Raw genomic sequence first — 144,179 nt, 5'->3', positions numbered from 1 at the left:
GTACTCTTTGACAACCGACACCGCCTCGTAACACAAAAGACATACCGGTCTTTCTCCTTGAAGCACAAACAAGTATTCGCCTTCCCATCTTTCTTGAAACAGTCTTCCGTCTGCGTCAACTTTTCTCTTTCTGGACATTTTGGGATCATTATTTATGTCTCAATTCCACTCGTTGGCATGGATGTGGAAACACTGCCGTGTAGTGGCGGTAGGCAGTAGACCGTCACTTCGCGGCTATCGTAGTCGAAAGGCATTGTGGGAAATGTAGTTTTTGGTCGAAGCACGTTCTTAATTTATTTTTTGATATTTATTTTTAGACACTCAAAACTTTTAAGCTCTCGCGGGCTACATAAAATGACATGGCGGGCCACATTTGGCCCGCGGGCCTTGAGTTTGACACATGTGCTCTACAGTGTTAATAGTAGAGTCACAGAGGGTGATGGGGGCAGGTGAGGCTGAGTTCTTCCTGTTGTCCACAACCATCTCCACTGTCTTTAGAGCATTGAGCTCCAGGTACTGGTTGCACCAGGTCACCAGATGGTCAACCTCCCACCTGTAGGCGGACTCGTCGCCATCAGAGATGAGTCCGATGAGGGTGGTGTCGTCCGCAAACTTCAGGAGCTTGACAGACTGGTTTCACCGGCACCTGTTTCACCTGGTTTCACCTGTTTCACCTGGCAAGACAGTTTTAAAACATACAGGGAAGCTCTCTGCAGTGCTAGAGCAGCCTATCACTGATTACTTACCTATCACTCATATCTCAGGTTTCTCTTCAGCACTGTAGCCAGGCTGACAGTCAGAATTCAGTTGAAACATATATTCCCCAGCCCTCAGTAATAATGACTTCATGTGTTTCTTTAATGATAAAATTCCTACTATTAGAGACATAATTCACACCTCCTGCCCTCAGTAGGTACTGATTTATTTTCAAACACAGAAACCATAGAAATGGTTATTACACTTTTGCTGATTTCCTTGCTTTTCTCAGCCAAAAGTTTTAGAGGATCCTGGATGCTTATACATGACAGAGACTTAGATTAATGAAAGAAACTGAAGGCTGCCACCATAGTTGTAATTGCTTTTTTTTTTATTTCTCAGTACTGTGCAAGTCTTTTTGCTGTGTCTGTGACTGGAAACCTGGGATCAGGACAGAGAGAATATGGTAAATCTGTAAGCTGCACAGACTCTGAGCGACTGATTCGATTGACAGAGAGAATTGCACAGCTTGAAAAGACGGAAACGCTGCATCAAAGAGCAGCCTCTTTTCTGTCACTGGAAATGGACAGACCTTTATACATGGGATTACTTCAGCTGTGGAGCATCCAGAAACAGATTTCACTGACACGCTGCCATGGACATGTCCTAATGCCACTGGATCAGCTGTTGAGGGTCACGAATTAGCCTCCCCTAATGACGCTTCTTATTGGCACAACACAGGCACCAGACTGAGAGCATCCACTCCCGCCAGGGCTTGGTCTGACGTTGTCCACCACACATCCAGCAAGAAATTAAGGGCACCAATGCTCACTCCACCATTGAACTCTCTCCACAAAACAGGTACAAACCACTGACTCTGAATGACAAATGGTGTGATAATAATAACTATGTTGCTCACACCACAAGCAGTAAGGCTGGCTGAAACCCAAGAAACAGCCCCAAGACCACTGCGAGACCCACAGCCAGGAGAAATGTTACCAACTCTGCATCTGACAAGCCAATGGCCAGAGAGAAATACAAGTAAACCCACATCTCATAAGCCAGACACTATTCTGATTGGGGACTGTATAACCAGGCATGTACACATGACATATTTGTCAGAGAGATAACAGAGCTGGTGCCAGGCATCCTCCTTGCACATCCAAGTAATCAGAACATTATTGTTCATGTTGGATCTTTTGACATTCTGCGAAGGAAAATTGACTTTGAGGGTCCTGAAAAAAGACTTATGGCTGCTATTGGAGAAACTGATCAATTGTCAAGTAAATCATGTATTCATATGGGCTCCCATTCCAACCGTGGGGAAAAGCATCAAATCTTTCAGCAGACTCCTTTCCCTGAATACATGGCTGACGTCGGAATGCCTCAATCATGGAATAAGGTTTATTGACAACTTCAACATATTTTGGGACTGTAAAGAATGCTTTAGGCTTGATGGAGTATACCCAAACATCACTGGTTGCAGACTGTTTGGCACCAACCTGTGTCATGCACTTGGCATGCTGTACCAAAACAAGAATGCACAGATAAGCGCACAGGCAGAAAGCCTCACCAGACCCTCTGCTTCACATCACCTAAGGCATCCAGAGGATGTCTCTGTCCCAGTTAGGGATCCACACCTCTTCTCTTTCTCAAGGGACCCAGCCTGATCAACAATCACCTATCAAGGAGTTAGTTAAAGTTGCCACACTGAAGCTCAGTAAAGATGGTGAACTATTAAAACAACAGTAACCACAGGTGCCCACCAGAAGAGACAGACACAGTGCTTCCTTTTTTTTTTTCCAAACATATTTTTATTTAACTTTTTTGCAAAGCATGTGCACAAAGGGACAATACAAAGTATAGCAATAGTAGTGATGTAAAAATACAGGCATTTAAACCTGACAGAGATAAGCCAAACAAGATAGATAAGTGAATTAAAATAATAATAATAATAATAATAAGAAGAAGAAGAAGAAGAAGAAGAAGAAATAAGAATAATTAAATAAAAACGAAGGACAAGGTCTATAAGCCCTGACCTCATCCTACGAGGTGCAATGGTACCCAGGTAGTCGTGAAAGAGATCCCAGGTCCAGTAAAATAAAAAGGGTCTGCTGAACATGAGGACAGGTCCACAAACAATGAATAAATGATCCAACAACAGATTGACATTCAGTACAAAGTTCTGACAGAGTTGGATTCATTCTGCGTCTGGCTTCAGGAGTGATATAGCCTATGCAAAATCTTGAACTGCCTCTCCCAGGCAACGTTAGACACCAGGACCTTAGAGGGCTGGCCACACAGGGCATCCCAGTCCCCAGGCTCTATTGTACCCAAGTCAGATTCCCATCTGCCTTTTACTTTAGCAGAATTATCCACATGTCAGGCAGGGCTCTGTCTTCCTCTTTTCCTTGTGTTTTCCATGCGTTTTTCTTGCCCCCTTGTGGTCTTTGCCCTGTGGATAAGCCCTTAGCCCAGCCCAGCCTCGGTTGTGAGAGGAGTTGGAGCTCAGTTGGATCAGAGCTCTCGCCTTTTGTTTTCCCATTTTTGTGAACACCCTTTGTTAGACAAGTCAGAGTGTTTTTGTGCTCTCACCTTTTGTTTGCCCGTGCTTGTGGACACCTTTGGTTAATAAACCTTCTGTTGTTTCTACCAGCCTACCCTGTGTTCTCTCTGTAGCCATCACTGTGAGTTCGCCTTCCTCCGGTCTCAGTGTGTTCGTACACACAACAGTACGATCTGACCATGCAGAACTCAGATGGCCCAGAGATGGACCAACCCGCCATGCAGCGTGCTCTGGCTTACCACAGGAATCTCCTGGGACAACACGGTCAAGCACTAACTGCTCTCCTTGAGCAGAATAGGACACTCAGCGAGCAGGTGAGATCACTAAACAACAGCCTGGCTCGTCTGCTCCCTTTAAATGACTCTGTTAATCCCTCAGCCTCTCTTCCTGCTGGTCCGGTTACGCCACCGGCCGCGGTCGCAGCCACCTCGCAGGACCCTCCTCGCAGCCCCGACTCATGTGTGACGGACCCAGAGCCGTTCACGGGGAACTCGGTCAGACACAAAGTTTCATCCTCCAGTGTGAAATGATGTTTGCACAGAGATTTCACACCTTCAGTTCAGACATTAGTCGCATCAGATATATTTTCACTAGGCTACGGGGGTGGGCACTAGACTGGGCTGAGGCTTTCCACTCAAGCAATCCCATTGATCAACTCACATGTGAGGAATTTTTAATCCATTTTCGCTCTGTTTTTGATCCTCCCGAGTACGAAGAGGAGGGCGCGGAGAGACTCCTCTCCCTCCACCAAGGCACCAGAAGTGTGGTGGACTTCTCGGTGGACTTCTGGATAGCTGCCAAACACGCCCGTTGGGAAGAGAGGGCGCTGCGGGGGGTCTTTCTTAAGGCGTTGAGCAGCTCACTGAGTACTGAAGTTGCCAGATGTGTGTTACCAACTGGCCTGCTGTCACCACGGACGCATCAGCCCCGCCTCCTCCTGAACCCATGCAGCTGGGAAGAACGCGCCTGACTGTGGAGGAGAGGTGGCGCCGGATCCGAGCTGGAGAGTGCCTCTACTGTGGCCAGCCGGTACACACCCACGGTCTGGCCAAAAGACCGGACTAACCAGTAAGACCGGAGCTACTGGTGAGTCATATTTCCTCCTCCAGGCTCCAGGGTAGATTAGCCCTCACTGTAACGATTCGCCACAATGATGAATCGAAGAGTCTGAACGCTCTGGTGGATCCCGGGGCAGAAGACAACTTCATCGGTTCAGAGCTGGTGGCTAGTCTCCACATACCGGTTGAACCGCTCTCCCCCGTACTCACCGCTAGAGCCTTAAACGGCACTTTCTTGGCAGAGATCACTCAGCAAAACACCCCCGTGACTTTGGTTGCCTCCGGCAACCACTCCGAGCTCATCAGGTTCTGTATCCTGCCTTCCTCTGACCCCCTGCTGGTACTTGGACACCCCTGGTTGAGTAAACATAATCCTCAAATAAACTGGTCCAGCGGGAAGATCCTGGGGTGGAGGACCTCTCCCACGTCCCTGCGGTCTACCACGACCTGGCAATGGTGTTCGACAAAGATCGAGCGGTCTCACTACCCCCCCACCACCCTTACGACTGCGCTATTGACCTGCTGCCAGGCGCACCCCTGCCATCTGGTCGTCTGTATAATCTCTCACGCCCAGAATGAGATGCGATGCAGGTGTATATTTCAGACTCCCTAGCAGCTGGGATCATCCGTCCCTCCTCCTCTCCGGTGGGTGCTGGTTTTTTCTTTGTCACTAAGAAGGACAAATCGCTTCGCCGATCGGGGATTGAACAACATAACCATTAAAAATAAATACCCTTTGCCATTAATCTCCTCTGCTTTCGAGCCTCTGCAGGGAGCTAACATCTTCTCCAAGCTGGATCTACGCAACGCATATCATCTGGTGTGCATCCACGAGGGTGATGAATGGAAAACCGCATTTAACACACCCCTCGGCCACTACGAATACCTGGTGATGCCATTCGGCCTCACAAACACGCCGGCAGTTTTCCAGGCTCTGGTCAACGATGTGCTCCGTGACTTCATCAGCCGCTTCGTCTTCGTATATCTGGATGACATCCTCATCTTCTCCCAGAACCAGGAGGAACATGAAGTACACGGCAGGTCAGTGCTCCAACGTCTCCTAGAGAACAGGCTGTTCGTTCAGGCAGAAAAATGTGAGTTCCACATTACTTCACTGTCTTTTCTGGGGTTCGTCGTGGAGAGAGGACAACTCCGGACCGACCCCGACAAGACCAAGGCGGTGGTTGAGTGGCCCCCTCCCACCGATCGTAAACAGCTACAGCGGTTCCTGGGGTTTGCCAACTTTTACCGGCATTTCATTAAGGATTACAGTAAGGTGGTGGCTCCCCTAACCAAACTGACTTCTCCTTCTCTGCAGTTCTCCTGGTCTCCCGAGGCCCAGTCCGCCTTCCAGCGTCTTAAGGACCTCTTCGCCTCCACCCCTGTCCTCGTTCATCCGGACCCGTCCAAGCCATTCGTGGTGGAGGTGGACACCTCCGACACGGGGGTGGGGGCCGTCCTCTCACAAAGATCCACTCCCAACCAGAAACTCCATCCATGCGCCTTCTTTTCAAAAAAACTCTCCCCTGCGGAGAAGAATTATGATGTCGGGGACAGGGAGCTCCTAGCCGGCAAGCTGGCGCTCGAGGAGTGGGGACACTGGCTGGAGGGATCTGAGGTGCCATTCACCGTTTGGACCAACCACAAAAACCTGGCTTATATTCAAGCGGCCAAAAGGCTGAATTCCCGCCAGGCCCGGTGGTCGTTATTTTTTAGTCATTTTAACTTCACCCTGTCTTACAGACCTGGCTCCCGGAATGTGAAGCCCAACGTGCTCTCTCACCAGTTCGCCGGTCCCGAGTCCAGCTCTCCGCCTGCTACCATCCTCCCAGCCTCGCGTGTGGTGGGCTCCCTGACCTGGGAGATTGAATCCGTGGTGCGGGAAGCCTTAAAGGACCACCCCGATCCTGACCAGACCGGATGTTCGTCCCTCCGACAGTTCGCTCCCGGGTCCTGGACTGGGGTCACGCGTCCCGCTTCGCCTGCCATCCAGGTACTGTTCGCACAACAACACTACTCAAACAAAGTTTCTGGTGGCCTGGGCTGGAGAAGGATGTCCAGGAGTATGTGTCAGCCTGCTCTGTCTGTGCACAAAATAAAAGCTCCCACCAGGCCCTGGCGGGTCTCCTCAGACCGCACCCCTGGTCGCACATCGCCCTGGACTTCGTCAACGGTCTACCTCCCTCTGCCGGTAACACCGTCATTCTCACCTGTGTTGACCGTTTCTCTATGTCCGTTCACTTTATTGCTCTGCCCAAGCTCCCCTCAGCCAAAGAAACGGCGGAGCTATTAACTCTCCATGTCGCCCTCTCTGACAGGGGGCCCCAGTTCATCTCTGGGGAGTGGAAGGTGGAAGGAGTTCTGCAGGGCGTTGGGAGCCTCCATCAGCCTCTCCTCCGGTTTTCACCCACAGACTAACGGGCAGTCAGAGCGCAGACCAGAGCGGCTCTCGCCTGTACGGTGGAGACCAACAAGCGCATCGCTGATCGCCACAGGAGGATTTCTCCGTCATACACCGCAGGTCAGAGAGTTTGGCTTTACTCCAAAAATATTCCCCTTAAGTCCATGTGTAAGAAAATGTCACCCAAATTCCTCGGCCCATTCGAGATTGGCAGCATTGTCAACCCGTCCGCCATTAGGTTGCTCCTCCCTCCCTCCCTGCGAGTACATCCAGTGTTTCACATCTCACAAATCAAGCCAGTCTCCTCCAGTCACCTGTGCTCACCCGCAAGCTCCCGGCCCCCCACCCGAATCGTGGATGGTCAGCCCATCTACACTGTCCGCCGCATCCTGGATGTGCGCCGCCGAGGGCGCGGCCACCAATATCTGGTGGACTGGGAGGGATACGGCCCGGAAGAGCGGTCTTGGATTCCTTGGTCCTTCATTCTGGACGCTCAGATGGTCTGGGATTTTCACCGGACACGTTCTGTCGTCGTGCAAGGAGGCGCTCATTGAGGGGGGGGTACAGTCAGGCAGGGCTCTGTCTTCCCCTTTTTCCCTGTGTTTTCCCTGCGTTTTCCTTGCCCCCTTGTGGTCTTGTCTCTCTTCCCTTGTCTGTCTAGGTCTGTGCGGTGAGGCTACACCTGCCAGCCAAGCTCCTCCTGCCCGCCTCCTCTCACACCTGCAAATCATCATCTCATCACCACCTAATCGGCAGCTGTATTTAACCCCGGCTCTTTCCTCCAGTATTCGTCAGATCGTCTCAGTAGTACTCTGCCGTTCCTCTGCCAGTCATCTGATCCCCTGTGCCTGTTTGGTCCACGCTGACCTGTATTCTGTCTTCTTTTCTTCCAGGAGCCTTTGCCATGTGGATAAGTTCTCAGCCCAGCCCAGCCTCGGTTGTGAGAGGAGTTGGAGCTCAGTCTGATGAGAGCTAGTTTTTGCTCTCGCCTTTTGTTTTTTCCCGTTTTGGTGGACACCCTTTGTTGGACAGTGCAGAGTGTTTTTGTGCTTTCGCCTTTTGTTTGCCCGTTTTTGTGGACACCTTTTGTTAATAAACCTTTGTTGTTTCTACCAGCCTGTGCCCTGTGTTCTCTGTGTCGCCATCGCTGTGAGTTCGCCTTCCTCTGGTCTCAGTGTGTTCGTACACACAACACCAGCATGAGCGCAAAAGTGCCGTTAATAAAATCAAAGCGCTTATTCCGCAAATAAAAGCGCACATGAGATCAAAAGAAAATGCAACTGAAATCCCCTCACAACTGAACAACTTGAATGCACTGTGTAAAAAGGCCACCAACCTGCACAATGAATTACTGCCACTACTCCCTGATGATGAATACAAAAAACAAACTGAGTGGTTTCCTAGCATTATGGATTACATTGATGCATTCAAAGAACAAATGGAAAAATGCATACAGGAAAATCTACATGAAAACTCAAATAAATCACCATTTCAGACAAATACTTCTGAACAACCACCAAAGGAAATAAACCATGTAGTACAAGTTCCTGTCGAAAAAAGCAAGGATTTGTCTGCTGCTGACCCTCCAGTATCTGTTTCCACTGTACAAGATCCTCAGGATGAACTTCAGCCCTGTGACAGCATCTCAAATACAACCAAGAGATCACGCTCACATCATTCCTCGTCCTCAGCCTCACGCTCATCTGCTTGCTTAAAAACGGAAACAAATCTTGCAATTTTGACAGCAAAACAAAAGGCATTAATGGAAAAACATGCATTGGATGAAGAGGAGTTAAAGCTACGCAAAAGAAGAGAACAGCTTTTACTGGAGAATGAAATCCCTGAGGAAATGGCAAAATTAAGTGTTATAAAATCACAAAGCAGTGTTGGCAGTAAATCAAACTCAAAGGTTTCAGATGGGATGAACTCATACTATGAAGGGACACGCTCAAAACAACAACTTAATGTCAATGCCACTGAATTTGTCCCATCACTACCAGTTAAACTAAAAAATGGGTAACTAAAATGGTAACCCACTCAAATACCATTCGTTTATTAAAGCTTTTGAAAGTGGAGTTGAGCGAAACACCAATAACAACTGTGACAGAATCCATTTCCTTGAACAGTACACCAAAGGGCATGCAAAAGAGCTGGTGAGGAGCTGTCAGCACATTGAGTCGGACAGAGGATATGTGAAGGCAAAGGCTCTATTGAAAGAGCACTATGGCAATGAGCAAAAGGTGGCAGCAGCATACATGGAGAGAGCTTTGTCATGGCCCACTATTAAAACAGATGATGTGAGGACCCTTCAGGAGTACAGCCTCTTTCTGCATGGATGCTGCAATGCTATGGAGGATGTGCAGTATTTAAATGATCTGGACACACCCACAAACATGTTGGACATCATCAAAAAACTGCCCTACAAACTCCGAGACCACTGGAGGTGCCACGTACGTGACCTGCAGGAAAGGTACAACAGAAGAGCAAAGTTTATGGACACTGCCAACTTTGTTGAAAAACAGGTGAAAATCTTGACAGACCCTGTGTTTGGAAACATTCAGGACACTGCTATATCAACCAAACAAATGAAACACAAACCTCACCCTCGCTCCAGCATCAGAGGAACCAGCTTCACTACCACAATGAATCACGTGGAGAGAACAGCCCAACCCGTGAACAAAGCCAAGGACATAAAACCACCAGCCAAGAAGATCTGTCCCTGCTGCACTGGAGGACACACATTGGACGTGTGTGCGTGGTTGGAAAAAATGGCACACAAAGAGAAAATCGACTTCATGAAGGAAAATGGTGCTTGTTTTCGCTGCCTGTGTATAGGACACATTAGCAAAAATTGCCAAAGGAAGATTTCCTGCTCCAAGTGTGGCCAAAACCACCCGACTGTGCTCCATAAGGACAGTGTGGCAACTGCAGAACTGGCTGAGACAAGCGTCCAGGTTACAGTGGACGGCACTTTGGTTTCCAGTGGGCTTACAGGGGCTGGTGAGATGGATTGCAAGCCCAAGTAAAGGCGAAGAAGGGCAATAAAATCATTCTCACATATGCCTTTTTGCACCAGGGAAGTACTGCAGTGTTCTGTACTGAGAGTCTGAAGCAGAAGCTCAATTTGTCCGGGAAGAGAGCCAACATTCTTCTCAGGACCATGGGGCAGGAGAAGATGGTCAGTAGCTACATCGTGCCAGAGTTGGAGGTGGTGGCACTTGAAAATGACAGCTTCATTGAGTTGCCAAAAGCGTACACTCAGTTGTCAATGCCAGTCCACAAAGCAAACATACCCACAAATAAGGATCTGACAAGGTGGCCATATTTAAAACACATCTCCTTACCACAGATTGAGGCTGGAATTGAGTTGCTGATTGGAACACGGCCATCCACGAGCCATGGATCCGCTGGAATTCATCCACAGTGAGCATAATGGACCCTACGCTATAAGGACAGTGCTGTGAGCAGCCAGTAACTGTGAACCGTGTGTCCATTGTAAATTTGGATGAACTGTGGCAACAGCAATTTAAGATGGACTTTCCAGAATCTGCTGTGGAGGAACAAGTGGGTGTGTCCAGAGAAGACCTGAGGTTCATGCACATGGTCACAAAGTCAGCCAAACACATCGATGGTCACCACCAGGTCGCCCTGCCTTTGAAAAATTCAAACATCAGCATGCCAAATAACAGGAAAGTAGTGGAACAGCGTCTATACCATCTGAAGAGGAGGCTCCAGAGGGATCCAGTGTTTTACAGGGAGTATAACACCTTTATTAATGATCTACTTGGTAAAGGTTATGCTGAAAGAGTTCCTGATGCAGAGCTGGAAAGAAGTGATGGCAGGGTTTGGTGCATACCACACCATGGTGTCCATCGCCCGACAAAAGGAAAATTCCGAGTTGTGTTTGATTGTGGTGCCAGTTACAAAAGACAGTCTCTGAATGAAGAGCTGTTGCAAGGCCCCAATATAACCAGCTCACTAATTGGAGTTGTGACCAGGTTCAGGAGGGAACCTGTGGTCATCATGGCTGACATAGAAGCTATGTTTCACCAAGTGCAAGTGCCCCCAGATGACACCGACTTGCTGCGATTCCTCTGGTGGCCACAAGGAGACCTGAGCCAACCACCATGTGAATACAGGATGAAGGTGCACCTTTTCAGGGCTACATCCTCCCCTAGCTGCGCCAACTTCGCCCTCAGGAAATGTGCAGAGGATTTTGGACATGAGCACAAGGAGGAGACGGTGGACAAGCTGCAGCACTGCTTCTATGTGGATGACTGTTTGGTGTCAGTTGCAACAGAGGAGAAAGCACTGACTCTCTGTCATGAGCTCACGTCTCTGTGCGCTAAAGGGGGATTCTGTTTGACCAAGTGGCACAGTAACAGATCTGAAGTGTTCGAGACCATCCCAGAGCCCCACAGAGCTAAAGGCATGAGGCAGTGGGACCTGGAGCGCAGCTGTCCTGGGAGGTCTTACAGTGGAGGACATTGACAAGGCTGAGCTGGCCATAATTCAGTTTTGCCAGAGGAGAAAGTTTTTAGAGGAGCTCTCGTGTCTGGAAAAGGGACAAAATGTCAAGAAAAGTAGTCACCTGTACAAGTTGTGTCCAAGGCTGGAGGATGGAGTCTTGCATGTGGGAGGACGACTCAGTAAAGCAGCACTGCCCTTGGAGTCTAAGCACCCTATCATTCTGTCAAAGGACCTTCATATTTCTACCCTGCTGCTGAGAAATATACATCAAGAGGTAGGACACAGCAGCTGTAACCACATGTTGGCCAAGCTCAGGGAGAAATACTGGATGACAGGAGTAAGCATTGCCATTAGGAGAGCTCTGTCCAAGTGCACCATCTGCAGAAGACTTAACACCACTCCAGTTTACCAGCAGATGGCAGACTTGCCCCTAGACTCAAGCCTGATGAACCTCCATTCACTTGTGTGGGAGTTGACTATTTTGGACACATCGTAGTGAGGAGCAGGAGGAGTATAGTGAAAAGGTATATTTAGGTATATCATATTTACCTGTCTTGCATTGAGAGCTATTCACATCGAGGTGGCACCTTCTCTGGATACCGACTCCTTCATAAATGCACTGAGGCGTTTTATATCCAGAAGAGGACAGGTCTGCGAGCTGCGCTCTGACAATGGGACAAATTTTGTGGGAGCAGAACGTGAGCTAAAAACAGCAATTGCGCCGTGGAACCAGGCACAGGTGCATGATTTGTTACTCCAAAAGGGCATCAAGTGGATGTTCAACCCCCCTGCTGGATCACATCATGGAGGAGCATGGGAAAGGCTGATCAGATCAGTGAGGAAAGTCCTGAACTCCACCCTCAAGGTACAACGCTTGGATGAGGAGGGACTACACACAGTTCTCAGTGAAGTGGAAGCCATTATTAACAGCAGGCCCATCACCAAGGCCTCCATGGATCCTGACGACCTGGAAGCACTGATACCGAACCATCTGTTACTGCTTAAAAACCAGCCTTCATTACCACCTGGAGAGTTCCAAGCAGCAGACCTGTACGCACAGAGAAGATGGAGACAAGTTCAGTACATATCTGATCTTTTCTGGAAACGCTGGACAAAGGAGTACCTGCCTCTGTTACAGGAACGACAGAGATGGACTGGGGTCCAGAGAAACCTTGTAGCAGGAGATCTAGTTTTGCTTATGGACAGTACCACACCTCGTAATTCCTGGATTATGGGACGTGTCTTGCAAACCTTTCCGGATCGCAAGGGATTTGTTTGTCAAATTTGGATTAAGACTAGAACCAGTTGCTTGAACAGACCCATATCCAAGGTGTGTTTGTTGCTGGAGAAAGAGGATGCAGCATGAGGACGTTGCTGACCTCTATAGGGACTTTGTGTTTTCCGGACTTGAGCTGGACTTTGCACTAGTCAGTCATAGAGATGACCAGAAGAAGGAATATTCGGTGTAATGGCTTATTCATGGACTTGAGCAATTTATCAGACATTTTTTCATTTTGAAATTGATATGATAATTTATTATGTCTCCTATTGTGTTTTTGAAGTGTGAATTATTATGTGAGACCTAATAATTAGGGGCTGGTGTGTAGGAGACATACAGGTTGAAGATGAGGAGCACGGTGTGCTTGAGTGTGTGTGTGTGTGTGTGTGTGTGTGTGTGTGTGTGTGTGTGTGTTGCAGAGGCGGTGGTTCACGTGGGAGTAGGCGTGTGCACGTGCGGAAATGTGTGTGTGTAAAGGTGTGCACTCACCTGTGACACAGATGAGAGAGTCAGGGTTGGGTTGTAGCTGTAATTTTAGTTAACTGGTACCCACTCATTCATTCATCACTTTTTATCTGTTTAATCCGGTGGTTTTCATTTTTTCCATTCATCCATCTTTGCTGCGCTGTGATAGCTCTGTGCTGTTTGCTCATAATAAATGCACCAAAAGCATCTTTGGATCTCAGTGTTGTAGCAGAACTGGTCTGTAGCTGACCCTCCTCTCACCTCTTTGCATTGCTCAGGAGAAGTGTAGTGATAAAACAATCAGACTTTTAAGAGTTATTGACCATCTGGAAGGTTCACAGAAAGGTGCGAACCCAGGCAGGATGTCTGGTTTAGAGACCTCTTCTCACACCCTCTCAGGGCAACAAGAGTCACTGATAACACTTTTACTTCTAATTTACATCTGGTCAAAACGTTCTCATGGAGGTGCTAACTCTTTCTTGATAGCCCATGGGAGTTAAGGACAATAAAACTGCCTGGATGGACGAATGCCATGTCTCAAAGGAATCTTCAAACCAGATAATGCTGATGGGTTGTAAATTAAACATTCCTGAAGCAAACTGTTCTGTATGTCTGTGTGCCTTTTTGCTTAACCTACCAAATTAACCAAATCTCAATGTTTGATTTAATTGTAGATGTTATTACATTGCTAAGCTCGTGATCTGCACAATAACAATGCTTTCCTGGTGTTTCTAACTTACAGAATGACGAAACTGTGAATTTAACTATTTCAAAGGTTTTCTCTGTGTTTCTACCATGTAACCATACCGCCATCTAGAGGTTCATAGAGGTTAGGTTGAATGTGCTTAGCGGAAGACATTTACTAATAAGTGACCATTATAGCGATAATCATTTCGGCAAATATAGTCTGTCCTTCTTTATTCCTTCATCATATTAAAGTTGTTATACCCTTAGTCACCATGTTTATTAGGATTAGTGTTAGAAAATGTTACCATGTTCATCGTTTAATGTTGTCGTTATTCATAAGAATTGTCTAACGCATGTAGTGAACGTGCATGTTGTTGTTGAAGTGCCATTGAAAATTGATCATTTAAAATATATTCGATTGACCATAGTGAGAAGCAGATGAGTCCCTCGTATGAATCATTAATTAATTCTCACTCTGTAGGATGAAATCACGTTGCGCGTCTGCGAACCATCCTACATGCGTGACGTCCTATTGATTAGACACGCCCTGGAGCGATGATAAAGTAGTCGCACGTAGCGGACTTCAGTTCAGTTCTTTCCTTTTTCATCTAGTTCTAGTTCTTGTTTTTCCTTTCTCTCAGTTAATCTAATTTTTGTGTTAAGTTCTTTGTCTTTAGTTTTCAAGTATTTTTCCGCTCCGTCATTTTCTCAGTCTTTTTGTTGCTGCTCACAACTACACAGAGTGGCCTGATTTAATTCTGCAGAAAACGCACTTTTCTAATCTTCGTGAAATTTTCATTTTTGCTCGCCACGCCAAGCCGCATAATTTCTATTTTTGTTGTTAAAGTCTAGTCACGTAATAATAATTTTGAAGACATTTCCGACCGGCCATCGAAGAGTTTCTCAATCTTATTATTAGTAATCAAAAGCCTTGCCAAACGGCCAACAACTAACTGACCGCACCAAAGACCTGTAGCCTGCTGCTGACCCGCTGGTCCGGGTTAAAGAACCATCAGAAGCCGTTCCTCGTCTGTAACCGACACCGAAGACCCTCAGCTCCCGAGACATCCCTGTCCAGCACCAGCTCTCATCAGTGGTTCGCTTGATTCGTCCAGCAGACTGCTGCACGGGCCAGAGTGACGGACTACGAATCGGAGCCTCTTCGTGTTAGTTCGGGGCAGACCTCTACAGGAACATCGCTGACAAAGTAGGCATATTCAAGCGGTTTTGAATAAGAGTTGGTCCGTGAGGTTGAGATATTGTTAATTTGTCTAAATTCTCTAAATCGTTCATTCAACGAATTAACTTCATATTCGCGTCCCCATTTCCCTTTAAAACCTACTTCTCACTATCGCCAAACTCATTTTACCATTCTCTTGCCATAAGTACCTCTGTGCAGTGTTGGTGTTAATTTACCTCATCCATATAATCTTTCGTATTATTCATGATTCATATTCATTTCATTAGTGTGTTTAATAAATAATCTTTTGCATACAAGTCGTTGTCAGACGGTGTCCTTTTGAGCTGGATATAAGCAAGCCCTGTACTGAGAGTTCACGCCTTAGATTATCAGACTGATCTACTGTTGGTTCATTCGTTCACTACATCAGCATTACCAGATATGATATACAAAATCCTTCTTAGCTGAGGAAGGTTGGTGCCCCGTAAATATTAACGAATGTAACATTAATTTAGAGGTAATGCCCCTACAGTGTATATGTCATCATAGCCACCTAGCGCATCACAAATCTGCGAACCTGAGGACCCAACCTCATACACTCAGCGGTTAAAAGGTTTGTTTTGGAAGCCGCAACATCAGGTATCTCAAGGAGATGAAGTACAAAGAATTTAAATTGCAATCATAACCAGTTAAACTAGGACATTGTTAAACTATCAATACAATAAGAGACAGACATTGGATATTGTTAAACTATCAATAGAATCAAGAGACAAATTGGATATGGTTTAACTATCCACAGAATCAAGAGAGAGGAATTGGATATTGTTAAACCATCAATAGAATCAAGCAAGAGACATTGGATATTGTTGAATTATCAATTAAATCAAGGGGGGACTTTGGATACTGTTGAACTATTAATACAATCAAGAGGGAGACCAGACAGTAGTGTCCACTACTTGTAGAGAAATTTAGCCCTCCTGTCTTTCAGGCTCACAAATTTGTCAATCACCCTCTGATTGCCATCTGACTGCCATCTCAGTCACCATCTTCTTCATCATGGACAGGATGGCTAAGGCATTCAGCCTGTCCTGAGTCATGGTGTTCCTGAGGAAGGTTTTGACCCTCTTCGATGTTGAAAAACACATCTCAGCCTCTGCAGTGGACATGGGTGTGGTGATAATAATCTTCAGCAGTGTGACTGTCTCTGAAAATACATGTGACAAGTTGTTGTCCACAAATTACTGAAAAAGGTCCACAGCACCACAACAGGACTTGAATTCATCCTTGTCGTAGATGAGACTCAGCTCCGTCCTCAGCTTACTTCCATTCAGCATTGGATAAGCCTTCAAGGTGGAGTTGAGTGCAACTTCAGGGAACAAGTTAATAATAATAATAATAATAAACTTTATTTATATGGCACTTTTCATCCATATAAAATGCATCCCAAAGTGCTTCACAGAATAAAAGAATACAAGAACAGAAAGAATAAAAGCATATTATGACAGACGATATTCCACTTCCCAGATATATATATACATATGTGTTCACACGCACACACACACACATACCCACGCCTGGTGCTGAGACATGGCAGGGCACTGAGGAACCATGTGAGGAAACACCTATGGGGGCCATCCACACCGAGAAGCGCCACAGCCCACTGCCATAGGGAGAGCCGCCACAGAGACCACCCCGACGCCGATGAACAGGGACAGACTCCACACTTAATGCAGAGCCGCCCCAGTCCCCCGGGCCCAGGAGGCCTCCAGGGCAACGCCCCCCATGGGCAGACCGGGCATACATCCCAGTGTGGAGGCCCCCCATGAGGAAACACTGAAGCTAAAAACTAAAAGACTAAAAATATAAGCAATGAATAAAAGCAGGTATAATGCATAAAAATGTTAAAATAGACAAATAAATAAATAATAAATAATAGTAATAAGATTTTAAGATCAAGTGGTAATAAAGTGGATAACTAAGAAGGCATGGGAAATATTAGAAATAAAAATAACATAATAGAAGAATTAAAAGTTTAAAAGAAATCAATTAAAAGCCAAATTAAAAAGGTGAGTCTTGAGCCTCCTTTTAAAAACATCAACAGTCTCTGCAGTCCTGATGCTCTCCGGCAGGCTATTCCATAGTCGAGGGCCATGATGGCTGAATGCAGCCTCCCCGTGGGTTTTTGTATTAACTCTAGGAATAATTAAAAGTCCAGTGCCGGAGGACCTCAGGACCCGCGAGGGTTGATATGATAAAAGCAGGTCAGATAAATAAGAGGGCCCAAGACCATTAAGACATTTAAAAACTAATAAAAGAATCTTAAAATCGATCCTGAAACACACGGGGAGCCAATGCAGCGATTTTAAAATTGGTGTAATGTGCTCCCGCCCTCTGGTCTTCGTCAGCACACGTGCGGCTGAGTTCTGTAATAACTGCAGATTAGAGATGGTCTTTTTGGGGAGACCAGAGAGCAGGGCATTACAGTAGTCTAAACGAAAGGAGATAAAAGCATGCATCAGCACCTCCGTGTTAGCTTGAGAGAGAAAAGGGTGGACTCTGGCTATATTCTTAAGATGATAAAAACCTATTTTTGTTACATTTTTAATATGTGGGATAAAATTCAGCTCAGAGTCAAAAATGACGCCCAGGTTCTTTACACATTGTGTTGGCTTAAAATCTTGTAGTTTTGGTAAAAGTTTCTCTCTCTTGCCTTCAGGACCAATAACTAAGACCTCTGTTTCGTCCTGGTTGAGCTGTTGGAAATTACCTGCCATCCATGATTTTATATCTAAAATACAGTTAAAAAGAGCATCAATTGGCCCTGTGTCATCAGGAGACACGGCAATGTAAAGCTGTGTATCATCTGCGTAGCTGTGGAAGCTGATGCCGTGTCTCCTGATGACGTCCCCAAGGGGAAGCATATATAGATTAAAAAGAATTGGACCTAAAATCGACCCTTGGGGCACCCCACAATTAATTTTATGTGTTCTGGAGGAACATGTATCCAAACTTACGCGAAAATATCGATCTGTGAGATAGGAGCTGAACCAGTTAAAAACAGTAACAGAGAGGCCGACCAGGTTTCTCAGTCTGTTTAATAAAATGTGGTGATTTACTGTATCAAAGGCAGCACTTAGATCCAGTAGTACCAAGACTGTGAGTTTTTGTGAATCTGCGTTATATCTAATGTCATTTAAAATCTTTAAAAGGGCTGTCTCTGTACTGTGGTTCATCCTAAAACCAGATTGGTATTTCTCTAAAATATTGATACTATTTAAAAAATCATTTACTTGATTAAAAAACAGCTTTTCTAATATTTTACTTAAAAATGGTAAGTTGGACACAGGTCTGTAGTTACTACAAATGTTGGGGTCTAAGTTACTCTTCTTCAGAAGGGGCTTCACCACTGATGTTTTAAAGGCGGCGGGGAAGACACCCGTCTGAAGAGAGTAATTTACAATATTTAAAATCTGTTCCTCAAAGAAGCCATAAAATGTTTTTAAAAGTGATGTGAGAATTGGGTCTAAAAGGCAGGTTGTTGGGTTTACTTGGGAGAAAACTCGACCAAGTGTCCTTGCATCAACCAGGGCAAAACTCTCCAGTGTTTCCTCAGGCAAAAGTAATGGTACAGGTGCGTTAAAAACTAAATTCTGTTGGGGTAAAAGACTGGATCTGATAATATCAATTTTACAGTTTTTTTAAAGTTGTGGTACTCTTCAAACCTGTCGGCCTGCAGCAAGGTGGCACTGATGAGGTGGTCTGTGAAGGTGAAACATTCCATTGTGTGTCCCATTATGGTATCACACACCTACACAAACAGCCCCCCGCAACCCCGAAAGGGATAGTCGGGTATAGACGATGGATGAATGAATGAATGAATAATAATAATACCCTATTTTTTGTATGTCCTTCTGAAACTGCTGAATGCATCCATTGATGTGAACAGAATCAATGTTTCTCATCTGAAGCTTGGCATAGAGGAAGTCCACATGTGGCATGATGTGAACAGTTTAAGGAAAAAATTTAAGTCAGAATCCTCTAGTAGACAAATGTGACCTCCTGCTTCTTTGATTGTTTTGTCATCAAAGTCACTTGAAGAGCGAATTCTCCTGAAGCATTCAATGAGGTCTTCTCTGTGCTCAAACACAGTATTGTGTATTGGCTGTGAAGGTTCCATCTCACGTTGCTGGATGTTGGCAATCTGTGAGCCACTACTTCATCAAGGACACTGGTCCGCTTGGGAGATCTAGAAAAAAAAAAAAACTTGAAAAACCACCAAGATCAGACAAAAAAATTCTCACCATAGAAATGTGAGAGGTAGCCTGTTGCATTATGAGGTTTAGTTGATGTGCATTGCAGTGGATGTAGTGGCCGTTTGGGTACTCATCCTGTATTCTTCGCTGAACACCTGAAGTGGCACTCCTCATAACACTGGCTCCATCATATGCCTGGCAGATGAGTTTACCTTTCTGTTCAGGAAGGATGCCACTAAGACGTTCACTCAATGCAGCAGCAATGGACTTAGCATTTGCTGACTGCAGCAGAATGAATTAAAAAAATCTCTCCTGCACAGTGTTTCTGTCATCAATGTAGCGAAGCACAAGCACAAGTTGGTGCTGGGTGCTAATGTCCATCATCTCATCTGCCTGGATTGACGGAAAATCACTTTTCTGGACTTCTTTGATGATCTGTTCCCTCACAACAGACAGCATACAGTCAAGGAGTTCATTCTGGACCGTCTTTGATGTCCCCTTAAGCACAGTCGCGTTCTCCAGGTGCTCTTTCAAGGCATTGTCAAGTGAGGCAAGTCCACCAAGCCACGGAATATCCCGGGGTTATCAGAACTCTCACTCTTGTCATGACCACGCAAAGTCAACTCAAACGTGCCACAGAATTTCACACAATCTAGAATTCTGGAGAGGATGTGTCTGTTTTTTGTCACCTCTTCGTTGTGCTTCCTGATGCCAATTCTGTAGCCTTCGTTGAGCTGCTCTGCAATGCTAAGCCTTCCCAAAAAATTTTAGCTTCAAGCTATTATCAAGGTGGCTTCGGCTGTACTCGTGTTTCTTGGCTTTTTCGGTAAATTTTTTTAAGTTCATCCCCATTGTAGTCCATAACGTCTCAGTCCCAGGACTTTGAAATAACAAGCAGGGGAAACAAAAAAACGCATTACTTACTGGACATCCAGCTAGCCAATTCCGCCTAGCATACATATTTGAGGAAAGCTTCATGTGTATGTCCTCCCACGATCAGTAGTCTGCTGCGAAATGTTTAAATCCAGACAGTCGGGTCCCAAATCCTTCACCTTTTTCTTGTCCACATCCGACCGACGCAAAAATGGAGTTTCACATAGAGAAACAATCGAGTTTCCTTCACCACAGTTGCGATCCTTTCTTCACAGTCTCCGCGGTAGCCATCTTTTCTCTTCTCTGGAAGTAGTTGAAACTGCGGTGCAATACTTGCTGATGGACGTCACGTGACTGATTCGATGAATTGTCCAATCACGCTAAGATTGTAAAAAAATGCCATTGGTCTGGGCGCACAGAGGTGTGAACTAGAAGCAAATTTTCATGCGCCAATGAAAAGCTGTCTCTGCCCGTAAACAATAAAAAAGTTTGATAGCTCTCATACACTCCAGTATTACCGGCGCCCTTGACCTGGAGTAGGGCTTTATATCGAATGGCAAATCGCAAGTCTAGCCTAAAGTCGGACGCATTTAATGGTTGCTGGCACAGTGTGGCGGGCACTACACCATTGCACAATTAAAAACACGATGTATTTTTGTTTATTTATTTCGTATTTGTTAGGTTTGATTGATTCATGGTTGATCTTGGTAGACATATAAAAGAGTCAATGTTTCACGGGAGAGACGCACCCTAGTGCCCGCTATTGACCAGCCGCCACTGGTTCCACACCTTAAATAGTGCACGGTAGAACTCAAGTAGTCCACTGATGTTAAAGTGCTTCAAGTCCATCAGGAACAAAGATCTGTCCAGTCCTAGTCTTCCAAGCTGACTTAAGATGGTGCAAGCCAGCAGCCTCCACACTAAATCAGTAGGACCACACAGAAACCGTTGAAGGAACTGGAGACAGAAGGTGGCCCCTCTGCTGCCCAGGGGGAACAAGCCCTGCTTCCTTCATCCTTTGGCAGATACAGCACACTCTGAGGCACCCAGTGCAGAAGAAGTCCACAAGCAGAGCCTGGATCTTTGACAGCAGGTCTTGTGGGGGGTCAACACATGACAGGCAATGACATAAAGTAGACAATACAATATTATTGGTGATAAGGACTCTGCCTCTGTAGGACATTTTGCTAAAAATCCACTTCCACCTTGCCAAGCACATTTTATCCCCCCAGTTTTCCAAGTCAACTCCCCAGGCAAACTGAGCTTTTTTTTCTTGACGCTTTTTATTTGTAAAGAAAAAAAAAATCATGTTTAATTTTCTTTGTACTTCACAATTGTATGCCACTTTGTGTTGGTCTTTCACATAAAATTGCAATAAAATGTATTTATATTTGTGGCCGAAACAAGGGGGGGGGGGGGAAAGGAAAACAAGCAGAAAAAAAAGTTTCTTGTCACCATGACGACGGATCACGTGCGCTCCAGAAACTTATCATGTTAGCTCGAGATACGTAACGGAGGTGGTGGCCTGGGACGCTGTGTCTTGGGTAATGGACTATTGGACTTGACTGCCAAGCTCCCCTGGAAGGGGTCCACTATGGCTTCAGGAGGGAGTCAGAGGGGAGGGGGGAGCCAACAAAGTACAAAGAAACGAGACAGGTCAGAGAATGGGAGTGACAGTGAGCGGGCTCAGGAGATGAGGAAAATGACGAAGTTTGAAGAGGAGAGTGGGTTTAAGATTATTATCAAGTTTAAGGATAAGAGTGACAAGGCCTTAAACCCTCTCAGCCTGTCAGAGAAGCTAAAAAATAAAATGGGGAGTGTACTGAATGTGAAAAGGTTGTCGAATGGAAATATACTTGTGTTCTGTAAAACAGAGGTCCAGCGATTGAGTGCCATGAAAGTTCGCCATAACAGGCCTGTTAAGTGCTTCATTCCTGGCAAAGCTCAAAATGCGAAAAACCTGGAAGGAGCTGAAACAGAGACTGCACGTAGGTTCAAAGAGACAGGCACAGCTGTGTTGCTAACATTTAAACAGGAAACAATCCCATGCGAGTCTATTTGGGGTATATGAGCTTCCAAGTGAAACAATATATTCGCTCCCCTCTACGTTGTTACAAGTGCCAGCGCTTTGGGCATGTAGCTGCAGTGTGTAGGGGAAATAACAGGTGCAGGAAATGTGGAGGAAACCATGACTTTGCGTAGTGTCAGGCTGAGGAAATCAAGTGTTGTAACTGTGGGGGGAACCATACAGCTTCCTTCAGAGGATATGAGCATCATGTAAGAGCTTTGGAGGTAGAAAGAATGAAAGTAGAGGGAAAAATGTCATATGCGGACGCCCTGAAGAAAGTAGGGGAGTAGGGGAGACTGCCAGGGCAGTAAAAGCAAGTGCTGCTTCCTCACTGCCTGTGGCTCCAAGGCAAATGATAGGGACACAGTTGCTTCTTGCATTCATGGCAGATGTGCTATGGGCAGCAAGAAACCAAACCAAAAGGTCTGATATCATGAGAGTGGTAGTTGATGCTGCAGACAGATTCCTTGAGGAGGTGTTCCTGGGTCCAGAGGAGCTGCACATATACATGAAGCAGAAGCTTGAAGTGTATAAAAAAAGGAGAAGAGAAAGGAGGTGTACAGACACCTGAGTGTGAGGACTACGGGGGAGGAGGGAAGCATGGAAATAACTGAAGATGATTGTTGAATTGCTGATGTTTTACATCTTGCAATGGAATGCAAGATAGAATGCATTGGTGGCCAATGGGCAGGAATTTAAGAGATTTGTTGATGAATTTAAGGCTTTACCAGAGATATTGTGCATTCAAGAAACTTGGCTCAAGCCATGCTTAGACTTTGTTGTCCCAGGATATGAAAGTGTCAGACAAGATAGAGGGGTAAAAACGGGAGGAGGTTGTGCAACATTTATAAGATCAGATGTGCAGTATCAGAGGGTGGAAATCAAGAGTACACTAGAGTGTTTTGTTGTAAGGGTATGGACAAAGAACAGTTGGGTAAATGTGGCAAATCTTTACAATCCCTGTTTGCAAATCAATATCAGTGAATTAGAAGGGGTTATGGAGCAAATAGGGGCCCCAGTTATTTGGGTGGGGGATTTCAATGCACACAACCCCTTATGGGGCAGCAGAGCAAAGGATAATAGTGGGAGCACTGTGGAGGAATTTATGGATAGGTGTGGGTTAATATGCTTGAATGATGGCAAGCCAACAAGGTTTGATATCAGAACAGGCGCTGTCTCAAATATAGATCTGGCAATAACTTCCTGTGATCTGGCAAGGGTGGGAGAATGGGACTCTATGGACAGGTACACAATGGGTAGTGGTCACTTTCCAATTCTCCTGAGATTTAGAAAAACCTTATTCACAAAAGGGCAGAAAAGGCCAAAATACTTTAACTATAGTAAGGCAAATCGGGAACAATTTGTGGTTAGATGTAATAAAGCTACTGAGGGTGTCAGGGGGGAAGGGACTATAGATGGGTGGCGTAACAGCTTATGTGAAGTTATTATGTGCAGTGCTTGTAAATGCATCCCTGTGAAGAAAAACCCTAAGAGGAGGATAAGTGTACCATGCTGGAACAAAGTATGTGATGAAGCAATACGAACTAGGAATCAAGCCTATAGGGCTTTGAGGAAAAGTCCAATGGAGAGTATAGCAATGGAGTATAAGAGATTGAGAGCAAAGGCTAGGAGAGTGGTTAAAGGAGCAAAGAGGGAGTGCTGGAGAAGATATTGTGGTAAAGATGGGTGATGTGGGTGAGATGTAGCGGGCAGTACACCGTATGTCAGGAATTTTAAGGAAAAACAACATGCCAGTGTTAGAGGAAGAGGGCAAGGTTTGCACAAGTGATTAGAAAAAGCAAAATTGTGTGAAGCTAAATTTAAGTCTGTTCATAGCGGTGTTAACCTTGGTGAAGAAGGTGTAAGGAAAAGAAATGAGACACTTAGACGACACATGTACAAAATTGAGGTAAATGAAGATAACAGTGACAGTTGCAATCTATATTTTTCATTGGAAGAATTGTGTAGAGCTATTAAAAAACGGGAGGAGAACAGCCCCTGGTAAGGATGGCATAAGTTTATGAGATCCTTAAGAGAGCAAGTGATATAGTGTTAGAGGAAATATTGTCTCTGGTAAATAATATATGGAAGGAAGGAACGCTTCCTAGTTCCTGGAAGCAGGCAGTGGTGGGCCCAATCTTAAAGCCAGGGAAAGATGCTTCAAAGACGGGGTCATATAGACCCATTGCTCCGACAGCAGTATTGTGCAAAGTTATGGAAAGGATGGTCACTGATAGATTAGTATACAAGTTGGAGAGGAAGGGTTGGTTTACCCCAAGGCAAAGTGGGTTTCGCAGAGGGAGGAGCACCATGGACTCAGTGATTTCTCTAGAATCAGACATTAAGAAAGCCATGGCTAATAAAGAGGGACTTGTGGCTGTATTTATTGATATTGAGAAGGCTTATGACATGCTATGGAAGGAAGGGCTTAATATAAAGTTGTACGAGGCTGGAATATGGGGGCGTATGCTGAACTGGATCCAGGAGTTCTTGCAGAACAGGATGATTCAAGTTAGGGTAGGAGATGCTTTTTCGAATGGCACAACAATTGATAACGGAACACCCCAAGGGAGCGTTATCAGCCCAATGTTATTTAATGTGATGGTAAGCGACATCTTTGAAAACCTTGGGTCTGGTTTTGGAGTATCCCTGTTCGCAGATGACGGGGCAGTCTGGAAAAGAGGGAGAAATATTAAACACATAACAGAGTGAATGCAGGACGCCCTAAACAGGATTGTTAAATGGGGTGAAAAATGGGGATTTAAAGTCTCAGTGGAAAAAACTAAGTATGTGTTTTTTGGTAACAAAAAGACTGAATCTCAGGGTTTATATATGTATGGAAAGAATTTAAATTTTTGGGTGTTTATTTTGATGAAAAGTTAACATGGAAAAAGCATATTGATAACATTGTGAATAAATGTGAGAAAGTGGTGAACGTAATGTGTTCTCTGTCGGGAAGCTCATGGGGTGCTGGCAGGGATACTCAGTTAATGATTTACAGGGCCATGATAAGGTCAAGACTAGACTACGGTTGTGTGTGCTTTGGAACAGGAGCAGAGTCAAATTTAAAACGGTTGGATGTAATTCAGGCAAAGGCATATGTTGTGGGGCACTCCGAACAACACCAATCCCAGCTTTGCTTGTTGAAATGGGTGAAACACCTCTGGGAATTCGGCGGGCTAAACTGGCGATGCAGTATGTTGTTAAGCTGTAGGCGCATCAAGGAGAGCACCCAGCAAAATCTGTACTTGATGTTAACTGGGAGTGGGGGGTGGGAAAAAAGTTTATAAAGTGTCATTTTTAATATGTGTAAACGAGTGGAGAAGCTGGAATTGGAAAAGGTAGGGGTGACCCCTCAAGTTCTCTGGCCAGCTGTACCCCCCACGCAGGGAAGTGCTGTAGGCTCATATTTGGTAAGGGGCAGACTTAAAAGCAACTGGGAGCATTATCTCCAGATTTATACAGATGGCCCCAAGACCCCAAAACAAGAAAATCAGGTTTTGCCTTTTTCATCCCAGACTTCAAAATTGTTAAGCTCAAGCGACTGGCTGAGGGGGTGTCAGTGTATACAACGGAGTTACTATGTGGTGAGATTCCACTTGCCACATATAAACTCATCTCACAACACAGGAACTTATTTGTCCTATGACAATTAAATGCAGCACCCCTGTGGATTAGGGTCGTGCATCCCGGGGGGCAGCAGCAGTCGGAGCTTGCTGTCTTCCCGGTAGGTGCATGAGTTATGAGATCTGGCATGTGCCATATCAATTACTTAATTTTAAGGGGTGATTTACGTTGTCTTATATAAAAATATAACTCCCGTAAGGTTGAGCACGTGTCTTTTTTTTTTTTTATAAAAAGTTGACTGTTTTTCTCTTTTTTCGTGTTCACAAAATTGGCTAGTGCTACACGTGTAGCTAACCTGCACTTTCTTTTCATTTTTCATTTTCTAGACTTATATGTGTGTGAGAGAGGGGACCAAGGCTGACTGTCGTTGTTGATTATTTTATGTTAATTGTAATATTGGATGAGCAGTCAGAGCTTGCTGTCTTCCCGATTTATATGTGTGTGAGAGAGAGGACCAAGGCTGACTGTCTGTTAATTTTTCTGCCAGATGTAAAAAAAAAGGGCGAGTTGCCAACAGTGAGGGTCTTCATTAGATAAATTACACAACGCAACGAGAGAAAGGGAGTACCACACCGCTACAATGGTGCCGTGACCCGCTGACAACTACACCAGTGCGCGATCTGTTCGTCTCCGTGGTGACGCCGCAAGCTCGACGTGGGACCGATGACTCTTCACGCCACTGCCTCTCTGCATTAATTGCCTTGGTGTCATGAGTCCGGTTGTAGCTTAGGACCCGGGTTTGGACTGTGTTTTCTGTGTGTTATATGGTGGCCTGTTTGTGAAAAAAAAAAAAAAACGTTTAATTGTGGATTGTGATTTGATATATTGATGTGTGAATCTGCAGAGGTATTTTTTTCTCTCCATTTGGTATAAAAAAAAAAGGAAGTTTGTATATTAAATGTGTATAGGATAACAGACTCTTAGCTGTAGATGTTGACATTTTCTGTTTTTTTTCTTTCCTATGACAATGGATGAACATAATGTGTCAAGTGTTGGTAGGGGTTCTAAACTGTGGTTCAATCAGTTTCCTACTCTGGGTGGGCTTAGTGAAGATGGACACGTTACATCTACTCCTCACAGTCATCCTGGGAGGGATAGTGCATGTGCCATTGCAGATACTGGGGTGGATGGTGAGTCTGCTCTTTCTGGTCGAGATGTTCATGTTCTCAGTGACCTGGTGAAACAGATCGGGACAAGTATAGGTGAAAACATTGTTTCATGTCTTAAGTCCATTTCAGCTAGTGATGCTAACATGACCACAGCTGATCTTTCTTAAGTTAACTTGACAATCACACGTGACAGTTATGAACCACACCCTTTCAGGGGGGATAACACTGATCGGATTTCAGTCTCTGAGTGGGAGGAAGCTATGAGGCTTTACCTGAGTAGGAGGGGCATTGAGCTTTGTTACCAGGTGGATGAAGTTTTGGGCAAGCTAAGGGGGAGGGCGCATGATGTGGTAACCATTGGGCTTCGTAGTCAACCCTCCTTAGACTTAGTCAGGCCCTCAGCCTGTGTTTGACATACTCAAGCAGCACTTCAGTGACTCTGTGACATCTTTTATGCCTCTTGCTGACTTTTATGACACAAAGCCTCGACCCACTGAGACTGCTGTTGACTATTGGATTCGGCTTAACAAAGCCATTGACACCGCTGTAGATGGACTAAAGAGACAGGGAAAGACCCTCGACAATCCTTCCCGTGAAGTGACAGTCATGTTTATCACCCACTGTCCGGATAATGAGCTGTCTCTAGTCTTCAGCTGCAAGCCACTGGAGGAGTGGACTGCCACTGATGTTCAGGTGAGATTGGATGAACACCATCGGAAGAGGTGCCTCCAGCAGTGTCAATCTTCCCACCCAGCTGGAAGCCTGCAAACCAGTGAGGCTGTGAACGTTTTGCAGTGCCATGCCCAGTCTGCAGGGGGGGCCCCTGCCCCTCAACCAGTTACAGCCAGCAGAAGGTCACAGGCTGAAGGGCAGTCGCTGGACCATGTTATCACTCTCCTTGAACGGTTACTGCAGCGAGAGGCCTCTCGGTATTCCAGGTCACCGAGGTCGGGAACTGGCAGCCGTGGCAGGTCTTGGGGTCCGTGTTCCGTTTGTGGGGGTGACGACCGTGACACCGTGTCACACTGCAGGAGAGAGCGGCTTTGTTTTTTCGCTGCTACACTACTGGACATCAGGCTGTGACCTGTCGTAGTGCTCTTCCTTCTGACTTACCTGCTGCTCAGCCTGGTGGTTCCAACCAGCAGGGAAACTAGTTGGCCCACATGAGCAGGGGGGTAGTGTAGGGCCGGATGACATGTCCCCAAGAGATCCTGTTGATGTTGATCTTCAGTCTGTATACTCACAGTTCTGCTCCTTAGCAGGTGACTACTCCACTGTGATTATCCAAAATACACAAAGACTGTCTGCATCTGATGACCTTTTTCACACTGATGTGCTTATCAAAGACACTGTAAACATTCGAGCTATGCTTGACAGCGGCTCCATGGCCTGTTCCTTGAGCGCTCATGTGCTCCCTCTCCTGGAGCAGAAGAATGTTGTTTCTCCTGACTCTATTTCCCCCACTTCAGTTGTCCTTGTCGGATGTGGCGGTTCAAGAACAAATCCTCTTGGTGTGTGTGAGTTGCAGATGAGGGTGTTTGGCTGTTGCTTCTCGGTTCCAACGCTCATTGTGGAGGGCCAAAGTGATGATCTCATTCTTGGCAGCAATGTCATGAAACATCTCATTCGGGTGCTGAAGCACTCTGGAGACGTCTGGGAGAAAGTATCCCTTTCTGATCAGGTTCCTGTGGAGGAGGGGAGTCTGCTGCAGCTGTTGACCACTGTGGAGACATGGAGAGGTGGTGAGTGTCCTGATAAGGTGGGTACTGTTAAACTCAAGCATGCAGTAACTCTGGAGCCCTTGACAGAACACTTGGTGTGGGGTCGCCTACCTGCTCATCTATGTCTCTCAGCCGGCAGCACGGTGGTTGTGGAGCCGAGTGAGTCAAGGACAGTGCCACGTTCAGTGATGGTGGGCCATGTTGTGACACCACTGTGGGGTGACGGATGGGTTCCGGTGAGAGTCATTAACCCCTCCCCGAGACCAGTGACTTTGAGACGCAATTGCAAGATTGCTGACGTGTCGCCGTGTGTGGCACTGGAAGACTTTGACACCGACTACTTTTATGTCACTGGCTCACCTGCTGAAGTGAACTGTAATGTGACAAAGACAGCTGACAAAGACAGCCAGTGAGAAGAGCCTGACGGTTGACTCGGACTGTGCTGCTCGACCGACCCTTAGTCCCACTCTCTCTGACCTGGGACTACAGGACATTGACGTTGATGCGACTCACCTGTCCCCCTTCTGGAAGGCGAAGCTGGTCGACCTGCTGGCTAAGTATGAGTCTATCTTCTCTCGCCACAGGCTGGACTGTGGTAAAGTCAAAGACTTTGTCCACCGCATTCAACTGAGTGATAGCAAGCCCTTCAGACTTCCCTATCGCCGACTGTCACCATCGCACTATGAGAAGCTGAGGGTGGCTTTAAATGAGATGGAGGAGCGTGACATCATACGGAAGTCTACAAGTGAGTACGCATCACTTCTTGTTCTTGTCTGGAAAAAGAATGGCGAGTTGCGGCTCTGCACTGATTTTCGGTGGCTGAACGCACGCACTGTCCGTGACGCACACCCCTTGCCTCACCAGGCTGATGCCTTGGCCGCCCTGGGGGGGAATGCGTTCTTCTCGACCATGGATCTGACCTTGGGGTATTATAATGTTGAGGTCCATGAGGAGGACAAGAAGTTCACTGCATTCACCTCCCCATTCGGGCTCTATGAGCACAATAGGCTTCCGCAGGGACTTTGCAACAGCCCAGCCACGTTCATGAGGATGATGATGGCTATCTTTGGTGATCAGAACTTTTTGAGCCTTTTGTGTTATCTGGATGACATCCTTGTGTTTGCTCCCAATGAACAGCTGGCGTTACAGAGGTTGGAGTTGGTGTTCGAGAGGCTACAGGCACACAACCTGAAGCTAGCCCCCAAAAAGTGTCACTTCATGAGACCTTCGGTGAAGTTTCTGGGACATGTTGTGACAAAGGAGGGCATTTCAACTGATCCGGAGAAGATCAAAGCTATTGTCAACCTGCAGGAGAAGGATTTAATGGTGGAGGACACTAACATCCCATCCCCCACCAAGATCAGATCCTTCCTTGGAATGGTGGGGTTCTATCAGCAATTCTTTGAGGGGTACTCTGGTATTAGCAAACCTTTATTCGCACTGACGTCTGGTGTGAAAATGCCACGACGTACCAAGGGCAAGAAGAACCAGCTCCTGTCTCGAGACCTCTCTTCTGCTGATTGGACTCCTGCATGCAGCGAGGCTTTCTGTAAGTTAAAACAGGCTTTGCTAAGCAATGTCACGCTTGCTCACCCCAACTTCAGTAAGCCTTTTCTCCTGTCAGTTGATGCCTCCTCCAACGGCCTCGGAGCTGTGCTTTCTCAGCTGGCTGATGGTGATGATGTTGCAAGGCCTATTGCATTTGCCAGCAAGTCGCTGAATTATGCCCAGTCTCGCTACCCTGCACACCGGCTGGAATTTCTCGCACTTAAGTGGGCGGTGTGCGACAAGTTCAGCCATTGGCTGAGAGGTCATAAATTCACAGTATGGACTGATAAAAATCCACTCACTTACGTTCTCAGTAAACCGAAACTGGATGCCTGTGAGCAGAGGTGGGTGTCGAAACTGGCCCCATACGACTTTGACATCAGGTACATTCCTGGTCCCAAAAATGTGGTGGCGGATGCCGTCAGCCGTGAGCCTTTTGTGCACCCCAGTGTTCTCCATCGACTCACGGCGGTCCCTTATGGTGCACTTCTGGAGGAAGCCAATGCTTTAAAACCTGATTGTGTGCAGGACGCTTTTTGGCTGTCCTGTAATCCTCTCAGCCACCTGCAACATCGCCCCTTGACTGTGGCCTTCAACAGTGCAGCGGCAGTATCCCAGCATCCACCTATCTCCTCACAGGCAGTGTCTGCTGTTCTGGAGTGTTCCCTTGACATAGACCACTTGCCCCCTCATGCATTGTGCTTGCCGGAGCTAACTCAGTCACTTCTGCCATCCGAGCTGTCTGATTTCTGCCCTTTGCCCAAAGACAAACTCACATCGATGCAGCGTGCTGATCCATGCTTGGGCCGGGTGCTTTATTTTGTGGAACGCCAGAGACAGCCGTCGCGGCGAGAACGGCTGCGTGAGCCAGCTGAAGTCTTGCGGTTTCTCCGGCATTGGGAACAACTTACCATCAAAACAGGTGTTCTTTATCGCACGTCAAAAGATGTTGTGACTAAGAGAAAGACTTACCGGTATGTTGTGCCCGCTGGCCTGAAAGACAAGGTTTTGAAGGGTATCCATGATGAGGCAGGTCACCAAGGGCAGAAGAGGACGCTCTACTTGGCTAGACAGCGGTTCTACTGGATTGGGATGGAGAAGGATGTCAAGAATTATGTGCAGTGCTGTCGTCGTTGCCTGGTCAGTAAGTCTCCTGAACCTGAGGCCAGGGCGCCACTCGAGAGTGTTAAGACCTCTAGACCTCTTGAGTTGGTCTGCATTGATTTTTGGTCAGCTGAAGACTCATCCAACAAGTCTCTAGATGTACTTGTTGTGACTGACCATTTTACTAAGTTAGCTCAGGCCTACCTCTGTCCAAACCAGTCGGCTAAAGCTGTTGCTCATCAACTCTGGAACAACTTCTTCTGTATTTACGGCTTCCCAGAGCGAGTGCACTCAGACCAGGGTGCAAACTTCCAAAGCAGCCTGATTGCCGAGATGCTTCAAGTCGCTGGTGTTGAGAAATCTCATACAACACCTTATCATCCCATGGGCAATGGAGCAGTCGAAAGGTTCAATCGCACCCTTGGGAACACGATCAGAGCTCTTCCGCCCAGAGCCAAGCAGAAGTGGCCCCAGCTCCTGCCGTCACTCACCTTCTCCTACAACGCGACAGTCCATGAAACCACTGGTTTTGCACCCTTTCTACTCATGTTCGGCAGGATTCCCAGGTTGCCGGTGGACCTGATGTTTCAGTCGGTGCTCATGGATGAGCAAGTGGTGGATTTTGATGTTTATGTGCAGTGTCTCCAGCGTGACTTGGCAGAGGCTATCAGGATTGCTCAGATTTCAACCACAAAACAACAGGAGAAGCAGACTGAGCTTTACAACCGCAAGGTGAGGGGTGCACCTGTGGAGGTTGGAGACAGAGTCCTGTTAGCTAACAAAGGAGAACGGGGTCGGAGGAAACTGGCTGATCGCTGGGAGGGTCATCTGTACACTGTTTTGGAGAAACAGGATAACACACACACCTTCAGACTCAGGAACTGTGCGACAAACCAGGAGAAAGTGGTTCACAGAAACCTCATCATGCCTGTGAACTTCTTACCTGTTCCTGCTGATCTGGATGATGGTGGCTCCTTTGTCAGTGACCTGACTGATGAGGCTGCGGATGAGTCTGTGGTGGGTGCTGAACATTACAGTTCGAGTGTTCTTCCTGGATGTGGACCCGAGGACAGGACTGTCTATTAGATCTCTCAGCTTCTAGCCTCTACTGGAGGACAGAAGAAGAAGAAGAAGACGAATCGGGGGGAGACATTCCCCTTTATTTGTCACACACACATGCAGCACGGCACACGGAGGTGAAATTTGACTTCCGCCTTTAACCCATCCTGGTCGTCCCTCCTCCGCGGCAGACCAGGAGCGGTGGGCAGCCAGACCGGCGCCCGGGGACCCATTCTTCTGCGTCACCATTGGTCAGGTGGTGATCTTCTTGCATGTTTTTAGTGGGGGTATATTTTTACGGAGGATACCCCAGGTGAACTCCACACAGAAAGGCCCTCCTCGAGCAGCAGGCACCGAAGCATGTCGACCTCTATGGCCGATGTGGATGGACATGACCGGACTGGATTTGAAACACATGACAAGATTGACCCTGATGGTCACAATGACAGTAGACTTGACAATCCAGACGAGACCAAATCTGCTGAACTGAACCAGTCTGGCTCTTGTGGTCCTTCTGTCAATGCTGGCTGTTCTGTTGCCTTACCTGACTCTCACCCTGCTGTTTCTGCTGACTTGCTGCCTTCTGATGCTGGTTCATCAGAGGCAGGACGAGACCTTTCCTGTGACAGTCAGCAGGGAATACGGACAAGGTATGGGAGAGCTGTTAGACCAGTCGTCAGACTTATTCAGAACATGCGCCAGAAAGTTCTTGCTGGTCACAAGTGTTATTTCATGTATTGACCTTACATACAGTATGTGTATGTGGTTGTTGGCTCATGTATAGCCATGAGTTCCTTCACTTTTGAGGAGGGTCTGGTTCTTATTTGTTTTTATTTTATTTTATTTTTTTCTCTATGATGGTTTGACACCTGTGTGTGACTACTGGTATGGGTGTGTCCAAGTGGTAAATTTGTGTGCTGCTTCTATGCCATGATTTCTGAGTGATTCAACATGTATATGGGCATGTTTTTCCTATGGGTGTTGGAAGGCTTTGCAACCCTTTCTCATTCTAATTCTTCGGGGATAGTCTTTTGACTGAAATATTTGGTATCTGTGATATTAGCGGCACTGTACACTTTGAATTTCTTTATTTTTTTTACCCAATTCCTCCTCTTGATGTGATGTTATTGGTGCCTGCTATGTTTGTGGTTCATGTAATGTACAGTACAGTCTCATTTGTTCTGGTTCTTTCTTTTGGTCTGGGTTGTATGGGCAAGTGGAGATCAGTAGGGGGGAGTGTAACGGAGTTACTATGTGGTGAGATTCCACTTGCCACATATAAACTCATCTCACAACACAGGAACTTATTTGTCCTATGACAATTAAATGCAGCACCCCTGTGGATTAGGGTCGTGCATCCCGGGGGGCAGCAGCAGTCGGAGCTTGCTGTCTTCCCGGTAGGTGCATGAGTTATGAGATCTGGCATGTGCCATATCAATTACTTAATTTTAAGGGGTGATTTACGTTGTCTTATATAAAAATATAACTCCCGTAAGGTTGAGCACGTGTCTTTTGTTTTTTTTTTTATAAAAAGTTGACTGTTTTTCTCTTTTTCGTGTTCACAAAATTGGCTAGTGCTACACGTGTAGCTAACCTGCACTTTCTTTTCATTTTTCATTTTCTAGACTTATATGTGTGTGAGAGAGGGGACCAAGGCTGACTGTCTGTTAATTTTTCTGCCAGGTACATTATACGTTGTTGATTATTTTATGTTAATTGTAATATTGGATGAGCAGTCAGAGCTTGCTGTCTTCCCGACTTATATGTGTGTGAGAGAGAGGACCAAGGCTGACTGTTAATTTTTCTGCCAGATATAAAATAAAGGGCGAGTTGCCAACAGTGAGAGTCTTCATTAGATAAATTACACAACGCAACGAGAGAAAGGGAGTACCACACCGCTACAGAGGCATGATAGGTTTTCTGTGGGTGCCTGCCCCTGTTGGGGTGGAGGGTAATGAGATGGCAGGATTGGTGGCTAAAAGGGCATTAAGGAGGGATGTAGAGTTGACTGTGGGCATCGGGTTATCTGAATGTCACTTTGTCATCAGGGACGGCATTACTTTTCAATACAAAATACTGTAAAGACAGACCGGTGCTATCTGGGCCGTGAACGAAAACACACTGTGATTATGACGAGACTAAGACTTGGACACTGTGGACTGGCATGGTATTTAACTAAGACCAGCAAGCATGAGGATGGTTTGTATAGTGCGATATAGTGCGCTGCCATGTTGTTCTTTTGTCGTTAGCTACGTCACGAGGTTGGTTGGTTGGATCAGGTTGGATACGTAGCTAGCTTGGCAGTACGAAGAAAGAATGGAAGAGGACGAAATTGAGCAGAATTTCGAAGCGATGCCATCACGCCCGATGGCATACGCCTTCGAGCCACTGAGGAGACACCTCAAACACAGCCACAGGTTGTTTTGGAGGAAGAGCAGCTGATGGTTTCTGCAGGTGCTGAGAGAGTGGGCAACACAGCGTGGTGTGTGTGGCAACTGCAGGGAAATGCCCACCCCGACAGAGTGTATTTGTTGTCGGGAGGTGAACGTGGGCTATCTTCTTGGGGATCTTCCCTCCATGACTTTATCCCGCACCTACCAGATGCTCTGTTGCGAGAGGGAAGTGTTGGAAGTGGCCATGCTTTCATTGAAAGACGTCCATGCCGAGACCATGGTGCGCCCCATTAACAGCAGGAAATTTAACGGTAACATTAGTTGCTGAGCTGGAAAGGCTCGACTGATTGAAAGATCATTGTGTCCAGAATACAGTCTGCCCTAGCCAGCATTATAGTTCACTGGCTAATTTCCTCATAAAAACTGTAGGTTAATCATGCTAAGTTACTTGTGTGCCACAATTGTAAACCTACTAGCGCGTCATTAGCCAACCAGCTCACTGGCTAGTTAGCTTACTCCTGTAGCCGTAATACCACAGCGAACTCGTGTAGCATAATGCCACACACTAACTAGCTAGTGAACCGGCTGTCTAATGTCACACCAGTAAGTTTACCAGTGTGGTAACGTTAGGTTTATTGTGGCGTTACCTTGCTAGCAAACTAACCGACTAGCTAAAAAGAGCGTAAGCGAGCTAACCTTAGCTTACTTGTCTCATCTCTCCAGGATGCAGAGGAAGCGCACTTGTGGTTTTTTCACATGATTCTACAGGTACTTTGCGTACTTTGTAGCGTCCTGTCACCCCAACATTGAGGAATGGTGTGGAATCAACTACGTGGATGGCAGATTGGAAATGTGGATCCTGTGGCTGCAGATGATGTGATGGTTGAAGCGAGGCAGTGTACACTGATTGCAGACAGAGTGGGTCTCTAACTATGAATTAGAATCTGTATAAGTTACTCATATTGAATTTAGAATGTTGATGATCCCTTTTCCAGAAAAAGATTCTTTGCCTCCCCTTGGCTCCTCCTGCACTCCACAAGCTGCAACTCCAGCGAATTTTACAAGAGATTTAACATGGATTGAAAATAGTTTTTAACTGTTTTTTATGTGTAAAAAATAAAGTAATCTAGAATCTTGAATGAGTGTTTTATTAATTATATGAATTGAGTGTTTGATGTTTATTAATGTAGAAAATGAAGTGAAATTATCATTGTACTTATTATGTATTAACTATGCCACAGTATTTTTTTAAGCCTGCCATCACTGGAAAAATGTGTTGCTTGTATCCGTGGTCCATTTAAATTACACAGTGTTAGCAGGAATAAAGGCAAATTATATTGTAGATAGCAAGCTTTTTTTTAAGCCGTATCGCATAAACGCTCCGCCTCTACAGCTGACGATGTAATGGTTCTGACTAATAGATACTGTCATCCGTGCACAAACCGTACGCACACAGGACAGTGCATGCTCTAGCCACTGCAGTCAGTTTCCATTTTAATGACCTAAATGTATGACTACAGTTTGATCAGTTGTGCATAGCACTAGCGATCTCCACCAGCTAACCTATCTCTCTCTGCTCTCTCGGTGTTGTGCTCTCGCCTTAGGGTGCACAGCCGCCGGACTGTGTCAGGCGGTCTGTGGACCCTACACTGTAAGATGAAAAATCAAACACAGATGGAGCAGCTTCTGGCTTTAACCTTTTTGTTTTACAAGTCACCAGGACACCTGATTCAAAAGCCTTCTCTTCAATGTAGTCCTCATTTACAAAGTGCTTACTGCAAACCCGTGCTGCGGGACTGAGAGGGGGATATATTGTCTGTGTTTATCATAAAATCGCTTCCACACGTCACACAACTCACAAGCCTCAATGAGATGAAGCAGACGACTGCAAGAGGTGGCATGAGGCTCTGCATGGTTCCTGTCCAACCAACTGTCCACAGTACAGTTAAAATCTCCATTGAGAAATAAATACTCTTCAGTTACAATTCTCAAGTGATTGAGAAATGTAACTGAAGAATATTTATTTCTCTTTATTTAAAAAAATCCAGGAAGACCACTCTCTCTGCTCCTACAACTGGAGCATAAATATTAACAAACACCATTTTCACATTTTCATATGCTGCTCTCACTTTTAGTATACAGCCTTTAAAGATCTCCACAGTTTCTACTGACTGAGGAATAAAACTCCTGGAGAACAGAATTCTAACCCCACAGCTGTTGCTGGTTTGTGACTTAAAAAGGTTTCACCCATCCATTCTGTTCTCCAGTTGTGAGGCCACATCTGAGAGGACGCCAGAGGCTCCATATCACTGTCCTCATCACCTCCACTGTCATCTGACCACAGACACCCACTCTGAAGAGAAACGATCTTTACTCGAGGACTGACGTGTCATGAGTTTTCCTCTTCCACTCAGTTTCACTGATTTCTCCAGCTTTGAATACTGTGGACCCCCTTGCTTGGGGTTCGGTGCTGCAGTGTCATTGGCCTCAGCAGATAATTTGTCAGGACAGGAACAGATGAGGTGTCCGTCCATCCCACAGCCAAAACATCTAATCTTCTCTGAGGCGGCATAAATGGTCTAATCAAAGTCCTCCCCTCTGAACATTAGCATCAGGTTTAACTCCTCAGTGCTGTACTTCAGGACCATAAAGATGTGCCGCCTGAAGGAAACCACATGTTTCACGAGTGGAGACTTACAGCCCAGCGGAATCAGAGACACTGTCTGTGTCTTGACAGTACTTTCTGTAGCACGTCGTTACTGATGAAGAGAGAGACTTTGAACAAAATTCTCTTTTTGGCCAAATTAACGAGCGGCATCACCTAACCGAAGGTGTCCTGAATCACCACACCTTGCTCTACAACCACGCTGACTTTATCAGTGCTGTCCAGAAAAATAATGATTTCGTTATTCATTCTGGACACGAACTTCATACTGTCATAACTGACAATTTCACCGACTGCTAAATTGCAGTCCTCCACGGAGCAAATGACAGTCAGGCAGAGTTTAACTTCATGTTGGCATGTGAGCTTCTCCAGCCCCGCGCCTCCAACTCCGGGAGTCAGCATGACTCCCAGCTGTACTACCGATCATCACGGCACAGGAGCCAAAGACCAAAACCAAACAACAAAGCACCACAACAGTGCAAAATTACATCAATACAAACCAAAGATAATCAATAACAAGATAGAAAAGATAGAAAACACTGTCACTACTTCTTTCACTAACTTCGACGCTCACGAATGTGCTCAGAGAGAGAGAGACAGACAGACAGACAGAAATGCAATCACAGTAACACTGACAGTTCTAATAATAGACATTTAAATATATGTAGTATTTATAGCATAGTATATACATATATGATATAGTTATGTGTGTGATATATGTATGTATTAGTAACAGATATAGTACACAGTACTACACAGTATATGTATATAATCCAGCACTATGGATGTAATAATAATGGAAGTATGACCAACAGTAGGAGCAGTTGCAGTGGATGTCAGGCAGGGCCATGGTAGGAGACATAGCTATAATCCACAATCTATGTTCAGCCACTATCCATTGGAACCTGTGAGACAACAAAGCACAAAGACTCCGGAGAAGAAGCTAAGTTAGTAACATGGCTTAGTAGGACATGAAAGTGTGCAGATGGAGAGGGAGAGAAGAACAGAGGAGCTCTGTGTATCTTTGAAAGTCCCCTGACAGTCTAATCCTATAGCAGCATAACTAACTAAATAACTATAAGATTTATCAAAAAGGAAAACTTTAAGGCTACTCTTAAATGTAGAGACAGCGTCTGCTTCCTGTACAAAGACTCGAAGATGGTTCCACAGGAGACTCAAGGACTCAAAGATGCAGACCAGAGATGAAGTTAAAATGAATAAAGTGGAAAATAAACAGGAAACAAAAAGTGTACTCAGAGTGGGGACGGATGATCAAACAAAAGGAGCTCCGTAACATGGGTTGAGGCAAGGCACAAACGCTGACAAGGCAGGTAGGCACTGAAACAAAAAGCACACTGTAAGTGCAGGGCCGGTTCTAGAAAATGATGACTAGGGGTGCATCTCAGATCAGAAGGGGTGCACATCACCCGGGCACCTGCTCTGGGTCTTGGGGGGGGGGGGGGGGGGGGGGGCTGCAGCGGCCGAGGCTACTGCTTACTCCCCAGCAGCAGCTAAGCTAACTTCACGAAGTTCAAGTTCAGATCGAGTCTCTGTCTCACGACCACCGTTGTCTGACTTGCTGCCGTGGTTGTGCTTGAACCACTTTCGAATATCCATTGTTCACTTTGTGTTAACGGTGCAGCAGAGAGCAGCGTCTTACTGATGCAGGTAACTGCGCGTTGGACGCAGATGAGTGATGTGCCCTAACGCACGCACACTTGTCTAAGTTTTTTTTTTCCTCTTTTCAACTGAGCATGCAGACACATAAACTGAGGGTGCAATGCATGCTTATGCACCCTCGTAGAACCGGGCCTGTGTAAGTGGCAGTCCAAACAAAAGAATTCCAACAGAGACATAAACTGTACGGAGAGAAAATAGCAACTAGTACTCACACTGGGTATCAAAAAAGGAAGCTGTGAATGAATCAGGACAATCTGGCAACAAGTGACAAAGGGAGCCTCACTTTTATCCTGTGCCTTAATCATGCTGATATGCACCAGGTGCACCTGCTGACAGGGCGGAGCCAGGTAGTGCAAGACACACCCCGTAGACAGACAAGGGAACAGACAGACAGCCGAATAACACAGGGAAAAGGTGAAATGAAACACTTGGAAACAGACAGGTTAGCAGAGAGGAGCTTGATAGCTAAAGGCTCTGGCTCCCATTCAGATTTTAGGAATCATCAATGCAGGCTCACTGCATTCTGGGAGCACAGAGTTCTAGTGGGGTAATAAGTTACTCTTTAAGATAAGATGGTGCTTGACCATTTCTGGCTTTGTAAGTATGGAGAAAGATTTTAAATTATATTCTGAATTTTGCAGGGAGCCAGTGCAGAGTTGCTAAGATCAGAGAAATATGATCTCTCTTCCTCGTTGTTGTCAGAACACACTGGAGAATATTTAGCAACAAATATAGGCAGCCTGATAGTAAGGAATTGCAGAAATCCAACCTGGATGTTCCGAATGCAGTTTTTCTGCATCATTTTGACACACAATGTGCCTAATTTTTGCAGTTATGTCAGAGGCCTGAATTTCTTTCTGAATGGGCCAAGCCCATCCAGTTTGAGGTTTAACTATGGTTGCAGTAACACCTAGACAACCAACCTTAAAGATCTCCGTGGGTAAGTCATCATCTGCCTGTATCAGTAATAAGATATGTATTAATGCTAAGGGTGAAGAATGGCAGAAGTAGTACCCACATTAACAACCGGGACATAGGCTGTAGCTCTAACTACCTTGAGGAGGGCAGTAGAAATAAACAATCCTTGTGGAACGGAATTTGAGCCAAGAAGTAGCTCAAGCAAACTGTGCCAGGGCACTCGCAAATGCTGATAAATTTACTGCCTCTGACTCTGGCTATCCTACTTCCAACCTAGAGAGGATTCACCCACACCCCCATCTTGTGCAGCATTGTCAACAGAGACCACTCCGATGTGGCTGGACGGGTGGGGGGCTTGGGCTTCCCCAGGCTGAACGCAGGCAACAGTAGCATGAACCTGTGGGAGGTGACTGGGTGAAGAACAGACGAGGCAAGAGACCCTCTCTTTATCACAGTCCCTAACATAATGACCTAACCTTCAGCAGTACCAACAGATCACTCAACTAGAGTTGTTGGATTAGGTGTGACTGGGAGGTGCCTGTAATACTAAAAGGTTCTGTGTCAACAAGTTAATCTGTTTCTGCTGCTTTCGCAGCATGGTCTTCAAATCTATCATGTCAGAGGAAGCAAAGCAATTTTGTTGTGGACTTGCTCTGAATGGACCCTTGGAGGATTGCATAGCACAGGTTTTCCCTCCAATTCCCACAGATTCCCAACAGATTGCTGCTGCATTTAGCAACATCTACTGAGGAGGATTTGATTACAATTACAATTAGTCATTTGGCAGACAGCATCGGGGGCTGACTGCCGAGGCCAGGGGATCAAACCACCAACATCCTGATAACCGCTCTACCTCCTGAGCTACAGCCTCCCCTTTTGATAGACCAATTGCCTCAGTTCCCTGCATAAAGAAAGTTCACTTACATTTTCAACAAACTGGTCTTGCAGCAAAACATCAGCATTAGGCATATACTCAGGGGCATTGTGCTTTACATTTTCCACACACGAAAACAGGGCATGGAAAAACTCCTGCAACAATTCTCCCTCTAGCTGCTTTCCAAAAAAAGATCCTGTAATGCAACATAGGATATAGAACAGCCATACATTTCTTTGAGAATGTCTGAGACCTTCTCTGGTTTGTCCCTATCTGCCCTTACCCAAAACTAGATCTCATCCTTCAGATCAGCATCTAAATGAAATAAATCTAAATAAATTATGCTTGATCAAGCAGCAACCTCCTGGCGCTAATGCTAGTGTAGTGACTTGACCACCAGGCAGCAAGTCAGCACCAGACATGGTATGGTTATCTGTTTTAAAGCGGTAACTCTTGCTTTACCTAACATGAACAAGACATGGATACCGTTCCTGTTGTTTTGCGTTCTAATGTAGGAGACTGTGCCAAATTCATTTACAATAGCATCAGAAAAGTGATACAGTTGTGCATGTGTGGGCTGTCCAAAGTCCTTGGGTTTAATACATCTCTTGATCTTGAATGACGCCATCCTTTCCAAGTCCTCCAGCCATCTTGCCCATAAGTGCCCAGTGTCATTGGGCATGCTTCTACAGAGCTCTTGCAACATGACTTTGGCAGGCAGTGTGATTGGTGCAAGAAAACCCAAGGGATCATAAACTGAACAGATTAAGGACAACATTCCTCACCTGGTATGAGGTTGCTCTTTCAACACCATATTGAATTTAAATGAGTCCACCTCCACACACCACTGTAACCCAAGGGCTCTCCCAAATGGAAGCTCATCTCTATCCAGAGTTAACTCCTTTTATTATTTTTTTGGCCTTTATGATAGCGACAGGAGGTACGACAGGAAAGGGGGCAGAGAGAGGGGACGACATGCAGCAAATGAGCTGCAGGTGGGAGTCAAACCTGCGGCCACTGCAAAGGACTGACAGCCTCAATACATGGGGCGCACACCGTACCAACTGAGACATAGGGGCGCCCCTCCTCGGCAATGGAGGCAAATACCAGTAAGTACCAGTAGTACCAGTAGTTGACCATCAAAACTGCTTCCTCTTCTGTGGGCAGGCTCTTCAAATCTACATTAAAGTTTCGCTTGACTGTTTCAACGACATCTGCTGAGAAGTGTAAACAATGGTCTTCCACAGTTTTCCTGAGTGTATAACTAGCACAACTTCCTCTAACTACTGCACGCCAAGCCAGTGCCTTCTCTATATAAAATGCAGCAATCCTGTACTCATTTCTGAAATGTTCTTGTAGGAGCTCTTTTACCAAGGTGTAACCTCTGTCAGGAATTGTGTGCTGACAGCTTCTCACCAATTCTCTTGGCTGTCCTCTTGTAAACTGCTCCAAGAAATATAAGCAGTCTGCCTTGTTGGCCTTTGATTCTACACCATGCTCAAATGCTTTAATGAAGTTTCTATACTGAAGAGGATCCCCGTCAAATACTGGGATGTCTCTGTTTGGTAAAGACATCAAGCATTGTTGTTGAACAAGACTGTGCCCCCTGTGTTATTTTGTTCTGTCGGTGCATTATGGTGCATTTGTCTCCTTGCATTAGTAGAAGGTGCATGTGCGGTTATTCATCCTCTAGTGGCTGCACATTGTTGGCTGGTGTAGAGGGAGCTTGCTGTTGTGTGGCTTCATACATTTCAGTTTTGTGCCAATAGTCCTTTGTGTTGACCTGTGTGTCATGCCTTGGTCCAATGGTGAATTATTGCCTTGCTCCTTTAGACTGTGCCCCCTGTGTCAATGGGTCCTTATTCAATACTAGAAAGCTACTGCTTTGTGCCATCTCACTCCTCCTTGTCATTCACATTTGTCAACCATTGTTTCACATCAATAAAGCCCTCCTCTTCAACCATTTTTGCCTCAAACCATGCATTATGTTTATCCCTTTCCTCAATGGGCATGGGCATTAAAGACAGTACAGAATTTTGCACATTTTTTGCTTCCCCACACAGATTGACAAACCTCTAAAATGCACCTTGTACCTCTGCTACATTCCTATTTTGCCTAAGCCCTTGTATCATTTTCCTCAGATGGTTTAATTTATCTTTCCTTGTGTTTTGTTGCTTTTCTAGCTTCTCCACCATTGCTTTGTGAGTCATTTTAACAACCCTTTTACGGGCCTCAAGATGGCGGTGTAGAGAGCGGTTGACTTTTCTGAGCTCCGCACCACCACACTGATATTTCTTACATAACTTTGCCCAATTCAATACTTACGTCAATTTCTCAGTCATGTATTTTAATATGAATATTGATGAGTATTTTTTGAGACGCCAGGACAAGATGCCACTGAAAGAAATTAGAAAATCGACCAAGACGAGCAGACCAGAAGCTACTGCTAGCTTGCCTGACTTTTCCCCAGTGGAAGAAGAGCAACAACCGCTAATAGCTAACACCGAGGATGCACTTGACCCTGCTTTTCGTCAAATTATTCAGGAAATAACGGCAAACATAACCAGGGTGATTGATGAAAAGCTGGGGCCATTATCCCAAATGCTACAGGCCCACGCTCAGCAGCTGAAAAAAATTGAGGAGAGAACCACCGAGGCAGAGAACAGGATCTCTGCGGTTGAACACACCTCCGAGACGGCGGAGATGTGGATCCAGGCACTTGAAAACCAAGTACAAAGCATGGCTGAGCATATCGACGATCTCGAGAACAGAGGCAGGAGAAAAAATGTACGGGTTATTGGCTTACCAGGAGACGCGGAGGGTAGTAACCCAACAAAGTTTATTGAGAGCTGGATACCCAGCCTGCTCGGGCTGGAGATGAAAGCCGGCCGCGTGAAAATTGAAAGGGCTCACTGCATGCTAGCCCCAAAGCTGGGACCGAACCAGCGGTCGCGACCTGTCCTTATTAGGTTTCACAACTTCGCTGACAAACAGTGGGTGCTGGACGCCGCGGGACGCAGCAGAACTGTGAGGTACCAGGAGTCGAGCATCATGTTTTTCCAGGATTTGTCAGCCACGGTTCTGCGCAAACGAAAAGGTTTTGATGATGTGAAGAAGCACCTCCGGTACATTAGAGCTAAATACATGATGCTTTACCCGGCCACGCTGAAAATAATCCATGGTGGGGAAACCAGGAGCTTCAACTTCCCCGCCAAAGCCAAGGCTTTTGGTGACACTCTCAGATGAACCACACGTGAGTCACCAGCTGATCTGCTTACGTTTGAGGGCAGGTTATCTATCTGGATGGAAACGTTGTTTTGAACCAAGTTTGTTTATGGGCGGCTCATATATCTATATGAATATGTCTTTGCTGCTCATGGATGGTTGATAACCTGTTGTGTAAACCAGTAATACAGAGAGTACTGTATTCTGCTATTTTTATTGGTCTGCTCATCCTTGTTTAAGGGTGGATATCAATATCATACTGGTGGTGTTAACTGAGTTTGGAGCTGTAAGAGAAGTCAGTCAAGTTAGTGTCCAGTCATGGAGAAGGTTATGGTAATCCCCTAGTTATCGCGTGGGGAAGGTTCCTCCAACTGTGTTGTTGGCACATTTGTTATTTGTAATGGGTGTTGTTCGTTTTTTGTTTTTCAGCTGGGTTACAATCAGGTGCACAATCAACATGGATATTTCAATATTTTTAGGAGCTTAAATCTTTTCGATAAAAAATATTATGACCTGTGATACATTGAGACTGTGCACATGGAATATTAGGGGTAGCCATTCACCCATCAAGAGGAAAAAAAATACTGTTATCTTTAAAAAAGGAAAAGATTGACATCACTATGTTGCAAGAAACACATCTGAATGATGAGGAGCATTTAAAGTTGCAACAGTGTGGCTTTGATCAAGTCTATTTCTCATCTTTCACTTCCAAAAGCAGAGGGGTTGCAATACTTATTAGGAAGAATTTACCAGTTAAAGTGTCTAAATGTATCAAAGATAAGTATGGATGGTTTGTACTTATTACAGCCTCCTTACATGGGGAGGATTTTGCTCTCTTAAATGTTTACTGTCCTCCATGCCATCCCCTTAATTTCCTGCTGGAGGCATTTACCAAGTTATCTTATCTTGTGGTGGAAAGTACTATTGTAGGAGGTGACTTTAATTGTCTTATGAATCCTTTGATGGACAGGTTTCCCTTAAGTGCCTTACCCCTATCAAAACAGTCAAAGCAGATCACTGGTCTCTGTGAGGACTTTGGATATGTGGATGTTTGGAGGGCACTTCACCCAGCAGATAAAGAATTCACCTTTTTTTCTAATCCTCACAATTGTTACACAAGAATTGATTACTTTTTTGCCCCAAAACAGCTAGGAGAATCTGTTGCCTCCTGTTCAATCGGAAACATTGTAATATCAGACTAAGCTACAGTGTATATGAACATTACATTTAAAAAACTCTCTAAAAAACCCACGAACTGGAGAATGGACACCTCAATCTTAAATGATCACAAATTCATATCATACTTCACTACAGAATTCAGGGATTTCCTCTCCAACTCCCCTTCTGTTAATCTCTGCTTTGGGAGACCTCCAAGGCCTATGCCAGGGGGTTAATCATATCCTTCACTGCTACTAAAAGATGTAAAAATATGGAACAACAACCTTTATTAGAAAAAAGGTTAAGTATATCTGAGAGGGAATATGTCAAGAAACCTACAACGGCCAAATTGAAGGAAATTACTGCTATTCGCTCCACATTAGACTCTTTGTTAACAAAGAAGGCGGGGGAAAAATTAGGATATGCAAAACAAAGATTATTTGAACATGGGGACAAACCAGGAAAATACTTTGCCAATTTAACAAAAAAACGGAGGGCCTCTCAAATTATCGAGTCATTTCTGGATGGTCAGGGACTTGCTCTTCTGATTATAAAATTACTAACAACACTTTTACAAATTTTTATACAAAATTGTATCAGTCGGAACAAGATAGAAATGCCAAAACATTAATGGAAGCTTTCTTCTATGAACTTGATCTCCCTGAACTTGATCTCCCAATTATATCACAAGATCAGAAATCTAAATTAAATGTCCCGATCTTAGCAGCTGAATTGCGTGAGGCCATTCAACTTCTTCAAACAGGCAAAGCGCCAAGCAGTGATGGTCTCGGTAGCGAGTTCTATAAAGAATTTCAAAATCTTAGAGCCTATGATGAATATGTTTAACCACTCCTTCGAATATGGCACCCTCCCACCATCATTAAGAGAAGCCAATATTTCTCTGATTCTTAAAAAAGGAAAATGCCCTAAGGATTGTGCCTCATATAGGCCGATCTTGCTGCTGAATGTGGACTTAAAAATTCTTTCCAAAGTCTTAGTGAGATGCTTAGAAGGCCTTCTACCGATTATAGTGTAGGAGGATCAAACTGGCTTTATTAAGGGCCGTAATTCTCATAATAACATTAGAAGATTGCTAAATATTATTAAACTATCCGAACAGCAGGCAATAGACGGTCTTGTGATGTCCCTAGATGCGGATAAAGCTTTTGACCGCGTCGAATGGTCTTATTTATTTTTTACACTTGAACAGTTTGGCTTAGGTGGATTTGCTGGATGGGTGAGGGTCCTGTACACCCAGCCAATGGCTTCAGTCATAACCAGTGGACTTAGGTCCACAAATTTTATGGTCCAGAGGGGTTGCAGACAGGGCTGTCTTTTTTCGCCACTTTTGTTTGCAGTGGCGATTGAACCTCTAGCAGAAGCTATCAGGGGAGACCCTTTAATGGCTGGATTGGGAGTGGGCAAAAAATCACATAAAATTACATTATATACAGATGATGTGTTGTTGTGCATGTTAAACCCCTCCGTATCAGTCCCTCATCTTATTCGGATTATTGCCCGGTTTGCTGCCTTTTCTGGGTACAAAGTTAATTTTTCCAAATCGGAGGCAATGCCTCTGGGTAATTTGCGACAAAAGCCAGATAACCCTAATCCCTTCCCATTCAAGTGGTCCCCTGCAGGTTTCATATATTTAGGTATATACATTACAACTAAATGTAACCAGATGCTTCAAGCCAACTTTAACCCACTATTCAATAAAATTAAAGAAGAGATGGAACTGTCTTCCCATATCATGGCTGGGCCGAATCTCACTTCTGAAACTGAATATTTTTCCACGTTTGCTCTATCGAATACAAATGATCCCCATCTTATTCAGTCACAAAATAGTGAAAAGACTGAATGGGTGGTTCAGTTCTTTTATCTGGTGTAAACACAGACCACGGATTAGGATGTCAGTATTGCAATTACCAAGTGCTATGGGTGGGCTGGATCTCCCAGATATCAAGAGATATCAACTGAGTGCCCATCTAAGATACATAGCTGATTGGATCAAAGATGACGGTTCCTCAATCTGGCTTGATATCGAGAAGTCTCCGTGTAATTTTCCTCTTAAAAATCTACTCTTTGTTGATAAACTAAAATGTATTAGAGAGCTTTGTTGTAACCTGGTTACAGTTAATACTGTTAGAGCATGGAGGATCACATGGCATATGAAAGGCAGATCAGGGCTTACGTCAGTTTTCACTCCGATCACTGATAACCCTGACTTTCTCCCAGGTACCTTGGACATGGCTTTCAAATACTGGACAGCTAAGGGAATTTCTTCCTTGGGTGATCTTTTTGATGGTCCCACCCTCATGACTTTCAATCAAATTATGGAAAATATGGCATATCAAGAAATGATCTTTTCCATTATTTTCGGGTCAGAGATATTATTATAAAAGACACATCGCTGCTTGATGATATGAATGTCACACAAATAGAAAAACAAGTGCTTCTTTCTCAGGGGGATGCTTCCATTAGAACCTTCTATGCTGGTCTGAGGGATTGCTCAAATTTCAGCGCTCGAGCGCTGGAAGTGATCTGGGAGAGGGAGCTGGGTGATGTGATAACTGAGGAGATGTGGGAGGACATCTGGGATAATGCAAGAAAAATAACAGTTTGTAATCGGACAAGAGCGATGCAACTTAAGATACTGCATAGAGCACATGTCGCTCCAAACCATCTCTCTAAATACAGACAGGATGTCTCTCCATCTTGTCCTAAATGTAAGGCAGGAACTGGTGATCTTAACCACTGTTTCTGGTCTTGTGTTAAAATACAAAAATACTGGAATGATGTCTTATCTGAAATACAAAAGATTCTGAAGAAGGAACTTGAACTTGACCCAGTTTCCCTCCTTCTGGGTCTTCCCAGTGCCCGTGTAACTGATACATATCAGAAAAAACTGTATAATGTTATGAACTTTTGTGCCAGGAAAAATATTCTTCAGCACTGGACAACCTCAGTTGTGGGATGGCATAGGACAATAATGGAATACCTCTGGACTTTTTGACCTGTCTCCTGCACTACAAAACTAATGCCTTTGAAAGAATATGGAAACCATGTCTTGATTATATCAATGTAAATATTTCTGCTATAATGACAAGGGCATTTGTATAAAAGCTGTATTTCTCTCTATTTAGCTCCCATTGCACTGTATCTCACTTATTGTTGTATGATGTACCTGTCACACTTAGCTGGAACTGGTCTTTCTGTTTGTGATTTTGGTTTTTAAGTTGTTACTCCCAGCTTGTTTTTGCTTTTGTTTGGTCCTGTCTTGTGTTTGTTTGCTTATTGATAAAAATTAATAAATGCATTTAAAAAAAAAACCAAAAAAACCAAAAAAACAAACATTTTACTTTTTACAGATTCTGTTTCATCAACATTGGTCCCCATATTAGACTCAGTCCTGGCCGTATCAGTGGCAGCAGGCTCGCCTGCTACAGCTTCACCATGGTCCATATTGTCCTCTTTTCTCCTTTAATGCTTCACAACAAATGTGCCCATCTAATACCAAAGTCACGATTGATTGAAAAGCCCAGTCTTATTCAGCGACCAATGCATTGGGATTATGCTTGCAACGTTGTGTGTAGTTGGACCTGTCCTCAAATGCCAACGTTGCTGAATCAGATGCCATAGTTGGACCGGTTGGTCACTGGGGAGTCATACGCACAGAAATCCCACATGGAATCTGCAATCGGTGCATAGGTGGCCTCGGTTCCTGATTCCTTAATTGATTATGTTAAGGACTTTGATTTTATAGATGATAAAGTGAATGACTAATTATTGTAGACAATGCAGTTTCTTCTCAATGCTTATATTCAGCACCCATGGTAATTCATGTGCTTCATTTTGTTTAGATTGCCATTTGTCAAAACAGGAGAAGCATTTTTGTTGTATTTATGTTGTTTTTTCATTTCTTTGTTGGTTTTGCTCTGTGTTAATGTAGCAATTATACGTTGAGTCTTAATACATGGCTCAACATATAATATAGTTTTCACATGTCACGCACAGATTTGTGCATGTGATGCACAGATCTGTGTATTATTGTGCATGTGATGCACAGATCTGTGCATGTGATGCAGCCAGTGTGTGTGAGGGTCATAGTATTGAAAGGGAGTGTGTGTTACTAGCTGCAGCCACAGTAAATCACAAGATGCAGAGAGTAATACAGGCCACAAGGCCACCCTCTTAAAGGGGTATGGCTTGGCTTATAACATATGATAGGTGACATTAGCTAATATTAGCTACGATGGCTGACATTAGCTAATGTCAGCTCTGAAAGCTGAGCTGACATTAGCTAAGGTTAGCGCTTGATCCAGCAGGCTGCTGCCAAAGCAGCATAGCAACTGTTAAAAGTTTAACCCAGCCTGGTTCAGTGTCGAAAAACAACGGCACAGTGAAACAGACTTAATATAGTTGTGGTTTGGGAGTTCCATGTGAACTCATGGAAGCCAATTCTGTATGCTAGGTATATGATCAAATAACAGGCTTCATAGTGGACATCAGGTACAAAGGAGTGATGTTTTCTCATTAGTATACAGATGTGTATATCATACTCTCAGTGTCCCTCCCCTCAAAACCCTCCTCTCCACAGCAAAATGGTGACAGAAAATTGAAACTGAAAACCAGTGACACTGACAAAAACCTTGCAGCTTCAAAAAACAAACAAACAAAAAACTGTCATTGAAAAAAGGCAGACATGAAGTACAAATTACAACATAGTCATTGAAAACCCAATCAAAATACAAAAAGAATCAAAATATTTTTTTTTTTTTACTTTTTTTACATCTGCATTTTATTTTCAGAGGGACATTTTTCAGTACAATAACTGTTTCAGTGCCAGTACAACTTTTTCGAAACAGTTGTTTCAATGACCATAGTAAATAATTAAAGCAAGCACGGAATAAACCAATTGCCCCGATTTATCGCAACTTTGCATTGTTGGTAATCCAGATCAGGCATGTGTGAATACGTCTATGCGATGTTATTATCCCCTAAAATTGTCAAATGTCCTTGTAAAAATGACTAGAAACGTAACATGTTTTCTACGACTAATAATCTACTATGTAAAATAGATGAAGCACTGACTGATGACAGACACTGGCAAATGTAATACATTATTTCACATAACTATAATTTCTGCTGTCACAAAGTCGGCTTCTGCTCCTGGTATTTCTGTCTTCCATTTTCGTGTGTGTGTGTGTGTGTGTTTGTCACATATTAGTTGGAATACATACCCTGTATACTACCGGACACGCGCGTTCACACATAGTCGTCTCCAGAGGTGCAGCAGCAGCCCGCACACCCCTACGCTGTTTCTATGTATGTGCAGGCGCAGTGCAGACAGAGGTTGTAAACATGGCGGCGGACGGGATGGCGCTCACCAATCACGACCATCAGACCCGAGTGGGGATTCTGACTGGTAAGACTGTTTGATCCAATGCGACATAAATGCATATCGGTAAATGCACCTCTGTGGCGTTTTGCCATCGATTGCCTGTATACATCGGTGTCATAGTGCGAGCTGTCTTCACTGCTGAGCCAGCTATGGTTAGCCAGGATGCTAAGCTAACCGGTTCCATTGACTGTCATTGCTTTAACGTTAGCTTCCTGCCGTTTGACAGGTTAGGCAGATGTAGATTTTGCTTTAAAATGACAGTATCTGAAATAGTGTTTTGAAGTTTGTAACGTATATATTTGCATGTGTAAACTGGCTGTCATGTAACGTATTGCACTACATAGCTAGACGACAATATAACGAGATATTCTTATCAGCGTCAAGTCAGACAGCAGGAAAGAGAACGCCCAGCAAAGACTTGGGGGGCTGTTCTGTCGCGAGCATGTGCTGCAATACCTTTTTAACTAAAATTGGCGCTTTTATTTTGAAAGCAAAACGACCATTCTTCCGATCTTGCTGTGCTGTGTGTTGCAACCTTCACACAAGTGAACGTTTTATTTTCCAGCAATGTAACGTTACAGAGCCTACAACAGCTGTATTATTCATAACCCTTTGCAGATTCGACATGTTTGCCTATAGTGAAAATGCTTTTAATTAACATTTCTTTTATGGTTCTTTTTAATTTGGGCTTATTCTATGTGCCTTTTTAACACAGAACATACATTTATTAATAATACATTTATTTATTTATTATTTATTATCATCTAGTTTGAAGGCAAGGTGCAGCGTTAATGCGAAATGAATTCTGTTTTGCGAGTTGTTGTCATAGCTTCTATAATGAGCTGAGCTGATGTTGGCCTCTGAGTCGTGCAGAGGAGCATTTGGGACCAGTAACGTTATACAGTCGTGTGTCAGCCACCAGTCACTAGTAGCCCTGCTGCCTCCTTACCAAGGCAGAGGGAGACATGAGAATAATGCTAAGAGGATGCGAGCCAGCAGCCGCTTGGAAGTCTGTCGCGGTTTTGATGAGCTAGCATCTCGGCTAACAGCCGCTAACCCTCTCTGTCCATCCACCTCTTGTCACTTTAAGACACGTTCAGAAAACCCATGCATGTGGTGTGTGTGTGTGTGTGTGTGTGTGTGTGTGTGTGTGTGTGTGAGAGAGAGAGAGAGAGAGAGAGAGTGAATGTGAATGTATGTTTCGCCTTGTTTACACATTTACTGCGGATGAGTTTGGTCAAGTTTAGGTTCTAAATATGGGGGCTAAGAAATTTGGCATAAGGTCACAAAAAAAAGGTAGAGGGGTAGAAAGAGCTGTGTTAAAGCTGCACACTGCAAAAATATGCTGTTACTGTCAATACTTAGTAGCACTCACACTCACACACACACACACACACACACACACACACACACAGAGTAGCCAGTCTGGTACAAATTAAAGCTGGTGTTATGTTGCCACTTTCTTATTGTCAACAATGTCCATGAAAACACCGAAACCATGTAGCATGAATCAACACAGATGCTGGCGAACATTTGATATCTGTTTTTGATAAAGGAACTAACCCTCCATGAAGTTCTTGTCAACATGACCTCTGGATCAAGGAACAGACCTGCAAGAGTCATGGAGAATGAACACAGGAGTGCTGAGTGCTAGTTTTGAGAGAACCTAAGCCAGTTTATTAGTTAATTACTGTCAGTCCTGGCACCAACCAACTGCTGACCCTTTTAAGAGACAATATTCGATATATACATATATATGATCTGGACTTCATAAAGGACTCACACAGGGTACAAAGAACAACGAAACTACTATATTTTCTATATATAAGGAAAGTATCAAGTTTTGTTTCAACATGCAGGGACAACAAACCCCAAACTAACAGCAACTGTTTCCTTATGTGAAGAAATATGAAGTGCAAAGTGTGTAGTGCATTATGATCACTATACATGAGCCACGAAGTCCTTAGCACCTTCAGATTGAGACTAAATGAATTGACTGGCTGTCAGTTTTTTCTTTCAAAGGGTGATACCCCAAGGTAAATTTAATTTAAGTTAAATTCTGTTATTTAATAAAAATACTATTTCTGATAGCTGGCAGCAAGCATGAATCTGCTGGTTCCTTCGAGCAAAGTTAAGTTCTGTTGTATGTGGTATTGGGACTGTCACGTAACTATGACATGAACTGGCCTGAGCTACAATTGGTCTCTATCCTGTGCTTTCTGCTCTCTTTGCTGAGCTCTAAAATTGCCAGGCTCACCATTTTGCACAGTGGATGTAAACCCCCAGGATGGATGCTGACCAAGGAGGTCACACAACCCAGACCTCCTCCTGTCACTACTGAATAGCATTGTGGGAAGAGGGAAAAGATCATTAAATTCAGTTTTATTTATATGACACAATATCACAACAGAGCTTTTCTGAGGACTCTTTCCATAAGATAAGATGAGATAAGATATAACTTTATTGATCATACGCCAGGGAAATCGTACTTTCCCACAATCACACAATGTCCAATCCTTGGATGTTCACTGATGTAGTCTATGGCAACCTCTTGGAAAGTCTAGCACCATCTCCTTTGTCTTGCTGGCATGTATGTGCAGGTGGTTCAGTTCACACCATTTTACAAAGTTGGTGATGACCTCCCTGTATTCCAGTTTGTTACCCTGTGATACATGTCCAACAATGGCTGTGTCATGGCTCCTGTTGAGTGAGGTGGGGGGTAGGGGTATATGGTCTCTGATGCGGAGTGGAGGGGGGTTGAGTGGTGTGAAGAGGGTGCTGCTGATGTCAGGGATGCTCCAGGGGAGAAAGAGGGGGTGTAGAGAAGTCACATCACCAGGTCTGACCTCTGGTGGGTGGGGGAGGGAACAGGGGGTGGAATTAAATCTGTTGAAAACACTTTCAGTTCATTTGCCCATTGCCCAATTCTCCAAATTCTGGGCCCCTCCCACTGTCATTGGTGTGGCCAGAGATGGTTTTCCTCTCCAAACCTCTCTGGCATCGTTCCGCTGAAGGTTCTCATCCACCTTCGTTCTGTAGCTGTCCTTGTCTCTCCTTATTTCCCTCTTCAGCTCCCTCTGCACCCTCCTCAGCTCATTTTTGTCCCCTCACCAGCTGTGGCTCAGGAGGTAGAGCGGCCGTCCACTCAGAAGGTTGTTGGTTTGTTCCCTCGACGTGTATCCTTGGGCAAGATACAGAACCTCAAATTGCTCCCAATGCTGTGTGAATTAGCACTGGTAATGAGCAGGTGGCCTAGCTGCCATTGTATGAATGTGTGTGTGAATGCAGTGGGTGAATTTAGACCTGTGTTGTAAAAGCGCTTTGAGTGGTTGTCGGACTAGAAAAGCGTTATATAAATACAGTCCACGTAGCTTCCCTCCTGGTAGGCACAGTGTTGTCATGAATTCATGATGCATGATGCAGGTCGCTAAACTGTCAGTGTCCTCCCGTGTGGACTGCACAACACTTCCCAGCCATTGGTGTCAAAGCAGTCACTCAGTGACATACTGGTCTCCTCCGACCATCTCCTCACGTACCGTATGGTTGCCAGTTGTTTGTTCACCAAAGGTATGTAGGCAGGGAGCAGATGATAAGAGCGGCCCAGTGGAAGGAGCGTCTTTTGTGTTTGCATAAAGTAAGTCAAAGTTTCTATTGTCTCTGGTGTGACATTTAACTTACTGGGTGAAGGTGGGGAGAGTGGAATATGAGGAAGCATGATTGAAGTCACTGGAGATGAGGAGGAGGGCTTGGGTGTGTAACGTCTGCAGCTATGAAATCAGTGTGTAGGAGCTGCTGCAGCATCGGCCCATACGGGGAATGTACACCATTATCGGAATGACATGCGAGAACTCCCTCCGGAGGTAATATGATGCCGAATGCTAACTAGTAGCAGCTCTATGTCTCTTGTGCAGTGTTGCTTCTTTACACTGATGTGCCCTGGGTTACAGCATCTATCGTTCATAAGCATCACTATGCCCCCACCCTTCCTCTTACTGCTCTCTGTTGCTTTCCTGTCTACTCTCAGCAGTTGAAAGCCGTCCAAAGTAATATGCGCATCCGGAGTGAGTTCATTCAGCTATGTCTCTGTGAAGCACATCATTTTCCACTCCCAGTACTCCCTCTGCAGAGTGGTTAGCACTGTTAGCTCTTCCATCTTCTGAGGGAGAGATCTCACGTTCCAAGAGATGGTATGGTTGGTTTGTACCGTCTTTTCTGCTCATGGCACTTCAATCCAGCTCTGCATCCCCTCTTCCTTCTCCTTATTCCCACAGGGATCTCCGGTCCACTGGGAGCAATAATAATAAAAATAATAATAATACATTGTTCTTATATTGCGCTTTTCAGGGTACTCAAAGACGCTGCACAAAAATAAATAAAAATAATGAAAAAATACCTACATGTTGCACAGTGCTGACAGCTGTTCTTGTGTGTAAACAATGGAGCTGTGGCTGAATGGAACTCCTGATTTAGTTTTAAATAGTCCAGAAAAAAATAAGAAGCATATCACTAGTCTAACCAGTTGAACACCCATAGGTGAACAGGTTCAACCAACACTAGTGACAGTCACTAGTATCAACTTTTTCCACTATTTTGCTGCCAGACAACAGTTTTGTTTTAAATATTTAATCAGGAAAACTGCAACATATTCATCCTGTCAGTATTCTGTTGTGTAACCCGAACTCTCATCTTCAGTCAGTGACAGCTGTTTCAGGAACTTGGCTGAGGACAGGAGTGGAGTGAACCTGAAGGACCTGGTCCATGATCCTTCACTGTGAGTCTACACACAGTCTATGGTCTGCGCATACAGGTTGCCATACAGCACACTCATGCACTTACACTGACATTACACTTACACTGCATCTTTGTTACCTCCTGCAGGCTAGCAGGAGTCATAGCAGCCTATAAGATTGTTCCAGATGAGATCAGTGAAATCAAGGTATGCGTTTTCGCTTTGAGTTCACTAGCAATCACAGTACTCACATCCACAATATGGTGTGAAAACAGTCTGGTCTTGATATACTTTCTCACTGGCACCAAAAATGTTTTAATCTGTCACAGAAGAAGACACACTTGATAACTGAGATACAAACGGTGGTGCCACAATGCTGAATGAAGACAATGGCACATTCCTCCTTATATACTTCCTGAGTCTTATTAGCAGTTGGCAATGACCATCTGGCTTTCATTCAACACTTAGTCTGTTTTTAACTCTGTAGGGAAATTGTCTCTTAAGGTACTGAGCAGCAGTTTACAGCTGATAGAGATTTTCTTCCTCAAGGACACTTGAACAGGCCATTTTGTCAGCACTAGAATTTGAACCCAGGTGTTTCTTGGAAGTAAAGTGTCTTATCCATTTCAGTAGCCATCTGGGCCCCTGATATTTCAGGTAAAGAAGATGTATGAAGTAGTGTTAAGTTTGTGTGTGTGTTTGCATGTATACAGGAAACTCTTTTGGAGTGGTGTGATGAACTAGAGCTGAACCTTATTCTCACGACTGGAGGAACTGGCTTTGCACCACGAGATGTTACACCTGAGGTATGTACAAACCCAATTGCTGCAAAACAAAAGTCAAAGAGAATAAACGAGTAAATAACTAACAATTGTATCAATAATAGAAACGAGACATTTAGAGATTAAACCAGCAAACCCTGTCTGAATATTAACAGAAAAAAAGTGCTTTGAAAATGTATTCTAAATCGAAATGAAAATTCTTTGGGACAAACAAGTACCTTAAATGTTGTCAGTCCTGAGTCCTGGTGTTTGCCTTGTAGGCCACCAGAGAGGTGATAGAGCGTGAGGCTCCAGGTATGGCTCTGGCCATGCTGATGGGATCACTGAACGTTACACCCCTAGGCATGCTGTCCAGGTGAGGATATTTTGTGCTCCGTTCACTGTCTGCCAGTTGGCTTTGTTCAGACTGCAGACAAATCAGATTTGTTTCTCAAGTCAGATCTTTAGGACAGACTGTCTGCACTGTTATTTGCAAGTGATCAGACTGGATTTGTGTCTCCAGATAACACCAAGCTAACTGCATGGGTAGCTGTGGTAACGACATTGACACAGTAACTAAATGTGCTGTTGACGTGACTTTCCAACGCTTAAGCATGACAAATGGAGATCCATCATCTTACCCTCCAAACAATCATGCTGTCAGGTCACGTTGCAGAACTTCTCTGTTGCACCTGACAAACTAGATGGAGGAGGCTGGTATACATTTAATGTCATTGTTGTGCATGGCATTGTGAATGATGCAAAAGACATCTTGAAATCCATTTAGAGCAACCAGCATCTGAATGAGACACATCTGTAGACAATTGAAATCCAATTCGAAAAGCATTTCAAATCACATCATAATGTGGCTTGGATCTGATTTGAAAAAGTGGTTTTTGCTGTCCAGACTTTCTAAAATCAATCGGATACAATCTGGATATACCAAAAAACAAATATGGGCTGGCAGTCTGAACAAGGCCTTTACACATGCTGTTTCACTGTATCCAGATTAGTTTGTGTGGTGTCCTCTCCTGCTCTAAATTTCTTTCCACTGCGTTGTCTGCAGGCCAGTGTGTGGTATTCGTGGTAAAACTCTGATCATTAACCTGCCAGGGAGCAAGAAGGGCTCTCAGGTAGGATTCTTTGAATTAACTCAACTATGCTTAACTAGGGATGGGAATTGATAAGATTTTTACGATTCCGATTCCATTATCGATACTGCTTAACGATTCGATTCTTTTGATTCTCTTATCGATTATAATTTGGGGAAAAAGGAGAACAAACAGTTTGATTAGCATCAATTTTTTTTACTTAGAAGTCACGACCTTACTCTCTCATCACGGTCATCTTCTGCAGAAGGCATTCGTTTAATAGCATAGCGTTAATGTTATAGCATGTTTTACAAAGAAGCACATAGGCAGTGGGATAGCTACTTACCAGCGTTGCCTTCCGTAGTAACCGCAGAGGTGATCATAGCTTGGCTACTGCCGCTGCTGCTGGGTTGAGATCCATCAGTCCGAAGCGCGTCAAAAACACGACACTCGTTTAACATTATTGCATGTTGTGTGCGCAAATGATTCTGTATGTTAGTCGTGTTCCCTCCCGACGCTGTTATCTCCACTTTGCAATGACTGCAAGTCGCCTTGTTGCCATCTTTCTTCGTGAAGTGAAGCCAAACTTTGGAGCGTTTGAACCTGGTGGGCGCCATTGTTGTTTACAACTGCAATGCACGTGCTAAACCGGCGTAACTTAATCACGTAAGTGCTTTCTGGAATTGAGTGTGCGTAACTTGCGTAAATTACGTGAGATTCGTGCTGGTTGGAATCGATAAGAGAATCGCTAGATAAACTGCCAAACGATTCCATGGAATTGAAACACACGGAACCGGTTCTCTACAGGAACCGGTTCTCGATCCCCAACCCTATGCTTAACCTGATACATCTTGACTTGGAATCTTGGAAAAAAGGAGAAAAAAGTGTTTATTGATCTATTATTTATTTCTTCAACATCAACTATAAAATCCTGACAAAATATAGTGGCTGGTTCCATTTTAAATGGGTGTTGCAACATTAAATGTTTGTAAATTTTTTAATTAAAGCTGTATTATTTATTTATTTATGCCACTTGGAGGCAGTTTTTTTACATTGTAAAAAAAAGTACAAAAGTTTACGTTTGTCCATCTCACCTCAGCTCAACAGAATGTTTGTGTCTTTTTGCTTATTGTTTTAGTTTTATGGCGTGAAATTTACATTTAAGCTTTCACTCTAACTTCTCTCATCAACCTTGTTTCCAGCAGAAGGAAGCAGTTTTCAGTGAAAAAGCTCAAAGGTTAAAAAGGAGCTAAAATGAAGGACTTAAATTCATCAAATGGATACAAATACAAGTCCAAATGAATTATTTTTTTTTGTATGTATGTATACATTAATAAATAGCTGTATTATAAGTAAGAAAGTATGGAGCTATTACAATTCTGCTCCTGCCACAAATCAGGACATGATTACATGTTACAAAAGTTAAAATTAAATGTATATAAATTAAAATATTACCTCCTATGTTAGTGTAAAAAATGTTTATTTGCAGTTTTTCTCATTTTTCATTCTTTCTTTTCATATATCACACTAAGTATCTCAGTGTTAGGCTGCCCAAGCAGTCAAGGAAGCAAATGAGGAGATGGGTGATGCCTCTGTATGATACTTTTATTTTTCCATCACACTAGGTATACCAGTTCTGCCCAACCCCTTCACCACACACAGACTGCTCATTATATAAGGGTGTCCACTCACATAATTGGCTAGCACATGCCATTTATAGAGTCACACACAACACAGATATCCACACATAAATGTACAATAAATACTTACATAAACCCATGTACACAATCTTAATAACTATTTACACATCCACACATAAAACTGAAAAATACAGACAAATATCTTACATAAATAAATACATTTAAACAATACAGTCAAACTCTCCTCTACCCCCTTTGCACTTGGGAGACACCCTGGGAGAAGAAGAACAGATGCAGACAGATTTCAATTCACTGTAACAATTGGCTTAGCGTGAATCTCATATTATGCTCCTCAATTAGTAAACATTTCACCACTATTGAGTCATACATCACAATGCGATATTTCCTTGTTCCATAGGTGAATGACAAGGTGTTTGATCAGTGTCCCTGCTGTGCATATGTGACTCAAGCCAACTGCAACATCCAAATCAATGAATAAATATGTTTGTTAAAGTATCATGTGTGTTTATTGAAACTGTGTACTAATACATATATGCCAATCTCTACATCACTTAAACATCTGCACTGGTAATATATACTATTGACTCAGATCTTTAACGATGACTCATCCTTACACTCAGATAATACCAGTATTATTGAATATTGACTCAATGCAATGATTGAATGACTTGATGAAACAATGCACTTACCACAGTGTTTCAGAACTTTCAGGGCTATATCACACTGATGTAAGTATTCATACCCTTAACTCAGAACTTAGTTGAAGAACCTTTGGCAGTAATTACAATCTCAGGTCCTCTTGGGTGTGACGTGACAAGCTTTGCATATCTAGATTGAAGTAATTTCTGCCATAGTTCTCTGTAAATTCTCTCAAGCCCTGTCAGGTTGGATGGGGACCGTCAGTGGATAGCCATTTTCAGGTGTCTCCCGAGATGTTCCATTTGGTTCAGTCCTCTGGCTGGGCCACTCAAGGACATTCCATTCACAAAGTTGCCCCTAAGCCACCCTTCCATTGTCTTGACTGTGTGTTGAGGGTCACTGTGCTTTGGAAAGTGAACCCTCGGAGGTCCTGAGCGCTCTGGACCAGGTTGTTCATTCAGGATATATACCTCAAGTTATGAATGGGCTACAATACGTCATGAAATGTAATGTGTTATAATACATATTTTCTATCCATCAATAAGTTGTTGGACATGTTGACTTTGTGTTTAATGTGCCTTATTTCCCTATCATTGACATTGTTGTCATGGCGAGTGTAACTGCTTGTGTTGTGTGTTGTTGCTGCTGGGTTCACACATTAATGTTACAACCACCATAATTCACCGTTGGTTAGTATTGTGCAGGTGATGTGTGGTGCCTGGTTTCCTTTAGGAAGAGTCCTTGTAGTTCCACACTTCTTCCATTTTAGCATTTTGGAGGCCACTGTGCTCTTAGTAACCTAAAATACAGCAGGCAGTGTTATGTCTCTCTCTCTGAGCTCCACAGACAGTTCCTTCCACCTCATGGCTTGATTTTTGCTTTGATATGTATTGTTGGCTTTGAATCCTTATGTAGACAGTTGTGTGCCTTTCCAAATCATGGCCAGTCAGTTAAATTTACCACAGGGGTAGAAAGATCTCAGAAAAAGATGATCAAGAGAAATGGGAGGGACCCGGGCTTAATTTTAAGTGACATAGCAAAGGGTCTGAATACGTATGTAAATGTGATATTTCAGGGTTTTTTTTTTAAATACATTTGTAAAGCTTCCTAAAATCTTGTTTCTGCCTTGTCATTATTGGGTATTGCGTGTAGATTAATGAGGAGAAATTGAATTTGAACGATTACAGCATAAGAATGCAACATAACAAAGAATGAAAAAAGGGAAGTGGTCTGAATACTTTGTATGTTGTTCCTGATGTGTCAGACAGCAGCTTTTATAATTGCCCAGTTCCAAGCTACTGTTGATTTAATGTCTTTGGTTGCAGTTTGAAAGTGCTCTAAAGTTTAACTTGTGTATTGTTTTCTCCAGGAGTGTTTTCAGTTCATCCTGCCCGCTCTGCCCCACGCCATTGATCTGCTGCGTGAAGCCACGGTCGGGGTTAAAGCCACACATGCTGCGCTAGAACAGCTGCCCTCCCCTTCCCCTCTGCTGGCTAACACACACATCAACACACACAATAACACGCACACCATGGAGCGTGGAACCCAGTGTGAGGAAGAGGAGGATGAGGAGGAGGACAGGAGGAGAGGTCGACATGCACATAACCACCACCATCACCAGCATGGCTCCTCCCACATCACTGCAGCAGCTATTGCTGCCAAGGTAACCAGTCGGCAGGACACACCATGAGCAGCGTGGCTGCTGCTGCTGGAAACTTGATAGATGAAACTTTAATGATTCCTGTGGGGAAATTAGGTCATTGCAGCAGCAGACTACTATACTATTGGCAACTGCGGCTCAAATACTATATGCTGCTGAAGGACTGCAAACAAAAGCCACATATTAGTAGTTAAAAAAAAAATAGACAACAGAGCATTTCATAAAAATGTCAGAAACATTCCTGTCCTTTTTCACTTTTCAAATAATAATATTTCTACTCTGCATCAAGCTGAGGAAAGGTGCTGTTTGATGAAGTAGTGCCTAAGTAATTTCCTGGGAAAATGGGTGGGAAAGTGATCCCAATTAAATCATGGCCTGTCTCTTTTAAACCCAAACATGAGACATTGAGACCCCATTTACAGATGTTGTTGACTTATGCGTCTGGATATCATTTCTGAATAAGGAAAAAAGTTAATGCACGCAGAATGCATTGTGTAATACATTCACTACATTTATTGGACCTCAAAGATACACACAGAGTTTTGGTCAGTGACACTGAGTGTAAACACAACTTTTGTTTGTTTACACAGCACCCATTAAGATATAACTTCAAATTTATTCTTCCCCTGACTATGTCTAATTTATTCTTCACTAATGGTTGTCATGGCCAACAGTTAGAAAGATGATAGAGGGAGATACAGAGGAATATTTCTTCAATATTACTCTACTAACTAGTCACAATGTAGCAGCTAGTGTTGATCATGAGATCAAGCCTTCTTTTAGTTGGTGTAGTAGGCTGCAGGTGCAAATGCAAAGGCCCATGTTCATCAGTCACGTAACGTGTCACCATACAGATGGCATGTTAATACAGGTTTGAATGTGGTCTTATTCACAAGCCAATAGTCAAGTCAAATACTTCCATATTTTGGTTATTATTTACAAGTGGTCCATGGAGCAGCTATTACATTAACATTTCATTACTTTACCGGATTGAAGCACTCCATTTCATCTCACCACCTATCTGTCTGTGGGGACATGTGTATGTGTGTTTGTGTGCACCTGCATGTATGTATGACGTCAGACGAGCCATGCTGTGGTCATGGCTAAGGGAGGTCCCTACCTGCCCGGGAACACACCCGCCCCTCCCACTCATTTCACTTGCTCCTGTACCCATGACCAGCAGGTGAGACACACACACACACCCCTCCTCTCCTGTTCATTGTGTCTGTCAGTCACATTCTCCTGGGCCTTTCTCTTCATACATGAATAAGAATCTCTGAATCTGCTTATCTCTGAATTGGTTAAAATTTATTCACAGTTGGCTGAAGTAGACTTTTTAAGATTAACCACATACTGTAAATGTGCTCCTTCTCATTGAGCTGCTCATGTCACCTTTTTTTCAAAGAAATAATCTTGCCTGATCCAAGAAAAACAAACCCAGTTAGCTAGCTAATAATTATTAAAATCATTTTAGCTTGCTAACATCATCGTTAAACCATGTGTAAAGAACAGGGACCATAAACATAGTAACTCCAGTGTAACGTTGGTGGTTGAAAGCATACCATATAGTTTTGGAATGATTTTCGACCTTCCAGATAGACATGGTTTCAGTTCATTCCAGTGTGAGTTGAAGAACTTGCTGCTGATAGATAGTCCATCACAGTGAACATTTAAGTCATGTTCACTTGGGATTTTTTATTACCTCATGTAATTTTAATGACTGCAGAGGTTCTGTTTGTTCTTGATCCCACACAAATGTTCCAGTGTATGTAAGCAATGTATCTGTTATTCCGATTTAATGACTGCTATTTTTTTCCCAGACACAAATGTTTAATCTATGTTTTCTTTCTTGTCTTAGTAATGTATAGTTAAATCTCTTAATGAGAGCTATGATAGTATTTTGGGTGCCATTAAAAGAGAGAGTAAGATCAAATCCGGAGATAATTCTTTTGGTCAGGGATTTTGTTAGTAAATTTGAGTGAAACACAGACTTTGTTTACTCCATGACAATTTGCCACACATGATGTCAGGGAGAATTCCTCAATCACATGAAGTCCCCTGTCCCTAGTCTGCTGACCTTATGCTAAGGAAAGCCAACAGTGGAAAAACATTACACACACTACTATCCCTCCACAGCTACCGTAATATACATTAATAGTTAATTGATAGTAACTTGAACTGAAATAGCTTGCACTGCAGTTAAATCAAATCAGCTAATCATTTCATTATAGTTTTATATTCTGTTAAAGACAAGTGGATCTGTAATGTTACTCTGTGTAATGTTACTTCTAAGTAAAATACTCAAGTGTCAGTTGACGCATCAGACTAGTGTTCCTTTAAGGAAACATGGATGATTTTGGTGTCTGTGGTCTTACAGAGAAAGTTCACCATGAAAGTTGAATGGCACAAAAGGAACAAATATAATGTTTGAAAAGGGAATATTTCACTCCCCTTTTTGTTTTAGTTATATGTTGGAAGTATAACAGTTTGTTGCTCCACCAGATTAGAGGTTGAATTTGAGTAGTCATGCAGACACAGCTTTGGTCAACAGTAAAAAGACTAAGAAAATTATATGACTATCTGTGTGTGTGTGTGTGTGTGTGTGTGTGTGTGTGTGTGTGTGTTCATTCGTGTGTGTGTGTATGCGCTTGTCTGTAGATCCCGGACTCTATCATCTCTCGAGGCGTTCAGGTGCTTCCTCGAGATTCAGCCTCTTTAAGCTCCACCCCTTCTGAGTCACCACGGGCAACACAGGCGACCTCCCGCCTTTCCACCGCCTCATGTCCGACACCCAAGGTACACACAAACTTTCATACACACACACACAGACACACGCAGACGTGAGCAATAAGAAATAAGAATAGATGAAAATTAAAATCTCTTTCAGCCATCAATATAAAACCAACATGTTGCACTTTGCATGAAATTTAAAGTTCCTTATATATGCTTTGTAAAATTCATGGAACATGCAAAAAGCAAATGAAAAGTTACTCCTGGTAGTAGCGGAAAGCTGTCTCAGCAGTTCCAAATTAAAAGAAATCAGTAAAGGGTAGTTGCTGTATCATTGGAGTTTTTGCTTATTTCCTCAACCCTTTTTGTAGCTGTAGATTATTTTTGGATGTTTTATCACTTATTATGACAAAAGGTTGCAAAGTGATTCATTCTGAAAAACTTCATCAGAGATTTTGAGATTTTTTTGGTCTCAGTGTAGCCTCTGAAATCACTTACTGAAAGATAAAAGTGTTACGGATGAGTATATTAAATGACACTCCCAATCCTGTCTCAGACGGTTATATTGATATGAGACCAAATATGAAAGTTAGTAGACAGGTGTTAGCATCTTGATTCAACTTTGTAAAATGAGACTATTCATGAAATATCTTCAGTTGTGGTTCATTCTCAGAAAAATTGTCACAATTAATGTCAAAGATTTGCAAAGGAGAGAAAACAATTGCAAATAATCAAATTATGCTGGAATTGTTTTAAAGGTTTAATTCATGTTTAAGTAAAATTCTCAAATAGTGGCCTTTACTTGCCTCAACTGGAAAGGGACCTTATTTATATAACCAGCAAGCTGTCATGAACTGACTTATGGTTCAGACAAAGGAGGAGATCACAAATGGCTACAGTCACTTGAAAAAAAAGTACTTTATTAAAGTAACTGGTTTATATTACAATCAAAAGAAGGTATCTACATAAAGCGTAGGCTCATCCCACTCTCCCATCTAGTATCTCCATCCAAGTTTAAGAACTACCTTTGCGAATGTGTGTCATTTTTCTCTTGCAAACATTGGAGCTGCCAGCATTGTTGACTGCACAAACCACCACAAATTGCTACATTGACCCTCAGGCTCAAAGGACAGAAGAGCTAAGTGGATTAACAAAATTTGGACGTAACTGTCCCCCAGCAATAGAAAAACTCTTATGTGTGTGCAAACCATTTCACTTCGGAGCCCTTTCTCAACAAGGGCCAGTACAAAGGATTAATGAAGCTCAAGAATGGCTCGATAATGACTTCAAAGTTTGAAGCTGTACGTTTTGCCATTTTTATGTTGCTTTACTGCTTATTTTGTATGTTAGTCTGTTGAATTTGGCATTAGCATGTTGTGCTGCTAATCTGCCTACCGTCTATTGGAGGCCCACATGCTGGAGCAGTGTGGGAATTTTAATATTGAGGTACAGTTGAGATAAACTGTGTGGACATTAAGCCTCATTTGGAGCCAACAAGAGTATTAGGTTGGATGTGAGTAACTGTTTTTTCACTTTGCTTTTTGTAGATCTATAAAATGAAGTACTGTAACATTAGCTCAGCTGACTGTGTTGTTAACTTACACAAAAACCTGTGCTGGTCCTTGCCAGTTTGTGTGACTGTTGCTGCCATATGTAAATGTACTTAATAGACATGCCCCGTGATACATGAGGAAAAACAAATCGTCAGATGGCAAGTGATTACTTTGCTTGGCAATATTGTGCCACTTTGATTAGCACTATGCCACTAACTTGCTCATAATTGAAAGCTGTAGTGGCCCACTGGATGTGTGTAAAGTTACGCCAATAACACCATTGTTAGACTTTAGACTTTAGACAAACTTTATTGTTATTCAGTAGACAGCAAGTGTACACCGAACGAAACGAAATTTCGATTGCAACAAGCTCAGCACAGGGTTGAAGAATATTTAAAGAAGTATATATTTATCTATCTATCTATCTATCTATCTATCTATACACACATATATATATATATATAAGTGAGTAGTCACATGTACAGGTATCTTAAGCAGCAGTATACATGTATACTAATAATACTATAATTGTGATTCACAGATAATAATAGTATTGCATAACTGCAATACTAGTTTTGTAGTGACAGTGAAAATACATATAGGAATACTGCCAACAGCCCTAGGTCACTCCTCTTGTATTACATTGCAGGTGTTGCATTACAAACAACACAGTTTTATTTTGAAAATGTCACTTTTTTCACCGGGAACTTGTACTGAATACTAAGTTATTGGTCAGAGCAGTTACAGTTTAGTTTTTAGAAAATATTTGTCTTCACTTTTGCAGTGTTCGTAGCTGATGCCATAAGTACGCATTTAAGGTGATGTTGAAGTAAACTATAACGGTTTCCTTCATACAGGCAACACATTACGCCCAGACTGACCCACCACAAAAATACAAAGACCAGGTGACTCTACACTAGAAATACAGGTTTGCAGCCTGATATATTAGGGCCACTTTTGATAACGTTTTGATAGTTAGTGTTGTAGCCTTAAGTAGTTTTACCATAATGTAAAATAACTGCGCATTTGTGTTATGTCACATTGCTTGGTGTTCATGAAGAAATAAAATTCTGTTACAGCTGTCCAGGCTACTTTGTCCTGCAAAGACTGGTGTTGGCACAACACCTGTTTCCTATGCAGCTCCTCAGGCCTTTCCAATACACACACCAATAAATAGACCTTGTCTGGACCTTTAGGGAGAGGAGTACTTATGACCCTGCATGGTCTGTACAGCTTTGACAGAGTTCACAGACATTTTGTGAGATACTCAAAATACCCCTGTAAGTGTGTGTGTGTGTGTGTGTGTGTGTGTGTGTGTGTGTGTGTGTACATATATATATATATTAGTTGTCAGGTTATGTGCTAAAACTAATGGAGTCTAATTCAGTGTTTCAACCTTTTCTGTAATGTTAGGATCAGTGGCAGCCCTTTCTGTGACAGTCTTCAGTAATGTGAACAAGCTGAACATCACCACTGAGGCCTTCCACAGTTTAATCCTATCATTTTACATATTGCAGTTACAAAAATATATATATATATAATGTCAGCAACTACACTCAGGTCACCTTGAAATGGAATACATAGTATGCTCTGCCAAACTAGATACAATGGGCGAGTCACTTACAATACATTTTGGTCTGCCATTTTAGTTTCCTGTGGTCATACTGTACTTACCACACACCTACATGTTTCTCTTTCTTTCAGACATTACAAACATTATTACAAGATAAACCTTATCTAGTGAAAAGATCCAAGTTACTTTGTCAAACATGGATACAGGACAATCCTTATTTTCATTTAATTTTATTATAATACTGGAAAAGATTAAAAGTAACATCACAGATATTAAAATGTACTACATTTAAAGTTGCCTTATTCAGTTGAAATTAGTTTACAGCAGGTTCCTCTTTGGCAGCAAATAAAAGACAGAATTACACTACCATACGGGATAAAAACAGATGCAAGACAACATTGCATTTGCACAATATGTACACTTTATAAAAAATACTGTTGCCAATATGGATAATACATATAGTGTTGTTGCACAGTTGAGAAAAAAAATACAACAAATTAGAAATTGCACAAGATGTGAAGAGGTAGAGCATATATTAGCATTGATAACAGTAGTGCAAAAAAAGCTGCAGTAGGTTTATGATGTAGAAATGGGAAAAAAAACAGCATCTACACAGTACTACATTACATGATGCTGGAATTAAACAGTCTGACAGCTGTTGGAATGAAGGAACTGTGGTAGCGTTTCCTCTTACACATTAGATACAGCAGTTTGTTGCTGAAGAAGCTGCTTAAGCCTCCTACTGTTTCATGCAGGGGGTGGGATGGGTTGTCCGTGATCGATGTCAGCCTGGCCAACATCCTCCTCCCACTCACCTCCTCAGTGGTGTCCAGAGTGCAGTCCAGGACAGAGCCAGCTCCCCTCACCAGTTCGTTTAGTCTTTTTCTGTCGCTCTCAGAGCTTCCACAACCCCAGCCACCACAGAGTCCTAATTTTTTTTTTTAACAGTGTCTGACAAACTCCAAAGGACCTCATTCTTCTTAGCAGGTGGAGATGACTTTGGCCCCTCCGGTACAGGACATCTGTGTTGTTAGTCCAATCCAGTTTGTGTTTAAGATGAACACCCACGTAACGCTGTCAGGTCGGGGCTCTGGTGGGTGGAACGGGGAGTCAAATCTGTTGAAAAACAGATTCAGTTCATTTGCACATTCCCAGTCTCCATATTCTGGGCACCTCCCACTGTCACTACTGTGGCCTGAGATGGTTTTCAGGCCTCTCCAAACCTCTCAAGTGTTGTTCCCCTGAAGTTGTTTGTCCAGCTTCCTCCTGCAGCTGTCTTTGCCTCTCCTTATCTCCCATTTCAGCTCCCTCTGCACCCCTTCTCAGCTCATCTTTGTCCCCTGATCTAAAGACCCTCTTCTTCTCGTTCAATTAGGCTTTCAGTTCTGGGGAGACCCAAAGATTGTTGTTTGGGAAACACTGTACCTTCCTGGTAGGCGCAGTGTTTTCCACACAGAAGATGATCTAGTCTGTGATGTAGGTTGTCAAACTGTCATGGTCCTCGCAATGTGGACTGCACAACACTTCCCAGTCAGTGGTTTTAAAGCGGTCCCCTTGTGATGTGCAAGTCATTTCTCAGTCTCTGTAGGGAAGTGAGTCTTTCCATCTCATGAATCTCTTTAATGACTTTGAAGCCAAATGTCAACTGGAGGTGGGTTGGTCTGTAACCATTTACAAGTGATTGCTTTGTTTACTGCTATAGTCAGTATTATCAGGAGGTATCTGTCTCTTCCTGGCAGATCACCCTAGTAAAGCAACATGGGATGGGATCTGCAGGTGAAAAATATGCTGTATGAATTCCAAATACTTTCCCAAAATAGTTGTATCTTTGACAACTCCAAAAAATGTGGTTTGCCTCATCCTCTCCACAATTTCTCTATCATGTATGGTCTATCGAACTTAGATATGTTTTTATATTAGGAGTAACAGTTTCATGTTCTTCCACCGTTGGCCTGTAGTTTTATCGTTTAATTAATAATGCCCAGTCATCTGGGTTACAAACACGTAGTAAAACATCATCAGCATACAGCACTATTTTGTGTTCCCTGTCATTTTTCACAGTTCCTTGTATATTACAATCTTTGCACCTGCTTGTGGCAATGGTTCTATGTGCAGTGGCGGGCATCATTGACGAGAGGACATCTCTAATTGTATCTGATCAGTAAGCTGTCCATTTATCTTGATTCTTGCCATAGGGGCAGAATATAAGGCTTTCATGCTGTTGATTTTTTTGGCAAAGCCAAATTGCCAAAGATCAAAAACAAATACTCCCAACTAATGCATTCAAAAGACAGAATTCATTTTTGTTTTCTGAAGTGTATTTGTTTCTCCTTAAGTCTTTATATATTAGTACCCTTTGAGTTTATTGTTTGCGTACATCAGAAAATCATGTACTAACGTGACCACCTTTCCCTAACAGTTGATTGTCTTTGCCAAGGCTGTTCTTAGTATTTTGTCTTTGATGTCATTTCTCTAGAAATTTACCAGAAGAAGCCACGAGATGGTTTCATCTTGTGGATTTGGATTTTCACCCATTTTTCCTTTCAAAAGGCTTTGAGTTCTGTCAGATTCTTGGATGGTCTTGCATGCAGTGCTTCTTTTGAAGTGTATCCACAGCTTTTCGATGATGTATAGGTCCGGAGACTGTAAAGGCCACTGCAAAACCTTCAGCTTGCGCATTTTGAGGTAGTCCATTGTGGGTTTTGAGGTGTGCATAAAGCTCTTAAATTTGCATCACCTGGCCTTTCCTGACAATGATTGGTATGGGGCGGCTGTGGCTCAGGAGGTAGAGCGGTCGTCTGCCAATCAGGAGGTTGGTGGTTTCCCTGGCCTCGGCAGTCCACATGCTGAAGTATCCTTGGGCAAGATACTGAACCAAAACTGCCCCGGTGTGTGAATCCATATGTACGTCACTTTGGATAAAAGCGTCTGCCAAATGACTAATTGTAATTGTAATATGGCTTGTTCACACAAGTCATAGCTAATTAAGGTGAGAGGTCTTGGCAAAATTTATCTGAGAGCTCAAATGTCTGGGGTGCCGAAACTTTTGCATGGTGCACCTTTCTTTTTTTTCACTCTAAAATTGATCTTGCTTAAAATGTTCCTTTATGTCTTTTGGAGATCAATCCACTCACTTTACTCACAGTAACAGAAATTTTGACGAGGGATGCCCAACTTTTACATGCCACTGTGTGCATTTGTTGTTGCTGCAGCCTGCATTGGACCTGTTCATTTGAGTCAGCTGAGTCAACTCTTTTTGTCTGTTACTAGGGAATTCAGTCTACAGTGCAGTTCACACACTTAACTGATAAACCTGGGAAATGTGCATCACTGGGCTGAGAGAGTTTGACCAATGTGCAGGCTTCAAATACAAATATAAAAATAAATAACAAAAAAGAACAGTAAACAGTAAAATAACAACAATGATGAACCCAAGGCGTCAAGCTCAATTTGAATTGCCACCACAAAGTCTTGGTCATCTCTATGCCACTGTTTTTAAGGCAGCAGTCAGGTCACCACTCTGAGAACACCAGAAAAGCAATTTTCCCTGAATCAACAGTTAAGAGAAGATCATTAAAGACTCTTAAGGAAGAGCAAGAGCTGTTTCAGGACTATGACATGATTTAAAACCAGACTGAAATTTTTCAGAAATCCCAAGGTTATCTAGATATGTTTGGAGTTGAATAAAAACTACTCTCCAAAACTTCTGATGGAAAAAACAACTTAGAAATTCACCTAAAGTTGGAGAGAACAGAGGGATCAAGATTTTTCTTATGATAAAAGGCTACACTACAGCATGTTTAAAAGGTATTTATCTAAGCATGAGTACATGACCCAACAGTAATTAAAACTTATTTTCATAGACTTAGGGGGAATACTTTTTAGGGGGCAACTGGAAGTTTGCAGAGAAAGCTGTAGTCACCAGACCTATTTTATAATCAGGAGCTTTTAACAAAATCACACATTCGGTACAACAATGAGTGCAATGGCAGTAAAAGCAGTTATCTTATGAGCTCTCTCCAGGGGTCTGTCTGACCCTGAAGTCTGTCACTTGGATTCAGTGGGACACTTAAAAAAATTCCCGAAAAACACGTGTATGATAGAATCAGCATCATAAGGAATCTAATAATGGACTAATACATGTGATAAAAATTGATAATAAACAAAGCTAATCCTCTCTCCCACATAGAGAATGTACCCAAATATTTGTGTCCTACACATACACCCTCTTTCCCAGGAAAAAAGGGGAAAACATAGTTTTAATCAATTGACATTTTTTGTGTGTGGCTTAAGAAGGTGCTGCAGCCCCCTTTAAAACTGCACAGAAAATGACTGTCTGTTAAAGCACTACTTCAACTTGTTACTTTTTCCCAAAGCACGTTGTTATTTCTGGAAATGTATTACCAAAGTATTAAGCAGTAATATAGTTGAGATAGAGAAAATGAATGTGTTGCATTTCATGCTGATTTAAGTGGTACTCCTAAATTTTGTGCTGGTGCACCTGAAATTTTCAACATGGAGCATGTGTGTGCTGCTAGTGGAAAAAGGTAGTCTGGAACACTCTATGTTAAGATAGCATTAATTCCATAATTCCTGCACAGATGTTCCACATTCAAAGCCTTCCAGCAGCTCAAAGGGCATAATCTCTCCCTTTCCTCGTTGTCTTTAAATTTGAAGCAAGAAAGGAGATGTGCCTAAAACAAGTTGTTTACGAGTACAGGACAAGGGCATCATAGAAAGGAAAAAAATAAAATTAAATCTATTTCTGTTAAAACAAGAGAGACTCGAGAGTGGCGAGATGTGTTTTTTTTAATTGACCTGTATTGTTGACTGGACTTGTTTGCACTGGACATGGCTATTATTTGAATATTATTATTTTTTATTCAATGGCAGGCATAGTTTTTACATTCAAATCAAGACAGCTTTAGAAAAACATGCTACATTTGGAAAGGAAGAGTGAAAAATAATGGAGTATGTGGACAAAGTGTTAAAGCTGTGTTAGGAGAGGGACTGTCACAGCAGAAATGGGCAACACACCAGCTGATATCTGATATGTGATTAAAAAGCAGAATTGAACTGATTTATCAGTCAAACCCCATGATGATTCCTGTTTTAGTTTCTATTGTTTTCAATGTTACAGCTAGGATTCCTGTTAATAATCCCTATTTCCCTTAGGAAATAAAGTACTCGTACTTTATCTATCTATCTGTCAATCTGTCTCTCTGTCTATCTATCCATCCATCCATGAGTCATTACTTACAGATAAATCAACATGAAACCTTTGCCAGATTGTCCTGCTATGACGGAGAGGTGTTTAAATAATTCCTTCCATACATTTGAATCAAACAATGACCATATCTGTCTGTCTCTCTGCAGGTTCAGTCACGATGTGGCAGTAATGAGAATATTTTAAGAGCCAGTAAGTACTGTGTGTCTATATGTGTGTAAATATGTGTAAATATATATATATGTGTGTGTGTGTGTGTGTGTATGTGTGTGTGTGTGAGAGAGAGAGAGAGAGAGAGAGAGAGAGAGAGAGAGAGAGAGATATCTGCATAGTCACATTGTTTGGACTTGCCCCTTGTTCTGGGGACAAAGTATGGGATTAGGTAAAGTTTACGCTAAGGCTAGGGTTGGGCAAGTAATGGTTATGGTCATGTCTCATGTCATGTCAAGTCTCCTGGAAATGAATTTAAGTCCCCGAAAGTGATGGAAACACAACTGTGTATGTGCTATTAACATACCAGCCTTGCAACATTAAGTCACTGTGGAAAATTTAGGAACTTTATGTATTGTTTATAGTTGCGTAGTCACTGCTTGCTCACACCCATTTCTTTGTTTGTGTGTGTTTGTGTGTGTGTAGGCCACAGTGCAGTGGACATCAGCAAAGTGGCACGTCGCCATCGCATGTCTCCGTTCCCATTGACATCAATGGACAAAGCCTTCATCACTGTTCTAGAGATGACACCAATTCTGGGAATTGAAGTCATTAACTACAGAGGTGAGTCTTCAGAAGTGTGTGTGTGTGTGCGCATGCTCATGCTCACACAAGTGTATTTTGGCTGTCAAATGATATACTATACACACGCACATTGTCATTATGTATTATTGCTTGTTAATGGTACGATTGAAGTGTTAAAGTGTGGTTTTCACTAAAGCTTGAGCAAATTTCTTCAGACGGCTTGGGTCGAGTGCTCGCTCAGGACATCTATGCCAAAGACAACCTTCCACCGTTCCCCGCCTCTGTTAAAGATGGCTACGCTGTGCGAGGTGAGACTGCTGTTACTATCTATCCCGATACAACATCAGGTAAAAATTATGTCAAGGACACATATGTAAAACAGAATCCAAGGAAACACCATTTAGTTTGACTGAACTCATAGCATTCACCTGTATATTTTATTTAGTTGTTGGCTTTAAATTAATTAAACATCAGATTTTTCACACTTTATTCTGTATTTAAATTGTCTTCTTGGCTGCCACTTGCATCTTAAACCTCAATTGCCTTGGTCTAATTTTCATAATTAACTTGATTAACATCATTATCATTGACCTATAGCTGCTGATGGTCCAGGAGATCGCTTCATCATGGGAGAATCACAGGCTGGACAACAGGTCAGCTCTAATTAACACTACGGTAACGTTAGAGTTGTGAGTAACACGATCTGGTTGGTACCATTAATTTTACGTTTAGCAGTACAGCTAACACTGCTAACAACACAACTGTTCATACTTCTACTAATACAGTAATTTTAGTCCTACCATGACATCAAGCACTATCAGCATACAAATATGCTGCCTTCAAAAGTAGTAGTATTATTTTTATTAGATGGTGTGTTTTACAGTTGAATTTATTTATGTGGAGATGCTGATATGATTTTTTAATGTTGCCAGTTATCTTTTGCAACACTGTTTTGAATAATAAATATACATCATACAGTATATTCTACATGCATTCTAATGCAATTCAAGAATAAAACATGACTCACCACTTTTTGTAAGAAACATTGGAAAAGGAGGCAATAATTAACAGGATTAACAAATCCTAATAATCTAAGATATGGCTATTACTGCTTTTAGTTCTGTTCTCAAGACGAGTAAGTTTACTACCACTGCCAGTGACTGTGACTGCTGCTCCTTATTTTCACATTCTCTATCAGTGTCACTATAGGTACCGTGGCTGTACTATGACTTCTGTACATACACAGTTACTGAAATACACTGTCCCAAGAAGTACTGACAACATTTAGACTCCGTAAGCTTTCTCTGTGTGTGTGTGTGTGTGTGTGTGTGTGTGTGTGTGTGTGTGTGTGTGTGTGTGTGTGTGTGTGTGTGTGTGTGTGTGTGTGTGTGTGTTCATTTGTGTGTGTGTGTGTGTTCGTTTGTGTGTATGTGCGTGCAGCCCACCCACACAGTGATGCCAGGTCAGGTGATGAGGGTGACGACCGGGGCTCCGATTCCTTGTGGAGCGGATGCTGTGGTCCAAGTGGAAGATACAGAGCTTCTGCGGGAATCTGAGGATGTAAGTACATGAGTAAGGATGTTACCTCTAGTTAAAATTTTTGTGCTCGCTCATGGGTGCATTGATGGCATTACTTCTCCACTGTGTATGGACAGTTGATGATATTGACAGTCTGTCTTATTTCAGGGCACAGAGGAGCTGGAGGTGAGGATTATGGTCCAGGCCCGGCCTGGACAGGACATTAGGTAAAACCAAACAACCACAATGTGCTAAATGAACTAAATGGAAAATAATTTCTGTCAAAGCTTGTTTACAATGACACCAATTCTGATGATAACATGTTTGTGTCTGCACAGGCCGATAGGTCATGACATCAGACGAGGGGAGTGTGTGTTGGCTAAAGGAACGCATATGGGCCCGTCAGAGATTGGCCTACTAGCTACAGTGGGAGTGACTGAGGTCAGCGTTCACAAGTTCCCTGTGGTGGCTGTCATGTCCACTGGAAATGAGGTACACATACACATGCACAGATAAAAATACTTACATATTTTCTTTTCATCACTGCATTTTGAGTTCTGGGTTTTGATGAAACCAAAGGTTCAAACACTCAGTCAAAGGTGAGGTTACTTGCGTAACCTTAATTGACCAAACCTTTTTTTTCAGCATGCAAATCTGATATCAGAGAAACCTTCAGTATGGAAAGCACAGCCATACACAGGGTTTCTGAAATACCAAGGTCCAAAAAAATATGTTAAATGTGTGCATTTAAAGCCAATTGTACAGCAAAAATTGGATAATAGTAGCTTCAAAACCATTAAATGTATCGACACTACAATCTGGACATACATGAGGCTATATCATGAAACATCTGAAAATGAATGTTGACAATGTTTCAGTGCTTAACTACAGGAAAATTCACACTACAGACACATTGAAACCTATCCTAAATCTTTGTCACTCCTCAGTTGTTTCTCCTGCTAAAGTGTGATAGAATAATTTGGTAAGAAAATATATATATATATCACCTTTACATCATGTCTCAAACAGAACATACACATTACTGAAGCCCAAGACCACGACGCAGGTGTAGTGTGTGTGAGTAATGCTTGCATAAATGAAAAATTTGGCTACATTTTATACTGCATTCTAAGTTTCAAATTTGAATTAACATTTGATTATACCATGCTCTGACTGAATACTCGATTCTGATTGGCTGCAGGGTGTCTGTTAAAAAGTGTTGTAGGACACCTATAAAAAAGTTCCGGTCAAATAGCCTGATTGTTCTAGATTATTGTGCTGGCTCAAACGCTAGTCGGTAACCGTGGCAACAGAAACTCAGAACATACGTTAACATACGTTATTTCACAGTTTATTTATCACAATGGCAAGACAGTAGACAACATGAGTGATTTTATAGTTTCCTTTAACCTATTTGGTCAGGGTCCAGAAGCGTTAAATCTCCGTCCCTCAAATGCCACCATGATCGACATGCTAGTATCTCTATCAAATTTCATAATCAACGGCAATGTTGCATTTAATTTTAAATAGTTCGTCGCCTGTCTTTCTGTCTTGCTTACCTTACTTACTTACTTGCATGATACAGAGTGAATGGTGGATAATATTTATAAAAACAATTTAGGATAGACTAAGCGCGCGGCAGCTCAGGCGGTTGTAGAAGCAAAAACTCGGGTCTGGGAGGAGTTCGGGGAGGCCATGGAGGAGGACTACCGGTTGGCCTCGAAGAAATTCTGGCAAACCGTTCGGCGCCTCAGGAGGGGGAAGCAGCTCTCTATCAACACTGTTTACAGTGGAGGTGCGGAGCTGCTGACCTCGAACTCACTGAGGTAGTTTGCAAGCTCCTCGGTGGCAAAGCTCCGGGGTGGACGAGATCCGCCCTGAGTACCTCAAGTCACTGGATGTTGCAGGGCTGTCTTGGTTGACACGCCTCTGCAGCATCGCGTGGCAGTCGGGGATGGTGCCTCTGGACTGGCAGACTGGGGTGGTGGTCCCTCTGTTTAAAAAGGGGGGCCGGAGGGTGTGTTCCAACTATTGGGGGATCACACTCCTCAGCCTCCCTGGGAAAGTCTATTCCAGGGTACTGGAGAGGAGAATCCGGCCGATAGTCGAACCTCGGATTCAGGAGGAACAATGTGGTTTTCATCCTGGCCGTGGAACACTGGACCAGCTCTATACCCTGCACAGGGTGCTTGAGGGTTCATGGGAGTTTGCCCAACCAGTCCACATGTGCTTTGTGGACTTGGAGAAGGCATTCGACCGTGTCCCTCGCGCTATTCTGTGGGAGGTGCTCCGGGAGTATGGGGTTGGAGGCCCTCTGCTGAGGGCTGTGCAGTCCCTGTACAACCGGAGCAGGAGCTTGGTCCGCATTGCCGGCAGTAAGTCGGACCTGTTCCCGGTGCATGTTGGACTCCGCCAGGGCTGCCCTTTGTCACCGGTTCTGTTCATTATTTTTATGGACGGAATTTCTAGGTGCAGCCAGGGGCCGGAGGGGGTTCGGTTCGGGAGCCAGCAGATTTCGTCTCTGCTTTTTGCGGATGATGTTGTCTTGTTGGCTCCATCGGGCCAGGACCTTCAGCATGCACTGGGGCGGTTCACAGCCGAGTGTGAAGCGGCCGGGATGAGAGTCAGCTCCTCCAAGTCCGAGGCCATGGTTCTCGACCGGAAAAAGGTGGCTTGCTCCCTCCGGGTTGGAGGAGAGATCCTGCCACAAGTGGAGGAGTTAAAGTATCTTGGGATCTTGTTCACGATTGAGGGAAGAATGGAGCGTGAGATTGACAGGCGGATCGGTGCAGCGGCAGCAGTAATGCGGTCGCTGTATCGGTCCGTCGTGGTGAAGAAGGAGCTGAGCCGAAAGGCGAAGCTCTTGATTTACCGGTCAATCTACGTTCCTACCCTCACCTATGGTCATGAACTTTGGGTCATGACCGAAAGAACGAGGTCCCGGATACAAGCGGCTGAAATGAGCTTCCTTCGCAGGGTGGCGGGGCACTCCCTTAGAGATAGGGTGAGGAGCTCTGTCACCTGGGAGGAGCTCAGAGTAGAGCCGCTGCTCTTCCACATCGAGAAGAGTCAGCTGAGGTGGCTCGGGCATCTTTACGCCCCGAGGTCCCCCTGGATGAGCTGGAGGAATTGTCCAGGGAGAGGGAAGTTTGGGCGTCCCTGCTTAGACTGCTCCCCCCCGCGACCCGGTCCCGGATAAAGTGGGTGGAAGATGGATGGATGGATGGATGGATAGACTGACTTACTTGCTTGATACACATTTAATGATCAGAGTGAATGGTGGATAATATTTCTTGCAATAAAAACGATTAAGGAAACTATCTGTGGACTTTGATTCTTTGAAACAAAATTTCGCATCATCCTCTGGACACACACAAGTGGTAAGAGGTGCACTTGCCCTCTGAAATGATACTTTGTATCACGTAACATAACGTTAAGCAATCATCTCACTTCCCTCCACTGATTAGGCCTAATATAACAGTTGCAGCCGACCGAGCTGCAGGTTCTGTGGCCAGAGCCGTTTACCTTGACAACACGTCACAACGAGAGATAAAGTAGTCCACTCAGCCGCTTCTTGTGAAAAACGTACGATTTTAACACTAAAAAACAACATTAACGTATTAATAATTGATTTAATATTTATTTCTTTCGTAAGTGACTGCGGAAGCAACTGTCCTCCGCTTCGCGTTGGACTGTTCATGCCTCCGCGTCGTCCATTCATTTCTGATATGGACACCTCGCCGGGCATTATCCCTTACATATTGTCCACTTAAGAACAGATTTAAGTCTTTGACAATGACATGTCAATTGCTGTTTTCATTTTAATTTTCAAGTTGTTAGAAAATTTTTTTTTCATTTCAATTTTGTCCACTTTAGAGCATGTTGACATGTAAATGTACATGCAATATACTGGGGGCGTTGTTCCCTGATTGCATTTGAATATTGTCCACTTCATAGCAGCTAAAGTCTTTGAAAATGAAATGTCAATTGCTGTTTTCCTTTTCAAATTCTTCGAAAATTGTGTTTTCATTTTAATTTTGTTACCAAAAGAGCAGTGTTGACATGTAAATGTAAATGCAGTAGACTAGGAGAGCTATTTCTCTTGAACTTGAATATTGTCCACTTTGCAGCAGCTAAAGTCTTTAAAAAATGGCTTTTCCATTTTCATTCACATTTTCATTTTCATTTTTGTATGGTCACACATATGAGAAAAAAATGGGTGACCACACAAAATGAAAATGAAAATGTAAATTGGATTATTGCATTTTCGTTTTAATTTCTACCCAAATGATACACACACAAGTGGAAAAATTAGAATACTATTGTGGAATTACAATCTTCATTTCACAGATCACTATGGGCTTCTACATACACATACCATAAGAAACAGTACTATATTATTACACTATAATTATGCTCGGTGTTTCTGTTGCTTTTAAAGTGAGTCTACAGCTTCCACTCTAATTATCAAAAACATATATAGCTGTGTGTAGTAGTAGTTTCAATGTAATCAGATCAGTTTTTGTTTGTGTTGAACATGACAGGGACATAATGCAAATCTTATCCTGGACACAGTGAGCAGTACCTACTCTTCTTCTCTCATTTCTGTCACCTTCTCTTTTTCTTTTTCTCTCAGTCTCCTGACCTTGTCCCTTATCACCTCCCTTCCCAAAGCTGAGCTTTGATTTATGGAGTCTTTTAAATTTTGTCTGTCCCAGTGATGAAAGTAAACACAGGGTCAGTTGATATTTATATGTAAATGTCACTAGCCTCCACTAAGATAATGTTGCAGTCTTGTAAAATGAAAACATATAGATGTGTGTAATGAAATTCAACCCTTGACACAATCTGGATTGAAATAAAAGCATTTCAACTTTCATTGAAAGTTTATCAGTCTACCATTTGATTGATGAATTAACATCTGCTGGCTAGCTTCCTATGTAATTCACTCAAGTGAAACTAAGTTGATGGCATCTTGATGGATTGCCACTGTTTAATGTAGCGTGACCATATAAGACCTATACACTAGATGATGCCTGGGGATGAATGGCTTTGAATACAAGCAGTCCACTCAGCTGCCTCTCAGCTCTCTCCCCCAAGTTGTTGACAGAATTGTGTTGAGTAAAGTTTTTGCAGTAACAAGCTTGTCCACTTCACCACCCATTCACCCACACACAAGCAATGACAGTCGGTAATCTTGGTGTTGTACAATATCCTTGCCACACCAATTTTTAGGCAGTTATTTTATAACTTGCACACATACTTATGTACACCTTGGCAAAAATAGAGAAGTCCAAACCTTAGTGGTGGGTACAGCTGTGATGGAGAGCTGGGTACAGTCTCCACCAAAAACTCAAAGAAACCTTACTTTGCCTCTGGTCGTATCCTTCAACTGTCTCACATTAAACATGTCATATGAGGAGATATCAGTTCAGTCAAACTCAACTACCAAATAACCTGCATCTCTCACAAAAAGTTGGCTAAATGTGAAAGTATTTGAGACCCCTTGAGGTTAACTAACAATCAGAATAGAAACTTTCGTTTCTTCATATCTGATTTACATTTCCTCTTATCAGTTTTCTAACCATGATTTTCTACTGAATCAAGATAACAGTTGAATTCTTCAATATTTGTTTGTGTTTGTGTAGTTATTGAATCCAGAGGATGACCTCCACCCAGGAAAAATCAGAGATTCCAACCGCTCTACTCTGCTGTCCACCATCCAGGAACATGGATATCCCACCATCAACCTGGGCATTGTTGGAGACAAGTAGGAGCATTTTAGCTTTATCCAAAAAACTGTTTTTTACTTACACAAATACTGCACAGACTTCATTTGAATGGGAGTTTTGCTGTCATGCTTGTGCTTGCAGCCCTGATGACTTGCTATCAGCTCTCCATGAAGGAATCAGTCGTGCCGATGTCATCATCACCTCAGGGGGTGTGTCCATGGGAGAGAAGGTAACCTCTCACCCATGCCCCATCTCCTCAAACTGACTAAACAATTCACTGGCATGCTGAGTAGATATTCTGGTCTTTAATAAAGCAGCAAGCAGCCATATTTTATTTATCAATCTTTTTCCTCAGTGTATTTGTTTGCCCACTTTTTATCCTCTGTCTGTGTATGTGTGTCTCATTAGGACTACCTAAAGCAGGTGCTGGATATTGACCTTCATGCTCAGATCCACTTTGGACGTGTCTTTATGAAGCCAGGGTGAGATAGGGGAGGGGAGTTTGGTTGGGGGTATTTAAAATGGGGGGAAAATTCATTTCTATATCCAAACTCATTTTCTTATTGACCCTGTTGAGAAATAAGATGAACTCATCCACTTCTCATATTATGTATACTGCAGCTTGTGCTGCTGCTTTCCTAGCTTCTTCTGCTGCTTTTCCTCTTTCCAATGGTACTCTTTGTTCACTACTACTTTTATTATTGGTGCTTCCGTTACTTTTGCTACTGCTGCCTCTACTGTTTCTACTACTACAATTGTCATGATTATTTATTGCCATCACCATTAAAGTACTAATTCTACTATTGCTACTCCTACTTCTACTGCTTCTGTTACCACTGCTAATACTGTTTCTACTGCTACTCCTGCTTTAACTATTACAACACTTACTATTGCTTCTTCTTCTACCTTTTCCCTCAGTTTCTATTATTACTACTCAGGTCAATATTCCTTATACTTGTATTAGTGCTGCTACTACTGCTTTTTCTACTACTACTAGTATACATATTGGTGCTAGTGCTACTAATGCTTCATTACTACTGTCACCATTACTGTAACTACATTGCTGTTACTGCTTTTATTATTTTACTACTACTTTTAGTTTTGCTGCTGTTACTACTGTTACTGCTGTTTTATTACAACTCATGTTGATAATTTTATTACTGCTTATTGTAGTTCCACACTGCTGATGCTGCTCCTACCTCTGACGCTATTATGGCATGTAGAGGAAAAATTTGTGCTTGTGTGTTTCTGTTTCTCAGTCTTCCTACTACCTTTGCCACAGTTGACATTGATGGAACACGGAAACTCATCTTTGCTCTGCCAGGTAATATATTTATGCCTGAGGTAACTGAGTGTGTGTTGTTTGGGTGTCAGTAACTGTGTATCTTTTTGCTGTCTAGTCACCTGGACCATCTCTGACCCCCCATTGCTTTACTCTAATGGTCTATCCAGTGTTTCTTTGGCCCGACACATACAAGATTATTCATCGGAAGTCGTGTTGCATTTGTTATATGTAACCTTCACCTCAGCACCACAACAGTAGGCACACTGGAAAAGGAGTTATGGACTGCATTACAAGTATAATGACTTCTTATCTTATTTTATTCAAAAAGTCTCAGGCCTGGCCTATATTTAAAACCTGTCTCACTCTGCCTTTAAAGAAGGTGCTTCCCATTTTGCCTTGGACCCTGTATCTCCTGATCAATTGCGAGTATACAAATAAATTCATGCCCAGTCCTGTCAGTTCATATATTTTAGATGATATACAGCTCAAAAAACATCTTATGTAATCTTTTCAACATATTATGACTTAGGAGAAACATGCACCAATCTAGCACTGCATCGTGTAGCTGCATTAGATATCCATTGCACACAGTGCCTGTGCTTTTCAAGCAGAAGAAGCCATACAGCAGCCTGGATGCACACATCCATGGATCAAATTTAATCAATTGCAGCTTTTCTGGGATGTTGTTTCATGCTGACCGAACATCGCAGTATCACGGATGTATATCAGTATCACAGAAATATCACAGTGGTGTAACCTGACTTGCTGAGATGCTGCTTTTACGTGGGCTTGCATAGAAAACAATTAGTGCAGCTGTTGTGATGTCATACATTGCCTGTGTATGTTACTCTTTACTCTCTGTGGGACATATGCAGCATTGTGAGTGAAACTCTGATACCTCAGTAGCAGGACTTTTCAAGGTCTGACACACATAAACACACCAACACGCACTTTTTCCATTTTTGTTATATTTTTAACCTTCCCTTATCAATTACTTTATGAATGTTTCCCCCATGGAATGGACCTTCACTACCTTGGTAATGCACAGTGCAGCTTGGTTTGAGGCCTCATTGCCTTCAGGTTCACCCTGCTGAATTTTTTCACTCTCCTCTCTCAAACCACCATTCATTCTCCATTTGCACAGATCTATTAGTTTGCGTGCTAACTCGACATGCTTAATTTCAAAGTGATGCCCAAGTTTTGTGGGTCGCATTCTATTCATAGCTAGTGCTTGTTTACAGATCACACTCTGAGGCTGTGGTGAGTTACTTGAGGTAGACCAGCTACAACTGTCTTTTGTCAGTATTTCCATATGTTTTAGTTTCGCTCCTGTAGTTTCAGGCTGCAGTTCTTTTGGTATCAAAACTCTCTTCATTTTTTAATTTGCCTCCATGAGCTGTGTGTTACAGCTACTGCTGCAGTTGCAGCTGTTGACCATGTTGGATAGCCAAGCTAATCTGTGGGTTAAAACTAAAGTCGCTAAGATCCCAGATTTCAGAACGCCTGCATGCACCTGTCCTGCCCTTTTTATCCTATACAGTGTCTTCACCTCATGTCTCTCCATCCACACCTCAGAGTTTGAAAACCCCTGCTCTATAGTGAAGCAGCTGACATTGTTTTTGTTAGGACTAACTCATACTTTGGTAAATAATAAAAAGATCCTGCTAACAATTAAGTGTTCAGTATACAGTAGTGTCTTACAATTTGACAAAATGTAAGATATTGAATATGTATCTATAAAATATTGGTTTAAAAAGCCCCTATAGAAACCACTGTCTTTCTTTGTCTAGCACAGCATTCTTTTAGTGTTGTGCTGTATAAAACGGTGTTGTAGATTCACTATTTTTAGTGCTAGATTTGAGTAATGTTGTTATGGTAATGTAAAGGAATCCTATGACATAGTGTGTCCTGTGGACTTAGTAGATTTGAAGTATTGGTCTCTGCTCCAGTTTAGCACTGTACTTGTATTGCCAATGTGAAAGGTATGACCAGAATTTTAGTTTAAAACATTCAAAAAATGAAGTAACATTATCAACTGAATGTGAAAAAGTTACAGTTCTGAGGTTATGTCAAAGACGTCTATGTATTGTGTCTTAGAGATATCTATTGAAATTAGCATGGTAACCAGCTAGTCCCAGCCACTTTGTACCCCAAGAGGAGTTATACTGATAGTATAGCTCAACTCTGGTCAGAGCAGGCTCCAGTCAGCTAATAGGGCCACTAGTTGCATGACTAACTGAGCTAATGACAGCTAGTAGCTACAGTGAAAAATACAATGAGCAGTAGCTTGCAGTTATGCTGTGCTATATGCTGCTTCCTAATTGCAATAACCTTCAACAGGTGGCCAGTTCTTACACATTGTACCTTTAAAGGAAATGGAGAGACTGGGCCCTCCCTGCTCAGGTTGTAGCCCTGAGAGAGGGGCCAGCCAACCACAAATCCCTGCACCTAGAGAAATTCGGTCCTGAAACTCAACCGAAAATGACCCATAACTTTCCTTTGACTGATAGATCCCCTTTTATCCTGTTGGGAAGAAAGAGGTCCTGATTATTTTCTAACCGACTGTATACATCCCCCATGCTGCAGCCGCATGCGAGCTCCTACATGCTGTAGTTTCACAGCTGAAGACATCCCACCCCCAGGCCCTCCTCCTCATCTCTGGAGACTTCAATCATGCTTCCCTGTCCTCCAGTCTCCCCACCTTCACCCAGTATGTTAAATGCCACACCAGAGACAATAGAACACTGGACTTACTGGATGCAACGGATGTTTACAGTTCCTCCCTCCTTCCCCCACTGGGCTGTTCCGAACACAACCTGATTCATCTGCTCTGAGCATACAGTGTACATACCTTTGGTGAATAAACAACCACCAACCATCAGGTATGTGAGAAGATGGTCAGAGTCCATCATGGCACTGAAGGACTGCTTTGAAACCACTGACTGGGAAGTGTTGTGCAGTTCACGCGGGGAGGCCATTGACAGTTTGACAACCTGTATCACAGACTACATCAACTTCTGTGTGTAAAACACTGTGCCTACCAGGAAGGTACAGTGTTCCCGAACAACAAACCCTGGGTGTCCCTGGAAATTGAAAGCCCTATTGAGGAGGGTCTTTGGATCAGGGGACAAAGATGACCTGAGGAGGGTGCAGAGGGAACTGAAAAAGGAGATACGGAGAGGAAATGACAGCTATAGTAGGAAGCTGGAGGAGCTCCTACAGGGGAGCAATGGCAGATAGGTTTGGAGAGGCCTGAAAACCATCTTAGACCACTGCAGTGACCGCGGGAGGCGCCCTGAATCTGGTCACCAGGAATGGGCAAATGAACTGAACCTACCCCCATTCCTCCCCCCACCTACCAGAGTCCAGACCTGACATCAGCAGCACCCTCTTCACACCACTTACACCACTCACACCACTAGCCTGAACTTCTCACCTGATGAAGACTTTGGAGAGGATCATATTGAAACACCTCCATCACCTGGTGAGCAGTGAGCTGGACCCCCTGCGTATTGTTCTGGCAATTTTGTACTAAAAAGCACAGAGTCGTTCGTTGTCTTTCTGTGAGTTTATTCTGACGCCTGCAGACGGACTCCCTTCTTGTTGTCTCAAGTGTGAGATGACAAGAAAGAGCCCGGAGCAAGAGAAGTTGAAAGATTATATACAATATATTATCTTTGTAGACAGGATGACTTTGTTCTATCATCAGAACAATGTCAGCACAATAGGCACGTCATAATGTGTTGTACAATCAGGACACAAGGTTCACTTAATCAGTGCATAATAACATACTGTACGTGGTTACATGGTCAGCAGATTATGACATACGCACGCACCTAATCATATGATATGGTTGTTCATTTGGCTTAAAGACAGTGAATACTTATGATTAAGTACAGAGAAGATGAATAACAAGAATTCCCATTACAGTATCAACCAGGCATTGGTGTGGATGACGCAGTCATCTACCTGCTCAAATGATTTCTCTCCCACCTGGAAACCCAATCCAACCATCACTGCTCAGGGGGAAGATGGAAGGAGCTGGAGTAAACTGCTACCTGGCTGTGTGGATCATCAATTCCATCACTAACAGACCCCAGTATGTGAGGCTTCACAACTGCGTGTCCAGTGTGGTAGTTTGCAGCATGGGGGCTCTGCAGGGTACAGTGTTTTCTCCTTTTTTCTTCACACTTTACGCATTGGACTTCAGACACAACACAACACAACACAACACATCAGAACACAACAGCTGTCACACCCAGAAGTTCTCAGATGATACAGCCACCGCTGGATGTGTATCACAGGGGAATGAAATGGAATACAGGGAGTTCATCGCCAACTGTCAGTGGGTGTGAACTGAACCACCTGAACGGAAATGCCAGACACAGGGTCTGCTGGGGAATTGGAAGCTCCGAGAGGGACAGAAAATGACTAAAAAAAAATAGTCAGGAGAGTTGGCTCTGTCCTGGACTGCCCTCTAGACACCACTAAGGAGGTGGGTGAAAGAAGGATGTGAGCCAAGCTGACATTGATCATTGATAACCCATCCCACTGCCTACATGAGACTGTGAGGGCCCTAAGCAGCACTATACAGCAGACTGCTATATCCACTCTGTAAGAAGGAACACTACCACAGGTCCTTCATTCCAACTGTGATCAGACTGTACAACTCTAGTATTGTTTAATGTAGCACTGTGTTTACATACTTGCTGTTTTGTTCTGTCTTGCACTACCGTTTGTTTTTGTTTCAACACCTTACTATTACGTCCATGCCATATCTTGTGCAATATTACATATTTTCTTCAATATTACATATCTTTTTATCTTTTTTGTGCGAAGTCTATGCGTATACATATTTTTTTATGTACTGTGTTAGATATCTTTCTATCTACTGTGCAAAACTGGAAAACGCCATGCTAAAACCACATGTTCTCAATTCATGTGCAATTTTCAATCCTTGTGCAATTTTCAATTTTTTAGTAACCTCCCCCATTTTGTATAGAATGTACACATATATAGTTATTTTTTTTTTAATTCCCTGCTGTGTCTTCTTATGTATTCCTAATTCTATTGCTGCTGCATGTAACACCCTAATTTCCCCTAAGGGGGATTAATAAAGTCTTGTCTTATGAAAGAGGCATGCTCAAAAGGCTCAGTTGTTCACAAGGAAGGATGGAGTGAATTTCAACACTGTGAACACATGATTGTATAAAGCAGTGATTCTCAACTGGTGGGTCGCAAACTAAAAGTGGCTCACTGACCGTTTTCAGTGGGTCATGGGCCTTTGCCTGGGCAAAAAAAATGTTTAAAAAAAATCCTGTGCTTTTATTTTGAAGGGGATTCATAAAACTCTTCATAAAACCATTGTTAGTCAACATAGTTCATTTGCAAGTGATTGCACTCTCTTTTTATTTACTTTTTACACAGCATCCCAAATTTTGGGGAATTGGTTTCAATTGGTATCTGCAGTGTGTGTCCGTATAGCTCCTGCAATTATAATGCATCTCTATTGAGATCTGATTTGTTTTGCTTCCACAAATGAGTTGCGCAGATGACATTGCTTTGCTCGTACAAACATGAAACTGACCCAATCTGCTAGTACTTGTCAATCTGATAATTGATGGACAAATATGTTACTGTCCTGATGACATTTTTAAAATTCAGTTATTAATTCAAATCTCGCCACAGTTCTATTGTGGGATTGTCTGGGATGTCTTCATTTGTAGTCCAATCAGAACTATACAAATAGCAGCAAAGCCTAATGTGGATGTGTTAGGACTATAATATCAAGATAAATGAATAGTAAGTAGTGTGTCTGGGTCACATTGGTACAAAGAGAAGTTGATACACAGACACATACTGGAAGAAGTTTAATGCAAATGAAGAAAACAAGTGCAACTCATAGGAGAGACATTAGTGCATACACAAAATAGACACTGTGCATGCAGTATTACAGATTGTGCCAATTATCAGTGAAGTATCTAACTGTGTAATTATTGTTGACAGGCTTTCTGTAGGTACCCCAATAACCAATGGTTGTTTTTTAGGTAACCCGGTGTCTGCAGTGGTGACATGTAACCTGTTTGTGATTCCTGCTCTGAGGAAGATGCAAGGCATTTTGGACCCTAGACCTACAATTATTAAAGCTAGGGTAAAACACACTCACACACACAAGCACACACAGAATATCACTAACCCACTCAGTTAAATTGATAAGCTATAAAATAACCTATAACAAGGAGCAGTCGTGGTTTACTAATGCCGGGATCAGACGGGATCTTTTGAGAAGATTTTGCCGTGACCAACCAATTACAACGTAGTGGTCATGAACTACAATTGGACATCTATACCTGTGTAGCGACATGCTAGATGACCTATTGTGCAGCATGTGAGACACCTCGCAATACCCTACGACACCCTGACGAATAGACTAGCATGTCAGAATTTTTTGTCTTGACTAGTGTGACATATGCTCCTGAGCATTGACCAATCAGGTATTCTCTCCAGAGCAAAGTCAGGTAACCATGGCGAGGAGGAGGAGAAGGAATGCTGAGGTTGCTTCTGTCAGATGGGACAACAAAAGAGAGGAAAAGTTTGTAAAGCTGTGGCAACAGTACCAATGCCTATTTGACATTTCCCTGAGGGAGTACTATGACCATGTTGGTAAGAAATGGCAGGAGCACTTCATCAGCCTGGCGAGTAGTTGGCTATGCAGTCATAACATTATACCTGATCCTAATTGCAGGAATATGCTTATCATTACTAATTCCAGATTGAACATTAAAGTAGCCTGTTTTATGCGGGCAACACAGCCAAGCCTGTTCCTTGTAGAATAAATGACTTAGACTTAGACTTTACTTTATTGATCCAAATTGGGAATTTTTTTTGTTGCAGCAGCAGGTTAAACATAAACATACACATAAAATATATACAATAAAGAAGAATAAGGATAAGAATATAACTAAGAATGTTCTGAAAAAATCTAACTAAGCATAAAAACACAGAATACCAACAATTCTTAAAATATAACTAAGTATATAAACATAGAATAGCAGCATATAACTATTGAAATAAAATCACAGTGTGTGAAACTTGTTGTGCCTGTCTTAATTGTTGCCACCCATTACATGTATAAATAATGGCGCAATGGGCCAAAGTTTACACTGCCTCTTGCAATTGCTTTTAATGTTATTGCGTATCACAGCCATTTTTTGTTTCTTTTCTTTTTTTTGGTGCACAAGACTGCCAGCTTCACATACAACGCTGCGGTCAGTCTCATTGATCATTGCTTCACTTGGCTCCCCAATGACATCTGAACTTAATTGTGAAAACGTTTTGTGATTGGTCAGGGTCATATGTGTAATCTTGCCAGTCACCAGGACGAAACATGGCAAGAGTTAATGGTGCTGTGAACGTTAGATCTGACGTGGCAATCATCGTCAAAGACAAAAATATTGCGTAGTCTGGCCCCGGCATAAGTGTAGAGGCAGTCCTTCATTTGATGACTGGTTCAATCAACACCTTGCTGATGTGCCTTTAAGCAAGACTCTGAATTCTTAAGAGCTCCCATGGACCTCACTGTGGAGAGGCCACAATAAAGTGGAGAATGTATCAGAAAACTTGCCCAAATGAAAAATCCACTGTTTGAGAAAGTGCATCTCAGAACCAATCAGCCACCCATATCCTTCAACAGTTACTTGATGCCTGAAACTTCTGCAGGTGTCTGTGTGTGAATGGATGCAGTCCTCTGCCAATAGATACAGATTGATGGATCCAGCAGTCAGTTTGCTTAGCTTACAATAACTGCTTCATATTTATTGTACAGATATGAGAATGGTATTGATCTTTTCATCTTATTCTGCATGAGATAGAACAATTGTTTTTCCTAGAAAATTCTAATTGTTCCTTTCAGTGTAAAGCAGTGTACCTATACAACAATGTTTTTATACAATTAAAACCATTTGTGGTTTGGACAACATAAAAACCATATATAATATTTTATGTGAATGCATTTTAGCTTTCCTGTGATGTGAAGCTAGATCCCAGACCAGAGTACCACCGCTGTATTCTTACTTGGCATCACCAGGAGCCACTGCCCTGGGCACAAAGCACAGGTAAACACACATACACACAGCGGTGTTTTCCCTGCATAGAGCTATCCTTGAATTAAGACCACAGTTTCACCACACCCACCACAGAAAAATAAATGAAAATGATGAAAATGAATCATGAACTGTAAAATGAATAGTGTGCAGAGATGATAAAATTTGGCATATATAGGGAGGTGGTGTTTTGAAAAGTCATGACACCTTAATTACTGGTGGAGCAACCAAACAGTTAGTTGGTGCTTAATAAATAGGAGTGGAAATTACACATGTGCAACAGTTATATTACTTACACTGTATATTCATTTGTAAACTAGGGTAAACACTGCTCACACATAAACACTCTCTGTCTGTCCATCTCCAGGCAACCAGGTCTCCAGCAGACTAATGTCAATGCGTAGCGCCAACGGTCTGCTGATGTTACCTCCTAAAACAGAGCAGTATGTGGAACTGCACAAGGGAGAGGTTGTGGATGTCATGGTCATCGGACGGCTATGATGCAGGCATGTTATATTCTCATCTATTTTATTCAGGTTCACGGAAGGCAAGTACATGCATTTACATCAGGGTCTGGGCGACTACCTGATACTGATTTGTGGCAGGGTGTCCATTAATTCCATATAATTCCTGAAAATAATACAGGGTTGCGTGCCCGAGGCCTGGTATTAACCATCATTTATCTGAATTCAGTGTCATGACTGACACCAGATTCAAAAACAGCAATGCAGTGTTTAAAGGCATACTTAAAGTAAAACCACTTAAGATACCAGCCTCCACCAATTGGACCCAACACTGAGTGTAGTCATTCAGTTCCTCATCCTTTGAACACCACAGGATGGTGACTGTACACACAAGCTGCAGTACACCGCCCCTCTGAACTTAACGATACTTAAGTGATCATCTCACGTTCCATTCGCTTTTCAACTCAGGCTGCGGCTAACAGACGGCATACTTAGTGTATCATTTCTCGGTAAAAATCTTGATATTGTTTTGGGGGACAATGACAATGGCTGCATAGCTAGCTAGTGTTGCTGATAAACATACTGTCAAATTATATTTACTGTTTGTCAGCCGTATGCAATGTTATTGACTTTGAATCTTGCTAGCATAACATTAGCTTTCCAGCTCATAGCTGAGCAAAACGGTTTTATGAGCTGAGTGGCCTAGAAATCCCAATGCCAAGTCGTCTCTGAAGTTCATTCTTATTTGCTGGAGTAGTGAACAATGTTTCCATTGCACAAGAACCTTATGGGATGGTAATGCCTGTTCAAGCTATTAGTCACACCCTGAGATATTACCATCGAAACTGAGTTATGGCTCATGAAAAATTTCATATCTTGATTGCAAAATGCATGAAAATATAAATTAATAGTCTTTTTTTTTCTTTGGCAAGTGACCATTGTATAATCAGTAATCAGTAATTAATGAATGGCATGGGGACCACATTGTTGGGTATTATCCCTTCTATATTTTACAGTTTACACAGAAGAATTTTAAGGACCAAAACCAAATATATCAATACATAAAAAATACCTAAATAAATGTTAAATAAATTCATACTTAAAATGCCAAAATAAATATGCAATTTAATGCTTAATTGTCACCATATATAAATGAGAAATGTAATAAGAAATTGAATATTCTCCACATTTCTACATTTTGTCATGTTGCAACCGAAAATTCAGATGGATGTTATTGGGGTTGTATGTAATGCACCAACATAAATTCATTTTGAAGTGGGGGCGAATACAGTGGATGTCAGAGATGTACAGAGGAACCTAGGAACCATTTCCCATCTTAGGTCAGTTAGGGTCACTATTTTATTTTATGAATGTGAAATGTTAGAATAATAGCAGGGAGAATTACTTATTTCAGCTTTTCTTTTTTTCATCATATTCCCAGACAGTCAGAAATTTACATGCATGGAGTTAATAATCAGGCGCATTGCCTTTAAATTGTTTACTTTTCAGTGTTTTCAACATTTCAGCAAGCCTTCCACATGTTTGTCACAATAAGTTGCTGTGATTTTGGCCCATTTCTCCTTACAGAACAGTCAGGTTTGTAGGCCTCCTTGCACGCACATGCTTTTTCAGTTCTGTCCACAAAGTTTCTATTGGACTGAAGTCAGAGCTTTGTGATGGCCACTCAAATTCCTTGACGTTGTTGTCCTGAAGCTATTTTTGCCACAACTTTGGAAGCAGGTTTGGGTTCATTGTCCATTTGGAGGACCCATTTATGAACATGCTTTAACTTCTTGACTGATGCTTTGAGATGTTGCTTCATTATATCTAAATAATTTTCCTTGTCATGACGCCATTTGACTTCAGTGTTGTCAGTTAGAAGCTTCTACAGCCATGACATCATTTTCTGAAAATTTCCAAGTTGTTTAGAGGCACTGTCAATTTCGTGTATCTAAATTTCGAACACACTGGAATTCTGTTATAGTGAATTGTAAGTGAAATAACCTGTCTGTAAACAGTTGTTGGAAGAATTCCACAAGTCCTTTCTGACTTGCCAAAACTAGATTTTGTTAACGTGAAATACATGGAGTGCTTAAAAAATGAGTTTCAATAACTTAAACCAAAGTCTATATAAACTTCTAACTTCAACTGTATAATGTGGTTTTCAAAATTATTTAAAAATAGATATCTGAAAAGTTTTGAGTGCATATGTATCCAACCCCCTTTGCTGGGAAACCCCTAAGATCAGATACAACCAGTTGCCTGCAGGAATCACATAATTAGTTAGAGTCCATCTGTGTGCAGTTTAACTTCAATATAAATGCAAAAGAACATTACCAAACAAACAACGTCATGAAGACCAAGGAGTTCATCAAACAGGTCAGGGATAAAGTTGTGGAAAAGTTCAAAGCAAGATTTGGTTATAAAAAAAAAATATCCAGAGCTTTGAATATCTCATAGAGCTCCATTAAATCCATAATTAGAAACAGCACAACAGCAGATCTACCAAGAGAAGGCCGGCTGGGCAAGAAGAGTGTTAATCAGTGGGAGAATAACAATGACTAGTCATGCAAGAAGAAAGCCATTGCTGAAAGAAAGCCATAAGAAATCACTTTTGGAGATTTCCACAAGCCATGTAGGAGACAAAGCAAACATATGAAAGAAGGCACTCTTGTCAGATGAGACCAAAATGTTACTTTTTGGCCCTGTGCAAAACATTATGCTACACTGCACACCAGTCTGTGCACACCATGTCCACAGAGAAACATGGCGGCAGCATCATGCCGTGGGGATGCTTTTTGTTGGGTACTAGAAACTGATCAGGACTGAGAGCAAGATGGATGTAGCCAAATACAAAGCAATTCTTGAAGAAAATCAATTTCAGTCTGCAAGAGACTTGGGACTGGGCCATGGTTCACCTTCCAGCAAGACAATGATTCCAAGCATCCAGCCAGAGAGACACTGAAATGGTTTTAAGAAAGAATGTTAATGTCTTAGAATGGCACCTCCTATTGAGAATCTGTGGCAAGACTTGAATATTGCTGTTCACAGATGGTATTCATCTAATCTGACTGAACTTCAGCCTATCTTGCCAAGAAGAAAGGGCCAAAATTGCAGTCTTTAGACATGCAAAGCTGGGAGAGACAAAAACTCACACCCAAAAAACATTTGCTGCTAATTGCAGAGAAAGGTGGTTCCACCCAGTATTGACTCAGAGGTGTAAATACTTGTGCATGCAACAGATGGCTGCTTTGTTGTCTTGATTATTATTTGTGTCATAACAAAAGCTATTTTGCACCTTTGAAGCACCATGTTGTGTTAATCAAATGGTTAAGAGTCCAGTAAAATCAATTTGAATTCCAGGCTGCAACACTGCAAAATGTGGAACAGTCCAAAGGAGGTTAAATACTTACAAATACACTTTATTTGTGAATTTATTTTTGTATTCATTTGTATATTTATTTATTTACTTATTCATTAATTTACACATTCATTTATCTATTTAGAATTTTATGTATTTATTTGAATGTACTTTCATTTATTAATAATGTTACACCCCATGCAGATCTTAATGAAATCTTGTGAGCCGCAATGGAAGATATGGCAAATGCAAATTCCTATGTTTTTTTTGGATCAGATGGAGGGCTTTGCTGATAGACAGGTAGGTAGATGACATTGCCAGTATGTCAGACGATATGGAGGCTGCTTTACTTGGAACTGGCACTCTTGATCACAGCATACATTTCATTGTCACAAAGGGACGAATACAGATCTGAAACTCTGTGATGAACAATAAATATGGCTGTCAATTGAGCCAAAAAAAAGGATATTAAAATCTAAAAACACAGAATGAATGTAGAAACAACACTGACAAAGTATATCTAAATCAGATACTATTGTTTAATAGCATCCTTTTAACTCTGAACAAAGATTCTCTCCAAGACCATTGACTGTCAACTTGAAAGGTGTTTTTCTTATATGAACTAACCGAAATAATAACAAAACCTAAGCCAATATGTTAAAGTGCCAGTTGATTTCAAAACCATCAAAGACATTGAAATTAGAGTCTAAATTAGAAATCTTAGAAGGCAATGATTTCTTGTATGCAAAAATATAATTGATAATTAACAACAATAAATTGGTTCCATGTTCAAGTGCCAGTTTACTTTTCCACAAAAGTCCACAAAAATATGCATTAGGCCATCTAGTTATCACTACGATATATTCACTCCAGCTTTAACACTGAGCCCAGTACAGCCTCTGAAAGACGGTAACGCATTAATTGCATACATTTTTTAACCCCTTAAATATTTCAAATTAATTCAAATAAATAGAAAATAATTAAAAAAAAAATTAAATCTGGCTTCCACTTTATGATAGCTGATGTTGTACATCAGCTGCCAGTGACATGGTTGTGATATGTTATGCTATGCAACCAGCAAGTGGCTATCCACCTTAAACCTGCAGTATGTAAGATGGAGAAGAGAGCAGACTTAGCCTGAAAATTTGAACCAACACAAGTTCGATGTGACTCCCCCTCCTCTCCGCTGCACTCACGCCCTGCCTCCAAGCCCCTCCTCCCTGCACAGTTGCCGTGACAACCAGTAACTTTAGCTTTAGCATTGGAAACAAGCTAACTCTGCCCAACCACTACATCACATTCGCTAACATACCGTACGTGCTGCGGAGTGTTACTGTAACAATCAAAATATTAGCTTTCTGGTTATTTGCTGTCTTAGCTGTATATGCTGTTGTTGGCAGCGGCGGTATGGGCAGTTACTCCTTTGCGGGTGGCTGTTGCTCCGCCATAACTTTCACTAGCCTCCTGATGCCGCTCACAGAGCTGTTTGACTGAGCGGCAGCCGGCAGCATGAGTGGAGGGAGGGGGCGGTTCACAGTGTGTGTGAGTAGTGATTGACAGATGTCAGACGCTCCCTCAGACACTCCTCTGGCTGAGATTAGTTGTTTTGTGTCGGGCGCGGTGGATTGTTGCAAATCACAGCAGGAGCAGTAGGTGGGACCAATGGAGCTGTTTTTTTTTCCAGAGATTACATGTTTCATGTACTGCTGTCTAGGCATACGGACAGTTTTTGCAAATATAACAAAAAATTACTTTTATGCAAGTTACATACTGCAGCTTTAACCTAAACTTAGCGGATGCCACTGGGTTAGGGTTAGATCATGGATTTTCAAGCCCCACAGCTGGTAATGTTCAATTGTGTCAGCTGTCAAATCAACAGGATGGCCACATTGACCAGCATTACTGTTGCAGACCTCCATCATATCACCCTGCAGCCTCAGTGCTGTACTACCTCCTTGAGAATTGCGAATACAGCTTCATTAATTTCTGTATCGCTCAGGGCCAATATCAGTCAGTCTTTTGATGGATGAAGATAGCAAATTTATTTTGCTGCAGCTGCAGCTATGGATAAAAATGAAAGTATATTTAAATAAATAAATAAAATTATAAATACATAAACACTGTGAATAAATAAATACATTTGTAAATGAATTCATATTCATATTCATGTTCATGTATTTATATATGTGTGTGTGTGTGTGTGTGTGTGTTTGTATATATGTGTGTGTGTGTGTATGTATGTATCACACACACACACACACACACACACACACACACACATATATACATATATAAATGAAAATACACAAATGTAACATTTATATGTTTGATGTCTAATTTAATTTGTGATTTACTTACTTATTGTTGCAATTAAGCATTAAATGGCATAAGTGTGTATTTCTTTATTTATTTAAGCATCTAATTATATAATTATACATTTATTAAGCATGGAATTCTATGATTATTTATTCAAGAATTTAATATAGAATTTCTTATGTATGTATAAATTTTGTTTCAGCACTTATAATCCTCCAAAAGAAACACATCCAACTGTAACACCAAAACATTTTCTCCCTAGACTTCAATGTCACTCGCTACCGATTATCATGGCAGTGCCAGGACTTCCTGTATGGACGGGAAACGGGTGGGGACACGAAGTGATGCATGTCAACCTGGTCGCCATTAGCTGTGATGTCATATGCAACAGCCAGTCGGAGCCAGCAGAGGCTGAATCCTCATTGGTCTGCTCTGAGGAGATCACTGTATTTCAATGGAGAAAAAAAAAAAGAAAGAAAAAAAAAGAAAAGAGAAACAGAGATTTATTCTGCAATTTTATTATTATTATTATCCTGATGATAATGATTATTAATATCCTTAATTAATATTCTATTTATTATTATTACCATGGTTCTGATTGAATATTATTATCTTAGTGGTAATCATGCCTTCTTCTCTCCTGTTCATTTGCTTTGTGCATTACACATTTTTCCTTGGTAGATACAGAGATATAGAGACCTGCCCCTCCTTCCTCTTCTCACCCCAGACCTTTTGTCCCCTTTTCTTTCTTCTTCTTCTTCTTCTTCTTCTTCTTCTTCTTCTTCTTCTTGTCCTTCTTCTTCTTCTTCTTCTTCTTCTTCTTCTTCTTCTTCTTCTCTGCTCTGGCATCCTGTATCTACATATAGAAAGTTCATCTCCTGGAACACACTGACCCTAACATAAGTATTGACAGAAACAACTAAATTAAAGGCTTATAAACACTTATTTTGACCAAAGTTGCTGATATAGTTTGTGCCAGTACAATAAATATGACTTTTTGCCAAAAAAAAGAGAAAATTACAAGGATATTTCATATGTTGTTTTTCTTCAGATATAACACTTTTGAACCATACAGAGACACTAAAACTCATCATGACTTTCACTGAAAGCCACAGAACTCTTTTTGGTGGCTAAGGGGTTCAGCTTGAAGGCAGGGCAAACTGGGATTCATTGAGTTGCCATACTGTAATGATTCATCTGACCCAACATCAAATACAAATATAATGGTTTTGATAAAATACATAATGATTTCTATGATCTGTAGTCAGAAAGGAACTCTCCTCACATCAGAGGTGGGCCACCCCGCAGCATTAGCATAACCCTAACCCTGCATTCAAGTGGTTGCAAGTTTTTTTGTTTATATTATAAAACTATAGTATAAAATTGAAAGTCTAAAATAAATGTATGCATTTTTTACAACTATTGGAGGATAATCCTTGTGATATTCTATATTTTTATTATCAACAAATCCCATAAAATGACCAAAACCAACAACTATCATCGCAAAATGTTACTCAAACACGAGGAGCTTCTACTTCTGTTGGGAGCTGTTGTGTGTTGTGAATAACGCACATTTGGTTTGTGACATTTCACATGCTGAGCAGTTGGAGAGGTGTTCTCATTAAATTCTGAACCCTTTTTTTCTCCAAACATACTTTTGCTAATTGCAGCCAAAAAATTCTCTGTTAACTTGTTTCTAAAATGCATCAGGCTTGCTTAGATGTTCCTTTGCAAACTTCTGCCGCTGAGTTTCGTGGTGAGGACACAGGAAGGGTTTTCTTCTGATGAATCCTCCATGAAGGTCGTATTTGTACAGGTGTGGCTGCACAGTAGAACAATGAATCACCACGCAGAGTCTGCTAAGTATTTATGAAGGTCTTTTGCAGTCAAACAGGGAGTTCATTGCATGGTTAGCAGCTTTCTCATAAAGTTTTCTTGGTCTTCCAGGCCTCAACTTGACCTCCACTGTTCCTGTTAACTTCCATTTCTTAATTACACTCTAAACTGAGGAAATGGCTGCCTCAAAATGTTTTGCTTTCTTTCTCTGTCGTATAGATTTTAAAAAAAAATTGTATGTTTTTTGTGTGTTTTTTTTTTTGATGTTGTCTTTGAATATTTTTTACAGGATTTCATATTTGTCTATAACAAAGGAGGTTATATCCTTCTCTTGCTTTGTGAGCATCAGTTGTTTTAATCTTTAGAATGCTAGGCAGCTGCTTGGAGGAGCACTTGGCAGCTGATTGTTGGGACAAGGTTTGAGGAGTCACAGTATTTATAAAGCTTTGAAATTTGTATCGCCCACAATACTTAATAGAAGCAATTAATTAATAGTTTTGGTCCTTCCATGGGATGTGTTGATAGGAAGGAAAAGGTAGAATATTGTCAGCCTTATCCTTTAAGTAGCCAAAGATGAATGACTGTACCTATTTGACAGCTAATCTCAAAGGCTAGCTTCTGTTTGGCCAATCGTGCGCCTCCATCTTTTACCAAACCAACAAACATAAATGAAAGAGTTGCTTGACTGAGTTCTGACATACTGATTAACCAACTCAGAGAAGACTCCAACCTGACATCACTTGAAAGCAGGGTGTCGTGTTCAGGTGCTCCTAAACTACACAACTGGTATATTTCTACTGACAGTGTAAAGGTGCTTGTTTAAGTACAAAGAATTGACACAGTTCAAGGCTGTAAAACAAATTACACTATTTGATGGCTTTTCTTTCAATGTACTGTACGTAGTCTGAGCAACACAGAGAAATATAGAAAACCTCGATTGACGTGAAGCCCGTTATAAAAGGTTAGTTTACTATTAGCTTTAACAAGTTAGGCCGGTTGGCTACTATATCCTTCTGATTAAACACAAAACTTGAATTGTTTACTAATTAACAAGGACCATTCAAATGCATTATATGCAGTCTGTGAGTCCCATGCATTCACCAATGCACCATACCTTAACTCCTCTAGTTCCTCTGATTCATCCTATCAGTGTGATCAGTGCCAAACAAACCCACATGGTCAAAGGTCTAACACTGCATTCAGGTCATTTTGAAATAACAGGTCCGAGGCTCTGGCACTTACTTAAAGAAAATCAATTAAATTAGATTTCAGTTTTATTTTGATTTAAGCGTATGTACAGACCACCAAGATGTTTTTCTGTTTTGTTTTTTTTGTTTGTTTTTTTTCTTCAGATGTCGCATGCCTATGATACTCACGTTTCTGTTACCCCCAAAGATATGAAGTGTTAACCTGGAGGGGCCCTATCTTACACCCATTAATTAAGAAACTAAATACAACCCCGCCTAACTGTCTGCCCAGATTATGGTCTGTTAATCTAGCAAAAGTGGAGGTGGACACAAATGCACTGGCTCTATGCACTTTAGACCATGCACTACTGATCGTTTAAATACAGCAGCAGATAAGACGCCTGTGTCTGCTACCTTTCCTCTGTGACCTGAATGCAGCACTAGCCAGAATTTCTGAGCTTTGACCGCTTTCCTGATAGGCTGACACAGTCTTCCCCTTTTTTCCTTCCCTCCTTCTCCATATTTGCATGCCCATAACAGGGGCATATTTTTCTCCTTGGGCAGGTTTCATTCCAGGCATGAGGCCAGGGTGCAGCACCTGGGTGGGACTTCTGTTCTGATTAAAACTACATTTTTGGCAGTTGTTGATGCTATTATTGGTGCGTAAGAGTTTTCAAAGTCCAGGCTCTGGTATCAGCACTGTCCTCTCATTTACTGCTCTAGCTCAGAAACTTCCCAGTAACCTCAAATGCACCATATACTGTGTCTATCAGTGGCTCATGCTGGGTTCATGTCATGTAAGAATAAGTGGAAGAACAGGGTGACATTTCTTGCAGCAGTTTAAAGGTGGTCATTTCATTTGGTGGAAGGACCATATCCAAATCAAATGTCATATATATATATACACACACACACACACACACACACACACACACACACAGAAACAGTTACCACACTTATCTTTTTGGCAGCTCATATTTGCAGTAAACCAATTTCGACATGAACGCAGCATCAGAGCACATCCTGGCACCTGCCTAAGGAGGACCAATCAAACACAGATATATCCATTTGAGTAAGAAGAAGCAGGTTATTGTTAAACTGCCTTTGTAAAGAGTGATGCGTAACACTGGACTGAACTCAGTGTCACCGTGCACACACTAAACTATGACCAGCACTTGTAATGAAGCAATTACACAGCATTCTACTACTACTGTATAAATATAATGAAGAGGATGTTTTTTTCTGTAATATCATTGAAACTAAAGATGAATTAATAAAAATAATCCTGATTATTCTCTATTTCTGTTCGGACAAGTTGTTTTGTGTAATTATCTGATCAATGGTGGAATGTAACTGTGTACATTTACTCCAGTACTGCACTCAAATACAAATTTGAGGTATTTGTACCTTAATATTTCTGTTATGCAACTTTAAACTTCTGCTCCACTACATCCCAGAGATAGTTACTTCTCAGATTATAATCTTTCATACACATACATACATGCAGAAAACACATGGATGCAGCAATAATAATCCAAAAACATCATATATGATTGTAAAACACTGATAGGAACCATCTTACTGCGCAATGAGCACTTCTACTCTGCATACTTTACGTACATTTTGCTGATAATGCTACCTGTCACTTGTTCGTTGTGAGCAATCCATTCAAACACCGATGGCACAGCGTCAGGAGCAATTTGGGCCTCCGTACCTCGCCCAATGATGTTTCAAAATGCAGACTGTAGGGGGCAGCGATCGAACCACCGACCTTCTGAACAGTGAATGACCGCTCTACATCCTGAGCCACAGCAGTCCCAATAGGTGACGTAAGGATTTCAATGCAGGACTTTTACTTGTGGAGTATTTTCATCCCGTGGTATTAGTATTTTTACTTACGTAATGGATTTCAATACTTCCTCCACTGACCTCCTTCTTGACAAAAATATTTAATGTAATTTTACTAGTTTCATTCATGCGGAAAAGCTGCGATATAAGGTGTGCAAACCTAGAAACACTGTAGTTTATGCAGTCATTTCAGATATATGTTATAGGCATTTTATATGAATAACGACAGGGAAGAAGGATACACCACCTGTGAACGGGAAACGTGACAGAATGATTCTCAAAAATATCTACATTTTAATTATCTGAATGTATTCAATCATACAAACTCAACAAATTCTCATTATGTATCTACATTTAGCACAGTATTTCAAGTTGGTTCGATCTTGTTAGAGGTCCAGAAGGTTCTAGATGTATCAATTTAAGTATGAAAAGAACATTTTTGTTTGCTATAAATGCAGTAACATGGGCGTGTTGTTGCACACATGCTTGCATGAGAATTGGAACAGTAGGGTAATATCTCTATCAATTATCAAAAATATTTCATGAAATTTACATTTAATAAACTAAAAGAAAGTGCCATAAAGGTGAAATGAGCCATACTATTTTCGATGCTTTTTCATCGGTTCTGTTCATGTTTGTGGTTAATTTTGGCTTCTGTTATAGTCATTTATCAATAGTAATAAACAATAGTAATAATTCCACCGTCGTAGTAATATGCTACGTACCTCCGATGTAGCAACGTGTTTGATTGGTTTAGACAAGATTTCTTTCATCGCGCTATCCAATCAGCATCATTGTTTTATGTCGTTGGTGATGCGTTGTTCCTCCCCCTGTCTGGAGATAGAAGTGACAGTCTAAAAGGAGGGGGTGGAGGACTGAGAGGCCGACCGTGCTGTGGTCGTCAAACAAGCGACAAGTTTGAACGTGAAACTGAATTAGAAAAAGAAAGGCCGAACTACGACTAGTTGGATTCAGACAAATCCTTAATTTCGAGTTCCCATTCGGAGTTAGCGGCTCAGGGAATACGTGGACGGCTCTGAAACAGAGTGAGTACTCCAGTGTTTTCGGTGCGGTCTGAAGCGGCTTTGTTATCAACAGGTGCTGCAGGAAGGAGAATGCTAGCTAGTTAGCTACTAACATTAGCTTGATAAGATTCAGTAAAAGTAACCCACCTATGCCAAATAAAGAACACTTTTGTGAGGATGGCTACTCGCTAAACTGATGCGAAAGTTTGTACCAACTGGAGACACACTTTATTTCTTCGGAACATGAAGCCAATTAGCTTATAGCTCAGCTGTTTATTGATTATTTTGATATTGGAACTGGCTTACCAAACAGTCATTTCTCTTATATAGCGTTGACGTTCTTAAGGCTAGTTAATTGACACTGCTCTGTGAAGATGAAGTGTGCTCTCATCCCTTTACATTGGCTAATGTTTCATTATCTTTCGCGCACATCGTACCTCTGAGAACAGTGAGTTGCTATTACGTAGGATGCTAGTTTTGATAATGACAGCTAGCTCCTGCCTGTTGTATGAAGTCAATGTCAACACTACCAGTCACTGAAATCCACTTTAAAGTGGTGTGGGGTTGTCAGAACAGACTTACGCACACTGAAATAAGAAGTTAAGACTGTTTTGTCAATAAAGACTTGGCCATTTCTTGTTCGATGAACTGCAATGAGTAGCTCTGGGAAATCGAGACCCTACGCACAATGTTCTTTCTTTATGTTTTCCTCTTTTTATTCATCTGGTTTCAAATCTTTAGATTAGTCAGGAATGAGAATATCAATCAGTAAATAGTCAATGTATAGAAAAATGTTCAGGATCACATAGCTGGTGGCTATTTTCTTTCAAGAACCTCAGTGATTCAAGCTGAAAAGCCTATTTTGTGTTTCTCTGATACTACAATTTTAACTGGGATGCAAACAAAGAGGATAAGTTTGAAGAAATGCAGACACAGAGATGTAAAGACCGAGGAGGAGAGAAAGGCAAACAATTTACTTAGTTACTGTATTATCAGTCACAAGATGCTGTCTTGAAGAGCACTGACTCTGAAATCACCTCATGTCAGTAAATGATTGTCCCTTTGCAGTGTCATGACGTGTGGTGATAACACTATGCCCCTTTGGCAGTTTGTCTGACACATTGCCATGGTTTAGCTGCTTGTGTAGCTGTGTGTAAGTTGTGTGGTGTGTTTGGAGTAAGCTTACGCTCTCTTCTTAAAACAAACAGTGTTGAAGTGCCCTTGGACAAGAAATTACCTTTTGATAGAGTAATCTTTATTATCTCAGTGTCACTGACAGACAGTCCTGTCCTGTTAGGTGAAGGTAAGAACAGGAATGTAGGAGTGAAACTGTCACATCTACTAAGCTACTACCTGCTGATAGGATTCAGTGGCAATACAAATGAGTATGGCATGGTATTGTCCATCACAGCTGAAATGTGCAATATGGTGCCAACTAAAGAGAACACTTAATACCTGAAAGACCCTGAGAAGATCAAATCATGGACTTGACCAAAGTTATTGACATATTTATTTTGTGCCGTGTATGATTCTCTAGAATATGATGCATTTAGGGAACAAAGACTGAATGGCTACTTAGATTTAGCAAACACAAGGGGTTCTGGTAGCTGAATGGTTACTACACATGCCTGCATAGTTGCAACTGTCACAAGTTCGATTCCAGCTGGCATCCTTTGTTGCATGTCATACTTACACGTCATACTCTCTCCTCATTTCCCATGTCTGCCTCTACCTGTCACTATCTAATAAAAAGGCAAAAAATACAAAAGAGATCAAAACAAACTCCCCACACTTGATTACCATTTTGGTGTAGGTACACAAGTTTCCATATTGCAGGTTCTGAAAAGTGACTAAAACCAAAAAAAACCCTAGGAAACCTGTCCAGCTTGCTTCTGTTGCTATTTGGGCTACAACAAAAGCATGCTGGAATTGATTAAAGTCGCTTATAAAAATACTTGGCAACGAATTTCATAGTTGATTAGTTAGGTCTATGTTATGCATATGTTATGTGGGGACAGTAAGCCAGCCAGTGCTGAGCATTGTGTGGCTCACATGATCAGTTATTGGAAATGATGCTGTCTCCTTGGTCTCTGGGGTAAGTATTCGAAGTGGCAGAGAGTAACAATACAGAAGAATTAAAAAACAAATGTAACAGACAAATATCATCCGTCTCTTTCCTTTCTGTTTCGGGCCCCTGATAAAGGTATAAGCCAACACTTGATAAAACTAACTCCCCTGATAAAGGTTTTTTTTTCTAAACTAATGCTTGATAAAGTTAATATCCCTGGTAAAGCTTGAGCCATCACAAAACAGATAGAACACATGGAAGGTATTTTTGTCCATTATGTTTTTTTTTTGTTTTTTTGTTTTTTTTTTGCGGTAAATCAACCTGTATCGTGTTTGTTGGTCAAAACGGACACAAACCTGCCAGAGACAGCATATATAGCCAATTCTAATTAGTTGAAATTATGACAGAGGTGGGTTATAATGTAACGTTACGAAGCTTTTGGAATACTTCATGCCATTAGTCAGACAGTCTAAAATTAATCCATTTTTTCTCCACAACAAAAACTTGAGCAGTATCTGATCAAATATGTATAACTTACATTTTCCTTTTATTAATAAAGAGATTAATCGATTAAATAGTCATTAGTTGCAGCACTAGTTGCTATGAAATGAATTTCACTGACAATTTGGATGTATATAATCTAGATATTTGTTCTAAGTCCTCACTGGCAAAGACTGTGTGTTTTGGTACCAGCCTTTGTATGCCACAGCATGAAGAATGTTTCTGTGTGGAGTTTAACATAAAAGTGTGGGGTTTTTCAGATATTGCATAGTGACAGAAATTAGGGATGCTAATGATTAATCATTAATCAATTAATTGCCGTTAAGAATTTAATTATGTAGTGGTGGACGGTGAGGGATTTTGTGAGCTACTGAACTACATTGAACCAGGCTATTGCCTTCCCTCAAGAAGTACAATTACTAGCCGCGTTGAGAAGTGGTACAATGAAAAGAAAGACGAACTTGAGGCACAGTTACTTTCAGCTGACAAGGTGGCTATAACGTCTGACTGTTGGACTGCATTAACTGCAGAAGTTATATCACAGTTACATGCCACAACATTGACGAAGACTGGCATTTGAAATCAGCTGTCCTGCGAACCCAGGCGATACCAGTAAGACACACCGTAGACAATATAGTGGAAAAGTTGAACGAGGCTGTGTGGACATGGGGTCCTTGACAGCATGTGTCCATGACAACACAAAAAATATCATGGCGGCAAACAATCCCATTCATGCTAAGTGGCATTTTGTTCCATGTTTTGTGCACACTTTACAGTTGGCATTAATAATGGATTTGCCAGCTATATGCACCGAGTCATTGCTGCAGCTGGGAAGCTGGTGAGGCACTTCAATCATAGCACCGTTGCTACCAAAGCACTGGAGAGCAAGCAGCAACAAATGAAACTACCAGCTCACTGGCTAATACAGTCCTGTAAAACAAGATGGAACTTTAAGCGACATGTGTGAAAGACTGTTGGAGTAGCGCTGGGCAGTTACGGCTGTGCTGTCTGATCGCGCAGTGACCAAACTCCAAGATGCCGGAGTTTTGGAACTGAAAGATGAATACTGGCAGCTTATGGAGGATTTAGTGCCAGTCTTGGGACCAATCAAGTGTGCCACTACCATTATGTCTGTAGAAAAAGAGGTCTCCATCTCCAACACGTACCCAATCACCTTCAGTCTGTTCAATTCCCACCTACTGAGAGAAGAGGGTGACAGCAGCCGGCTCCTAGAATTCAAGTCCAAAGTCCAGGCCTCGCTGGATGAAGGAATGAAGGTAATTACCTGCACTAACTGCACTGCTTATTTTAGCCTGTTTATCCCGGATTTTTTATATGAACGCGTTATGTTACGTCCTGTCTTCTCAATTCGTTTGAAACTATCTATTGACTTAATCAGAAGTGCAAATGTACGGTAACTCAAGCGTAGCTATTATTGTGTGCACAGGTTCAGTCCCCGGACTTGGTGTCGTCGGCAGCGCTGATTGCATCAATGTTAGACCCCCGCCACAAACACCTTGGATTTCTTACTTCAGAAAAGAGACTACTTGACAATGCTGAGCTGGTAGAACTGGCAGCAGCTGTGCCATTTAGTGATGTGGCCACTGCTACGGATGAACCGAGTCACGTTATGGCCAGCAGAGATGAAGACAGAGCAATAGCGACCTCTGATGAACAGAGAGTCACGACTCGGCCTGAGGACAGTGCCGCTACAGCCATGGTACTACTCCTTGGGGACCAGTACTTTTCAAATGCATCCAACAGTGCTGAAACAGAGATAAAAAACTTGCTCGGCGACAACCCCGCTCCTCTGGATGTAAACCCTGTTAACTGGTGGAAAGCAAACATGAAACGATTCCCGAGGCTGGCCAAGTTGGCCAGGTAATATTTGTGCATCCCAGGGACTTCAGTGCCATCAGAGAGGGTGTTTTCTGCACCTGGACTTACAGTGAACAGACTGCGCACACGACTCACCCCTGACCACCTAGATATGCTCATTTTCCTAAACAAAAACCAGAAGGTCTTAAATATGTTGTGGTGAGTTTAAGAGTATTTTTCTGCGCTCACAACTCACTCCTGACCACATAGATATGTTATTTTTCTTAAATACAAACCAGTAGGACTTAATTTTATTGTGGAGAGTATTTTTTGTTTTCCTTTTATCCAGTACTTTATGCCTATTTTAAAAAAATACTTTGGTTTGGTCTGCCTTGTTAGTCTAGAAATGGCAGTAATTGCATCCCATTTGACGTTGTTTTGTTTGGCTGCGCCATTTGTTGAATAAGGACAGGCGGACGAGAGCAGCGAGAGCGAGAGCCGTAGTGTTTTCTTATTCTGTCCGATTAAATTTTTTGTGCTTCCTGATTTAATGGTTCACATAAGTAATGTGGCGCTGGAATTGTTTAAATAAAACTTAAACTGAGAAAAAGACATGCATTTTGTATTTATTAATGATTAATCGATTATTGATTGTTAATGTGTTCAACTATCAGTTAAGGAAAACGCGCGAAATTTGCAACCCTAGCAGAAGTATTAGTGATTGTAATGTTACTGACAGGTTTGGACTTGAGGCTAACATAAGATCCTATTTGATATTCCCTGTTGCTTTTAACAGCAGCCAAAATGATAATTAACCCCCTATTGGCCCCTAACAAGTCACAAGAGATTCACCTGAATCTAGCATTATCTTAAGTCAACACTGATGCATAGCCATGCCAACCTACTGGTTTTGTTGAGGTTTGAAGGGCGGTGTTCCAATTTCAAAGTAATTGGTACTTTTAATTGATTTAGAACAGTCTTGATAGCAGTGTCTGTCTTGTCTATAACAGTCACATTGTTGTTATTACTTCTCTGTGGTTCCAGCACTGAGCTTGACAATGGGGTTTGGCTGACTGACCGATCATTAGTCCCCCTGCTATGCTCATTGGTTCGATTGTTTGTTTGTTTTTTTTTGTTTACTTGTCATGATGCCAGATGAATCATTCAACTCTGTGGAGTGGGCGGATTCAAAGGACTGGACCCAGGCAAGGTGCACATTGTTTGTCTACAGCTATACAGTATGTATAGGACAGGACAGTGAATACCATGATACTTGAAACTGAAGTGACCTTTAGATAGGCTCTACTGCCAGGCATGAGCTCACATCGTTATGGTGACAGAGTCAAAGCTGACTTTTGCAGACATGCCAGTACACACACACACACACACAGAGTGAGCTAGTGAAGCAGAGGTGAGGACAGGCACATTGGGCCACAGGCCAGCAAAATACAGAAATCCTCTGTTCTCTGGAATGCGCTCTTGCTCACTCTCCAGCTCTCATTCTCACTCTGGATCTCTGACCTGATTGGGACCCAGAGATGGGCTGCTTTCAAATCAAAATGTGTCCCCAAATAAGGATGAGATTTACATTTTAGCTGCTGATGTCACCTGATCTGTGTCATCCACGTTGATTATGTTGAAGGTTTCTTCCCGGTGGTGGCCAGTGTGCTGTTTTTATCTAGTGAGCACTAAAAAGTGGTTAGCCGTTTATCTGTTAACCATTGAAGATATTTTTGACCAGCACCACATGTTGGTCTGAAGGTTAATTTGCATACACAAAGACAGTGTGATGTGCGCCAGTCTGAGGCCATCAACCAGTTTGTGTGCAGGATGATTAAGACCATATGCTGTCAATCAGTGTTGTAGACAAGAGGTTCAAAGAGGTAGTTTGGTGCTTCGGGTTTGAGTATGTTATTCCATCTAGAGCTACTGTGACAAAATGCATTGAAAAACACTTTGAGGAGAAGAAAGATGACCTAATAGGAAAACTAGCTCTGATCACCAACTGTTGGGGAGCTCTTACAAATGAAAGCTACATTACAGCTACCTGTCACTTCAGTGTTGATTGGGAGCAGGGATTCCTAAGGAGCTGCTTAGCCTGCCTTTAGAGGTTAAATATTAAACCTTCCAGCTAATGGTCATACAGCCAAACTAGTGCAGACATGTACCCTGATATATCTGAAGGGTGGGGTGGAGGTCGGCTGTTTAATATGTTGCTGATGGGACGTCTTACAAACAATCATTTTTGCCAAAACTTGGCACTTGGCACAGCCCCCACAGTCACGCAGGGATCTATACATCATTGTTTTGAATGGAAGTCAAGCTAATTTCATTGAATACCTCAAATAATTTATATTTAATGAGGGAACATTAAATAAGACAGCTTTATTCGTAAATTATGAGTAAGGTAAGGTTGTTGGTTATTTTATGCCATTATTAATGCATTAGACTGAGGATTGCTCTCCCAAAAGCATGCTGTCTTTGCAAGTGTAAATGCACGTTACTCTTAGCATTAATTGTAAACTTGATCATTGCCACCAGTGACCACCTTTTCAATGATAAAGGCAGGACTCCCAAGTATGCATTGAAAGTTCAGAAGAGGCATAAGTAATAGGCTGTTTGCAGACACGACGTTAAATTTAGATGGAGGGCATGAAGTGAAAACCACAATGGACGAGATGAAGGAAAGTTCTTACTGTGTTAGTATAGATTAAATTACGAGAGAAAGGTATAAACAGAAAATGAGAACATATGTTGGATATGACCCTTTCATCTAGAAACCAAATGACAAGCTTAATGCAAGACAGGTTATGTTATTTATGTTCACCTGTCTTATATGAAACTGTTAACACCGATTTAACACGTGGTAGTTGTGTTGCTTGTAGCTATTACTTTAAATCTAACAGCATAGAATTAAAACAGTAGCAAATATTGCACCATTTCCACCATTATCCGACTCAGCTCCTCCCAACCCCGGACAATTAACAAGCCATTTTTTCCGCCTTTTTTCTGTCATTTTCTTGCATTTTCCACCCTTATGAACAATAGTTTTTAGTGCTCGATAAAAGCTTCCTGTGGTTTCTTGGTTTGGTCAGTTTGAGCCACTGTAAATGTCGCAAAACGTAGGCATTTTGAGTGTGTGTTGTAGTGCTTCCTTTGCGGAAAATCACTTCCTGCCATCCATCTGCAGTTCGAGCCACAACAAAAGAGTGACATGACATCACATGCAAACAACCTATCTAGCATCTTAGCTTTGTGAAGGCAGATCCACTTTGAGCATGTAATAGCCAGAGTGACTTGTGACCATCCCATACAGTTCACAAGAGCACTCCAACATGTGAACATCCACAAAGAGAGCAGAAAAAAAATTATGTGCACAGCCAGTCTCTGTTCACACATGTGGTCTTTAGTTTCATTTCATTCCACCACTACGCCAGCAGAATCACTAGCTTTGTGTTAAGCTTGTAGCAGGAGCAGTCCATGGTGAGGAGAGAGCAGTAACCTCTTTTAATCCCTTGCAGAGCTCAAAAGTAAAAGCAGAAAGCAGCAGTCCACAAACCCACTGCCACCACTGTTAATTTTGATCAGCTTCTTCCTGCTTCAAACTGCCGTTATCAGTCAATGCTGTTATCTCAATTAATCTCAAGTCAGCACATCATAAATTACTTAAATTATTCTAATTGAAACCCATCTTATATCTATAGCCCCCCCCCCCCTTGTCTTTCTCTGGTACAGAGTGGTACAGCCTTTTTTTAAAAGTGTGTGTGTGTGTGTGTGTGTGTGTGTGTGTGTGTGTGTGCACTTTAGTGTGTATTTTTAAACACAAGATAAGAAGCAGCTCTGTTTCTGCTCCCACTGGCAATCACAGTACCTTCACACAGACTCCCTGCTTTACTCACAGTTGGTGTCACTGCTAAAAACCAACCAACATGGTTGGTTGGTTTTCAGAAGTTGCCAGGACACTGCATCTTGTACCATGCTTGCACGTAAATTGGGCACACATTGTATGGCATGAGCCTGATTTTAACATAGAATCGCTTGCCCCTGAAGGGCTGAATTTCTCCTAGAACTGTTGTCGTTATAGGTATAGTTTTACAGTTTCACAAAAGATGACTAATTGACTGAACGATCAACAATCTGGCTGTCAGATTATCAGTTGGTTGTCGAGCAGGTCAGAGATTTTGGTTGGTTGTTGGTTGGTTGGCTTGAACAGTTCCACGAAGGGATGGGCAGTATGACCTAAAATTTCAGTCACAGTATGTTTGTTTTTTATGGTGATGGTATTATATCACGGTATTACAAAAATAAAAGGTGCTTTGGAAGGAGCCAACTGCCCCATAATGAAAGTTAAATAGTAAAGGTGATTTGATTCATTCTCAGAGTTGGACAAAGGATGGGATTAGGAAACTCAATAGCATTTAATTGGCAGAAAATCTAAAATCTAAAGTATATTATGAAAGTATAATTCTGCACAACGTGCCTGTTTCAAGTACATTTATATACGACAGCAATAGACACACATACTGATGTAGCAAGCAGCAGAGCAAATTTGAAGTGAATCCTGCTTTGTATTGGTCCTCAAAGCAGTCCAAAGTAAAATTATTAGCCTAAGAGTTTCATAGTTGTCATTGTTGTGTGGACATTCCATCAAGTTAATCCACTGGGTCTTCATTTCCCTAGGATGGTGGGAGTAGATGTAGACTTATGTGTTAGTTCTTGCAGCCAACAACATAGAACTTGGTGTGCTTTACTCAGAACGTTACCTTCTACATCTTCATGTTAATGGAGTTAGTGTTACACTGAGGAAAATGGTAGTTACTGGATGTAACTCCTGTTGGACGCCTATGTGCATAGCCCTCTACCAGCATGTTATTGCAGCCACAATAAAGCACATTATTTTTTAATATGCTAAAACATTTAGCACAGTAATGATGGTACTGCAAAATCCAAGTTGTGGAGACCAGTTACAGTGACCCAGTACAGTGCCCACCCCTAGTTCCTTGGCCTGATTTCCTTCATGGCTGCTGTCAAAATCTGACTCGTTTTCAAAGGAAAAAACACACTGAATCAAATATAAATGTTTACTACTCAGTGTCAACCCTGAGTAAAATTTATTTATCAGTCAATAGGAAACCAAGGCAGCCCTGAGACAAAAGGTGAAAGTAATACTTAGTTCAAAATAAAATTATTGCAGAGATACTGCAAAGTGCAAACCTTCAATTAATAACTTCACTTCAAACTTCATATTAGAAAGTGAAAAACTTAAAATAATAACTTAGATTCATATTTCAAATAACAAAATCAAACAAACAATAGCTGCCTGCTACATTTAGTTGCAAAGTGCAAACAACTGTTACATTTAGCTGTAAAGTGCTGTGGTTGACTTTTAAAATGTGAAATAAACTTATGTATGGACTCAAATACTCAAATGAAATAAACAGCATTAACCAGAGGTCTCCATCTGAAACACTTCTTTCCCTTCCTGTTCTTTCACATACAAAAAGTCAGAAATACACAGTAGCACAAGAAGTTTATGCTTCTGCTGGAGGGCATGATTTGCGGTGGCACTGCATTGGAATAATTCTGTGATTCTCCCAATCCTCGCCAGCAGTTGTGACACTGACTGCAGCTTTAGAGCTGTCTGTGCGGTGAGGTTGATTATAGGTGCAATACACTTAAGATGTTTTAAGTTGCCCAGCTGTGTAGCCGCTACCATGTTAGCAGCATTATCGGTAACTAGTACCACGTCGGTGGTTGCAAGCCCCCATTCCTGTCCAACAGTCTGAAACATCTCATTCACGTCAAGTCCCGTGTGACTTTCATGCATTACTCTAGTTTGTAAAACACAGAACTCCAGCTGTCAATCATCAGTGATATAGTGAGCAGTAAGTGTCACATATGATTGAGTTGCTCTTGATGTTCATCCATCACGTTAGTGCCACTCTCGATGCTTTCTTCAAGCCCTCCACAGCATTTTTGTAGGCACCACTTTCTTAGTAAAAAGGCAGTGAGATGGTATTGTATTCTTGGGCTCAACTGTATGCGTCATGTTCCTAAAGCTTTCATTATCAATGAGGCTGTAGAGACGCAGATCTTTTGAAATGAAATACGCTATGTTCTGAGTCATTTTCTTTGCCCATTCCAAGTTAGCTTGAAGTTTAGAACATTGCTGCAGAGTTCATTAGTTTGCCAGAAGGCTTGGAGCTACTGGGAGTTGCTTTTCCAAATCTATCTCCGGATGATGGAGTATCACATGTGTCCTCAAGTTTGTAGTGTTTCCAAAATACTTCACCTTTTGCTTTGCAAAGCTTGCATATTGCATTAGTCTTGTCAAGCTCATTCTTCCCTTCGAGATTATAAAGTCCAAAGTATGTCGAAGTGATTTCTTTCATTGTCGCCCGGGCAGGTTATGTTTGCTTTTCTCTACAGTACTCCATTGCCCTGGTCGCTTAACTTGCTTATTGTTCATCCCAGGGAGGTGGGCTTGAGTGGAAACCAGCATGGTGTCATAGAGCCATCTATGAAATTTAGCAAATTAACACATGGCAGGAAAACAATGGAAAACAGCATCGTTCCATGACTGAAAAGTGTGAATTGATTCTTGGAATTTTTGAAGCGACTCTGAATCGTCCAAGATACAATCGTGCTTCTTCTGTGGATCTATTTTTTGCACACCCCAAATGTTTTTCTTTTTTCTTTCTCACTTTCCACTCATAGTAGAAAAGCACAAAATAATGCCCAGGGGCGCACATAACTTTTTTTAGTCAGACAAGTGACTCACCCCATGTATAGCATGGTCTTAATAAACATAGTCATCATTGCTGTCCTCCTTGTGTCTGTCACTGTCTTCTGCTTCAGCTTCCTGCATGATGAAGATGCACCTCCCAGTCCCAGGTTGAGTGTGGGACTGGCCTGGCATGTGCAGTTCAGTCAGCAATCAATTCAGTCAGTACAAGGTAAACTCTCCATTGTTGTAAACAGATACAGTGTAAAAAGTTTTTTTTCTTGGTTTTTGTGATCCATCAAAGAGCAGCCCCCAAAATTCAGCAGACTGCAACTGCAACTCTTACACAAAAATGGATATGGATATTGCAGTGCTCTCTAATATCCATGTTCCACCATCACGTGAATGATATGCACCTCCGACATTCACTGTAATAATCTAAGCTAAACCGTCTTCTAGCAAACGTCATCTCATGTCAGATTGACTTACTGGTCATTTTCAATCAATGAAAGTGACGTGAGTTTCCAATTGGTGCTGGTCCACTCATCCTGCAAGATTTCAATGTTATGGACAAACAGGAGGAATTCTGTACCAGCTTAATGTCTTGTTTTTTGGACACCTCACAGTAGGTCAATTCATTTAGTCAAATTTCTTGATGAGAAATATGAGTTAATGACCAGTGACAGTGCATGTGACCTGGTACACAAAGGCACGTTTTGAAACTTACTGATTAACGCATTTTTGGATTTTTGTCATGCGTGTGTATCTGTGTACCAGTGATGTGCACCCCTGATTATGCAGCGTTTCTCCATTTGTCAACAATGTTGAGGATGTGGTTTGAAAAATCCTTTAAAAAGAAAAAAAAAAAATACTGGGTACTTATGGTTGTATTATAATAAACTCAAGTGGCCCATTGCAGTCAGTCAGTGCTGAATAGAGGCGATTTTGGCAACAGTGATTTTCTCCACAGTCCTTGTAGTCCATTGCAGTCTGTTCTTGTCCTGTTTGGTGTCAGACCCAAACCAGATGATGATGGATGTACATAGAACAGACTGGATTATTCCTATGTAGAGCTGGATGAGCAGCAACAGAGGCAGGTTGAACTTCCTGAGCATATTCAGGAAGTACATCCTCCTTTGTTCCTTCTTGATAATTGAGGCTATGTTTGAAGTCCACCTTAGGTCCTTAGAGAGGGTGGATCCCAGAAACCTAAAGGTTTTCACAGTGGAAACAATGTTGTTGAGGATGGTGATGGGGGCAGTTTTGAGGGGCTTCTCCTGAAGTCCACAGTGTTCATCTCCAGGTTGTTCTGACTACAGATCAACCAGCCATTATATTCATTACATGAAGGATATGTACTCGCCACATGTTTCACTTGTGATATTGAGAGAGGCTACTGGCAAGTGAGACAGTTGGTAGGAGAGGGTGATTGAGGAAAAAATGGATGGCAAAGATAATGTAAATGCAGTTGCACTTATGCTTGGCAGATTTGTCGCTATCGCTCCGTGTGATGACATGGCATATTTTATGTAAAAGTACGACTGTGACCAACATTGCTTTTCAGTCAGTATGGGTAAGCGTCATCTCATTTGGTGAGGTGCTTGCACAAACTTTTTTCTTTTGGTAGTTACATTCGCTCACATTCATCCCTCTTCTTCCTCTTTTTTTTTGTGTTTGGCATTTGTCGTTTGAGTGAATGGCTTTTCGTCACTAGATGTTACAGCTAATGTTCTACATAGGTTGGTGGGTTCAGGAGATCTGGATGTTTTACACAGAGGCATTTGTTGAAATTCGATCAAGGAGAACAGAGATCAGCTGTACAAAGAGAGTCTGTGTAAAGACACCCAATTCTGAAGGACACTTCCAGTTGGGGAGTATTTAACCCTTACTAGATCCACGAGGTTTACTCCATGTCCAAGTAAGGTTAATCTTTACTCATCTATACATATGTTAGGATTCTAGTGGGTGTTGAATCACAAACAAGAAACTATGCCTACCTTATCCATGTTGTATGGCTCGCTCAGGGGCGTGTACCCAGCAGGTCCTAAGACAGGCTTATTCAGCTAAGTCACTGGTCTGAGGGCAGAGATCCAGTAAGTCACAGCTATATCACACATAATACAGGCTTTTCCAGCCAAACTGGGTGTCAAAACCAAACCCTGCTCCATACTCTCTCCTGCATCAACAGCATGTTCACCCAGGAACACTGATCTTCACAAGACAGCTTTCAGTCAGATTGTACAGGTCACTGCTCAAAGTAGGTCACAGCTCTGTTTCTGCTGGCATTCCATATCATTAGAACAATAGTATTTTAATGAGCCTGCTTCCAAGCAGGAGAAGATACATTTATTCAGCATGGAAAGTGCCACTCTTAACCTGTCTCTTTCTCCAAAATGTCAACATTCTGGATCACCTGCCTAGAGTTTGTGAATTATACAACTACTAAAAAAGTAAAAAACAACTTAATTTAATCAATATGCATTTCTCATAAAAAGCATTCAACTCATTTTCAGTATTGTTATATGTATAAAATCAGGTATTTTGTGTTGAAACTTTAATACGCATGCACACACATTTGATAACAAAATGCTCAAAAGTTGATTATTATCCCTCTACGTTTGTGCTGCCAGTCAGATTTTTTGTTGTTTGTATTAATTTCAGGCTTGACCTGGTTACTCAGGTAACAGCTCATGTCAGCAATTTTTTCGGAGCCTGGTGATTCTTTCTCCCCTGTGTTCAAACCCACCTGCTATTGCTCAGTTAAGTCAGCAGAGACTCAAACAACAGATTTGTAAAGCAAGTATTAACCCGTGGTGTGATGGTCCCTGTACACATTTCCAGTGGCTGTTATCGCATGGTTCGCTTCGACTGTTTACTTTTTTTGTTAGTAACTAGTAATCCATCAGGATGATTTCCAGTCATTTGTTTTCCTTGCTTGGGGCCTCTGACTGAGTTTCAACAGCCTAATGTTTATCCCTACTGTGCGTTATATCCATCATAATAGTGTTAACAGTTAAGTGTTTGTTGTTGTTGGAGGAAGGCTGCCCCCTCAGCAGAGCAGCTTTAATGTTCCTATACTTTCCTCTGCTCAGTGATGTCTTAGCATCAGACACTGACTGCTCAGACTGCATGGCCTTTGTAAGTGTTTTATGGCCCGTACCACATGCTTCCTTTGCCTCCACACACCTGCTGTTCTTTTTTCCTAAGTCAAACCTCTTTGGAAGACTCAAGCTAGAAATGTATCTTTGATCTCATAAACCTAAAAATTCCATTCAGAGAAGACTGTTTGAGGTCACAGATGAATATTTCTTCATTGACATAACACAAACTGATATTTTGTGTTAGAATGTTTTATTTATTTTGTTGGGTTTTTATTTATCTTTAAAAATCCTTGAATTGGAAAGTTGGATCGCAGAACAATAAAACGAAGATATTAGTGTGCTTCAGAGCTCTATGATGTAGATAGAAAAAAATCAATGCAAAATCTATGCAAAATTAAGTGTATAATTACAACAATAAAAAATGACATCTGCACAAGCCTTAAGAGAATGTTGGTGTTTCTGAACATCAATTTATGTGAGATGTAGTTTGAGCATCATGTTTGGGTTATTGTTACCCTTACATGTTGAACAATGATGCCAATCAGTTTCACGCAGTGTGGATCCAGTTTTGCTAGAGAAGAAGAAAGACGAAATCTGGTATCTGAATTAGTAGAGAGAGTGGGAGTGGGCATACCTATTTTAAAGTAGCAGTAGTGGTAGTATTAGTATTTTGTTACAGTGGTCATACTGCACTGTTGTTCACAGTTTTTCAAAGCTTTACACTGATACACACACACACACACACACACTCACTCCCCTCCCCCATCAGTGGAATTTTGTTCCCAGGGCTGCTTGGCATTCCTCACTGCTGCATCATGGGACCTTTGCCTTGTGTGTGCACGTGCGCGTGCGTGTGCGCATGCACTGGTAGATATGCAGTCCTCCTGTTAAGAGATGGCATATCAAACATTCTGTTGTTGTGGCACTGAAAGATAAGGCATCCATCCATCTCTCTCACCATCGTCATCCATCCACTCCTCCCTCCCATCACATAGTACTAGTCTAGGATATACATAGTACTCCGTTCTTTGTGTGTGTGTGTGTGTGTGTGTGTGTGTGTGTGTGTGTGTGGCCATGTATTCCTCATTCCATGCATAAATCTGTTTACACAGTCACAGTGTGGGGACTGGCCTTCCTTAAGGGACAAAAGACAAGTCCCCACAATCTAAATCATTTAATATTAGGGTGTAGACTTAGGTTAAGATTAGGTAAGGGTGTAGTGGTTATAGTTATGGTTAGGGTAAGTCTCCAGGAAATGAATGTAAGTCTATGTAATATCTCATAGATTATGGAAACATGACTCTGTGTGTGTGTGTGTGTGTGTGTGTGTGTGTGTGTGTGTGTGTGTGTGTGTGTGTGTGTATGAGTCAGTCTTGAGCAGAACTGAGCCTTTGCAAATCAGTTTTGAAAATAACTGTGCTGTAGTTTGTCAGGGACATCAGCAGGTTCCATGTTAACAGGCATAGCAAATATGTTTAGTTGTCAGTTTTGTTTTCATTTCATGTCCTGAAACCTCTCTCCAAATGCCTGAAGGAGTTTTGCACACTGACCAGTATATTCTGATGTCATAGCAGGCTAATCACTTGGATCGAGACTGAGATGACTAATTTCTTTTTTGACCAATGCAGTTAATCCCTGTTGTGGGCCAACCATGGCTGGTGTTCCATCTGTGGCAAGGCCACTTAACTTTTCAAATGGTAGTTCAATTTGTTCATTGCTCAAACAAATCACCAGATATCAATTCCTCCCTCATATCAGACTTTATGTAACAGTTGCAATCGATATTAAGGTCCTCCTCCTTGTATACCAAGATCTTAATGGACTACAACCATTGGCTAACTCCCTTGTTTACTATTTGTCTTTAAGAACACTATGATCGACTGCTGCTGGTTTATTGGAGGTTCCCAGCAACAGAAAATCAGGATGCAGCCTTTGTCAGTTATGCCCCAGAGCTACAGTGGTGTGAAAAAGTGTTTGCCCCTTCCTGATTTCTTATTTTTTTCCATGTTTATCACACTTAAATGTTTCAGATTATCAAACAAATTTAAATATTAGACAAAGATAACATAAGTAAACACTAAATGCAGTTTTTAAATGAAGGTGTTTGTTATTAAGGGGAAAAACAGAAATTAACTGTGGTTTATCACATCTTTGGAAAGCTGAGTTCAATTTCTCTAGCCACACCCAGGTCTGATAACTGCCACACCTGTTCTCAATCAAGAAATCACTTAAATAGGACCTGCCTGACAAAGTGAAGTAGACCAAAAGAGCCTCAAAAGCTAAACATCATGCTGCGATCCGAAGACATTCGGAAACAAATGAGAAACAAAGTAATTGAGTCTGGAAAAGGTTATAAAGCCATTTCTAAAGCTTTGGGACTTCAGTAAACCACAGTGAGAGCCATTATCCACAAATGGCAAAAACATGAAACAGTTGTGAACCTTCCCCGGAGTGGCCGGCCGCCCAAAATTACCCCAGGAGTACAGCGATGACTCATCCAAGAGGTCACAAAAGACCCCACAACAACATCCAAAGAACTGCAGGCCTACATCTGGCATAAAAGTAACACAGCATTTCAGAAAGAGAACATCATACCAACAGTAAAATGTGGTGGTAGTGTGATGATCTGGGGCTGTTTTGCTGCTTCAGGACCTGGAAGACTTGCTGTGGTAAATGGAACCATGAATTCTGCTGTCTACTGAAAAATCCTGAAGGAGAATGTCTGGCCATCTGCACGTGACCTCAAGCTGAAGCGCACTTGGGTTCTGCAGCAGAACAATGATCCAAAACACACCAGCAAGTCCACCTCTGAATGGCTTAAGAAAAACAAAATGAAGACTTTGGAATGGCCTAGTCAAAGTCCTGACCTGCATCTCATTGAGATGCTGTGGCATGACCTTAAAAAGGCGGTTCGTGCTCGCAAACCCTCCAATGTGGCTGAATTACAACAATTCTGCAAAGATGAGTGGGCCAAAATTCCTCCACAGCACTGTAAAAGACTCATTGCCAGTTATTGCAAACGCTTGATTGCAGTTGTTGCAGCTAAGGGTGGCCCAACCAGTTTTTAAATTTAGGGGGCAATCCCTTTTTCACACAGGGCCATGTAGGTTTGGATTTTTTTTTCCCCTTAATAATAAACACCTTCATTTAAAAACTGCATTATGTGTTATCTTTGTCTAATATTTTAATTTGTTTGATGACCTTTTTTAGCCTTATTTTTACTATTATTAGAAAAGTGGGTTTAATTCTTCATCTCATATTCCATTAATTTTCTATCACTGTTTTTATGTTATTCTGTGTCTTTTTTATGTGAAGCACTTAGTACATGTCTGTGCCTTGCTCACTACAAAACCTATGTAACGCTGTCTCTGTCAGAATGCAGTCTTGTGAAAGCTGCTTTTTGACCACACAAACTCTGCAGTGTTTCCCACAGGATTTTAGGAGACTGTGGTGGGAGGGTCTCTGACCCTCGGGGTTGGGTGTGTGTGTACGTTTTCAAGCCTGATGTATCTCTTTAGGGCATTTTGAGACCACTGAATGTAATATAAATTGCTGTATATGAACATAACAGGTTGGTATCATCCTTAAGAACATACAAAGGCATATCAGGAATATTGGATTTGGATTTTACCAATAATTTGCTCAAACCTGGGTCAGACGCCCGTACTCCAATCAGATGTCACTTTCTGTCAGATGCACACACACGCACAGCGAGAGAGAGAGAGAGAGAGAGAGAGAGAGAGAGAGAGAGAGAGAGAGAGAGAGAGAGAGAGAGAGAGATCGCCAGACAGTGCAAGAGAGGTGGCATGTCCTCTTAATCTTCAGAAATGCTCTGATTCAGACTGTTTTCTCCCCGTTTTTTGTTTTTTGTTTTTTTTTACACTTATATCTTTACAAATACAGCAGTAAGAGACCGACTTTCCCTTTTTGTTTTTTTGGCATCAGCCTTGCGATGGGCCCCCTCATAACCGTGGGCCCGGGGCAGCCGCACCCTCTGCCCCCCCGCCGGCTCCACTACAGCTTTTAAGCCATAACCTCACCCCTCTTCACCGATAAGGCTGTGGCAGAGTCACTGACTCAGTGCTGTCGGATCCCTCTTTTCTTTTTCTTTTCTTTTTCTTTCTCGCCGACGAGAGATATTAAATAATTAATTTCATGTTAATTTTTATAAACGGGTAGAGAGAGAGCACAAACGACAGAGGGATGAGAGAGAGAAATAGCGCGAGCGGGAGAGGGAGAAATAGCGGACAAGTAGCTAGCTACCGGGAAATCAGCACCAGGGATAGCGGAAAGTTAGACTCTGTTTGGTATGTTAGAAGTTGACTGGTGCAATGAGATCAGCAACATGGCCGAGACTGCTCCGTTATCGAACTTGATACCTGCCCAAAAGAGAAGTTACACTTATCTCACACAATCTTGAAATGCCGTCCCGGCCTGCTGTCATGTATGGATCATAGACTGTATGGATGCGGTGTCGCCGGATCGCGCCAAATGCAGCAGACAGTAGGACCGTCTATGAACGCGACCTGTTGGCGCGTGCGTGTGTGTTCACGCGCGCGCTCTCGCTCGCGGGCTATAGAGTAGAGTAGGCTACAGCTGTGTAATTGGCTGACTGACGGATCTGGTTATTATTATTATTATTTTTTAGGTGGGGAGGAGGGTGGAAAGCGGGGGGGTGGGGGGGGTGGGGACGAGACTGTGGCGGGCCCAAACGAGACTGTGGAGGGCCGCCACAGTCTCCTTAATTGGTGGGAAACACTGCTCTGCATGAAGAGTGTTAACTTTGTCCCAGCGCGTTTGTCCTTGCAGCTCAGTTTAGCATGTACAGAGCTGTGATGATACTTGAGATTGGCCATTTTCATCACTGCAAGCACATCCCCCAAAAGGTCATAATCCATGATATACTGTCAGCCAGTAAACCATGTACTTATTTAGTACAATAACTTGGTCTGGTTGTGAACAAGCAGTGACTGGACAGTCATGCAATTACCAGCCAGTTTGGACCCTCAGAAAATCAACCACTGAGCAACACCAGTAAACTAATCAGACTTTCTAAGCTGCCAGTCAGGCCACCAGTTTTTTATAACTTAGACATGTTTTGCATAGTTTTCACGATCGAGAAGAGAGTGACAAGAAAACATAAAGGATTTATGCAGAACTTCCAAATAAAAGAAGAAAAAAATTAAATTAAATTAAATTAATTAAATTAAATTAAATTAAATTAAATTAAATTAATTAAAGTAGTACAGCATACTTATTTTAAACCATTTCTTAATTGACTTTACTTAAACTGTATTGTGATACTGTTATGTTGATAAAAATAACATACACCAGGATAGAAGATTTTGCCACACCTACTTCACTTGTTAATTCTGTGTCATTTTGACTGTCATGACATGTTTGTTTGTATTGCCGCAATGCAAACTCTCCTTCCTGTGTCTGTGCCCTGTGAAAGAGCGCAAATCATCTTCCAAAGGACAAAAAATATGTCCTGAAGAGTGTGTTTTGCATCACAATGTGTAAATGAGACATAACATGAAACGATAGTTCGTTGTCTATTGTCATACACTACAGAAATCTTAATATATATCATATTGTGTATGTGCGTAGGTGATATTTGATTTATATGATTTTGTGCTATGATGAGAAGTCCTGTCTGCTGTGAAAAAGGCCAACTTTCAGCAGCTTCTGCCAACTTTGTTTCATTTTTTTTTTTAATCTTTGATAATAACATTGTGCTCGCTCAGTCACTTTTGCTGAGTTCTGGAAACACTACAACCTGTAAGTCAAAGTAACCAGTTAGTAAGTTGATAGCCCAGTCGATAAGTTCAGTAATTAGCCAGAATATAGATCATTCAGTCCACCAGTTAGTTTTGTGGTTTCCTTTACTACGAAGCAAGTTCAGCATACCCAGGATATCTTTTATCTTTATCTGTTTGACTTCACAAAGCCTAACAGCCACAATCAAACCAACCGGTCACATGACAGTGGTTATCAACCATGGTTGGTGCAAACAAGGCCAAGTCTTCTGGCAGCATAGCAGCATATTTTACTAATGAAAAACAAGCTGTAATATCAGACAAATGCGGAGAAGTTGAACACTTAATCTGGGCTAAAAGCAATCATCGTTGGGGCACAAGCAGATCTGACTATAATTATATTTGTGTATTCCATTATATAATTGTTAAATTAAATATTATAATTAATATGTTGCTTGTATTCTTATGCCATTTATGACAGTACCCCCATACCCCAGTAAGAGGTGGTATCCATGGTTTAAACCTTGAGGTTTAATCCCAAATGCTGCTTTGTAACATAGGCCTTTATGGCTGATAGTTTACTCCATTTCATCATTGCTGAATGGCAATGACAACTCTTCTTTTGATGAAGTTGCCTTCTAATTAATTTTGGAAGCATGTTGGGATTCAGAATTTCACCAGTCAGAATACATTAATGACATAAATGTCCTGCTTTATCCACAGGTAAAGGTATCATGGCTACCCTGTTTACTAAACTGCCCTCCTAGACTTGCCTGAGACATAGAGATACATACCTAAACATCCCTTGAGTTCACACAAACACACCCACTTTGGACTCTTGGTGTGTGTGAGGAATGACAACCTCCCATCTGAATGGCCATGTTGCTGGAGAGGGAGGAGGAGGAGATGAAGAGCTGAGGGCAGGACAACAGCACCGGGAAATGGCCGTCGACTGTCCAGGAGAACTGGGGAGTCGAACGCTACCTGTCCGACGATCTGCACAGCTGGAGAGAATACGACAGCATCAGGTATGCACGCACGCACACACACACACACACACACACACACACACACACACACTTCTTTAGTTATAAAGGACATCTAAGAGCAGCCACAGCTTATCAAATATAGCACAAATAATAGACCAGTGTGCTGTGTTACAAGTGCTACACCAGTGCGACTAGCTGACAGCAGTGATGGAATGTAACTAAATTATTGTTGTTCAGTACGACTCTGAGGTCGTTAAGAGAATTTGCCCCATTTCACCACTGTTCAACAGGTACTTGAATTATTTTGCATTGAGTTTTTCTTCCACAAGCCTTCTTTGACCCCTGCGTTCAGTAAAAGGTCCTCAACTTATTGCAAGTTCAAACTTGGCCTATTTAACGTAAATTATTAAGTTGTGAGTTATGGATTACTAATATATATGTGGTTGCACCACAGACATAAGTTACAACAAAACTCTAAATTGTTACACATGCCCCTCAGGGTGGCCGATATGACCTAAAATTGATATCACACTATTTCTTTAGCTTTTTTACGATGACAGTATTGTCAGGGTATCACAAAAATAGAAAGGATACTCTACTCAAAACATGATTCTACCCCTTTTTACTCTGTTAACAATGTAAGGAAACACATTTTAGGAAAGAAAAAAAGAAAAAAAAAAATATTAAAAAATAGATGTGTGTATTGGCTCCAAATAGGAATGAAAATGAAGTATAGACCTACATGTGCTGAGAACTATGCTTCTACCTAGAGAAGCATACCTTTTCCTTTTTCTTTCTTTTTTATTTTGGCAGATTCAGCAGTTTTGTTTGCATTAGCCATTAGGTGAAAAACCTTTAAATAGGAAAAAAACACACAAAAAGAGCAATATATGCTATTGTAAATACATGTAAATAGCAACAAATTTGTAAATTGTAAGATGTAACATCAGACATCAACATTTTATTTATACATTTTCCAAATTAAATGCAAATAAAGCTAATGCCTACCTGTCAGAACCTTTAACTGTAACATCATGTAATGCATGTATTTTTTACTGTATTCAGATCATATTTATTCGAAGTAATATACAGAACTATACAGTTCTTTTTAAGCAACAATTCTTAAACCATCATAAGCCCATAATATGATGTAACTATACCATGCATAGTTTTATCATTCATTTTTTACCATGTCTGTGAGCACAATTAAACCAGAATATACTTCAAATGCCAATTAATCAATAATCAACATTTTTATCATCACCGCTCCCCGTGCTTCTACTGACAAGCATCAGATTCACAAATCAATCAGCAGCTAATAGCTACCTATATTCTAAAATAAACAAACCCTCTGGCACGCACAAACTTTAAACAGTTTATTAATCCATCGACCAAACTTGCTCGGCAGCAGCAAATCTTCGTCAGGAAAACAGTCTCTCAACTAATTGAAAGTTCAGCATCTTACCAGCTGCCTCTCCGGATTTGTAGGCACATCCCTCCTGCACAGCCTTACCGCAGCTTGCTGTTAACTTCTTCTCTTTGCACAGTGTGTGCTAGCGTGGTGCTAACGCTAGCGTTTTGCATCCAGACTGCTCTCCCTGCGATGCTGTCTGAGCAGCACTTAAGCCGGCCAAACGTTCTGTCCAGATTACTTTTTAAAACTCCGTCCATCAGTGAATTCCTGCCATTACTCCTTTTTTTGGGGGGAAATTCTTTGCTTATGTATTTTTTTTATTTTTTAAGTGTTTTTTTCCCCAATCCTTTCCCAGAGAACTCCAGTTTGACTTGACAATAATGTATATTACTTATTAAATATAATGTGATTACTGTATTTTCCGGACTACAAGTTTCACTTTTTTCATAGTTTGGCTGGTCCTGCCCACCTAGTCAGGTGCAACTTATATATCAAAATATGTAAAATTTAACATGTTTTTAAATGTTAATTCATACTGACTGACATGAACCAAGGAGTAAACATTACCGTATACAGCTGCGAGAGGGTGCTCTAGGCTTGTGCCAACTATATGTTGCTCCTGTACCACTGAAAAAATTAACTGAATGCTGAATGCCGAGTCTGACGGCAACCTCGCAGAAGAGGAGACAGCACTTCATCTTCCTCCGGAGTTGGTGGAGTTGTTAAGAAGCGACACAGAGGATGAAGAATTCAATTCAAATTCAAGTACATCAAACTTTTTTTTTTTTATATTGAAGCAACTTCATTCCAAGTCAGTGCTATCAGTGATTAGTAAAACTGTCTGTCAAACAGAGAGGCAGGCAAAAAATGTTACGTTCCATTGCTAATTAAAAGAGCTCTCTACTCCAAAACTAATATAGCAACTAAAACAAACAAAAAAAACACAAAAAGGAGGTGTTGAGAGTGAGTTTATGTTCATCTATGTGTGTGTCAATTTAGACTCAATTGCAGGACAAACTGTTATCTAAAAATTCTGTTACATGTCCATGTGTGATGTGGCATCTCTTACTGATCCTTAGCAGTTCTATTTCTGACTGTAGCAGAAAGCTCCGCTGCGTTTGAGCTTCAGAAATGCTTGGGAAAATGTAGCTTGTGACGGTCCTGCACTACTTGATCAATAAAAGAGCTGAGAAACTGAAAAGCTTCTTGATTCAGGAAACAGCAACCACCACCATGCTACTTAGATAAGTAATAAAAATAGTAACACTGCTACTTTTAGTGCCACTGCTGCTAAACACCGGCTGACACACATACTAACACAATATAGTTTGGCAAGAAAATTATGTAAGTACTGTATTCATTGTACCACAGGACATGTCTCTCAAGTACATTTACATACAGCAGCAGCAGACACACACAACAGAGGGGGCTTTCCTGTACCAACAAAAACCAGCTGAGCTTGTGTAGCAGTATGATGTGTGCAGATAACATTAGGTCTGGCCTTGTGACACAAAAAGCCACAGGAAAAAATAGTTTCCCACATCCACATTTGCTGCTGAACGTGCTAAATGCAAATTCAATAGGCTAACCAGCAGAATTAACAGTAAAGCAACATAAAAATAGCAAACTGACATGTTCTCTGTTTGAAGTCGGTATCGATCCGTTCTTCAGTCAGTGAATCTAAACTGAAGAACCTGCCCACCAGCATTAAAGTCCAAACAGCCAGGCTTTTTCATTTGGTTTTCATACACTGAACCCTGTGCTCAGGCAGACATTTTATCTGTCTCAACCCAGGTGATGGAATGCACCTAAGTGGCATTCTCTTTGTTGTGACTTTTGTAACATTGCCTGAAAACTCCTGTGATTGTGAAGTCTAATGTTTGTGCAAAATGGGCAGCTCAAGCAATCATGTGACCGCCTCAGAAAGAGGCGTAGAAAGAAGGAATTGCAAAGAAGATATAATGACGTAAATAGTGCATCAAAGTAGAGAGGCTGGATGATGGTAGACATGAATTCCTTTTAAGAACCTCATATCACATAGAAAAATATCTATGATGTATTTACTTGTCTGTTTGTGTTTCAGGAGGATCTTCGTCGTCGTAGAGAGGAGGAGGGTCGGCAGTTGGACCTGAATGCCTCGCTCAGGCTTAGGAAGCTCTCCCAGCATCCCCACATCGGAATTGACAACCCCACATTCCTGCAAGACTCATACGCACCACAGCAGCCAGTGCTCGGCAGTCAGCATCCACACACATTGCTGGGTAACACACACACACACACACACACACACTCACATTGTCGGTAGAGTGAAGCTCTCGGGGTAAAGGAAAGAAGAAAGTAAAGATAAGAGGGATAACAAAACTTGATATTGATTATAAAAAAGTGAGGGGGGGTGAAGAAGAGGAAAAAAATGAAGGGGGTGAAAGTAAGGAGACAGAGAGAGAAAAATTTGACTGGAAGGAAAAGGAATGTAATGAAGGCATGCCTGCCATCAGGGAGGGAATTCCTTAGGGAGGGAGAGAAGGACATGAGAGGCTCTAGAGGGCGACTTAATTAAAACTGTATTGGGGTGGTAATGTTGACACACACACACACACACACACACACACCATCATACAAACAGGAACACAGAATATAGAACAAAAGTCTTACCTAGGAAATGAAATTCCTAAATTAATGTGAAACCTGGACAAGCAGCCTTTCTTCTGCCATCATCTGATAGTAAAGTAAATCTCTCATTTTGAGCCTTTTACCATCTTGTCTTTTGTTTAGTTCGACATGTTGAAGTCAAAGGTTATTCATGTGAAAGCATGCATTTTTCTTGCAGAGTTGGAGGAGCTGCTGCTGTCACTGAAGCACGTCCGGGGCTGCCTGTCTGACCAGCAGAGTCAGAATGACATAGAGCTGGTTCTTGCACTACTAAACAAGGTAATATAAATGGAAATAGAAGCAAAGAACTTCAAGTAAATATGTAGTGTTATTTTCAATACTTTCTGATCTTTGAGGTAGAGGGGGTTTTCAAAGTAGCGTTGAAGCTGCTGGCTTAAAATATTTTTGGAATTGAAGGTACTGATAATAAATCAAATAAGTATTAAATAGTCTTAATTTGGATATTTTTATCCCAAAAGCCAACAAATAATTCAGTCTTTGTTTGTTACCAGCGTCCTATTAGGTTATTAGAGAAACACAGGTAGAATAATACTGTATATTATAAGTTAAGTGAATATTATTCTAAGCAGTTTTGCTGTTGTTTGGTAGAGTTGTCCCTTCCAGAAAGCAACATTAACTGTACAAATATGACACCAATAACACAAAGCTGCTGTTTCAAGTTTTGTTTGACTTAGGTCACACCTAGCCAGCTAAATCTGAAAACCTTTTGGCGCCGATGGTTTTCCTTGCACAAGAAGAGCGCTTTTCTAGAACACTCCAACAATGCTCACTCATGTGTAACATTGTGGTTATCAGTCATCTTTGTGGTCACTCATTTTAAATATAAAATATTTAAAATAATTGCATAGTTTTACTATTTATGTGGCGATCGTTGTGACAGGATAAAATAATTGTCACTATGATAGGATTCTTGAGTTCTAAAATCCTTCCACAGAGCATTATAAACAACCTTTCAGTGTTTTGTTTGATAAGCCACCATGGATTACTCAGATTGGCCTTCCTGGCACGATTTTGTTTGCCCATCAAGAAAGGAGGAGGAAGAAGAAGAAATTTTATATTATTTTGGCATTTCACTGTTGCAAAAATGATCTGAAAAATGCTAGTATGGACACAAACATTTTCAGATTCAGCTGTCTTGATTAGAGATACACTGAACCATCAACCAACATGCAACTGTGCTTCATATTGCAAACAGATGTTTGCAATATCAATTCTGTGATGGGAATTATGCATGTTTTCTTCTTTTTCTTTTTTTCCCCAAAAGAAGTATAAATGACAAAAGCAGGTTTTTCTGAGAAAGACCTAGTGGACACTGGCAGTTTAAAAACAAATGGAGGATGGAAAGCAACTGGAAAGTCTCTCATGAATAGTGTATAAACAACCACTTGTTTGATACACAGTAATAAAAGTATTACAATTTTATTGTACCTTGATTCAATAAACAATTTAACTAGAAGTTTCGTGATGTGGTGCATATAATTGATCTGTGCGTTCCGGAGTGCGTTCTGACAGAGCATGCTGGTGTCTTTGTTTCCCTTTAGTCTGACTTCCAGTCAGCGCTGAAGATCCATAATGCAGTTTCCACCAGCATGCACCGACCCTCTCCTCCATACCCACACACACACCAGGCACTTCAGCTGGCCATGGAGGTAACACATGGTTGTCCAAATTTGTTTAATTTAAAATGAATGTGCATTTAAGGCTAACGCACGCATACACGCACACACGCACACACACACACACACACATTTGTACCTCTGTTCTAGTAAGGACACTTGTTGACATAATCCCTAATCCTAACCTAAACCTAATTCTAACCTAACCCTTAAAGCAAAGTCTTAACGTTCAAACAGCCCTTTGAAAGTCTGTCTGAAAGTGCTGACCAACCAAAATGTCCTCACTTCCCAAGGTCTGAAACTGAAATTGGTCCTCACAAAGATGGCTGTTCAAATACACACACACACACACACACACACACACACACACACAGAGTGACAGTCCAGGTCAGTGAGTGTATAATAGTGAGGTTGGAGACAGAGCGGCTCCGTTCAGCATCAATTAGAGCTGAAACACTAGTGTTTACGCTATATGCATGTACATACGTACACTGTTGCATACACATACACATAGGCATTCCTGTGATTTAACTCTTTTAGTTTTTGAAGCAACAGCCTATTTTATGCATGACACCAGTGTCAGTTTATTTAATTCACCAGAAAGATATTCTACTTCATTCATTTGTAATGCAATGGAGAGAGTCAAACTTCATAAAGATAGATTTTTTTTTTTAGGGATGACTACCAGATGACCCCAGGTTAATGATAATCAACAGGATGCTAGTACAGTCAGTTCTGCAATTATTTGTTTGTCAGTGTTGAGTTTGCTAGCTGTGAGAGTTATTCATGACTGAGTCAATTTCTGCGAAATCTCATTAAAGAGCAGCACATTTTATCTCCTCCATGTTGGCATCTCTGCCCCTTGCCTTGCAATTGGCTTTAAAGAAGAAAAACTTTGGTTCACACTTTATTCCCAGACAAATGGGTCTCTGTCATTGTTAATGGATTGGAGAAGAATTGATCAAAATAAAATAGTCACAGTGGGCCAGATGATTTTAAGTACTCAAAGTACCTTAACATAGTTCAAGTCTAGCTCATCGCCCCATCCTTGCTTGTTCATGATTGAGCCTTTCAAGGATGCCCCTTTCATACGCAATCATGATTCTGTTCCAAACACTCTTTTCAATTGAGTTTATCTTAAAAAGGATTAGCAAATGATCACATTCTGTTTTATTTGTTATACACAGCATCCCGACATTTTTGGAATCAGGGTTGTAATCAGTAGGAAGTGGGGTTCTTCCATTTTTCCCTATTAAAGAGATTTTGGGAGGGGTGATTTGTGATATTGGGCTTTATAAGTAAAACTGACTTGAATTGAGGGAATAAACCGAACCCAGTTTATTGTAACCCAGTCCAGCTTTAGGTTAAACTGTGATTATTTTGTTGGAATTTGGTTTCAGGGCTTTTACCAGCAGTAAAACATAGTGAAACAAATAATCACTTCCTGCAAAACGGTATGATTAGAAATGTCTGCAGTTGCTACCAGTGATATATATATCCGAGCTATGGTAATGTTCCACCTGATGATACTGATGATGTTTTATGTTGCCATGGTTTCAGGTCAGGAATCTCATCCAGCCAAGTCAGAACAAAGAGGGACTCGAACTCCACAGCCTGCTGTCAGACACACACATCCAGGTAGAGACATATACACACAAACACACAATGCTGTGTGAGCAGGAAGACCTATTACTGAGGTGTGTGTGTGTGTGTGTGTGTGTGTGTGTGTGTGTGTGTGTGTGTGTGTGTGTGTGTGTGTGTGTGTGCGCGTGCGTGCGTGCGTGCGTGCGCGCGCGTGTGTGTGTGTTTGCGCGCATGCGTGCGTGTTCTACAGTCATTACTCCTGGCCCATGACAGCATAGCAGAGAGGGAAATGCAGCCTGAGTCGCTGCCGGCCCAAAGAGAAGCTCTGACCCAATGGGGAGGAGAGACTGTCAAGATAGTTCGCATAGAGAAGGCCCAGGATATACCACTGGTAAGACCAAGCACTCATTCACTCATTCAAAAGAGAAGGCTGTTCATATAGAAACACACTTCCTGTTGAGCACTGGATAAGTGGGTATAGGTAATGGATAAACAAAACCTTCCATTTATCCACTATTGGTTTGTTCATATTCTAGCTTTACTTTATGATTATACTGGCTCGTAGAATTTGTTGTTATTGTTTTAACAAAAAGGCTGTGCAGATGAAGAATAGCTGCCCTGTCAGTCATGTGGGCACCCTTTGGCTTCAGTCAACATGATACAGGACAAAATTAAGCTAATTGTAAACACAGCTGGAAAATAGTTGCAGGTTCAAAGAAAACTTTATTATTCCACGACTTGACATACAATAATGCAGTATGAGGAGTGTATGCCGAAGATTACATTTAGCATCTTCTTAGCTAAGCCTTATGGGATATGGAAAATTCCAGCAGCAGGAACTGAAGATAACACAGAAAAATACATTCTTTGCTCTGTTTTAAATGTTAAACTTTGTTGCTGACTGTAAAGCTTTTAAGTTTTGTTTTTTTTTTAACTTCCTTTAAGTACACTATAATGAATGTGTCTGTAAATAACTTTGGTATTTATCTTCATAAAGTGCAAGTATCTTGTTCCCTGGAGTATACTATAAATAACAGACTGTAAATGAGACAGTCATGCAGTCATGTCCATCTTTGTGTATGTGTTCTGTAGGGGGCGACTGTTCGTAATGAAATGGACAGTGTGGTAATAAGTCGTATTGTTCGAGGTGGGGCAGCTGAACGCAGTGGACTTCTATCTGAAGGAGATGAAATATTGGAGATAAATGGAATAGAGATTAGAGGGAAAGATGTCAACCAAGTCTTTGACATTCTTGTAAGTATATCCACATTCACATAGTTAATACAGTTGATGTCGTGATGAAAATAAATACACTCACCGGCCACTTTATAAGGTACACCTGTTCAACTGCTTGTTAATGCAAATATCTAATCAGCCAATCATGTGGCAGCAAATCAAAGCGTTTAGGCCTGTAGACATAGCCAAGACTGACATGGTCTGCTGTAGTTCAAACCAAGCAACAGAATGGAGAAGAAAGGGGATTTAAGTCTTTGAATGTGGTGTGTTTGTTGGTGCCAGTCTGGTTGGTGTCAGGTTTGTTTGTTTGTTTATTTGTTTGTTTGTTTCTTTTTTTCTGATCTACTGGGATTTTCACACACAACCATTTCTCGGCTTTACAAAGAACAGTCCAAAAAGAGAAAATATCCTGTGAATGGCAGTTTTCTGGGCAAAAATGCCTTGTTAATGGCCAATTTCAAAGGAAAATGGCCATACCAGTTTGAGCTGATAGAAGGGCAACAGTAACTAAAATAACCATTCGTTACAACAAAGGCATGCAGAAGAGCTTCTCTGAATGCAGAGAAGGGCTACAGCAGCAGAAGGTGCCGCTCCTGTCGGCTAAGAACAGGAAATTCAGGCAGTAATTGGCATGGGCTCACTAAAATTGGACAAGAGAATATTCTGATAAAGGAACATTCACAGGGGTCCTAAATACAGTGCACTACCGTGCCAGGGTCACCACGCTACTCACTGGAACTAATATTGTCAAATATCTACCATCTTAGCCCCCTTGGCAGCATACTTCACCATAGCTTCAAAACACCATTGACTTTGTGAACAAGATTCAATCAGTACAATGGGGCGTTTTACAGAGGAGTTGTTAGCACCCTGCAACACTGAGCTGATAGTGTACAAACAAGTGTCCGGGCCCAAGAGGAGACACACAAACATCTGAGAGATACACTTAAAGCTTGTGGATACCATAACTGGACCTTTGTAAAAACAGCCACAAGATCCGGTAAGAACACCAACCAGAAGGTGAAGAAAACTAGAGCAAATGCAGCAACCAGCAGACGTACTATGTCTGGAGTGTATGAGAAACTCAGGAGGATTTTCAACAAACACCACATCCCCATCCACCTGCATTTTTTAAACCCAGCAACACACGAAGACAGAAACTGTTTCACCCACAAGTCCACACACCCAAACACTAGAAAAGCAATCTAATGTATGCAGTCCAATGTAGTGAGGAATGCACAGACTTGTATTGGAGACACTACACAACCAATGAACAAATGCATGATTCAGTGCAGGAGGGCCGCATCCTCAGGTCAAGACTCAGCAGTTTACCTGCACCTAAAAGGAAAGGGACACTCAAGGGCACTTGAGGACAACAATATGCATATTTTGGAAAGGGAGGACAGATGGTTTGAAGCAGGCGCAGTGTTAGGGGTGGGCCTGACGCGCCTGGGCCCACCCACTAGTACAACTGGCCCACCCTAAATGACTTTGAGAATTTTCTTAACATTTATTTTTAATGATTAAAATCAGCATTTTAATTAAACCCCTAAAAGAATGTTTCAATTTGAAAAAAGAAATACATTTATTCGGCTGTTATCACGTAGGGTCTAGTCCAGTCACAGTGGGCCATCATTGGTCACCCCAGACATGTTACGCTCGTGCACGCACGTCACAATCTGACGGTTGTTTGGCAAAAAATTGGTGACTGAGAAGGGCAGTGGATTCAGGCTGCTACAGTTAAATGAATGCATCGCTATATTTCCCATCAAAACTAGAACTTGTAGAAAATGTAGACAATACAGGAGGTAGAGCTAAATACTCCTGCCTGATTTGACTGTCTTCAGATTACCTTCACAGACAGTTAAGGTCAGGAATGAACAGCGCACCGCGCTCTCTCTCCTGTTAAAAGTCATTGTACCTCACCCAGTACTCCAATCGCTCTGTTTCTCCCTCTCCTTGCAATCAATGTAAACAGTAATCCAGTCAGATTAAACAAAAATGAATTAACAGGCATTAAAATGTCTGTTTTCATAATGAATTCATGTATTGATCCACTTGATCCATAGCAGAGATATAGATAACGAGATAAGACGTGTGTGCCACTTGTAATAAATACAAACTGTCAAGGTGAAATAATAAGGTACAGCATTGAAAATGTTTTTTAAAAAGATTTTGAACATGTCATAATCAGCTAGACATACTAGTCACCCTCCACAGCATGATACCAGTCATTTTTGTTTGAGTGAGACTGCCAGTTGGAATGAGTGTTAACTTTTGTAATTAAGAGGCCCACCCAAAGTAACTGTGGCCCACCCAAAATTGAAATCCTGGCGCTGTGCCTGGTTTGAAGGAGGAGTGAAGGAGGCTATTTATGTTAACACAGAGAAGCAGTCCCTCAACAGGAGAAGAGGTCTACGTCAGTGCTTATCTCCCACCTCTGCTATCCTTTCATCCCTTCCCAGGAGATGTAACAACTTTTCACAGTTGGCCTCATGTAACAACCTTCGTCGCCACACAATCTTCTTCACAGACACAATAGATCAGGAAAACATTGCCTAGTTTGGTTAGCCTGGATTTCTGCTGCAGCACTCAGATTGTAAGGTCAGAATTTGGCCTAAGCAATATGAAAGCATGATCCATCCTGCCTTGCATCAACGGTTTAGTCTGCTGGTGGTGGTGTTATGGTGCGGGGGATACTTTGTTGGCACACTTTGCCAAGTAATATCAACTGAGCATTGTTTCAATGCCACAGCCTACCAGAGTATTGGCTACTTGCAGCAGGTTAACTGGTTTCTTGGATCATGATAATGAGCTCATGTACTGAAATGGTCCAATAGAGCACCTTTGGTGATGTGGTGAAAGATTCACATCATGGATGTTCCACTACTAAGAATTATGGCAGTTCTGAATGCAAAAAGGGATGCAACCCAGTACTAGCAAGGTGTATCTAATTAAGTGGCCAGTGAGTGTCTATAGAAATATTAATTCTACATGTCACATAGATGGTTTACTGTCCAACATCTACATTGTACCTCTGTCCCACTGATTTGTGATTTATAGTCAGATTTTGTAGAATAGTTTTCTTTGTATTGATGGCAGTATTCACTGATACTTTCATTAGAGTACAACAGCAAAAGAGCAAAAGGACGAATAGATTGAATGAAATATTTAGATCACAGTCACTTACTGTCCAGGTGATAAATAATAAGTGTTTTTCTGTGTGTGTGTGTGTGTGTGTGTGTGTGTGTGTGTGTGTGTGTGTGTGTGTGTGTGTGTGTGTAGGCGGACATGCATGGCCTCTTGACCTTTGTGCTGATTCCCAGCTCTCAGAGCAAACCTCCTCCCGTCAAAGAGAATGTGGTGAGTTCTGAGTCAGAGCAATATTTCAGGCAAGGAGTAGATAAAAAGTGTGTCTATAGAAATGAGGTTGGAAAATGTCTTTATTTTTTTCCTGTTGGAAATGTAAACTCGTCTCATGAATATGTCCGTCTTCCTCTTTGTCGTTTCTGCCTGTCTTCTGTCTCTCCTCCAGATCCATGTGAAGGCACATTTTGACTATGACCCATCAGATGACCCCTATGTGCCGTGCAGAGAGCTGGGCTTGTCCTTCCAGAAAGGAGATATTCTCCACATTATCAGCCAGTCAGACCCCAACTGGTGGCAAGCTTACAGGGACGGAGATGAGGACAACCAGCCACTAGCTGGACTGGTACCAGGTACAACTGTCCGTCTTTCTGTTGGTGGCTGGGATCTTTGTTTTTAGTCTAAGACCTCTACACCATGGCCACAGCCGTTATGTTTTCTCATTCCTGTGAATGCGATATCTCAGGATTGCTTTGAGGGAATTTCTTCAAGTTTGGCACAAATGTTTACTTGGACTCAAGGATGAACTGATCAGTTCTTTGGTGGGCAAAGGTCACTATGTTTTCACATCTGCCCCATTGTTGTGAACGTGTGATCTCCAGAATACCTGAAGGGAATTTCTTCAAAATTGGCACAAATGTTCACTTGGATTCAAGAATGAACTGGTTAGATTTTGCTGATCAAACTCAAGGTCACTGTGACCTGGGACTGTTGACGAGTGTTCTGGATTTGCATATATAATCGGTGGCAAAAACAAAGCACTTTTAGTGGACATACAGATATCGTGTGTGAACACCTGGAGGGATTACAATGCAGCCTGTTTCATTGCTGCCGGCTGCAGTGCTCTCACACAATACTGGACCAGTTTCAAAAATTGTTGTTTGCATTAGCTTCTTGGACACAAAAACATGGGAAAATAGGGTCCATAAACAGATAATATTTCATTTGTTAAGGACATTGAAATCTTCCAGGACATGGATGGTAACAGTTCTTTCTAATAGAATCTCTGCACAGGTCACTTTCATTGATTGAAAATGAAATAATTTGGATTAGATTTTGGTGGCCAAATGTCAAGGTCAGGAACAGAAGGGAATATTGTGACCATATTTTACATTTGATTGAATACTGAATTGATGATCCTAATCTTTGGTGTCCACCTTGAAATGTGCCGATTGTACAGATCTTCTGTGTTGCCGGGTTAAACTTGTGTGTGAAGCTGCCATATTTTACAATTTGTAGCTTCTTTGCAGCAACATCCATATTTGAAGCATTGTAAGCTCATTGGTTTTGCTGACATTAGTCTTCAGTTGATTGTTGTTGCACCATGTGATGAGGCTCTCTATCAGTCCTTAATGCTCCTCTTGAAAAAGAGTGTCTAAGTGAAGACAGCATGTTTTTCACTGACTGCTCTTTGTTTTCTCTTATATTGTCTATTTTTCCGCAGGGAAGAGTTTCCAGCAGCAGAGAGAAGCCATGAAACAGACCATAGAAGAAGACAGGGAGCCTGAGAAATCTGGTCAGCTCCTCAGTAACACTAAACTATCAAGAACAAGTTTAAGGTTATAGTCTAATTAGAACATATACTGTACATTGTTTAGAAAATATACAATGTACAGTATATCTGATTTATTTGATGAGGGGGAAATATTCAGAGGGACTGCAGGAAATATCTTACTAAACTGAGGGAGTTTGTTGGTGTTACTTACTGCACATCCTGTATGTGTGTGTCTCCACAACCATACATACATGAATTCCAAGCACAAGATGAAATTGGACTAGATTTCTCAAGCCAAAATGAATACAGTAAAGGCAATAAGCCTTGTAGCTCAAAAGTGTGCTTGAAGTTGCCTGCTTGTTTACAGGCAAGCTGTGGTGTGCAAAGAAGAACAAGAGGAAGAGAAAGAAGCTGCTGTACAATGCTCACAGGAATGACGGTATGTATGAGCTGCCTGTCTTTCTGTGACTCTCACTGAAATGCCATCAAATGTACTTGGAGTATAAGTACTGCTAGTACTTGTAATCATTTGTCTGCATCAATGTGTAATCATGGATGACCAACTGTGAGGAAATACAATGAATTAGGCATGAGTATGTGTCACATTTTCATTCTAATGGACTAAGTATTTCTTTCAACTGTATGATAGTTCATGTTTTAGTGTCATCTTTAAATTTTGAATAGTTGCCACATGATCAAGCACACTATTATGAAGGCTCCAAACTGAAAATACAGGAACTCTATTTACTCTGGTTACAAGAGAAAATGATACAGTAAGTGCACAATCCACTCTTTCAACACTATAGCCGGATTAAAACATTACCACAAAGGCTAAATACAGTACATTTGCTAATGTGAAGTTATGTATGGATTGTTTGGCTCCTGCCCAAATTTGAAATGGCCTGGTCAACTTTAAAGGACGCACGGAACAACTCACTCTTCTTTTCTCTTATTTTAATCCACATCCAGTGTCAATTCACATCCACTTCTTCATTACATTCCAGTTAAGTAAGAGTAATTAGGTTAATAACCTTTAAAGGAACAAAGAAAAATACACATATTATTTCACAAGCTAAACATCATCACTTTAAAGTAGAATTATTTCCAAAACCCATCTACGGTACCATATCATCTCAAACAGTATCATAGGGGCTTTAACAAATGAGGACACAGTAAAGAAACTATACAAACCACATCATGCCATACTGATACCAATTCCTATTTTCTCAAAATTTAATATTCCTTATACTGCCCATCAACATCAAATTACTACCAATCAAATTATGTTTATGAGTCACCAGTATCAAACATAAATATGCAAAGACCAAATGTAAATAAACTAAACAATCAATATGTTTAAATACTATTATTAAGCAACAAACAGTCTCAACATAACTCAGAGATAATTATGATTGTCGCTTACTTCTTGCACATCAAGTCAGGCATTTTTCAACGGAAAAACAAACTCACAAATTCAAAATCATTGTTTTCTCAGTAATTTCAACATTTTAATTCCATACCACTCACGTCTTTGGTTGAACCAAGCGCAGAACAGTCCTTCTCCAGTGTCTTCCTCCGTTTTCTGAGAGGCAGCACAGGTGAGATGATGAGTAGAAGGCTGTCTGTGAAGGAAGTGTTTCCACTCCCACAGCAGTGCTCTGATGAACCATTCCCACCAGAAACTGAAGGTGGAACTTTGGTTCTAGCCAGTCTTGTCCTCTTTCACAGTGCCAATATTTTATATTTAATATATTTTCTGAGTTTTGACTCAACAGCTAATGCTGGAGGATGTTTTTTTAAAAGAAATGAGATCAACTATTTATTGCTGACTGTCAGGCTTACAGCTTTATTCATTCGTCACATTGGTGATCATGAGTGTGTTTTCGTTTTTCATTTGTTTCTACCTGTCTTCTTTGATACCCTCACTTTGTCCCTCTGGCTTCTTGCAGTTTCTCCTTATTATACTTCTTCATTTGGTTCTTTCTTTCAATTGGTCCAGATGTTGATAATGAGGAGATTCTCACCTATGAGGAGATGGCTCTGTACCACCAGCCAGCCAATAGAAAGCGGCCAATTGCACTGATCGGTCCAGCCAGCTGCGGGCAGGCAGAGCTTAGACAGAGACTGCTCAACAACCAACCAGAACGGTTTGCTGGAGCTGTACCTCGTAAGACACACTGTACATTGTAGTCCATGCTTGTGTGTGTGTGTGTGTGTGTGTGTGTATGTGTATGTGTATGTGTGTGCACGTACGCATTTGTGCACGCACGCCTGCACACCTATGTAGTAACCTTTGTGTGCGTGTGTTGTAGACACCACACGGAGTCGTCGAGAAGGCGAGTTGAATGGTCGAGATTACCACTTTGTGTCTCGTCAGACCTTTGAGGCAGAGCTGGCAGCAGGTAACTTTTCATGTTGCTGAATACTGAGTGTATATAAATGGATCATTTGGTATGACAGTCTTCAGCTCTGTCTGTGACCGGTGTCTGCCCTTACTAACTTCAGATCATGCCTTGTCTCCTGAGCCATTTCTTCAGTATCAATACCAAAAACAGTAATCCAGTGATTGTTGTCAATATATCCATGGCAATAGTGCAAACAGGAACTGTTTACAAGAGGAAAGCAGCATGACTTTCCGTGATGTACATGAAACAAAATTTGAACAAACTTAAGCTGATATAACTCAGGTGTAACCCATTATTTAGTTTTAATTGGATTTAGGTTGCTGTAGGTAAATAATTACACATACTGGTTGTTTGTGGAAAACGTATGGACTTATAGGTTAAAAAACCCAAATAATACCAGCCCTGGAGGGAATTTCTTCAGATTTGGCACAAACTTTCAGTTGGACTCAATCCATGCAAGCAGGCACTATTTTTTGGGTGGTCATAGGTAAAGGTCACTGTGACCTCATATTTGTCCCATTCTCATGAACACAATGCCAGAGGAATGCCATGAGGGAATGTCTTTAAATTTGGCTCAAACATTTATTTGGATTCAAGGATGAACTGATTAGATTTGGATTGTCAGAACACATTTTTGGCCATAACTGAAGAATTCACACACATAATTCCAACAAAATGTCACAGAAATGTCTCATAGGATAAAATGATAAAATAACATTTTATATCCAAAGATTTAATGTTCATAATGTTATGCAAAAAAACACTTTTTTGGCCATTATTCAACACTATAACTCAGGAACAGAAGGGGAGATTGTGACCATATTTCACATTTGGTCAAACACTAATCTTGGGTGTCCACCCTGAAGCTGTGCTGATTGTTTAGATCTTCTGTGCCGCTGGGTTGAAGATGTGTGTGAAGCATCCACGTTCTGGAGTTTGTAGCTTCTTTGCAGCAACATCCTTATTTGAAGTATTATAATCCAACACAAGCTCTTTGGTTGCTGATACTGAGCTTCAGCTGATTGTCGTTACACCATGCGATGAAGCTCTCTGTCAGTCCAACAGCGTGTTTTTCACTGCAAACTATTCACTGGAGTCATACATGTCAATGTAGTTCTACCTTTTATTAAATTCCTTCAAAGTCTTCACTAAATATATGAGTCTGGACAGACATTGGTGTAAATTTTTCTGGTTGGCGGAGGCATACAACAGCAAGGTGGTAATTCTAGTTTTAAATTGTGCAATTTTATTTTTTCTAAATGTTTCAAATATTCATGTGCGGCAACACTAAGCCTGAGAAAACCCAACAAGCCCTTCTAACACAGTGTCATAATCCTGGAACCAAAGTGAGTGAAAATACAGCCCAGGGTTCAAAAGCTTAAATATAGTCTTCAGACTCGAATGAGAAAATTAAATGTCACAACATTACAAGTAATTTCTGGTACATCACACTGTGCAGTAGAGTGCTATAAAGATAGCATAACTCTGACGAAGAACCACACAGACATCTGGCATCCGGCACTTGTCCTTGTGTGTAGAAATGATACCATGTCAACAAATGATGTGTGTTTTGCCCAGGAAAGCTGATCGAGTCTGGTGAGTTTGAGAAGAACCTGTATGGGACGAGTACAGACTCTGTGAGACAGGTCATCAACACTGGAAAAATCTGTGTGCTCTGCCTGCACACACAGGTTGGTACACACATTGATTGCGCAGGTTGGCATAGTGAGTGGGAAGAGTATTTTTCCAACTAAAGAGCATAGATTTAAAAAGAAAGTTGAATTCCAATGTATTTGTGTGTGTCTCTGTGTGTGTGCGCGCGCACTCTCATGGGTGTGTCTGTGTGTGCACGTGTGTGTGTGTGTGTGTTATGGACAGGCTCTAAAGGTGCTGAGAAATTCAGACTTGAAGCCTTACATCATCTTCATAGCTCCACCCTCCCAGGAAAGACTCAGAGCCCTATTGGCTAAAGACAACAAAAGCCCCAAGGTCTGTTTACACTTTGTAAAAGATAAATATCACTTGTGTTTACATTTCCATAATGTTTTCCTCAATAATGTGTGTGTGTGTGTGTGTGTGTGTGTGTGTGTGTGTGTGTGTGTGTGTGTGTATTATGGACAGCCTGAGGAGCTGCGTGATATTATTGAGAAAGCCCGGGAGATGGAGCAGAACTGTGGTCACCTGTTTGATGCTGTCATCGTCAACACTGACCAGGACAAAGCCTTCAACGAGCTGCTACGACTCATCAACAAACTGGACACTGAACCCCAGTGGGTGCCCTGCTCTTGGCTGCGCTGAAAACATATAGACACATATTCACACAACAGTAATAGAGTAGATAATAGAGTACACAAATCTAGAGATTTAACAAACTGGAACCTGAACGGTTGTGTGAGAATTTGGGTGGAATATTACTGTAAAGCCACTATTAAGAGAAAACAGATCAGAAATTTTCAAAGTCACAATATTATGAGATGAAGTTGTAATTTTATGAGACATTACAACATTATGTTGTAATTTTTAATATATATGCTGTCCTTTGAGGCAGGCTATAATTAATAAATTAATAAAATTGTGCCCCTTTTTTTGTTTTGTTTTTTCATAAAATTGTTGATTATGAATCAAAGTCATATTATTAGTAAACACTTTCCAGTTTTACAAGAAAAACTCAAACTACTGTAAGAACAAGTTGTAATTTTGCAAAAAGACAAGTATTAACATTGCAAAATAAAGTTGTTTACTTGAAAAACAACTTAAGAAAAAGTCATAATATTGCATCAAATTTTTGAGAATAGAATTCAGAATGTCATGATAAAATTGTGTTGAAAAGCTGATCTATGCATGTTAGAGTATGTCCTGATATATTCATACTGTACAGTTAGTAGAGTTTGGCCTGGGGGCAACCGTGTTCCCAGCAGCGGCCTCAAACATAGCCAAATTGGTTTCATTTCTGTATCCTACAATCTGTGACATTAAGGTGCTTATTGGTGCAACCTGTGACCTCAGGTCATCCATATCTCCATGTCATCTGCCTGCCCTCTGCTGTTTCCTGCAGCTGACTGTTAAAATAAAAGCCAAGGAGTTTTTCTTGTAAATCTGACTTAGTTCCATTATTCTTTTCATAACATGAGACATTTTGGTCTTAGCACGACAACCTTGTTATACTGTATCCTCAAAATATTCCAAATTGTATCTAGTAGATTAGGACTGTACTGTATCTCATATTTTGACATGATCTCAAAAAATAACTAACACTAACTATATCATATATTTTGACTTTTTTAACTCTTAAAATTACAACTTAATTCTTATAATATTATGACTTTTCAGCTTGTTTTTACAACTTTCACCATTACATGACATGTAATTCATGAAATGACAATCATTTCAGTCATAAAATAACGGCACTCTCATCATTTTGACTTGTAAAGTGTCATTTTCTCATGAAATTATCACTTAATGTAATTCTACAGCTGTCATCACATTTTTATCTTTTAAAATCATTTCTGGTAATGACTTTATACTCAAAACCTTAAAATTACAATTTATCTCATGAAGACTATTTCCACATAAAACTGTGACTTTTTTTACAACTTCATTGAAATCTAAAGACTTTTCCTGTAATTCAGACTTAACTCTCATAATTTTTTTCTGGAAACCTCAGATTTTAGTGTATAACACTGATCCTCATCCTATGTTGCACTGCAGAGGATCGATACTTGGCACGTAATCAGCATCTTTTAGAATGTGTTGACCTGGTGGCATTCATGATGAGAAATACATTAAATTTCAAGTTTCTGTCTGACTGTCCTGACAGGGAGGACACCCTCAACAAATTGATCTTGGATAGTGCCTATGTGGTCAATTTTTTCCAATGTTCTTATTCAGCAGTGACATTTGTATGACACTGATGTCTGTCTTGCCATCACAATTCTTAGTGAGACCAAAATATGGAACTTTGTGTGTGTGTGTGTGTGTGTGTGTGTGTGTGTGTGTGTGTGTGTGTGTGTGTGTGTGTGTGTGTGTGTTAATTTAAGAGTTGTTCTTTCTCAGAGGTGTGGGGCCTCATTTATGATATAGTCTTTGATTTTATCGTGTGTTCATTTCAACCATTATGATTCAAAATATTTAAATTGTGACAGTCAATTATTTTATTATTTTCATTTTCTGCTGTGCCGAGAATCAATGTAAACATTTGATTTTGTATTCAAGCCTCTTAATTTTGGATTTTGGATTTTTTTTAACTCTGGCTCTGAGCACAGAACGTGTACAAATGAGGCCCCTGGTGAGGAGTAAATGTGAAAGTCACACACAAATCCACACTGAGCCACCCCATTTATTGCAATGAAGAACACTCACTAACACAAATTGTGTACATACTGTATTCACCGCAACAGTGCATTCGATACTGACTTTCCTTTGTACTGGGGAGTCTGGTGATTTATGGCCTGAAGCTGCAGCCATTTGAACCCTGGCTGACTGTTAAAATGCACACTATTGCAATAAACGCTAAAAGGACACAGCACTTGATATTTCCTGGCTGACTGTTTTATTTCCTGCCTGTTCTGTCTGACTGACATATGACACACTGTCTTGTCACCTGACTCATTCTATCCCTGTCTGATCACATTTGAGTAGAAATGACTTCTGAGCCTGAGGTGTAACAAAACCTGGAAGTTGTAGTTTTTAGCCGTGGTCCTGATTAGAGGACATGAAGCTGCATTCATTCTGTGTTTAGTGTTTGTGTGAATGGAAGCGTGTGTTCCTGTCTTTGAAGACAGTGAAGTAGTATTGTGACCTGAAGTAGACCTCAGACCATATCACTGTTATAACTGGTAGAGCATTTATATATTTGTATATTGAAAATAGATCTATTAAGTCCAGAAAGCACCAATAGGATTGCGGATTTTCCTCTCTGCCATTGGTCCAGGAGGAAGGGGGTGGGACTAAGTGTAATGAACTGTATTGAATTAAAGTTTAAGGACACCACTTCTTGTTTCTCAGACAGCTTTTTGTATGAATATTCACAATGAATAAATTGATGATTGACAAAATTACTGGCTGATTTTTGTTGCTGTTTTTTTTTCCTTCCAATACAGTTTTTTTTTTTTTCCAAAGCAGACCTGGCTTAGAAAATAACCTCAAGTTAGACCAGCATCTTAACTCAAATAAATGATTGCCAGGCATAAAAACTTGTAAAAGTTGAATAGAATTTGGCATGACTTTCTCCACATATGAGAAACAGAATTAGTTTTACTTGATGGCTCTTTCTTTTTTAAATGTGTGTCAAGTACATGTGACATAAATAATCCCATGTCAAAGCTTTTCTGGTGCTGTCAACTGCATCTCATGGTTTTCATCAGCGAATGGAACAGGCATAGAGGTCATCTTACAACCTATGAATACAGCCAGACCAAAACATGTGACTGATCAAGCTCGGTCACATCCACGCAGTTGAATAAGAGAGTTGTGAAAACTTAGTTACTTTCACCAACACAAAAGCACAATTATTAACATAACGTTTGCACTTTAATATCATAGTCATTATTTAAGTGCAGATTCTGTTCTGGAACACAGAGACAAAATAGCAGAAATTATGCCAATGTCAGAAATCAGAAATTGCTTTATTGCCAGGTATGATTTTACACATACGAGGAATTTGTTGTGGTGAAGTTGGTGCAGACACATCTACTAAAAACGAAAGTACAAAATATAACTATATAAATATATATACACAAGTCTGTTTTTTGTTTGTTTGTTTGTTTGTTTTTTTCCAGAAAAAAGTCCAAACTGAGCGTTAATGTAAACGCATAGAGTTGTGTGTGTCAATGTGGCAAGATGAGGCAGAGGTGGAGTGTGAAGAGTGTCAGGGGGGTTCCGGGCCTTGTTGGTAAGGCTGACAGCAGACGGGAAAAAACT

At 41.8% G+C, this 144,179-nt stretch overlaps 3 protein-coding genes across 4 annotated transcripts in view; 2 read left to right on the top strand and 1 right to left on the bottom strand.

Annotated features, from left to right (window-relative positions):
- Positions 1 to 2,629, bottom strand: part of LOC143331949 (general transcription factor II-I repeat domain-containing protein 2B-like) — a 12,531-nt gene extending 9,902 nt beyond the window's left edge. The window contains exon 1 of the mRNA XM_076749119.1: positions 1 to 2,629. This exon is cut by the window's left edge and continues 1,071 nt beyond it. Coding sequence (XP_076605234.1) covers positions 1 to 138 — 138 coding nt within the window. The 5' untranslated portion in view covers positions 139 to 2,629.
- Positions 2,630 to 50,383: 47,754 nt separating this feature from the next.
- On the top strand, positions 50,384 to 96,620 carry gphna (gephyrin a). Of its 2 annotated transcripts, XM_076749396.1 has the most exons (24): positions 50,405 to 50,505; positions 55,174 to 55,252; positions 55,360 to 55,417; positions 55,924 to 56,016; positions 56,253 to 56,347; positions 57,038 to 57,104; positions 60,732 to 61,025; positions 62,104 to 62,205; positions 63,681 to 63,818; positions 72,255 to 72,297; positions 72,742 to 72,879; positions 73,056 to 73,148; positions 73,438 to 73,493; positions 74,281 to 74,400; positions 74,527 to 74,585; positions 74,697 to 74,850; positions 80,007 to 80,128; positions 80,232 to 80,319; positions 80,499 to 80,572; positions 81,350 to 81,414; positions 87,423 to 87,526; positions 89,393 to 89,489; positions 89,845 to 89,983; positions 95,881 to 96,620. In XM_076749396.1, the coding sequence occupies exons 1-23, from the start codon at positions 50,442 to 50,444 to the stop codon at positions 89,976 to 89,978; spliced, it is 2,337 nt and encodes a 778-aa protein (XP_076605511.1). In that variant the 5' UTR covers positions 50,405 to 50,441; the 3' UTR covers positions 89,979 to 89,983; positions 95,881 to 96,620. The 2 variants fall into 2 exon arrangements, with proteins under 2 accessions (XP_076605510.1, XP_076605511.1); XM_076749395.1 differs by lacking the exon at positions 62,104 to 62,205 and having other exon boundaries at positions 50,384 to 50,505.
- Positions 96,621 to 101,345: 4,725 nt separating this feature from the next.
- pals1a (protein associated with LIN7 1, MAGUK p55 family member a) lies at positions 101,346 to 143,314 on the top strand. Its single transcript, XM_076749393.1, has 17 exons — positions 101,346 to 101,535; positions 122,209 to 122,513; positions 125,972 to 126,149; positions 126,716 to 126,816; positions 128,100 to 128,207; positions 129,735 to 129,812; positions 130,009 to 130,149; positions 130,851 to 131,012; positions 134,280 to 134,357; positions 134,530 to 134,713; positions 135,805 to 135,876; positions 136,223 to 136,294; positions 137,855 to 138,022; positions 138,168 to 138,257; positions 139,839 to 139,951; positions 140,139 to 140,249; positions 140,382 to 143,314. Exons 2-17 carry the CDS (start codon positions 122,340 to 122,342, stop codon positions 140,556 to 140,558), a joined length of 2,007 nt encoding a protein of 668 aa, XP_076605508.1. The 5' UTR covers positions 101,346 to 101,535; positions 122,209 to 122,339; the 3' UTR covers positions 140,559 to 143,314.
- Positions 143,315 to 144,179: the final 865 nt, after the last annotated feature.

Source organism: Chaetodon auriga, chromosome 14 (genome assembly GCF_051107435.1).
Source record: "Chaetodon auriga isolate fChaAug3 chromosome 14, fChaAug3.hap1, whole genome shotgun sequence".
In the NCBI taxonomy this organism is placed as follows: Eukaryota; Metazoa; Chordata; class Actinopteri; order Chaetodontiformes; family Chaetodontidae; genus Chaetodon; species Chaetodon auriga.
This window is presented reverse-complemented; position numbering and strand designations above follow the sequence as displayed.

Coding starts and splice junctions, on each gene's coding strand:
- gphna (XM_076749396.1), top strand. CDS start 50,442: ATGGCGGCGGACGGGATGGCGCTCACCAATCACGACCATCAGACCCGA. Junction 63,819..72,254: donor CCTCATGTCCGACACCCAAG/GTACACACAAAC, acceptor GTCTCTCTGCAG/GTTCAGTCACGATGTGGCAG. Junction 89,490..89,844: donor GCCCTGGGCACAAAGCACAG/GTAAACACACAT, acceptor GTCCATCTCCAG/GCAACCAGGTCTCCAGCAGA.
- pals1a (XM_076749393.1), top strand. CDS start 122,340: ATGACAACCTCCCATCTGAATGGCCATGTTGCTGGAGAGGGAGGAGGA. Junction 134,714..135,804: donor ACTAGCTGGACTGGTACCAG/GTACAACTGTCC, acceptor ATTTTTCCGCAG/GGAAGAGTTTCCAGCAGCAG. Junction 138,023..138,167: donor GTTTGCTGGAGCTGTACCTC/GTAAGACACACT, acceptor CGTGTGTTGTAG/ACACCACACGGAGTCGTCGA.